At 42.5% G+C, this 144,179-nt stretch overlaps 2 protein-coding genes across 2 annotated transcripts; one reads left to right on the top strand and one right to left on the bottom strand.

Annotated features, from left to right (window-relative positions):
- Positions 1-76,264: 76,264 nt before the first annotated feature.
- Ccdc39 (coiled-coil domain containing 39) lies at positions 76,265-110,488 on the top strand. The gene is made up of 20 exons (XM_028872677.2): positions 76,265-76,478; positions 83,088-83,207; positions 83,678-83,824; positions 85,014-85,172; positions 86,429-86,521; positions 86,611-86,739; positions 89,824-90,015; positions 91,404-91,507; positions 93,115-93,247; positions 96,292-96,486; positions 97,315-97,479; positions 99,193-99,330; positions 100,783-100,991; positions 103,527-103,650; positions 106,088-106,247; positions 106,648-106,754; positions 107,576-107,716; positions 107,840-108,016; positions 108,104-108,177; positions 109,190-110,488. The coding sequence occupies exons 1-20, from the start codon at positions 76,389-76,391 to the stop codon at positions 109,341-109,343; spliced, it is 2,811 nt and encodes a 936-aa protein (XP_028728510.1). The 5' UTR covers positions 76,265-76,388; the 3' UTR covers positions 109,344-110,488.
- On the bottom strand, positions 109,104-122,409 carry Ttc14 (tetratricopeptide repeat domain 14). The gene is made up of 12 exons (XM_028872678.2): positions 122,165-122,409; positions 121,528-121,652; positions 121,220-121,419; positions 119,777-119,861; positions 119,524-119,653; positions 119,164-119,319; positions 118,540-118,611; positions 118,015-118,134; positions 117,794-117,916; positions 115,633-115,750; positions 114,600-114,709; positions 109,104-113,842 (listed from the first exon to the last, which is right to left on the bottom strand). The coding sequence occupies exons 1-12, from the start codon at positions 122,320-122,322 to the stop codon at positions 112,927-112,929; spliced, it is 2,313 nt and encodes a 770-aa protein (XP_028728511.1). The 5' UTR covers positions 122,323-122,409; the 3' UTR covers positions 109,104-112,926.
- Positions 122,410-144,179: the final 21,770 nt, after the last annotated feature.

Below are 144,179 nucleotides of genomic sequence, written 5' to 3'. Positions count from 1 at the left end.
GGAGACAGGAGGGGGCAGGGAGGAGGGAGGAGAAGAACTACACACACACACACACACACACACACACACACACACACACAGTGAGCCTCAGAAATATGAAGTAGGAATTCAGCTGACTATGACAAAGCTATTACCTGGAAGAATCAAGGAGTTTTTCCAGAAGAAGCCAAGGCTTAAGGAGTATTGGGGTTATTTGGCTTTTGAATATATCAGCTGTTTCCTGCAATTCTTTTTCCTAAGAACTTCTTGCAGTGTGTTTGATCATTCATTGGGCACAGTTTTTCCCATACAATTAAGGTATTTGGATACTTCCCCCAACTGTATTGACAACAGTCACACAGGCAAGACTTCCTTTTTCCAGGCCTTTGTCTTTCCTTTTTAGCATTAGACTCAGATATCTGCCTTCTGTAATTATGTTCATTAGCAAGTATCCAATGCCAGGGCTATCTCCCGACAAAAGCATTTTATCTGAGATATTTCTCAATTCCAAGGACAGACTGCAGTCAGATAAACATTCCAGACCACCTGCTAGTCTCCTGAAATAAAGTAAACATCCATACAGAGACAACTGCCAAGATCAGGCAGATATTAGGTACAAGGTTTTGTTTCTTGTGCAAATTAAGCTTAAACCCTCCTTTCTCCCATTAGCCCTAATGGTATCTCTAGACTTCCCCTTTAACAATTACTCAGAACAGAGAGGCTTTTACATCCCAGGTGCATCAAGCTGTGACACAGGCTGCCTAGCTACCTCTACTCTGCCAGAAAACTATGCAGCTGAGTTTTACAGGGACAGTCATGACTCCTAAAGAAAAATAGGCAGTTTTATTTTACTCATGATTTATATTAACATTGTAGACTCCTAACATTTTACCTAACCACTTCTAAAAATGTAGTTTGAGCATATAAATTCCCCTTTTCTGATATATTAACCGATTTTAGCTGTTAGTTGACCCCACCTACTTATCCACTCCCCTATTGGGTTGTAAAAGAAAGCCTGACAGTCACTGCCTGAGGTAAACTCTTACCTGCCTTTATGACCCTGTAAGAATTCAAGCCTGGGTGACCTTGCCTTGGCCAGAGAATTGCTGCTTTGTGTGGGTATATAACTGAAAGCCTCAGAGACTTGGGGGAGAACTAGTGGAATGAGATGGAGAATGGGGAAGAACTAGATGGAAAAGAACCAGATGGGAGAATTAAGATAGAATTTAGAAAGAACAGCAGAAAAGTGTAGAGCTATCAGGCAAGAAAGGAGCTAAGTATGAGAACAGAATTGAAGCTGTGTAGATAGATTTTGACTCAGAAGAATAAAGTGTATGGACTAGAGAGTATCGTGTACATAAATTCATTTGGTATCATTAAGACTAGATTCCTCAGCTGCTTGTAGATTCTTCCACGGATCCTGAGAAAAAGCTATTAAGGGGCTGGACCCCTATATTCTTTGAAAATATATTTATGTTTCAATCAAACAAGTACTTTGTATATTAACTTAGAAAACATAAAATCCCACCAAAGTAAATAAAATGAAAATAATTTTTAAAAGATTATCTTCAGAAAGGGCCCGAAAGAGAGCACAGCAGGTAAGGGTGCTTGCTGCCAGACCTGACAACCTGAGTTCAATCCTAAGAACCCTAGAATGGCAGGAGAGAACCACAGCATGCCAGTTGTACTCTGACTTCCACATGCAGAGTGGCATACATTTGGCCTCTGAAACAAACAAATAAACAAAGAATTGTAAAAACAAATGAGCAATCAAACCCATCTCTTCAGACATTGCTAGCTATCTGCTGGATTATTTGGGGCTGGGAACTACTTATCTCAAATTTTTAAATTGTGAGTAAACAGGCCCAAATGGAACATTTACATGATCTACACACTCCCTTCAAGGCCTAGGGAACAGAATAGGGGTAAACAGATTAGAAGAGCCAGAGGATGAAGAGGAGTGTTGTGAAGTCTTCTGAACATGCCTATTGCACCCCTGAAAATAGAGCAGCTGTGGCCACCTGCACAAGACCTACACACACACACACACACACACACACACACACACACACACACACACAACACAAGAGTGGTAGACTGTAGGAGTAAGGTAATCACTAATATCACCAGCTACAACAACTGTGAACTACAACAGTGACCTGCCTGCAGGATATGCTGGTGCAACAGGGGCACAAAGGTCGTGGGAGCAACCAGCCACTTAAAAACAGATTCAAGGCCCGCTCTATGGGATGGAGTCCATGCCTGCCACTGCTAAAGTGACAGGGAACCTGAGACTAGATTGGTCATGAGCTTGGGGGAAAACCTACTATTATTCTGCTAAGGAACATAGCAATGAAATGATTCCAAATGGCATAGGGCATACCCATAGATCAGTGTCTCACTCCACACACATCAGAGTACCTGCTTCTTGCAGTAGATGGGAATTAACACAGGGACCCACAACTGGACAATGTGCAGTGAGAGATTTTAGAGCACTCTGTCCTAAATGGAATGTCTTTATCAAACCCTTCCTCCTTCAAGGCTCAGGGATCTATGTGAAAGAGGATGCAGAAGATTGTAAGCACGAGAGATGGTGGAAGACTCCAAGGAAACAGCATTTTCTAGACACAACAATATGCACACATGAACTCAAAGCAACTGTGGCAGCATGCACAAGTCCTCAAAGGCTCAAACCAGACAAAATCCCAGCTCTGAAAAGGGGAAGTGCACACGAAGTCCTATCTCCAACCATGAAGCTAGTTGCAATTGATACCTACCTGCTGGGAAAGGGAAAACCAGTTTTCTCCAGTGGAGTGATGTTAGATAAGTCAACCGCACTCCAGGGCAGGGGCCATGCCCTGCACCAATTGGCCTACACAAAATGGATTCAATGTTTTTATGTGCTTTTTGGTTTGGTTCAGTATTTTTTGTCTTCTTGTTTTTTTGTTTGCTTTGATCCTGTTTTTCTTTTGAGAGAGAGAGAGAGAGAGAGAGAGAGAGAGAGAGAGAGAGAGAGAGAGAATGAAGTTGGATGGATAGGGAGGTAGGCTGGATGTGGGAGGAGTTGGGGGAGGAAAAGAATATAATAAGATAGGTTTTTAATTTTTTTTTTTTTTTTTTTTTTTGGTTTTTCGAGACAGGGTTTCTCTGTGTAGCTTTGCGCCTTTCCTGGAGCTCACTTGGTAGCCCAGGCTGGCCTCGAACTCACAGAGATCCACCTGGCTCTGCCTCCTGAGTGCTGGGATTAAAGGCGTGCGCCACCAACGCCCGGCCAGGTTTTTAAATTTTTAATAAAAATATTTAAATAAAGACAAAAAAGTAAGAGGGGATGAGTTGTGACGAGGAAGGAGTCACATGACAGGGAAGGAATGAGAGGGTAATGGAGGGTGAATATGTTCGCAATGTGTTATATACATATATAAACTTGTCAAAATGTAAAAAGTAGATGAAAAATTATGAATAATTATACAAAATTTCATTATCTTGAGGTAATAAATGATGACACCTGATAACCATGAGCCTGAAAGGCTAACACTGGCCTAACACTAAGAATGTTCTATGGTCCATTACATCTAGAAAACATTGTGTTAATAAGTTTATTCCCTCTCTTTCCTCAAGGACTACAGCTCACACTGCATTGTGAGCTTCAGTGGTGGGTGGGGGCTGCACTATTGTCAAAATTTATGTTACTGCAGGATTTTTGTTTCATGGAACTAATATTCTGTAGAATATTCTAGATATGAGAGTGTCTATGGCAGGTTTTCAATAAACTTAAAGCTGATCAATTAAAAAACAAAAGTAGAGCTGCTGTGGGATGGTCTGTATGTCAAATTGCTCTGATTGGTCAATAAATAAAACACTGATTGGCCAGTGGCCAGGCAGGAAGTAGGTGGGACAAGGAGAGAGGAGAATTCTGGGAAGTGGAAGGCTGAGGTGGAGAGACACTGCAGCCGCCGCCATGACCAGCAGCATGTGAAGACGCTGGTAAGCCACCAGCCACGTGGCAAGGTATAGATGTATGGAAATGGATTAATTTAAGCTATAAGAACAGTTAGCAAGAAGCCTGCCACGGCCATACAGTTTGTAAGCAATATAAGTCTCTGTGTTTACTTGGTTGGGTCTGAGCGGCTGTGGGACTGGCGGGTGACAAAGATTTGTCCTGACTGTGGGCAAGGCAGGAAAACTCTAGCTACATAGAGCCTGGGAGGTGATCAGACGGTAAAGTGTTAGCCACGAAAGTGTGGACATCTGAGTTACATCCTCAGAACCCATGTAAACGTTCCAGGCATGGAGGTGCACAGCTGGCTCACTGGACAGGCAGCCTGGCTGAATTTCTGAGTTCCAGGCCAGTGAGAGACAGTATGTGGTAGTTTGAATGAGAAACTATGTCCCCCATAGGCTTACATATTTGAACACATAGTCCCTGGTAGGCTGAGCTATTTAGGGAGGCTATGGGATCTTTAGGAGTTCCAGCCTTGATGGAGGAACTACATCACCTGAAGTGGGTTTTGAGAGTTTATAGTCCTGCCCCACTTCATGGTTGTTCTCTGTGGTTTCTGCATATGGTTGAAGGTGTAATCTCTCAGCTTCCTGCTCTGGCAGCCATGCCCTCAACTCTTACAGACTCTCCCTCTGGAACTGTAAGCCGGAATCAACTTCTACCCTGTCACTTTTTGATCATGGTGTATACCACAGCAACAGTGATTAATATGCCCATCTCAAAACAAAACAAAACAAAACAAAACAAAACAAAACAAAAGGTAGACAGTGCCTGAGGAACTGCCCAAAGTAGCCTTCCAGAACTCTCACCCCACGTATGCACTCAAGCATGCGTGTACCAACACACATGCACCCAAGCACATGAACATTCACATATTCTTAAAAACAGACAAGCAACAAGTCTCTTCCCTGAACCATTGTATACCCCATTTACCCCCTTCATCAGTCATCTCATTGAAAACCAGATGAAATTCCAGCATGGAACTACATTTGACAGTCTGGGGCCAATCACATACAGAATGTAAATGAGTCTCTCTAGTGATCCAGTCATTTTTGACACACTCCAGCAGCTGTCAGAGTACATAGTATAGTGACGTATTTCAGAAGAAACACACCTCTCACTGAGTCACCATGGTCCCACGGTTCTTCATGATCCCTGCTCAAGGATCAGCTTGATTCTGGCTCTGTCTGGTGGTCTTTCTTTGCACTAGGCAGATGAAGTTATTTTCTCCAGAATTACGCTGGCAAGTAGCATTTTGTTGTTCTTAAACTCTTTTGGGTTTTTAAATATTTAGTTGTATGTTATGATTGTACAACAAGAATTTTATTACAAGATAAATTCAAAAAATCTTTTATGTTTCCTTCTGCTCATGTGGTGAACATAGGGCGCTTTCTCTGCTGCCAAGATGCAGGCTGTACTCCAGAATGTTGCAAATAGGCACTACAGCTTCAAATGAACCTAGCCCAAAGTTAGTTGGCTAACACTCATCCCCCTACCCTTTTCTTTCTTCATGGATAAAATAAAAATATGAATGAAGATGAGAGCAAAAAGTACTCCCAGGCTAAAGGAAAAGGATATACATAGTTAAATCATGGTGTCCCATCATCCTGTCCAACATGGATATGTAGGTTGAGAATTCTGGTAGACACTAATGTGGGTTTGAAGACCATACATCTCTATTGACATATTTAGAGCAATTGGGGCAGGAAATTTGGCGGGTGCACGGGGCCTGTCCTGGACAGTATCAATGTCCATTTCTAACGAAGGGCAGCTTCAGAGAACAGTTTATCTTCCGTGTACTGTCACCAGGGGGCACTAGTAAGTGTTGATGAAAAGTCCACACAGAGCTGCTAGCACAAACACTCTTCCAGCCTCTTAGCTACTCTGTTCCTTTCCCTTTTCATCTAGAAACTAATACACCGCCATATCTAACTGGAGGACCTAGAGCCATCTCAGCTGGAGGACTGAGAGCTTTGGGGTTGATTCTGAGGAGCTCAGTTTTCTAGTTGAAACCTTGCTTTAAGATCACTTGGCTTTTTGATATACTGTTGTAACAACGTAACTGCTATGAAATCTTATTTTAAAAAAGACATAGTGTCTTTGGTTTTTTTTTTGAGACAGAGTCTCATGTAGTCTTGGCTAGCTTGAACTGGCTGTGTAGCTAACCTTGAACTTTTGATCCTCTGTCTCTACCTTCCAAGTGGCGGGATCAAAGAAGTACACTATCATGCCTGGTTTCTGCAGTGCTTGGAACTGGACCTGGGCTTTTGTACATGTTAGGCAATAACTCTACCAACTGAACTACATCCCCTGCCTGGCATCTCTTGTCTTTGGTTGCCTGGTGGCACCTGGATTAGTCCCACTGTGTCAGGTTTGAACTTTGTGTCTCAGTTGAGAGCCTGCACACACCCTGGACTTCTGCTGTGAATCTGCTGTTGTCTGTCTGGATATCTAAGGATTAAAAAGATGGGGTGGGGTGAAGTTGTGGGAGAGGAGGCTATTGGCACCATCCAGTACCAGCCACTACCAGCCAGGACGATCCTGTACTATCCAGCGCTTTTGGATAATTTGAAACTTCAAAAAATGACTTCCCTTCCAATCAGGAGAAAAGAGGGAGAAGAGGCTTAAAGAACTGAACTGTGGCCACACCCCCCAAAACATCGGGCAAAGACACTGGAGCGGCCACTGTTGTCTTCAAGACTGACTGCTTACTGTGATGTATAGAAACCACGGTTTGCTTAAATGTAATTACAAGTTTACTAATTAGTTACACATTATGCCTTTTAGTTTTTCTTTCCTATTTTCCAAATGATCCAAGGGAAAGCCTGAGGATTAAACATGTTATCGTTATTTTAGTAAAACAGAAGAAAGCAATTATGTGTTGAGTTTAAGGTCAAGTAGTCAGTTCCAGAAGGGGTGGAGGAAAGGACACGGTGGGAACCGAGAGGTGGCCAGCTTTACTTCCTTGACGAAACAAAGCTGAAGGTTTCTTTGGGCTCAGAGGCAGAGCACACATGCAGGTGTGTGAGGGAGGGGCCTTGGGTTTAATATTCAGACTGAAAAGTAAGTAGTGTGGACATAAAGGAAGATTAAAGTTATCCTTAGAATTATGCATGGCAAAAATGCCAGGCCAGTTTCTACAATGAATGGTTTGCGTACAACTCTTTTCGACAGAAAACTCTAAAATAAAAAAAACAGGTGTGGCCAGCTAGCCGTCCTAGCCAATCAATGAGTTCCAGGTTCAGTGAGAGACCCTGGCTCAAAAACAAGGCAGGAGTAATGAAGGAAGACACCCCATGCTGACCGCCTCATGCACATGCCTGCATGGGTGAGTGCACCTGACCACCCTCCTCCATGACACATACACACACACACACACACACACACACACACACACACACACCACCTCACACACATGTGTGGCTCATCAGTTGATAAGGCGAGGTAGGCCAGTCTTGCTAAGTCTCAGAAGGTATTTGCTTGTTGGATCAGAAAAATGGGTCTCACTAAAACTCAGACTTTCTCCAGAAAAAAACGTCCTCAGGAACTATTTCCTGTCCCAGGACTCTGCTTCCAGCCTCTGGTCAGCCGTGGACCTCCTCTGTCCCATTCCCACTTGGTCTGTTTTTCATGACAGCACCCTTCTTCGGAAGGCCCCTGGACTCCTCCAATACTTGACGCCACCCACCATGACTGCCAAGCAACTCCCGCTAGAGGGTCTTTCGGCATTTTTTCTGATGTAGTTTCATGGTGGCCACTCAGATGCACTGTTAATACACGCCCCTCCAAGGGATTAAAAAGCAGCGGTGAGAAGGTGTAGAAGCTATCACCCACTGGATATTTCCAACGACTTTTTTTTTTCTAGATAAAATAGTATAGATTTACTTACAATTTGATCTTGAGTATGAAAAATAAAAATCTCCACAAAATGGCCACTTAAAAAAAATTGTAGTTTGAAAACACACAAAATGGAAGCTTCCTTTAGTTTCTGCTAAGTTTTTGCTCCGGAAAAGAAATGCAGAGGCAGAGCCCACTTCCTCAGCTGACGGGTCTGTCTGCACGATGTCCCTCAGCTGACGGCACTGTCTGCACGATGTCCCTCGGACCCCAGGGCTGTCACAGACCATCCGCACAGACAAGCCGAACAGCCAGCCGAACACGAGGGAGTCTGCCACTGAGCCATTGTGCAGCCTGAGCAGGAACTGTCACCCACAGGCTCCTGGGGAGCTTCTGGAGCCTTTAAGAGGTGGAGCTTTGCTGGAGGACCTGGGTCACTTGGGGTGGGGCTTGAGGCTGGCAGCCTGGCTGGCGCTTCCTTTTGCTCTGCTTTGCTTCCTCGTTGTGGAGTGATGTGAGCGTCCGCCTCACGGTTATGCCATGGTGGACAGTGTCCCTCCTTCCACAGAAAACTCCTCGAAGGGGCTTCCCAGGTGGCTTGTCAAACCAATGAGAAAATAACAACGCTGTCGTCTTCTCGATGCCTAAGGGCTGGCCCCTCCCGGAAGAAAGGGTGTCTTCTATGCACACTACCCTGTTGGTTCTTAACAATTGTCTTAAGAGTTCCTATTGCTGTGATAAAACATTGTGACCAAAAGCAACTTGAGGAAAAAGGGGTTTCTTTCCACTTACATATCCTGACTCACAGTCCATCACCTAAGGAAGTCAGGGCCTTCCTTACCAGTGAAATTTAAAAAGCAAGTTGTCCATCCTTTTTCTTCTAAGAAAATCCATTTAAAACACTGATATTTTGAAATTCATGGGGCTGCAGAGATGGCTCAGTAGTTAAAGGGACTGACTATTCTTCCAAAAGACTCAGGTTTGATTCCCAGCACCCACATAGTGGCTTGTAACCCTCTGTGACTCCAGTCCCAAGAGTATCTTCTGCCCTCTTCTGGACTCACTGGGTACTGCACAGACATACATGTAGGCAAAACGCTCATATTCACATAGATGATAAATTGAAAAAATACTAAAATTTAGAACCTGTTCTTGTATTTGATGTGAGCTGTGGATCATCTTCCTGCAGGAAAGTCCATCCAGTTCATATTTATTGGATGGCTGGCATGTATGCTCTGAATTATGATACATAATTTGTAATGATGTATACTATATACTATTTTTAGTTTTCTTTATTAACAATGTATCCTTTGCTCTTCTATTTTTATTTTCAGTATTTGTAGGGGATGTCTATTTCTGTCTTAGTGCTTACCTTTTTAACTGTGTCTTTATTCTGCTCTGTTCTTGCGTTATTGCCGTTGTTAGTGTTAAGTCACGTCCTTTAGTCTGCCCCCCCCCCCCCCCCGTCATTACCTATAGAGCAGTGGGTTTAAGATGGGCTGGGTTTGCCCTCTGGGACAGCAGGAATGGTTTTGATAGTGAAGCTGAGGGCACTACTGTCATCTAGTGGGCAGAGGCCAGAGATGTTCTCAACGCCCTCCAGGCCCAGAGAGCTGCCACTCAGTTATCTCACCTGGACACTGGAGGTGCTGAAGTCAAAGACTATGGAGCTGGCCATGTAGCTCAGTGGTCTAACATTTGTCTGGTGTATGAAGTTCTGATAGGGAAAGTGGGGCATAGGGGAGGGAGGGGAGAAGAAGAGGAGGAGGAGAAGGGAGGGGAGAGAGGAAGAAAGGGAGGAAGGTTCTGCTTCCTTCCCCTTTCTCCCCTTATTTTTGCATTGTATTTATTTCATCCTAACATAATATTTACTCTGTTCCCTCTCTGTTTTTACTGCTGTTTTCTCTTGGATGGACAGAGCCTTTTTCTAGAACCCTGCTTTCTAACATGGCAGTGACCAGCTTGCTGTGGGATGGAGGCTTGAAGGTGGCCTGGACTGGGTTGAAATGTAGTGCATGTGTAAAATACACACTAGGTTTCTATACTATATTACAATATGCTTCCATAGAAGCTTCTTCAATAGAAACATCTGTTCCTAAGAAATTTCAATAGAAACATCAAATAAAGCCTGTAGTGGGTAGCCGTTCCAGCTTTGATCTGGAAATACTACCCCCATTGAGGCTTCCAGTAATTGTCACGCCTACAAGGCGGGCCCAAGAGAGGAGCCCTTAAGACCTGAGATCCAGATGTGCCGGCTCTCTTGGTCCCTGGATCCTGGACATTGGAGGTAGACCAAGCAGAGTTCTCCAGAGAACACCGCTGGACTGCGCTTCACCTTCCCCAGACCCTGTAACCTATCCTTTACTTGTAAGTTACCCCACAAAATAAACCTCCCTTTTAACTACATGGAGTTGTCTTAATACTTCCACCAATAAATGCCTTTAAAGACAGGTTCACTAATTGCTGGCAAGTTTTAGATGTTTCCAATATTTCCCCCATTTTAAGTTCGCAGTGAATTTCTTTATAAAAAAGGGGGGGGCTTTAATTTTCTTTTTAAATTTACATTTATTCAGTTATTCAGTGTAGAGTGGAGGGAGATAGGTGCACAGGCACTGTGTTGCATGTGTAGAGGTCAAAAGGCAACTTGCAGGAGTTGGTTCTCTACTTCCACTCTGTGAGGCCTGAGGATTGAACTCAGGCCATCAGTCTTGGCAGCAAGCATCTGGATACACTGAGCCATCTCACTAGCCCAGGAGGATGCCCCCTCCCCCATTTAAAATCTGTAGAAGTGAATCACTGAGTTAAAGATAGTTCATAGATGTGAGTCTCTTGATACACAATGTAGAATTGCTTTTGAAAAAAAAAAATGTTCTATCAGTGTGTGCTTCCAAGAAGAGGAGGCCTTAAACACTGAGATCTCAGCACCCAATGACAGGAGATTTTTCAGCAATCATGTCTCAGAGACTCCTTTGAATTATGCTCATCTGACTATGTGTCCTTCACAATCTGATGCCTAATGAAAGATATTTTAATATCTATAACATGTGTCTATTCTATTTGAGAGAATAGTACCTATAACTACTGGCAAGTGTCTCGGTGACTGTCCAAAGCTTCAGAGCATGTAAGGATCCGGGGACAGGGTGTCAGCATACAGGGCAGGCTTTCATAAGGTCGGCAAGTCTGGGTTAGGATGCTGGGAGCTCAACTTTTAGCAACGGATTGTGGCCCAGTAGTTTCCACTCTAAAGAGAGACTGTGCTCCAGGGGTCACATTGCTGGCTGCTGACCTCAGTTTCGTGAATGACAGCTCTTGACTCCAGCCTGGGAGTCATAGAGTGTGATGGTCATCTTCCTGTCAGCTCAGCCTGATTTCAAATCACCATGGAAACACTCCTTTGAGTTGTCTCAGAGGGTGTTTCCAGAAGAGTTTAACTGAGGAAGAAAGCCCCGTTCTTGAATGTTGACAGCGCTATGCTGTGCCTGAGCTGGGGTCCTGGACTGGGAACACGTGAGAAACAGAGCCGAGATGGCACTGGGAGCTCCCCGCTTCCTGACTGCAGATCCAATGCGACCAGCAGCCTCACGTTCCTGTGACTGTGTCTGCCCTGCCCGGACAGAAGGCTCTACACTGGAGCCCAAACAAACCCTCCTGAGCTGCTCCTCGTCAGCTATGTGTTCACAGCAACAAGAAAAAGGAGTGAATGCCCAGAATAAAAGCAAGTGAGCAAGCAGGCTCGCTCTATGTGCTTTTCAGGCCTCACAAGATACTAAGATGCTTGGAATCTTCCAAGAAGGAATTTTGTTTTGCTAGTGTATTTCAGATTCACACATTTCATTGCTTATTCTGTTGAGTTTGTTTCACTTTGAGGAAGGCCAACCATAGACATGAGCTTCCAACTCACAAGTCTCAGGTCAAGTGATTCATTATTTCTATGATAGTATTTCCCATGATTCCCTTAGCACCTTGAAAAGTTAAGAAACTTCTCCAGGCACTTGACTTTTACTGTGTAGTTCAGGTGAAATACAACCTGCATATTTTCTAAGTCTGATTTTCAGGCTTGAACTATGACTTCCTAACAAGCAGGCATTAACATTTTATATTAAAATGCCTTTCTAGTCATTCTCTTAATGAGAAATAGTCAAAGGAATCAGTTTTGAGACCCTTCATTTCGTATTATTACCTATTAACCAAAGTAAGATGTGATTTAGAAGAACTTCACAGAACAGAAATAAAGCCCACGTGACTGGAAACTGAAAAACTTAACACACAACAAGACCTGCTTTAGGAGAGGCAGGCTCTTTAGAGCTCAGAATTTCTGATGTTGGAGTTTATTGAAAGGGTTATAAGAAGGTCTTTTGAAACACTCCTGCAGCAAATAATTTTGGCTGAATTATAAGTCCTCCAAAGTGGGGCTTCATTGTGATGGAGACAGAGCTGGAGTGAACCCCAGCAGCAGTTGCGGTTGGCGCCCTGTAATGAGTGCTGAGTGCTTCAGTGTGTCAGGATGGGAAGCGCATCTTTTCATTACCTCCCCAAGCACTCCTCGCTTTTATATGCCGCCCTGTGACTGGTCAAGTACTCCGTGAGTCTTCCTGGTTCTTTTCAACTGATTGTTCAACACATCTTACACTTGAGAAGCACCAGCATCTCAGATGACCCCATCAGGTTTGGATTATTAGACCTGGACATTTTGCTAGAAATAGTCTACATATTTGTCTGTGGAAGCAAATAACAGCTTCAACTTTCCCATGTCAACAACTCCATAGAACATCAGCCAACTTGGATGAATCCTGCCTTGTTGATAGGGCTGTCTGGAATTTGGTTGGCTGATAAGATTAGGAGAAACAATGCAGGTTAACTCACTAACTCTTTTTGTAAAGAGAGGTAAGAAAGCATGGGGCGGGGGGTGGGCGTGGGGGGTGGCTGCAGAGTGTTGGGGACAGAATTCTTGACATCAGTGGGAATGTAGCTATTGTGTGCTTCTCTGCACCTAAGGAAGGATAGTGCTAACACAAGTATGACAAGGAAGGGACGTTGATACAATGTATTTTTTAAAGGGGAATTTAGAATCCTTAATGCTCTCATAGTATTAGCAGTGTTTGTCTTCCTAGACAAAAGCCCGAAAGACAAAGTTCCCTCAAGAGGCAGACATTCTGGGGACCATTGTTCTCTTCCTCTCACAGTGGTCATGAATTATTTTAGAAGTTAGTTTTCATTATTTATTTCAAAAACGAATGTACTGTCTTGCTCAGCTCTGCCCGCCATGTAACAGCATACAGACCGGGCGACTTCCATATCAGAAGTTGACTTTTTCAGTACTCTGGAGGTCTAAGGTCATGGCCCCGGCTGGACTGTCTTCCCATCTGTAGGTGGTGCTTTGTTTCTCGTATGTCTTTATGTTGTCTTTCCTCCGTCTACGCTCAGGGAGAGTGAGAGAGATGCCCTTCCTCAGAGGGGCAGTCATCCTGTCAGGTCAGCGCCCCACCTGGGGCCTTCATTCCGACTTCTTCCTCATTCTGGATGAACCGTGCTAGGGAAGGATTCCCACATGTGAACTGGGGTGGGCAGCAAATAACACACAGACTTGCAATAAATTGAACATAAGTGTATCTATAAATTCATAACAGTGGTGGTGAGTGCCTTTTCCTTTCCACCCATGCCCTGCTGACACCCACTGCTGCAGACTTATAATAAATTGAACATAAGCGTGTCTACAAATACAGACACAGAGGTGGTGAGTGCCTTTTCCTTTCCACCCATGCCCTGCTGACGGCCACTGCTGCAGCCTGTTCTTTGCTCAGGCAACTTCTGTGTGGAGGAAGACACATACACACATGTACAAGCTCACATGTCACATGTAGATTCTTGTTCTGCAATCACACCACTCTATGGTGTCGACGTTATTGTCTTTCTTACAGCAAATGTCCCAGGAACTTTCAAGCTCTGTACAGACCCATCTCATTCTTTTACATTTCTATATATTATTTTTAAGAATTTTATGCGTGCGAACTGTATTTATATGACTTCTATTCTATATGCTTCCCCTCCAGTTCCTCTCCTACCCGTCAGCCTTGAGCCACCACATCCTGCTAGACTTGGTTTTAGATCTAGTTCAGTATGACCTGAACAGTTCATCCTCCCAACTCCGTTTTCCCAGCTGCTAGGAGGTGAGGATGGGACTCGGTGAGCAAAGAGGTTTGCTGCAGGTCGGTCAGCTGTGTTGGTACAGCCACTTCCCACCGGGGATTCACTGGTTGCCTGTACTCTTAGGGCCTCCTGTGAATCTGGGTGCAGCAGGAAGGAAGTTTGCTGGCGCTCTCTGCTGGCAGTTCACACAGAGGCTGACCCACCTTCTAGTGTGTGCATCACTGCCGCCTTTGTCCTGCTGTGCACGCGTTTTAAAAAGCCGTTCATAAGGATGGAGTATTTTCGTATCCTGGCAGTGGTCAGGGCCAGCTCTGGAGGGTGGGGTTCCTTCCATGGCATCATTGGGCCGCTCCATGGGGTCCTTCTCAGCTCTGTTCTGCCCATCCAAAGCTGTCGTGTCCTGGTCCCCAGCTCTGGCCATGTCCCCAGACCATAGCTGTGCAGAGGGTGCATCTCTGCAGAGGTCTCTCACAGGGGATCTGCCTCCGGATGTCTCTCCCTGGAGCTTCAGGCATTGACCTGGCTTCTATCCTGGCTTGGACACAGATTCACCACGTCTTCAGAGATATTGCAGAGACATGTGCCTCCCTTCTGTCTATAAAGAAAAAAAGAAATGACTCTAGAGATTGTAAGTTATATAATGTAAATCCAAAGTGAAAAAAATAAACTCTTCCATATTTCCTCCCTCCCTCCCTACCAGTGTTGGGGGCAAGTGTGTCTCCCAAGCCTTATCTTAACACTATATATAAGTTTTGTACATGAGTGCATACCTCCACATATATGTCTAGTATGTATATACTCTATATTGCACACATTTTGCTGTGCACTCCATTTTTTGTTCAAAAATATTTATTTATTTATTAATGGGTATATGTGTGTGCCTGGGTGTATGTATGAGTTCATGAATACCAGCAGAAGATGTTAGATTCCCTGGAACTGGAGTTACAGTCAGTTGTGAGCTGTCATGTGGGTGCTGGGTACCAACCCAGGTCCTCTGCAAGAGCAAAAAGTGCTCTTAACTGAAGAGCCGTCTCCCTGGATTCTTTGTTTCTGCCTTTTGAGACAGGGTCTCACTGTGTGGCCCTGGCTGTCCTGAAACCTGTTGTGTAGCCAGCTGACCTTGCATTTCTGCATTCAGCCTCTCCAACGCTGGGACTGCAGGTGCATACCACTGTGCTCACGCTCTGCCCACACCCACCACCCTCTAGAAAAGGAGGATCAACGGCCTCTAACCCTTTTTACACGTTTGACATATTAGTAACTTACAAGAGTTACTTCCTCCTCCCCTTCGCCCTTCCCTCCTGTCCCCCTTCTTTCTTCTCCTCCCCAAACCCATCAACTATACATGTGAGTAGGATAACGGAGACTCAGACAGGTGGATGGAAACTGAGGCAGAATGTTTGGTTTCTATTGCTTGAAAACAGTTGTTCTACATATATGGACCTCCGCCACTCTTGCCCAGCTTGTCCAGAATAGGCTGGTCTCACTAAGATCTGCCCCTGACGTTTGCCAGCAGATTCAAGGATGACAAAGACTGTAGTTGGCACAGAAAAGCTCAAATTGTCTAGGTGTTATCTTTGTCATTACCTTGTTCACGTTGTCTACTTCCTGAGAATCTCATGAGTAGATGGAGAAGTTTGAGGCTAGCCTGGGCTATGTGACAAAGCCCTTATCTCAATACTCCCTGCCTCCCCCCAAAAGATTCCTGCATATGTTTTAAGGATTTTTATCCGAGTCTGTTGATTGTATGTCTAATCAAACAATCAGGGCGCAGTTCGGTGGGCATAGCTCTTATCACAGTGCTAATTGGTTTCTACACCCTACCTATAGACAGGCAGTGTAATAGCTGTATTAAATTATTTTTCTAAAATAAGTTCCTTCTGCTGCAATTTAAGGTTTAGTCTTCTTAGTTTCTGAGGCCACAAAGAACAGCTCTTTGTGTCCACCGTTTTTTCTGATTAAGCCAATAATTGGAAAATAATCACATCCAAATGGGCTTTGGGTTCTTGAGTGGTGCTTGTGCTTGGGAGCCGACAGATATCTCCCTTTGAGAGCAGGATGTCATTGGGAGAATGCATCATGGAAATCCCCAGGAAGGCTCTTTGCAGCTGCCCTGTGCCTTTCAGTCCAAGCCAGGAGAGGGTGGTAGGTGGAGGAGCATTTTTCATCCAATGGAAGAAAACTGGTTCAGGGTGTAATCTCTGCTACACGGTGTGGCCTCAGGGTAACAAGCCAAGCCTTGAATATAAGAACAATAACTAAACACACACACACACACACACACACACACACACACGCACGCATGCACGCACGCACGCACGCACGCACGCACGCACACACACGCTTCTCACTTCTTGTCTCCAGCTAGTGGCTGTCCCTCAGAAGGATGATCAGACCCATGCCTCCTCCTTTGGCCAGTGGCTGTCCCTCAGAAGGATGATCAGTCCCGTGCTTCCTAGAGTTCCTCTGGTGGAGAGGTTGAGGCCCAGGAGAGTGTGGGTGAGCATCAGCAATGAACAGAAAGTTAGGCTGAGTTTTGCATCCCAGTTGGACTTCTTCAAGGAGGGATGTCAGACACGTCTGCTTTACTTCTCACACCTCTGTATACTGTGCTTTTAAAAACCTCTTCATCTTTATTTAAAACATTTCTAAAGTAATTGCTGGTATGTGTTTCTAGGTTTTGTAGATTCCATGAGGATCAGAGTTGGCTGTCCTTCTAGTACTCAGAAAGGTGCCTGGCATACAGTAGACCTTCAATAAATATTTGTAAATTGGCAAAGGTTATTGTCTTTCTATGGCAAACCCAAGAAGGAGGTTTGTGGTAAGGCTTGCAATGGCTACGTTTTTCCCAGTGACCGCCAAGCACCTTTGGTTACTGCTGTTGCTCAGTGGTGGAACACTTGCTTGCTCAGTGGTTCAAGTTCATTCCCCACAAAATATCCTCAGTTCTAACTCCTGGATAGCATCTCCTCCCTCCTGCACCACCCCACGTCCATGCAGGAGCTCCACACAGCCTCTCGGGGAGGCAGCTGACATCAGATTTCTTTCTAGGGACCCTTCACGAGCGACCTCTCACACTCTGACACTGTACAGGCCTGGCTAGCGTGAGAACCGGGTAACACTGCGTTTGTACATGTGGAGCATGAACTCTGGTTTAGCTCTTTTCTTGAATTAGTAGCCAATGGCAACTCCCTTACTGCTCACCTGCCTGTGGTCAGGGCACCACACACAGGAGGAAGCGGGACCCCCACTGTGGCACTGTGTAGCCGCTCTGCTGTCTACCATGATGATCTTTCAGCTGCCTGTCTGGCCACTGTTGTATTTTTATGATAAGATGAGACAAGGGAACAGATACAAAACAGCGAGTGGAAGAGGAGTCCCTGTCGCAGTCACACTAACACTAAAGCGTGGGAAGTTAGACAACATGCCCACTCCAACTGGAATGAAGGAAAAGAGAGTTGACGTGAATCTAAGCCATAATATGAAATCTACATGTCTAGACACTGGCTTTCAGGAATATGGAGCCTATCCTTTTTATTTGGGGGGCAGTGTCTCACTGTGTAGGCCAAGCTGGCCTTAGACTTTCCATCTTCCTGTCTCAGCTTTTGGGGTGTTGGGGGCACATCCGCACTTGGCCACACGTTGGAAAGTGCATCCTTCTGTCTTTCTACCCCTCTACAGTTTTAGTGTAGGAGACAGCCATTGGTCTGCTAACTTCACTGAAAGAATATGAAAAAAGATTTGATTTGCAGCAGCCATTCCTGTGCGGTTCATCCATCCGTCTGTTCATCACCTCTTCGGAGAAGGCAATTGCCTCCTTGCCATCATGAGTGTTAGGCTCCATAAAGACCCCAGGAATGAAACTGTGGCCTTTGACCTCAAGGTCAAGGGGGGATTTGCAACAGAGAGCTAGAATGAGTGGCCTGAGATTCCAGGGGTGGAACTGTCCTCAGAAAGGCAAAGCGGAGCTGGCATCCCACTGAGGCTGCCGCTGTCAACGCTTTCTGGTAAGGTGAAGGCTGGAGCATCCATTCACAGCCAATGTCCATTTGCTTTTCTTTTTCTGCTAAGGACTGTATCTAATGATTCATCTAAACATGAGCTGGGATTGTTTATTCTTCAAAAAATTTCCATTTTCCATTGTAAAAAACTAAAATAGAGCCAGTTTGACCGGTCTCAGAGAAATACCAAGATCTGCTTAGAGACGTGTGCATCTTAAGTTTCTTAATGTGATTCTTATAATTCCTAAGGTTTGTTTTTAATGAAAATAAAAACTGGACTCAGATAGAAATCCATCAGAGCATCCTTTAATGGTAGGAAAAGCTGAGAACAGGGGAGGTATGAAAAGAATTGCGTCAAAGGGCAGGGAAGAAGCCCCCCGAGCACACACTGGATTTGAAGCCTTCCGATATTCGCTTCTCTAACACCTCCCTTCGTATTCCTTCTAACTGTTCAGTCTAGGAGGATTTGATTTGAACAAATTTCTACAGATATCTAATTCCAGTAACTTCACAATGTACATTCTTAGGTACATACAGACTCATTTGAAATGGCTTTCATTGTAAGTTAGGTCGCCAGAGGCTTGTGTCCTGGTAATAAAGTGCTGTGGAGAAGAGTCACTTGTGGCAGGTAGCAAGGAAATTTCAATAAAGTAAACTCTTAGTATTATCAAAATTATACATTTGGGGCTGTTAGCATGGCCTAGAAAAAGATGAGGACAGGCTCATCTCATTAAAAGAGAAGAAATAGTGGAATTAGCTTGAATCTAATTACAAGCCACACTATCTAATGTAAAAACACGACTGTTTTTTCACTCCCATTCATTTTGACTAGTAATTAGTTTTGGCCTCTAAAATGCCACCCTTTAATCATCCCAACACAGATGTGATTTGCCGTGCAATTTAATCTTGCTTTAATGAAGAACTAATGGACGCATCGCAAATTACTTTCCCTGTTGGAGAAAAATTCTATTTCCTGCTTTTCAAAAGATCAAGAGTGTCTTGTGATAATAGCCAGCGGCCCTGGCAGCCTCACCCACACAGCAAACAGGCTCTTTTACTCAACTCCCAATTCAATGGAGAAAAAGAGGCTACAATTAGCAACAACGCAGGAGACGCAGCATTACAGCCCCGAATCACTCACTGTAGCTCAGCCCCCAGCAAGCACTGGCTTGTTAGAGCCAGGTCTAAGTGTCAGGCGCGAACAATGCGCGGTGATAAATTACTCTCTCCAAACAGCTGCACCGCTAATTTTCAATTATACACACAAATGGCTCTCAGATTGGAAGAAAATGGAGCGCCTGGGGAGAACAGTAGTGGATTTCTGTGTTTGTTTGGTAGTGAGTGTGGAGGCGGGAGGATGGCAACTTGAAAGCAAACCCTAGCTAGGAGATGGCCTGGGTCTCCTGGGGACTCTGCTGCCGTGCTAGGCTCCCAAAGGTGTGAGATTACCAACTGCTTCCTTCGTGGGTTTCTGCCTTTTCCTTTTTTGGTTTGTTTGCTTACACTATCACCCTCTGGATCTGAGAACTCACCCCACCCTCACCGCCTGGTCTTGGACTTGGTAGACTGGGAACCATGATGTTCTGTCCCCCTGCTGTCCTGGCCACCACGCTCCCCTCTCTCTCAGCCCTCCCATGCCCATCTCACTTCCTCCTTCACCGTCAATTCAACTGTGCTCAAACTGGAACCTTCCATTCCTCACTTCTCTCAACAGCTCTGCCTAGACTCTAAATTCGTCATCTGTCAGAATACACAAAGCATCATTCTTACACAACAGATTTTGCTTTCTTTCTTTCTCTTTTCTTTTTTTAAGATGGGGTCTCACATAGCCCAGGCTGGCCTAGAACTCATTATAGAGAAGAGTATGACAATGAACTCCTGATTCTCCTGCCTCTACCTCTCAAGTACTGGGAAGGCAGGATTGGGCCACCACCCTGAATTCATGCTGTGCTTAGAGCTAGAGCCCAGGACCTCATGCATGGTAGTCAAACAGTTTACCAACTGAGCTCTGTCCCCCAGAAAATTTTGTTTTTCTAAACAAAGGCTTGCTTTAAAAATAGTAATGTTTGTCCAGACTTCTTCCCAACGACAGTGGTGAGGTAACTGTCATCGGTTTTTGATGCTAGGATGAGCAGTACCATGGGTACACACGGTACTCATGTTTTCTTTACCCCACATTCTTCCTGTTGTCAAAGATCCAGCCTTTTGTGGGATGAAACTTAAAATTACAGTTCAGAGAAGCAGAAGGTACTGGACCATGTCTGGTTCTTTACGGAAGGATTGCAGTGGACCTGAGAATACCTTCTCTAGTTCTGAGCCTGGGGAACGACCTGTGGACCATTAGCCATTGTCCCTACCAAAAATCACAAGGTAGAGGCTGACTGTGCTACAGAAAGATGCTTGCTGAAGAACCACGTGGTAGTATATGTTTCTTACTTACTTACTTACTTACTTACTTACTTACTTACTACTTTGAGACAAGGTTTTACTATGTAGCCTCAGTCTCCCAGCTGCTCGCTTTAAAGGTGTGTGCCTTTGTTTTATGAAAGAAAGCTTAAAGTTTTGTCTTACTGAGCCTGTTTCTTGTGATGAGCAGGACATTGCAGCCAAAAGTATGACAGGCTTTGCAGGCCAAAGTAGCTGCTCTCTCATTTGGCAAGAATGTGGATGTTCCTTCAGAATGATCCATGCCCATCTCTTGGCTGTCAGGGACTGCTCATCATCATCATCTTTGGGGTGCAGACTTCACAGACAGGCCCTCTCCAGCTTCTGCTTTCCCTTCCCTTCCCTGCCAATGCTGCTTTAAACCCTTGACTTCAAAAGAGAACAGAACCTGTGTGCTGGGGCCACATGTTAATGACACAGTCGATTGACTACGAGAGGCTAATGACCATGCTGATTTCCAAAACTGAACGTAATGTAAATTAACATTCAAAAAGGTAACTTCTCAAATGGAATTTGTTAGAAAAAGAGCAATCTCTTCAAAAGGAGAAGGTAGGTAGGGGAGGGGTCTTCCAGAACAGTCTTTAGCAAGGAAAAGCTGGGAGTGGGGTGTATTTGAATCAGGAATATTCCGGGTCAGGAACACCGCACCGGTTTGAAACGTTAGAAGTTACTTTTGCTGCTGTGGGAGGCTGCTGGGAGTGGGGGAGGGGCACAGTGTGGAGTGGAAGTGCCCTACCTTTTTTTTTTTTTCTTTCTGCTGAAGTAGGATTTTGCTCCTTCTACTTTATAATCGTTACAGAAATTTAAACCTCAAACCATTCCAGCTCAGGCTTATCCTAAGCTTGTTAGCGGTCTCGATGCCGTGGACGATAGGCGGCAGCATTACCATAAATCAGCAGAATTAACTATGATCTTCAGAAGCACGCTGGAAAGTGGGTGACAGAGCGCAATTGGGTACCCGGAGTATTATGATAACATTCTACATTAAATGTTCATAATCTCCTTACAGCCAGGCTTCAAGCACACTTTGTATTTGTGCTTTGCCCACTATAGAAAAAGTCAGCAACAATTATGATAGACACGTGAGGCCTCATTATCTGCAAATGTAAAGTGTAAAATATATGACCTTCCATGTACCAAATGCTCCTTTAATTAATTTTAAAAATTGCTCTTTCTTTTATTTAAATGCAGTTACTACTTTTTCCACTTCAGAGGGGCTTAGAATCACATTGTTTCTGTTTGATACATTGCCACTCATAAGGACAGTGATCTGTAAATTCTGATGAAAAGACACTAGATTCCAAACTTCTGAAGTATGTGCTGTTTCTCCTTTTCTTACAGCTGACACCAGTGTTTGTATAATCTTAAGACTCAGAAAGAGACCCACACTGGGCAAAAAGGAATGATTTGTACTTAAATATAGATTAATTACTGCCTACAAAGTGCTTTTTGAACAATCTCATTTATCCACAGCCTTTGACCTGGCCCAGGAACAAATCCAGGTTTGCTCTTCTCTGTTCTTATTATTTTCTGCTAAATTCCACACATACCAGTTCACTAGAGGCACACACACGCACAAATATCCAGGCAAATCATTCATGTCAAATGAACAGAAAGAAGCTTTCTTGGCAATGTTGAAAACATATAGCTATCCATTGCTTGAACGAAGTACCACCTTATCAGCTGGGCATCCCCTGAACAACTCGCTATGAATGTAGCACAGTCCGTGCTCTCACTTAGCAGTGAGCAAGTTAAACACACTGAGGAATTTTTTTTACTTGATCTTTTTGAGGCAGGGTCTCAGGTAGCTCAGGCTTGCCTCTGACTTTCTGTGTAGCCAAGGATGATCCTCCTGCCTCTACTTCCTGAGTGCTGAGATTACAAGTATACAGCATCACACCCAGCTACCATACTGAGGATTAAAAACAAAAACATTGTTTTTATTAATGTGTATACACATAGGAATGTGGGTGAGTTAGGGGGCCAGAGGAGAGCTTCAGATCCTCTGGAGCTGGAGTTACACACAGTTGTGATCTGCTTGAAGAGGCTGCTGGAAAGCAACTCAGGTCCTTTGCAAGAGCAGCGAACACACTTAGACACTGAACTACTTCTCCAGCCCCCACATAGAGGGTTTCTGATGCATGGTTTATTGGGCTAAAATGAAGCTCAAATAAATAATGAGACGGGTAGATCCAACTTACGTTCCCACGGCTTTTGTACAACTCTAAGAGTTTTGACAGCACTTCTCACTCAATGGTGATGACAAGACACTTCTCCACACCAGACCCTAAATGGGACCGAATATAATCTATATTAAGTGGGTCATCCTTACAACACCTCAGAAACTTCTCAAACTCACATGCTTTCAAAGAAGCTCTGCCTCTTGGGTCTTGCTGGGGTGGAAAGGAATCAGAGTCCTCAAGATTCTGTGTGCAGGACTGTGAACTTGCCCTGGATGCCCTGGGTGCCTTGGGTGCCCTGGATGCCCTGGGTGCCCTGGGTGCCTGGATGCCCTGGGTGCCCTGGGTGCTGGAGCCGGGGGGGTGCGGGCTGGGTGCCCTGGGTGCCCTGGATGCACGAACGCCTTGAATGCCCTGGATGCCCTGAATTCACTGGGTGTACTGGATGCCCTGGATGCCCTGGATGCACTGGGTGCCCTGGATGCCCTGGATGCCCTGGATGCACTGGGTGTACTGGATGCACTGGATGCCCTGGATGTACTGGATACACTGGATTCACTGGGTGCCCTGGATGTACTGGATGCCCTGGATGCCCTGGGTGTCCTGGGTGCCTTGGATGCCCTGGATGCACTGGGTGTGCTGCATGCACTGGATGCCCTGGATGCCCTGGATGCCCTGGATGCACTGGGTGTGCTGGATGCTCTGGATGCCCTGGATACACTGGATGCACTGGGTGTGCTGGATGCACTGGGTGCCCTGGATGCCCTGGATGCACTGGGTGCCCTGGATGCACTGGATACTCTGGGTGTACTGGATGCACTGGATGTACTGGATACATACACTGGATGCACTGGGTGCCCTGGGTGCCCTGGGTGCTCTGGATGCCCTGGGTGCGCTGGGTGCCCTGGATTCCCTCAGCAGTGTGAGCAGTTGCCCTTCTGCACCCTTGAGAAGATGCACAAGCACTTAGAGGAACCACTGTGTGCACAGAAGACACGCAGCACTGAAAGTCACAGCATACTGCGAGCAGTCCACCTCCTGGGCACCTACCGAGGGCTTTGGTGTATAAGTGCTTTATGCCCATAATTTCCCAATCCTTCCCAAAACAAAGTAGGCAATTTCTTGAAACATAGACAGATGAGGAGATTAGATCTTTGGAATTGTTAAGCAAATTAATATGCTACAGAATTTGGATCCAAGTTTTTGGCTCTAAGATTAAAATTTAAATTACTGAGCTACATTGACTTAAATTTTTATTCAATTTATTTATTTTGGGACAGGGTCTCACTATGTAGCCCTGGCTGTCTTGAAACTCACTATATAGACCAGGCTGACACGAAATCATAGAGATCTGCCTGCTTCTGCCTCCCAAGTTCTGGAATTAAAGTTCAGGGCATTCAGGGCATTTAAATCACTCCAAGATGACTTAGATGTTTAAATAATTCTATCATATATCATCAATATTTGAAGGTATGAGCTAAAAGGAAGCCTATAGATTATTTAGTCACCATGCTATATTATCACTTAGGGGAAAAAAAACCCCAAGATTGTGTGTGTTTGTGTGTGTGTGTGTGTGTGTGTGTGTGTGTGTGTGTGCATTTTTGTGCACATTGATGTGGAGGACAGAGGGAAACTTTGGAATGCTGTCCACCTTCTTTCTTGAGACAAGGTCTCTCTGGCCTGGAACTCCCAGGTAGCTGGGCAGGGAGCAGAGGGCAGCACCTTTTGTCTCCCTAGCACTGGCTGACAACAGCAAACCACCGTGCCCCACTTTCTGTGAGTTCCAGGGATCAAACTCAGGCGCTCAGACTTGCAAGGCAAACACTGCACTGCCTGAGCTGTTTCCCCAGACCCTAGACTCTCTCTCTTTAAAAAAAAAAAATCAGTTTCCTTCTCCAAGGGGAGAGGACCTAAGCGTGGTTATCTATTGATCATGTGACTTGGAGAGAGGGACATGAAAGAGGCCACGGCTTTCAGGATTGCTCAGCCAGGAGTGTACATGATGGTAACTTCAGACAGAACTGTGTCTGAAGGTTTTTTCTTTTTCCTTTGGGGCATGGTGGCTATTGATGATGGTTTCATTAAAGGCAGCATTGCTTCTTAAAACGAATTTGGAAAAGTTCCAAGGGCAAAAAGGTGTGCTGTCTACCTGAGTCCTTTGCCACTGTTACAGTCTTGAAGGCAATAAAGAGAGAGAAGGATGCCTGGAGACTTTCCTTTTTGCCAGGAGAGCAATTCATGGTCATCAATATATACTAACACTGCAAAGGGATTCAAGTACATAGACCAGGCAATCAGTGGGACAGAATGCCAAGCCTAGAATAGACCAGGGATGTAGGAGAGGCAGTCATGGTAAAAATTATTCCAAACAAGTGGAATTGGTGAATATTCAATCCACGTGTTGAAACAGTATGTTGCCCATTTCAGAGGGTTTAAAAAAAAAAAAAGAAAGAAAGTCAAAAGAAAAATAACTGGGCTCTATTTCATTCACAATGAAAATCCCAAAGAACTGTTATTTAATGTAACAAACAAATAAAACAATACCAATAATAAAATTCCTAGAAGAGGAGCCGAGGAGGCAGCTCAGTGATTAAGAGCACTGCTGCTCTTCCAGATGACCTGTGGCTTTGCTTCCTAGCACCCATATGGCAGCTGACAACTGTTTGTAACTCTGGTCCCTGGGGAGCTGATGCCCTCTACTGGCCTCCTCAGGCTTTGCACAGCGATGCACAGACACACGCAGGCAAAACATCCATGCACGTAAAAACAAAATTAATAAAAGTTATAAATTCCTAGAGGAGAAGGTTTTCAGAGTTTTAACCAGGAAAGTGGTTTCTGATCAAAACACAATGACTTCATCATTAATGAAGAATCCACAGGCTTATGTAACAGTTAGCTTCTTTTCTGAAGTAAAAGATTCACCAGGCAGGGATGGCACATGCCTTTAATCCTAGCACTCCAGTGGCAGAGTCAGGTGGATCTCTGTGAGTCTGAGGCCAGCCTGGTCTACTATAAAGCGAGATCCAGGACAGGCACCAAAACTACACTGAGAAACCCTGTCTGGAAAAAACAAAACAAACAAATGAAAAGATTCATTGTAAAGTTAAAGATAAGACTGAAAGCCACTATCTGTAACAAATCAGATATTTAAAGTGTACTAGCTACAATGTGTAAGTTCCCTAAATGAACCATTAAGCTTATTCCAGCTGTAGACCAGCAAAGGGTACAAAGATGCTTTTCATTCTTGGAGAATGAAATACAATATGCAGTAAATAGTGATGGGTCATCTTGCTGAGGATGTCTTTCTGTATGCTATGAATGTATTGCTCTGATTTGGTTGATAAATAAAACACTGATTGGCCAGTGGCCAGGCAGGAAGTATAGTATAGGTGGGATAAGCAGAGAGGAGAATTCTGGGAAGTGGAAGGCTAAGTCAGGAGTCTCCAGACAGAAACAGAGGAAGCAAGATGTGAAGGCAGAACTGAGTAAAGGTACCAAGCCACATGGCTAAACATAAATAAGAATTATGGGTTAATTTAAGTGTAAGAGCTAGTCAGTAATAAGTTTGAGCTAATGGCCGTACAGTTTGTAAGTAATATAAGCCTCTGTGTGTTTACTTGGGTCTGAGAAGCTGCGGAGGCTTGGTGGGATCTGGAGAGAAACTTTCCAGCTACATCATCTCATTAGTATTTGAAGAACTGCAATTGAGATGAGTTATCAGTGTGTAACCATTCAGCCAGCAGAAGGGTAGGAGCCTGTTTGTGTCCAGTATAGATGAAAACATGGGGAAGACATACTTGGACACAGTGGTGCCCTGTGAATGGGCACAACAGTTATTAGCATTAAACCCACCCACCAACCCAGCTTGCAACTTACCTCCAAAATACCATTGGGTACTTTACTTCTGCAGTTCAAGATATTTGCACAACAAGCCAATCTACCCGCCTACCTTCCTTTCTTTTCTTCAGACAGGGTCTCATATAGCTTCAGGCAGACCCAAAACTTTTTTTTTTTTAAGTTGAGTATTGACTTTGAACTCCTGATTCTCCAGTTCCAGTTACTAAGTGCTGGGATTATAAGAGTGTACCACTATGACTGGTTTATGTAGTACTGGGCACAGAACCCAAGGCTTCTTGCATGCTAGCCAAGCACTCTACCAACTGAGTCACATCAATAACCCTTAGCATTTCTCCTAATAAAATGATTGGAAACCTAGGAGTCTGCTGAGATGTTACAACCTCACACGGGATCCACGCAGCCCTTACCCTTCTTAAAAGGGCGAATCTCAGAATAAGATGTGCACTGTAACCCTGTATTTATAAAACCTCTTGATTTATCATCTGTACAGTGCATAGAAAACCCAGTTTTAATCCTCTGTCCCCGCTCCAACAGCTCTGAAAGGTACACTTCTATCCTTAAATTGTTAACACGGGGAGAAAGGGCAGAGCTGAGAGTATGTGTGTGAAGGTTTCTGAAGCTTTCCTAAAGTGTCATTAACAGAGCAGCGTTTCCATATGGTGTATAGTGTGGCATTTGTTGTAGGTGCCAGGGGATGAGGAAGTCAGGAAAATTGGTGTCTAGTTCTGTTTCTGTGGTAAAAACACTTAAGACCTTCTGTTCTGGTGATTTTTAAGGACCTGGTACACTCACCAACTCATCTCTGTGTTGGGGTTAATGCTGACAGACACAAGAGGGGGGGGGCAGAAGCAGAGTCCAAAGGAGAGAGCAGTGCATGTTTAGGAGCCAGCACAGGGCTCTAAAGTTGCTGGCACCTAGGCTAACTTCAGTCTGCATCCTCTAACAGGCAGAGTTTAATACTGACTTGCCTCAGCTTGTTTCTTGTTGGCTTATTTCGATTCTTGGTAGATTTGTTTTGAAACAGAGTATCTTTATGTCATCTTAATGATGCAGAAACATTCAGAGATGTCTTGGAGATGATGGAAACTGTCTTGAAGGGCTATAGTCCCAGAAAATCACCAGTCACCAGGGCTACCCCAAGCCAGCAGGTCTCAGGGCTTCTCTTGTGAATTTGAGGGTGGATTTTATTTTGATTGGGATCTTAAGAGGGAAGAGAATCTGGACTCCTGTACAGCAGGAGGGCCCCAGCAATTAAGGTACCATGGAGGGGTGACTCCAGGGCAGTGGTTCTCAACCTGAGGGTTGCAACCCAGTTGGGGGTGTCGATTCATCTAAGACCATCAGAAAAAACAGATATTTACATTACGATTCATAACAGTAACAAAATTACAGCTATGAAGTCGCAACAAAACAATTTTATGGTTGGGAGTCACCACAAGGTGAGGAACTGTGTTAAAGGGTCGCAGCATTAGGAAGGTTGAGAACTGCTGCTCTACAGGCTGGGGTGAGGCGTGGGAGGGGGATGAACATTCAGTCCAGTTGGCCTGACAACAGGGAGTCTAGGTGTCGGTCTTAGGCATCATTGCCTTTTGACAAGGTGCACATTCAGGAGATAACGCAGACACAGCAGCCAGGCTCTCCCCTGGCCTCCTGGCCTCCAATAAGCACATTTTCAGAACTGCTGCTTGGGCTCCCCGCCATACCAGAGAAGTTTCTCCTCCTGTTGGCACCACTGGCTGGCCTGAAACTTGCTTCCTAGACCAGGCTGCACTTGAACTTGTAGTGGTCCTCCTGCCTCTGCCTCCTGCACACATTTGAAGACCCACATCCTTCTAGTTGGCAGCAGGGTGAGTAACAACATTAGTGAGTGCAGGATACACATCACTTATTAAAATGGTTTGTTGAGTTGTTTCCTCACCCTAAATTTTTTATTAGGGGGATTTTTGTAGGTGGCATTTAATTTTGTTTTTGAGAAACTGTGACATCTATCCTTTTTTTGTTGTTGTTGTTTGTTTTGTTTTGTTTTTTTAGCCAGTGTTTCCCAACTCTTCCTTTGTTAAGGAATTATTTTCCATGAGAGGATTATTCACTGCATAGCTAGTTAATACTGGTGTAGATAGAGAAACGAGGGCATGCTGATTACCAGTGTGCAGAGTTATCACCAGCACTAAGGGCTCTTCATTCTTATTCTTGTAATGTAGACCTTACAAACCTATTTTCACTAAAGTCCTTTCTCTAAAGGCTGGGTTGGCTCAGCAGTGCGGAAATAAAAGACTTCAGGTCTTGTCCTTTGCCAGGGTCTAAAATTAGTTCTCTTGAAGGCTGGGGTATGGTAACATGTGTAGAACCCTGGGTTCCATGCCCAGCACCACGTAAAATAGCCACGATGGCTCAACATTCAAGTGGCAGAGTCAGGAGGATGAGGTTCAAGGTCATCCCAGGCAAGCCCAGGCTGCCAGATACCCTGTTTCTATAACACAAAACTCACCTTGAAAAGCCCAGAGTGCTAAGAGCTGAAAGACTTCTCTCCTGGAGGCCAGTTGCTCCCTGAACAGGAGTCCCCCCTGAAGCCCTTGGGTGCAGGAAGTTTGTTTAGGACTTTTGATTTGTCTCCTGCACTTTTCTGAGCAGAGGTGGGAGGGGCTACTTTTTGTGAGGAGATCCAGTGAATTTTTGTGCCAATTGAAGACGACGAATTAATGCTTCTCTGATATTCCTCAGATGAAAACCCCATGAACTAACCATTTTAGAGCATTAAGCTTTGCTTCATAATGCATTTTCCACAGATGAATCAAAGGCCCTAATGCATTTGCTATTTGGGAATAATAAAGCATGAAGTGGGGCGGAGGACTTTCACATTTACATAAGAAGAAAGAGCTAGGAAAGTTCAGGAGAATCCGGCACTGAGGAAGGTGCCCGTGAGAATGGTTCTGAAAACACAGGCCTGCCAATAGCTCCTCTTCAAACCATCGCAGCTCCTCCTTTGCTTCACCTCCCTGGAACTTTCTAGATCCCAGCATCTTGCTAGCCTTTGCTGGCGCTCCTGGGAGTGGCAAAAGGCCAGAAGAAACAAAGTAAAGAGTGGTGGTGTGGGGGAGTTTTCAGTGTTGATGAGCTAACACAACTTCTATTAGGAAAACGACAGCATGTCCGAAGAAAGAGTGCTGGCTGGTTTTATGTCAACTTGACACAGACTCAAGCAATTTGGGAAGAGGGCATGTGAACTGAGAAAATGCTTCCATAAGATTGGTCTATAGGCAAGCCTGGAGAGCATTTTCTTTATTAGTGATTGACGAGGGAGTGCCTAGCCCATTGTAGGTGGGGCCACCTCTGGGCAGTTGGTCCTGAATGGTACAAGAAAGTAGGCTGAGCAAGTCATGGGGAGCAAGTCAGTAAGCAGTATTTCTACCTGGTGTCTGCTTCAGTTCCTGTCTCTAGTTCTTGGCCTGCTAGAGTTCTGCTCTAACTTCTCTCAGAGATGGACTGTTAGGAAATGGAAGTGAAATACGCCCTTTCCTCCTCAGATTGCTTTTGGGTGTGGTGTTGTATCACAGTGGTAGAAACCCTAAGACAAACAGAAGTAGTCAACTAGAGGCTTCAGGGTTAGCAGCGATCTGGTCATGGAGTTAAGTTAAATGGGATTGGTGAACACTGCAGTCCGCAGAAACAGCAGTCTGAATCATAGAGAAACACAGGTCTCTTCTGAGGTTGCCTGTACCTCCTCAGGCTCTCAAGAAACAACTGAAGAGCAGCAGAACCAAACAACTCTAGCTGTATGCTCAATAGCTTGTTATGTAGAAATTTTCACTCTTCACAAAAAGCACTATTATATAGAATCAGTTTTATTTCATTGATTCATAATAAAATAAATCCAGGAAGTGTCTGCTGTATGTGGAGTTCAGGCAACAGAGACCTTGTTAGGACAGGTTTGGCTATGTGTGGTAGCAAGCCCCATCATCAAGCCATGAACGAGACTCAATGTAACTTTCTTTCTCTAGCAAGATGGGTTCAGGGTTGACGTGGTGGCTATCTGGTCACTAACTGTTCTGCTGCTCTGAGTTTGCCCCGGTTTTGAAAATGGCAATCTTTGCTGGGGCCATCATGTTTACATTCCAGCCAACAGAAAAGAAGAAGGGATGCAGAAGACAGAGCACAAAGGCGAGTACCAGAAGCTGCTGTTGTGCTCCATCATATGTATTTTATGTCATTGTTTAATTTAGGGCTTTGCCTAGCTGCAAGGGAGGCTGAAACTGTGTTCTTCATTCTGGGCAATCATGTGCCTTCCCAAACAAACCATCAGTCTGTTATATGCCAACTAGATGACTACTGGAATAGCTACTCATCACCACAGTTACTTCTTTCCATACTTTTATCTTTACTGATTCTCCCTGCTCATAGCAGCCGACTCTTCAGTTATGTTTTGTTTTTTGTTTTTTGTTTTTTGTTTTGTTTTTCGAGACAGGGTTTCTCTGCGTAGCTTTGCGCCTTTCCTGGAACTCACTTGGTAGCCCAGGCTGGCCTCGAACTCACAGAGATCCGCCTACCTCTGCCTCCCGAGTGCTGGGATTAAAGGCGTGCGCCGCCGCCGCCGCGCCGCCGCCGCCGCCGCCGCCGCCGCCGCCGCCACCACCACCACCACCCGGCTTCAGTTATGTTTTGTGATGTCAGTAGCACTGGCAATTAGGTAGGAATCCCAGAGCCAGCAGCAGAAATGGTTTGTAACTAAGGGGGAGATAAAGAAGCAGAAAGAGCCCTTTGCTCTCTGTTCATGAGCAGGCCCTTTTCCCTAGCTTTGGGCAAAGCATCTTACCACACAGTGCAAAGACAAGAAGAAAGTTAGCTGCCTTCCTGTTGTTGCTGGAAGAGCACTTCACAGAAAGGATCGCCGCTTTCTCCAGGGAATTAGTACAGAGGACCGCAACACAGCAAAAGCACCAGGTTTGGAAAAAACAAAATCTTAAAAAAAATCACTGACAGTCAACAAAAGCCTTGTGAGTCTCTTTGGCTACCTCTAACATTGCTCTTCATTGAACACCTTTTGCTCTCAAACTGTTGTCCACGGGGCAAAGTTATTTTACTGAGTTAACCACTAGAAGTGGTGGGTGCCATCCATAACTAACGAAAACCAGTGTATTTACCATAGAAAGACTTATCTTTGTGGTGTGGTGGGTTGCCTTACCTGGGGAAGCTGTCTGGTCGGTAACATATGAAAGGCAGACTAGGAAGGGGTCTTTGTACAAGGATTCAGAGCAGGAATTGAAAGCACAAGCATTACCACATATTGCTAGACTGAGTCACTAGATGTCTGGTGGTGCAGTAGAACAGACTTCTGGAGCTGTTAGCATCATTAAGGCTGGAAGTTACTGTGCGTAACAAACAAGTGAGAACTGTATTGAAAGCACCCATTGCTGTTCACCCCCAAACTCTGATTCAGTGTATTTTGGCACAGGTATAGGGATGTGAATTTTTCATGAGCATCTTAGGACCAGGCTTTGAGATTGGCCAACCTATTGATTCAGGCAGTGTGGCTACATGGAAGATCTAATGCTATAAGAATGAGTCACTGCCATCACTTACTAACTAACTGATTTTGGCAAACTATGAGACTTCTGAGTCTTCATTTTTAAAAGATTTATTTTTAATTTTTAACTGTGTGTGTGTGTGTGTGTGTGTGTGTGTGTGTGTGTGTGTGTGTGTACATGAGTGCAGGGCCCTTGAAAGGTGTCTAATCCACTGGAAATGAATTAATAGGCAGTTGTGAACTGCCTGGTATGCATGCTGAGAATTGAACTTGGGACCTCTGGAAGAGCAGTATGTGCTCTCTCTCCAGCCCCTGCATTCTTCATTTTCAAAACTGGTGAAGCCATAGCCTATTACATAAGGATTGTTTTTCAGATTGACCGGAGAACACATAAACATACGCAGCACATTCTTGGCATTTAACAAGCCCATGAAGGGCTTCTCCATCATGCTGTGACCCTGTGACCCAGGGCCCTATAAATGGCATCTCCCCTGATGAGCCATCACTGTCAGCTCCAGTGTTCCTGGCCTCAGAGGTAAAGGTTGTCTTTAGAAAACACCCATTGTCATCCAAATGCCCCGCTTTGGAGTTCTAACCCTTGTACCTTTGGACATGTGTCCTGAGGAAGTGGGTCCTGTGGGGCTTCATGCCTCTTCTTCTTCTTCTTCTTCTTCTTCTTCTTCTTCTTCTTCTTCTTCTTCTTCTTCTTCTTCTTCTTCTTCTTCTTCTTCTCTCTTCTCCTTCTCCTTCTCCTTCTCCTCCTCCTCCTCCTCCTCCTCCTCCTCCTCCTCCTCCTCCTCCTTTTAAGACTTACAGTTAAATAATTTTTAGAAATACTGGATTAAACAAAATCAAGCCCCCCATCTCAGGGTCTGACTATGTAACACACAGACTGGCCTTGAACCCGGGATGGCTCTGGCCACCTTCTGAGGGCTTTGCTGCAGCCATGTGCCACTGCACCTAACTAATGTTTCTTTTTGCTGTAAGATTTTCTGAGCCTTGATATGTTGATGGGTGCTGTTGGTCTTCTACAGATTCCACTAGGAGACACAGGACATGCTTCTAAACAGCCACGCTAGACTCTGTGGTAGAGAACAGCGAATCACAAGACATTAATAGCAGACTGGCAGATTGTGTGAGAGTGAACAGGCAAAGGTTTGGGGCAGGAGCTGCAGGGTGTAGAGAGGAAACCTGAGGGAGAAGCTCAGATGGAGGATGCCAGAATGGCACCTGGGCTCCAGAAGTTTGAGATTATAGACGCAGTGTAGGTGATTACAGCCTTTGGGGGATGCTCATTAGGTTATAGTGCTGCACCCACAGTGCATGGGGGCATCTCCCGAGTGACAGGAAGTTGCAGGAAGATTCCACACTGAAAATTCTTGTGGAGCGATGCTTGAGAGAAAAAGCTTGGAAGGCAAGGATTTAGAAGCAGAACAGAGAAGCATTCTGAAGGAAACAGCTGTGTTGGAAGCAGGAGCAGGCAGATGATATGAGGGTTGTGGCCCTTTCTGAAGTGAAGACCTGAGGATAAATTCCCCCAGCAGTGATACTGGAAACCCCAGGTTGAGCGGGCTTCCCAGGCATGCCACAGTAACATGGGAAAAGGCCAATGGCCAGTGTACCACGGACTGGGGAGGTCCTGAGCCTCACATCAGTCCCAGGCATCAGCTTAGGGGATTCCTCACCCTCATGGACCCTTTTAGGAAGTCATATTTGGAGCCCATCTAGCCACAGTGTCACTTCGGGCATCTCACTTCTGCTGTGTGTCAGGCTAGTTCTTGGGTACTGAGTTCTTGTGAAATCCAGCTTCTCCTCCAAGAAGGCATACAGGTCTCAGCTGATGAGGTCAGAGCACTCTGGTTCAGACACTAAGAATGAGTCAAGTTTTTTTTTTTTTTTTCTGTCTCTTTCCTCTGAGTCAGTAGAGACCACACTTTCAAATTTAACTATAGATCAGGAAACAGAAAAATGGGAATTTCTACATGGAGAAAACTATGAAATCTGAGGCCAAAGCACACGTGGAGCATCCTTCCTTTCTAGTAATATTCCTTGCTGGTTTGTTGGTTAGTTTCAGGTGGGCAGAGCATGTATGGTACTCAAACTACCAAGTCTTCTCAGTGTTTAAACCACATCCAGGACCCAGGACTCAGGAACATGTTCCTGAGAAATAGCTGCCCCATATCTGTGAGGGACTATCTAAATGTCTTTTAAAAGAGATTAGGAAAAAAACTATATTTCCTAAGACTTGGGAAATAAGTTTAAAAATTATAGCAATAAAACAGTAATCAGAATATATGTATCCATCCATTCTTTTAAGTTAGAATCATGGTGCTGCTGAGAGCCCATATGTCAACTGCCAAGAGGAAGCAGCTCCTGGTGCCCATCACTGGCTGCAGCTCTGGGAGAACACTACCTGTGGTCTGCAACCATAGCTTCTGATTTTTCTCTTTCAAAAGTTGTCCTCAATTCTGGGCAAATTCATTTTCCCTGAAAGGGAAAGGTTAATTTAATAATTCCTTGATGTCCACACTGTTGTCATTCATAAGTTTTGTTCTGTGTGCTGTAGGACAACTTCTTCATGGACTTGTCTCTTCAAAAGCTTTCTCGTAATAGTGAGCCACTTAAAAAATATCTCTAGTAAATACAGGGTTTTGTCAATATTATCAACCATTGTCTCATAATTTTCTTTCAGAATTCTGACTTGGAATTATGGAAACTATAGTCATAAAAGTAGGTCATATCCTACACTTGTAGCTTGAAAGAGCTGTATAATAACTGCAAAGCTTATTTTCGTTAAAAAATAGCAAAGTATCACTATAGGTTGACATTCCGAAGAATTTAGTTTTGAAGCCTTTTTCTTTTCAAAGTCTGTATTTTAAAGTTTAGGTCCACATATGAAGAGGTAAGAGTTCAATGAGACATTGCTTTCAGAGGCTGTATGTGTGAGGGGCATTTAGTATTTTAATGACCAAGAAATAGATTCAGAGTCTAATGTTTACAGCTGTGCCTCTAAGGGAGCTGTACACAGGTTGTCCATGTGACATGTGACTTTGGTTTTCTCATGTATAAACTGCCATTATGTAAAAGGCTTTAATAGAAATAAATGATAAAGTTCATATAAAGTACATACCACAGTATTTTAAACCCATCAAGATAGCTGTTTACTCTTCTTATCCTTCCTGTGTTAATGGGCACTGTATGTCATTAAAACCAGGAGACCAGATGGTCCTGGGAAGGAGAACTGGGAGAATCACTTTCACATGAGGCTCAAAAGGACCTTTATCAAGTGCCAACAGTTCTTTCTTCTGGGCCAGCCAGAAGGAGCACCACTAGCAGAAGAGATATGGGGTTAAGTATTATTTTATATCTTCTAAGAGGCTGCCCAGACATTCAATTCAAGAGGCAGCCTACACTTCCAATTCTGGATTACAAAGCTGACCAAGGAGATTGAAAATAAATGTACAGGCCAGAAACCCAGGTAAGTTAAAAACACTGTCTCCCACAGACTAAATATATACTACTACTGAGAGGCAAAAATGAAACTTCTAGTTAATTCAGGGTTGCACATAAATCCCGAGGGTTCACAGGACACTTGATGCTTATGTCCCCTACTTCCCACCTAGCTGGATCCACAGCCCTAAAGAGGGGGGCTTATTTGAGAGTAGTCAAGGTTAAATGATGTCTTTGGTGGAACTCTGGCATGGTAAGATTAGTGTCTTTTAAGGAGGGTGCCAGCTGCAACTCTTGGGAGAGCAGGCCCTGCACCTCACCTGGGCAGCACAATAGAGCTGACCTTGTTGTTGGAGGTGTAGGTGAGTCAGTCTTGAAGTTGTGAGCATGGTAGAGCTTTCCCCATTACTCATCTGTCATGTGGCAGCATGGGTGGGGGAGAGATGCCCCCCCCTCCACTGCCCATCAGCACCTGAGGCATGTAGGAGAGCTGGCCCTGAGGTCATAAGAGTGGGAGAGCTGTCCCTGTCCCTCATCAGTTGCAGCACTTGGGAGAGTGGTCCCTATACCATACCTGGGCAACACAGTAGAACTGGTCCTGAAGGTGTAGATATGGAAGAACCGATCCTGGGGATGTGAAAGCGGGAGAACTGGCCCCACCCCTTCCTCGGTGCTCCAGGGGTGAACTAGCTGGGGCAATGCTGGAGAGCTCCCCCTGGTGGTGAGGAGAGGGAAGAGCTGGTGGCTGACCAACACTGTAGCTGTCCAGACCCAGAACCAGAGTTATGTGTTGGCCCAACCCAACATCCACCCCATCTGGGATCTGCTCAACCATGGCAGAGAGTGAGGTTGGGGAGGTTGGTCAGTCCTGTGGACCCAGGGCTGCGGGATCTCCATGACACAGGGAAGGAATGGGATGTCCAGGAAGAGTCCCAGTGAGGGCCCAGCATCAGCATCGATGGTGTAACAGAGACCAGGGGCCTTGAACTAGACCAGTGATTCTTTGCAATGAATGCCTGCATGTAAAAATGTATGGCCCACACCTTTAATTCCAGCACTTGGGAGGCAGAGGCAGGCGGATCTCTGTGGGTTTGAGGCCAGCCTGGTCTACACAGTGAGTTCCAGGTCAGCTAGCACTGTTATATAGAGAAACCGTGTCTTGAAAAATCAAAAATAAATAAATAAATAAATAAATAAATAAATAAATAAATAAATAAATAAATAAAATGTGTGGATAAAGAGATTTACTGTGTGACTCACTGCAGCTTCCATGATGAGATTTCCCTTTTCTCCCTTTTTCTTTTCCTTTTTTCTCCTAATTTTTATTTTGTTTTATTCTGGGGGAGAGGGAGATAGGTGGGATCAGGAGGCATGATATGAAAGACACAAAGAATAAATCAAAAGGAAGTCAAAAAGAGGAGGGCGCCACAGTGATGGCTCCTTCCCTGTCTGTCTCTCCTACACGAGGACCCATTTGTAAAGCCGGCCAGTCAGAAGTGGGACACCACTGTGGTGCCAGGCCTCCAGACCTGAAGCAGACCGCTTTGTGCTGGTTTGTGGTGGTTGATCATGGTGACCTCAGCAGACACTCATCGTGTGTCTGTGAAGAAGCCTGACTCTGCAGAGGCAGAGGCAGGGGCATGCTCCGTTCTTCTCAAATCCTTACAGACAGGCTTTCTTCCCTGCCCCATTCCTTTCATAGTCTAAATGATATCTCTTCAGCATTTGGCAGAACGTAGTATGTCTGTTCCCCTCATCTCTTTGAACATCTTGCTTTGTATAGATAACATTGATATCCCTATTCCTCCAGAGAGTAGAATTTAAAACACGTTACCTTCAACATTTCCAGGGGATCAAAGGAACATGATTGATTAGGTAGTTGGTGGTATCAAGGAGTTATTGTCTACTGTTTACATCTGTGTCTTAGTTGGGGTTTCTGTTGCTGTGATAAAACACCAGGACCAAAAGCAACATGGGAGGAAAGGGTGTGTTTCACTTACATGTCCTGAGTCACAGTCCTTTAAGGGAGGTCAAGGCAAGAGCTGAAGGCAGGAACCTAGAGGTGTGAACTAAAGCAGAGACCATGAAGGAATGCTGCTTACTGACTTGCTCCTAATGGCTTGCTCAGCCTGCATTCTTATAGCACCCAGGACCACCTAGCCAGTGATTGGGCCCTTCAACATCAATCACTAAATAAGAATAGGCTTATCGGGCCAATCTGGCACCGGCATTTTCTCAGTTGGTATTCCTTCTTCCAAGATGGCTCTAGTTTGTGCCAACTTGACATAAAAACCAGCCACACAATCTGATAATGTTATACTTATATTTTAAAAAAATGGATCTAGCCCAACTAACACATGGCACAAAGGCACAGATGGATGGAGGAGAGAAAAAACAGGCTTTATTTACTTGTTTGCTTAATTTTTTATTATTGAAGATACAAACAATATTTGTGAGTAAAATTATACAATATCTGGCATTTGCTTTCAAAACTTCAGGACAGAAGAGCAGCATTGGATGTGTATAAGTCAGAGTAGGCTTTGAGTTGAAGGTTTAAACCGGGTGTGGCATATGTCAAGGTCCATTTTGTTTGTACTGTGTGTGTGCACAGCACGTGTGTGTGTGTGTGTGTGTGTGTGTGTGTGTGTGTGTGTGTGTGTGTGTGTTAGGATCAGGGGTAGGAGTGCTATAAAACTTTATTCATATAATTAGAGACACACAGATGCAGTCCTTTCAGGGACCCGGGGGAGGAGGCAGAAATGCTGTTAACTGTTAGAATGAGCACATCACCGGCTCCGATAACACTGGAATTCAGCGTGAGTTAGGTGTGGGGGTGCAGGTGGTTTTCTCCTTGATCCATTTACTCTCCCACCCATTTCTTATTTTCTTTACTCTTACATACCTGCTAGAGTCCCTGGGAGAATTATTTTAATTTCTAAAAGGCTCTACTGTGGGAGAGAGAGAAAGAAAAAAATAACGTCACAATGGAAAGAAGTGTTGGAGCAGGCCGAGTGCCCTCTCTGAAGGACACTGGAGTCGCTAATAGCTCCCTTGAGAGATTAGCGGTGAAGTGGGCGCGCATGAAAGGAGGGGGCAGGAAGATCATCGCTTCAGTTATTATTAATGGATTGCTACTCCACAGAGATCATCTGGGGACAGCTTTGGCTGCTTGGCTGGTGCCATCAAAGGTAGCTTGTTTAGCTGTGTGATTAACGACACTGTTTTCAAGGTCTGCTCACGGCACTTCAATTAGATGGAGGCTGTGTCAGCTAGAGCTTTCTCGAACTCTTCGCTGAGTTTCAGGGAAGGAAAAACTTTTCCATTAACTGTGAAGTTAAAAGAAACAAAATCCTATAATGTATTTCTTAACCAGATTAGAAACCAGAACCCTGGTAGGCTTTTGTTTAGCTATTTTGCTGAGGGTGTTCTGCTGAGGCCATGCAAAGAATGAGTAATTCACAGTGAAAACCTTAGCATTTTACTTAAAAGCCTTATTTTCATTTTTGGAAAATGTGACAGCGAGAATTAGTGCTGGCACTTCCGTTTCAATAATGGTGGTGTTTAAATGACAACAAATACATAATTGGACGTACATGCACATTTATGGACACAAAAATGTCATTACCTATTTTGGTGGAACATTTTATACTTACGCTATAGACAACAGAAATCAGCTTAAGCTGTTTGTATCTGCAGGCAATGAATCAATGAGAAGCCCTCGCCACAGTCCCACTTGGGGAGAAATGCCACCTTTTTTCACTGCCTGCTTTTGAAAGAATAAAGTTGTTTGTTTTGAATGAGGCCATGGTGAATCCAAAAATACACGGTAACCCATTTTCACAATATTCCTAGGCAACTTTTAAAGGTCAATAATTAGACTTTTCCCCAAATTAGGGATAGAGACAAACCATGGCATAATATTTCTATGCTTCCTTCAGCTTGATTGAGATCAAATTGCTTGAGTATTACAGGGTGTGAGATCTTTGAATTTTATGGTGAGAGCATGGTAAGGTGATTAAGGAATTTAATGTGGCATGGATGGGGAACACATCGATTCCATCTTGGGTATCAATCATTTTAATCAAAGAGCAGAAAGTGTAGATACATTAATGAAAATAATGAAACTCCCTGAACAACTGCACAGATCAGCACTTAAAAAGAAAGGATAAAGCTAAATTTTAACTTATAATTCATTAAGTTATCACTCAAGACTTGCTGTGAATCTGGCCTCTGAATCCCAGAAGCGGGGCTCCTCTGGAGTTTCTGAGATAGGAAAATGTTACAGATACTTTCGATCACCTTTTGTCCATCCGTGTCTGGCAGGGCAGGGTATATCTAATCGGTATTGCCAAGTTTATAGGGCATTTCACAGTGGCCATTAAATACCAATGGTTTCTCCTAGAGACAGTTATTCATCGAGACACACGGGAAAACTCTGTAAACTGTGTGTTTAAAACAACTGGCGGCAGTTAGGGTAAGACGGATCGTTCTGCACCTGCTTGTCATCGCTCACCATCAGGCATCTTCCGCAAAGCCTGTTCGGTCCAGGCCCTCTTCCACTCGGTGTGGCCGTCATCTGTCACAGGGCTTGTGGATCTCCCGTGGTTCTTGCTCAAACACCGCTCGCACTTCTGAAGCAGCTGGCTTGGTTCATCTGTACCTTCTTCAGTTCTGAGCAGGGAAACAAAAGTGCGGCAGAGGAGAATGCATCATCTTTCTTATCTCTGGTATTTGACTTTCAGCTTCCCTCCAATCTTATGCCCGCTCGCCCTCCATTTACTATCAAATATAACGGAAGTCTGTATCCCTCAGCCACACCCACACGTCTACATGCTCTATCTGATGCATGTTTAGATGACACTGTTCCTAGGAATTGCTGGGTAAGTACAAGTATTGGAAAAGTTTTTGGGGAGTGACGGTGCAGGGGGCCAAGGGGTCCTGCCTGCACCCTGGAACACACTCCTGGTCTCTTTGCCGCTTCCTTAGGAGATTAGTTCTGGTGGGGAGCACTCCCCTTCTCCAGGCCACCTCGCTCCCATCTTCACAGAGGAGATCAGGGGACCTTCCGTAAGCAGCTTTGCTTGATTAGCCGCTCCATGCTTCAGGCTGTTTAAATTCTGGCCCACTGTTATCAGGCCGAGTAAGACCTCGGAAGGCTCAGGACTCCCACGTTTACAGACCCTACATCATATTGCATGAAGATGCACCGAGAGCCCACCTTCCTCTCTCCCCCTCCCGTATATATACACACACACACATATATATTTCTGTAAAAATGATTTGACAGAATTGCAAAACTTAAACAATTCTTGTCTGACTGTGTATAACAGATCATTAAGGTTAAGACAATGACTGCTTGGAGGCTGTGCTCTCAGAAGTTTTTATAGTGATAAAACATACAATATGCTTTTTACTGTAATGGATTTTTTCACTTAAAATACATTAATTAATTCTTTAAAGATTTTTTACAATGTATTTTGATAATATTCATCTCCAACTCCTACTCCCACATACACACCCACCTCCCTCTTCACCCCTTTACTCAACTTCACATTCTCCCTCTGTATTTCTCTCTCTCTCTCTCTCTCTCTCTCTCTCTCTCTCAACACATGAACCACATGGCCTAACAACTCTTGGGTGTGAGACCTGCCCTGGAGTGTGGTTGAACTATTAAAGAAACCTGACTCCCCTTCTAAAGCAGTGGATTTTTAATGACTATAATTTCACAGGTAATGAAATAGACATTAGCAGACACTGGAAATTTTATCAGACACTTATTAATTTACTTCAAAGTTTTTCTCTTTTGTGCTGTGATTTCTTTTAAAGATATTAAACACATTTTCTAAGTCCATGGAAATGCACACACATTACACATTTTGGTGATTTCTACTCACTGGACGCTTTCCTGGCTGATGGTTACAAAGTCTGGGGACCAAGGAGTAGAAGGTTTGATCACACTGCAGACTGAAGACACTAGCCTGGGGCACCTCAAGCTCCCTTTCTGGAGCTTTCCATGAGAACCGAGAGCATCTAGGGAATCGATCTGCAACAGTTTCTAACCAGCTAGCCTCCTTGTTCCCACTGCGGGGCTGGAGTAGCCACAGTGGGATGGCCCAGGTGCATGGAGTCTGCATAAAAGGCTCTGAGGTCAGAACTGCACTATTCCATTTTATAGATATGGAAATAAAACTCCAAAAGAAGGTTACCTAAAGCCAGAGGTACAGTTAAGTTACAAAGTAACACCACCCCAACATGTTCTGCATCACAAGTAACTATGTGTATATATGCACAGGTAACTATGTGTATATATGCACAGGTAACTATGTGTGTATATGCACAGGTAACTATGTGTATATGCACAGGTAACTATGTGTGTATATGCACAGGTAACTATGTGTGTATATGCACAGGTAACTATGTGTGTATATGCACAGGTAACTATGTGTGTATATGCACAGGTAACTATGTGTGTATATGCACAGGTAACTATGTGTGTATATGCACAGGTAACTATGTGTGTATATGCACAGGTAACTATGTGTATATATGCACAGGTAACTATGTATGTATATGCACAGGTAACTATGTGTACACATTCTCTCATTAATTTCCTTCTGTGGTGGTGAAATGTGAAAAGATCTTTAAAGATAAATAAAAGGAAAGAGTAAAACCACCTGACCCAGTACCCAGGAATAAGTGAAGTCTTGTAACCCCAAATAATAACCCAGATAAGCCCCCCCCCCAAAAAAGAGCATGAACCCATTTGTTCACACTCGCAGCTCTCTTTAGCATCTGCACACTGGGACAAGAGTTTCACCTCTGCTTGAATTTTTGTCTCCCTTAGCAGAAATATTTTGCTTGATATATAATTCTGGCAAGGGGGAACTCATCAGAACAAGAAGAACTGTAGTATTTCACATACTTATGTGAGCATCAGAATAGCAGTTACACAGAACAATGGAGGTCTTCATAGTATCCTTGGCATTTTTAAATGGGTTGATCTTGAGATTTTGTTAGAAGCTCAGAGTAGAACCCACACAAACATCGAGTTAGAGACAGATACTAATAGGAGAAATTCCCGAGAGCCATGAAGATTAGCCTGTGCTGTGAGTTAGAAGAATTCCAGCTTGGGTATTGTGTAAGCTGTTTTCTTAATACAGCTCCCCCTCCACCTAGGTGATATCCCGGAGTAAGGCATAGATAATGCACTTAGAAACCAGGCTGAATGAGAAAATGTCATTTGCATGCAATTTGGGGGAAAGTATAAAATAAAACTTGTTTTAAATGCCAGAAGAAATACTCATAAAAATAAAGTATGCTAATCAGAGAACAAATTTCAAAAGCTTATGTCATAAAGGAAAACAATTTCCTTGTGTTGGCACCCTAGCTGAGTGCCCTCAGCATCCTGGGCTGTTACATTCTCTAATGACATTACAGTGTGTGGCACATCTCATCTAATCTGTTAGTAAAATCCTAAAGTCACTTATGTCAGTCTCTAATGCAAGCCAAATGAATCTTTCCAGTAATAAGAAGCTTCGCAGAATTAGTTTTCGTTTTGCAGAAAATTGCCATTGGGGCTGGCACTTTTATCTAAAAATTTCACTCGTGCATAAGCAAAAAACTCATATATTATTTGGTTACATTCCATCAGTATGAGAAATAACATTGTGAGAATTCTATGCATGCTAATGATATATAGAAATCCACCTGCTTTCAGATAAAATGAGTTTAATTTTCTGTTGCCCACTGCCTGGTTGGCCTTTCATAAATTACTTATGCACAGCTATTATTAAAATAGAGGGAAAGCAAATTAGAAAGCCCTCCTATCTCTCCACTGGATTTAGCCAAGGCAGGGCCGCGACAGCTGGAGTCAGCGTTTTTGAAAAAATTCTGCTCTCTTGAAAAATTTTGCATCTCTATACAATTCTATACCACTGTTGTAAACGTTCTGACCTACCTTCTCACCAAATTAACCTAAATCCTTTCTATTTTTCAACATTAATGGAATCCTCTAGAGTCCTGCTGATATATATTAAAATATATTTATTGGTTAATTTGAATTCCAGCATTTTGTACCTCATTTCCAGTACCCCTGTTATATCTGAACAGCCTTGGGTTTGAGCATTAAAAACCTACAAATTAAGATACATAGAGTACATCTTACAGCTATCAGATCAGAACAACTTAAGTTTTATCGGCATATAGGGTGGTGTATTTAACTCTCTGCTAAGACAGAAAATGAGGGTTGCTTGTCAGAAAGAGTTAACAACCTCCCAACTGCTGGGGGTTAAGGATCTTCATTGGTCAACTGCAGTCCAAAAGTTCTTCTTTCCAGGGGGTTTGAAGTCTATGGTTCCCAGTCACTGAAGATGAGTTCCTGTGAATTATTGCTTCCTACATTGGCTCATACATTTGCCAGGATGTTCCAGGCATGCCTCCAAGGGCCAGACAAACACCCTCAATGATGGTTCTCTACCCTCTCAATGTCGCAGTGAGGAAAGAGCTGTCCAAATACCATGTTGAAAAGCAACTTCCCCTCAGGTTCATCCAGAAAAAGATTGAGAGCTTTCACGCCATTCTATACATTTTCAGTGTAAATAGATGATTTTTAAAGACAAATTTGTACTGTATGAGAAAGACAGTAGGTACTCAAGCAGTCTTAACCTAACTCTGAAAAAGTAAAACTTTGACTGCTGTAAGTGTTGCCCACAGCCAGGAAGAGTAGGTAAGAGAGTATCCCAACAGGTCAGTGTACAGGGCAGTAACGTAAGTGAGCGTTTGTGATGTATGTGTGGAGTGCGGGGCTCTTGAGGAAGTGCAGAGCGATGAAGAAGGGTGCCGTCTTTTGTCCTCTGTGTCCTGGAGAGTTTTCACTTTCTTCCGTTTGAGGAGACATCTTTGAAGCCACAGCTATGAATTCAGGCATAATATAGTGTTTAGTATCATAGGTTCACACGAGGTGACCCTGTTTTAGTAGGAAGTGGGTCTGTAAATTTTGGTTTTGCTCTCCTTGATTGTCGTCTTTCACTATTTTGTGCCCGCTGGAGTAAGTGTGAATGACTCCTCAGGGTTGCAGGGAAGGAGTTGTTTCTCAAAACCATCTTGTTGCCTCCCTAGGTTAGACAAGTGTTAAAAAGATGTATAAACATCCTTCAGTGCTGGGGACTGTACCCAGAACCTTGCACATGGAAGGTGAACACAACCCCAGCTGGAATATAAATATCTTGAGGCACTGGGACATGAAACCCAACTTTGAAAGAGTTGTATAACTTTATACTCCTGGAAGCAAAGTGAAATGTCCTTATTAAGTCTGTGCTCATGAGTTTTTTTTTTTTTAAGCTTTTTTTCCCCAATTTAATAATGGAAAATTTTAATTTCTACCAAAAGCATATGGAGTACCAATTTCCCATGAATGGTCATCAGAACTGGATATTATAAAAATAAAAAAAAAAAACCAAGGCATTTTATTTGCTCTGACTACGTTTTAAAATGGAAAGATGTATCTGTTTTTATTAGAACCGTGCTTTTGATGGAATGTCAGCATTTGCACTCTGTTGGCTCTGTACTCTTCAGCGAGCCATCTTTTCTGCTCCTTCCTTCTCGACCAATGAGGTAGTGACCTCAACTGCTTTGTTCTTATTGTTGGTCTGTTAATATTGTGATGCTTTTCGAACTTACCCAGTGTCATGTTGCTGTGACAAAACACTCTACTGGAAGAGTTTGCACTTACAGTTAAGGAGGCTCCATCCAGCGTGGGGGCGGGCGGTGGGTGGGGCAGGAGTAGGAGGTGGCTGGGCACATCGTTTCTGTAGTCAGGAAGCACAGGGTGGAGAGAGGGCAGAAACCTCCAGCCTCCCCACAGAGTCCCACTTCCTCCAGTGAGGCTCCGCCTCCTGGGCGTTGCTTAACCTCCCCAAACAGTGCGCAGTTAGGGAGCCAGCCTTCAGTCACACTGTGACTGGGAGGAAGCCTCCCACTCAAACTGTAGCCTGTAGTTTTAGTCTCTCTCTTTTTTAAAATTTATTTATTATGTATAGTGTTCTAGCTACATGTATGCCTGCAGGCCAGAAGAGGGCACCAGGTCTCATTATAGATGGCTGTGAGCCAACATGTGGTTACTGGGAATTGAACTCCAGGACCTCAGGACCTGGAAGAGCACTGGTTGGAGCCGTCTCTCAGGCCAGTTTTAGTTCTTACACTGAGAACTAAGTGCCCTTCCGTTGTGTTTAGTGCTGTACATCTCAAGGCTTCTGAAATATTGTCTGCAAATATTTCATCAGAAAAGAGTAGAAGCATTATTACTTAAAGTACATTGTAATTTTTTGTATTTTCCATTAAAAAAATGTACACAAACCTTCCGAAGTCCGTTTTTGAGTTTAGTATTGGCAGGAGGCTGACTACCTTTCCACGGTGTTCTTTTTCCAGCCCTTAACTTAAGACACTTCCTGACCGACTTCTTGACGACCTGGCTGCGTCTGCACACCTGCGGGCGGCATGGACCACGCTGTACGTGATGGCGACTTTCCTCACCGTGTCATTACTGTGGCAGGCGCGATCAATGCAGCCATGCAGCCCCGCTGAAGCATTTCACTTCATCTCAGTGACTCATTTGCTGTGTGTTGAGTAACTCACTCTATTAAAGGAAATTTGAAGCAATTTGTAAACTGGGGAGAGTATTATCAGACGAACACTGTGGCTCATGCCGGTATTATTCCGTCCCAACTCCTTAGTGGTCGATCACAACACTCTCTCTCACCCAACAGAAGGTGAGGTGCTTTCTGATCCATCTGGGGCCAACCTGAGGAAAGTCCTTATCAAGCCTCTGAGAAAGAAACATCCTGTGAGTGATGGAATTCTTCCTGTTTCTCCTTTGCTTGGAAACAGGCACACACAGAGTCATAGACACATACACAGGTTCACATATACACACAGAGGCACACACAGAGTCATAGACACATACATAGGCACATACATAATCACACACACAGAGGCACACATGTAGTCATAGACACACACAGGCGCACACACACATAGACATATTCAAGCACACACACATACATACACTGGTGCACACATAGACAGGAATGCAGACAGGACCACGAAGTCACAGATACACACAGAGAGACATATATACACATAGAGATATGAGCAGGCACACACATACATACAGAAACAGACATACAGATACAGATACACATCAAGAGGTGTACATGTACACAGACACATGCACATAAGCACACACACACAGACATACACCAAGGTGTGCTTATGCACACATAAATACATGCATGCACACAGATACACTTACATGGGCACATGTACAAACACAAATGCAGACAGCACACATATACACACCAGTGTGCAGGCACACACAGACACACACACAGGCACATACATGTGCACACACACAGAGAAGCACACATAGCCACAGGTGCCTGTGTGTGCATGCACACATCCATACAAATCCTTTCCTTTAAACATGGTTAAGGAAGTGTGGTGCTCTGGCTACCAGCGGCAGCCCAGCCTGGACCATGCAGTGGCGACCGCGCCAGCACGTGTCCTGGCTGATGCATGTCAGGTCCAACTGCTCAGTGTCAGTATTAGTTACACATCACCCAGACCAGACACCTGGGCAGAGCAACTCACAGGCCCAGGTGTCTCAGGTCCAGTGTGAGGAATGCCATTGTCAAGTTTGTTGACTTGTATATAATTATAATAAACATTATATGTGTGACAGAAAAATACATTAAAACATTCATAAAATAGGAACTAGAGAGAGAAAGTACCATTATCATTTTTAACAACTGAAAAGACTTATTTTCTCACCTATTTGTTGTAGAAAACCCTGTTTCCCAACCAATGTTCATCATGATATTTGTTTATTTCATAAAAAATATCTGCTAGGTAAAACCACCAACGCCAAAATATTTATCTCGGAAAAGGTCACCAAGTGGAAGTCACTTGAGGGTTTTTCCCCTTTCTTTTTTCTTTCCTGCTCTTCCTTCTACCCCTTTTCCTTTTGTGTTTTGAGGTAGTCTCACTAAGTGATCAATGGCTCTGAGCACTGAGTGTGGTCCTGTCACCTCACCAGTCTGTGGCCTTTAAAAAGTTACGACTCATTCAACTTCATTCTTTCCCGCACTTTCTGAAGTGCCAGGGAGCATGGCCGACCTGTGCCGATTTCACTTCCAGGCTCACTCGGACACTATGGGATGCTGCCCTCCAGCAGCACTGTGCACTTGCATTTAGCACCCGGGGACTACGATGCTGACAGCCTGCTGGTGACTCGGGCTTGTCTGTCAGTCCTCTGCATTGCTGAGATCACATTTCCCTCAGCCATACTGAGAGCCGCTCTGTGATGGGGGTGGGATGGGGGTGGGGGGGTGGAGTGGGGGGGCAGTTTGAGCGTCATTGTACACTAGGTATCGAGCCCATTTCGTTCCTATCTATTTTCGTTCAGTTGACAACTGTGTGTGGTGAATGTACTTGTTAGTGTGTGTGCATGTGGTGGCCAGAAGTTCACCTCGGGTGCCTTTCCTAGATCATGTCCCACCTTGTGTTTTGAGACAGAGTCACTGAACTGGAACTCACTGATTTAGCTAGGCCGTTGAGTTTCCTGTCCCTGCACCCCCACCTTCCAGAGCTGGGGTTACAAGTATGAGCAGCCACAGCGAGCTTTTTTTATTATATGGGTACCAGGGACCTAAATCCGGGTCCTCGTGATTGCATGGCAGGCATCTTACCAACTAAACCATCTTCCCCGATACACTGTTTGTTCATTTTAATATAGAAATAAAAATGTGTGTGAATTGTTTTTATATTCTCAAGGGTTGGGAGCACCCACCTTGGAATGTATTGGCTGGAAAATCCTAAACATATGGAACTTTTTCTCTCAAAATAGCCATCAAGGGTAAAGTGTCAAATTCCAGCTGGTATGGCGGTCCTGGATTCCAGACAGAGTAGGGATCTCTTCATGGACCATCACAGCACACGATAAAGGTGGTCCTGCTGAGGAAACCCAGGAGGCCAATCAAACCCACGACCATCCTGCTTGTTCCGAGGTAGAATCGACAGCCTACCAGCAAGTGGCAAATACTCACCCAGGTCCCTCACCCAGGTCCGCAGAGTAGAAAAACTGGCTTGGAATTGAGGCCAAGTTCGTCTGGGGACCTCCATTCCTACGCAAGAAAGTTATGCTACGCGGTAGAACTAACTTTGAATTTCTTTGAAGTTCAGTCTTTCTTTGTATTTCCATGGAGTTAAAAAGAATTTGTTAGCATTCAAAGTAATGTGCTATGGCATTACCGTTAACGTGTGTCCTCACACTTTGTATTTTAATGATTTTCATCTGAACTTCCTTGTGTGCAAACGTTCCCAGGAACCTCCAGTAGAGGGCGCCCCTGCAGTATGAGCGACCCACAAGGCCTGCCCAAGCGGCCCCACACCGGCCCTTTCCAGTGCTTGCACGCTCTCTGTAGCCGGTCTTTTTTGGTCTGCACTGTATTTGTTTTTAATGCACTGAGGTCTACTTGTGGAAAACGCCCGGAAGTCCTCCCCTCTCTGCACAGTTCGCTGCTTCAGGTTAGCACCGGCCCTGAAATAAATTGGGAACGTCCTCCAAGGGCTCGGTTGGTTTTGATCGCTGACATGAGACCTGCCCGAAGAGCAGGCTGTGTGTTTTATTGCCTGGGTGTTACTTAGCTTTCTCATCCTGGCTCTGGGGGTGGTTAGGGGGCCAGAGACCCGGCTTCTCACCCGTGAAGGTGAATGTTCAACGTGCTTTGTGTTGATTTCACGAGATTCCTTCAGAGTCCTCAGGCCTCGGGTTCACTGTTAAGTCCGAACTCTATCAGGATAGTTATATTTCCTGCCTCCCCACCCCCAGTTCTTCAATTATTTTTCTCAGAATACAGGAGTTGGAAAAGGAGGAGAGAGTTCTGGTACACAAGGAAGGAGTCTCGTGGGACGGGGGTGACTTATCACAAGATTTCCTAGTTTCTTCTTCTAAAACCAAATAACACTGAATTGCTCCTTTTTGCCTCTTAGCAACCAGAGTGACTCCTTACATTTTTGGCTGAAATAAAGTAAGAAGTAAATTAATAAAATATTAAATGAATAAAATGTTTATCTTATGTATCACAATAATTTTGAAATTATTTGAATCTTTACCAAAATTGAAGCTGAGAGTGTTCACTTGACATTGGGAGTATGTTTTATAATAGTTTTTGTTTACAATTTTGAAGTTATTTTAGGACCTTTCCTGAGAAGTTACAGAAATGTATTAATGGCATAGAATAAAATCCAACAATCAGCTTTGTCTGTGCAGTATTTTAAATATCCCAAGGCATTCTCTCCAGACCTGAATTTATTAAGCTTTCAGAACAGGAATTACAGTCAGTTCTCAGAGGAGAAGACTGCCCATGGCTGGCCCCAGGGACAAGGGGCAGGACAGAGCCGGAAGAGACAGTCAGTGTTTAGTGCCCCGGGTTCAGCACAGCTCACAAGACTGACATGAACATGAGTGGTTATGAAGAACCTGTGTGAGCAACCCTAGTGAAACTCATGGGGTAGCACATTCCCTCAAAAAGACAGAAAAGTAGAAACGAGGGACTAGTTGGGCAGAGGAGGGAATCAGTGGTAGAGATGAGACAAGAAACGGTAATGGAGGTGAAGATGATCGAAATACCTTTTGTGCATAATATGTTATGAGACCCGTTATGAATAATTAACAAGAGGCTAATAAAAACATTTAACAAACCTATTGACGGATAGGATTGCTGACTAGTTGGTTATTAAGGAAGGTTATTAACCCAGCAGTCAGGAGGCAGAGGCAGGAGGATCTCTGAGTTTGAGGGCAGCCTGGTCTACATAGTGAGGACAGCCAGGACTACATTGAGGTCCTGTCTCAAAAATTAAAACAACAAAAACATTTCAGCTGGGCTGTGGTGGTGCTCATCTTTAATCCCAGCACTCGGGGATTGAAGTGCCAAAGCAAGAAGCCCCCTGAGAAACTCCAAATACCTCTGGGGAGCAGCTGGTGGTGGGGAGCAGCTGGCGGTGGGGAGCAGCTGGCAGTGGGGCGCAGCTGGCGGTGGGGAGCAGCCGGTGGTGGGGAGCAGCTGGTGGTGGGGAGCAGCTGGTGGTGGGGAGCAGCTGGCGGGGCTTCCTTATAGGTCCTTCTTGTATTATCCAGGAGGTACACTCAGGAACTAGCTCTGCTGGTGGCCACGGCAGCAGCTGCTGGGCTGAGGTTGAGGAGGGACCTCAGGAGACATAGCAGGAGACTTCTCCCCCTTGAGCAGGGGTGGCGCTGCTGAGGGGGTGGCGCTGCTGAGGGGGTGGCGCTGCTGAGGGGGTGGCGCTGCTGAGGGGGCTGGACCTTAGCTTTCCATGCAAGGAAGGGGAGCAAGGGGGGGTAGCGGAGAATTCTGCCTTGCCTCTGAATTTTGGGAGCGGGCTTCTGTGATATGGCACCTATCAGTACTCCAGCACCCCAGGATAACCCGGCCTTTGTCTCCAAAGCTAATTTCTCTTTGTACTTCGCACAGGGCAGACCCTAGACACTTAGAAAAAGACATGCTACACTATTAAGAACTCAGTAATTAATGTTGGCCAGATTTGAATTTAAATCCTTTACTCTTCGGGGTCTAATTAAAGCCAGACATTATTATGAGTAGAATTAGACATTTTCCTGACCAGCCTTATATTAATAGTTTCATATATAAGGGATTTCATGTTAACAGTTAAAACATATTTGGAATAATGCATTTCTCTTTGAAGTCAGGAAGAGTGAAAAGTTAGGTTGCCCTTAACATAAAAGGAAATCACCTTTGATAAAAAGTAGCCTTATTAGGACAGATATTATTTTTATCTCGTTACATTTCTCAGCCAGCCATTCTAAAATAGATTGCAGGATTGTAAATATAATTATCGACACTGTGCCAAGATGATGGGTGCACTTTAGTGGCTTTTGGTTCTAAATAATTAATTCATTTTAGATTACATTTTTAGTCACTGAACTGTTTGGACAGCGATGTTAATATCTGTAAAGAGCTCACAACTGCGGCGTGAGGTGACTGTGTACCAGAGTTCCTGAACCGGGAAAGCCAGGTTCAGACCCGGTCAGGAAAATAAGCTACAAAGAAACAACCATTAGCAGACATTCCCGGGGTGTGCAGGAAGGGGACTGTCCGTTCTAGGGCGCTCTTTTCTCCCCAGAATCATCAGCTGTGTCAGCCATGGAAGCCCTTGATGTCTGTAACGACTTCACCCCTGGACTCAAGAGCATTTATGTCCATTTCTCCTGACACATCACCCACAAATCGACACCAATTACAAAAAGTGTAAAACTTAAACCTCAGAGAGCCAGAAGAAGCAACCTCTAACAGTCTTGTTCTTTCAGATTATTTAAAATCCAACAAAGGATTGACTTATTGGCCATAAATAAAACTGTAAGAATGTTCTATGACACCTCTCCTCTTTTGTGTAGGAGAAAACTGTTCTCGGTCGTTGGCGCTTGTAATCTTTGTCTGCTCTGCTCTGGCCAGATCTGAGGAAGAAAGGGTCAAACTCTCTTTCATTTCTCTGTTTTGCCAAGTTAGAAATTTTGTATCTAAAAACAGGGAGGGAGAAAGTCAGGCTCAGGGCCCAGCTGAGTACTCTGCTCCGAATAGACTGAAGACGGTCTCGGAGGTTCTTGTCCTCTGGGCTCCGCCACCAGAATCTTGTGGAGCGTATATATAATTCTCCTTCATTTCTCTACTTTTCCTGAAACTGAAGAGATCACCTAGCAACCAGTGCTGTCAGCTTTAGGTGAGGGGAACCTGTGAGCATCTGAAGACAGAGCTTGGAGGGACACTGTCCCTTTCAGGTCCCCACTAGCAAGTCCTGAAGCAGAATCCCTTGAGAGTGATTGTTTTCAGAAGTCTAGGGGTTAAGTTTCCTTGCAACTTGGCCTGGATTAAGGCGGAGCTCCCACATACAAGTCAAATATTTAAGAAAGCGTGAGGCAGAAGTAAATTTTTCCGTTGAACTTATCAGGACTTAGACCATAATAAGGAAGTCTAAAGAAGGCCGCCAAGCGGCCTGACTGCCACCCGCCCTCCCTGCTCCAAGAGGAGAGAGAGGCCAGTAGATTTACAGGCTGACCGCAGTGCACGGGATACAAAGCCAACTGCAGCGTGTGGAGCACATACGTGGTTTTTTTCTTGCCCACCTGTTTGTCTTATTTGCATGAGCACAAACCGCTTTCAACTCAATGCCAGGGAAAAAGGCAACATTGCCTGTGAGGAGTTGCTGAAAAGCCTGTATTTGTTTGATAATGGATGTTAGTCCGTTGTCCCACACTTCACCCCCCATCAGCGGGAGCACTTCAGGGGAAAGAAACAGGCTTTTACCACACTGGAACAAAAGCTACCCAAGGAAAAAGCCTGAGCAGATGGGGCAGTATTTGCATTTGTAGAAACAGTGCTTTTTAGCACGATTCATAAGGCTCCATTGTGAGCTCAAGTAAGCCAGATGTGTCTACAGCATGCCTCAGACGCAGAAGCAGCTTTTTGTTAGCCAGCCGCAGAGGTCCTAATACCGTGGTAGCTTCGTACTTGTATATCCATTAGTTTTTTTTTTTTTTTTTAATCTCAGTTACTTATGGGGAAGGAAAAGAAGAAATGGCACTAGGTATTGAAGAAGACCATTGAGTAGAGGGCCAATTAACTAGATTTATTTTCATGGGTGAGGATCAAATAGGGTCCAGGTGTCTAAATGTCCATCTAGATGGTATGAAATTAAAATGTGTTTTTCCCCCCATTCACAGTTAGGTAATCTTTGACATAGCTGAAGTATCTCTGATACAAAAATGATTAGCATAGAACTTGTCATGATTAAAACACAAAGTTAAGTGTCTGACATTAGCCCAGCTTTCTCGTTCTAAGATTCGGGAAAGCGGGACGATTGAAATGGAGCAGCCAGAGGAAGAACTGAACTTCATCTCCTGACCTTGAACCTACTGTCTACATTCACACGCCAGCACTTCCTAACATGTCTCACGTCAGCTCCGGTCAGCTCCAAGCTCGAATGGATTTGGCTGTTCAGTTTTCACAAACATTGAACTAATGATGTTTTTGCACAGCTGAGTTGGTGCTCCCTCCCTCCGAGGCAGCCCTCCAAATTCTGTTGGCATCATTTGGTCCTGGGCACCTTCATTCCACGATGCACACCAGCAGGCCCTTGTTCTGAAGAACGTCCTTGTGGGGACTGGCAACCCCGAGGAAAGACAACTAACAGCCTTAAGGAAAGCCCTGGGAAAAAATCCAGGAGATTTCAAATTCTGCTAAATCAGTGCACTTACTAGCAGTGAGTGGTGCTTTCCAAAGGCTCCTAGAAACTGTTTTCTTAATGTTGGTGTATTTCATGTCTGGATTACGCCTTGATCTCCAGGTTAGCCAGCACTTTATACAGTAGATGTGCCCCCTGCCACACTGGCAGCGAGATGGTGCCTGTCTCCCATCAGTGCTGCTGGGGCAAGGGTGGCCGATCTCCACTTGTACTAGCCCAGGGACTGCTGGGTAAACCAGTCTCTCCCCTCCCCCATTATTGCACTGGAGAGGGAACTCCCTTGAGCCTGGCCATGCTCTACCACTGAGCTCCATTCCCAAACCCCTTTGTATTAATACTTGAACTATTCTTGTTCATGAACCACCTCATCATTCTGTCATAAGGTAGAGCCCAGGCTTCCTATGAGGTGCCGCGCTAAGCATGGGATTTATAGAAATCTGTAAGATACAACATTCAAACCAACCAACCCCAAACACTGAGTAAATAAACATAGTGAGGAAAAGAGATTAGATTATACTGTGTTGTATTGCATAGTTCTGTATCATCCTTGGAGCGTACCTTCTGGTACCAGATTGTACCACAAGTCGTGGTGATGAGTTCTGGAGACACTACCGGAACCAGAGGGACGGGAGTCCCAGGTGAAAGTGCTCCTGGTGTAAGTGACAGCACAGAGTGTCCCAGGAGTTTCTGGAGCAGCTGCTTCCCCTGGCCAGGGCGTCCTGTGAACACTGAGGAGGGGCTTGAGACTGAAGCAGTGATCAGGTGGAAAGATGCCTGCCGGCCTGGTCAGCCCTTTCAGATGATGGGAACCAGAGGGCTGAGGGCACACAGGCCAGATTCAGGCTTGGAGGTCACCCAGGGGACAGGGGTAGGGAACTGAGCTAGTCAGCTCTGGGTAATGGTCAGAAATGTGCAGATTCAAGGATTCCAGGGGAGGAACCATGCCTGGTTCTCAGGGGTGCTTGACAATGTGCACCAAGGACAGACAGACTCCAAGTGATGTACAGAGCTGGGGAATTGGGAAGTTATTTACCTATTTCCTGTTTGTGGCTTAGGGTCTTTCTCCTGCTACCCCATAGTAAGGAGGAAAGGTGGGCCCCAAAATGTGTTAATTACAGGGATACAGGTGAATACGGGGATTTTAAAAAGTCTCACGGGAAAAGTCTTCTGATCTCTTATTGAAGTATGTGTCTCTCACTAAAATTTTAATTATAAATAAAACATTGTAATTTAACAAATGTGCATACTTTGCTAAAGAAGAAAAAATCTCTCATCTTGTATGGAATGAGATAATCTTCCTACTTTAATATGCAGGCATTTTTAACTGCCTCAATTCTTATTACTTGAATTAAGGACATGAATGGGGTTGAGTAGATGGAATTTTTGTGTTCTCTTCCAATCTTTTTATGTACTTATTCATTTCACAGCATTACCTACAATTTGTGTGTGTAAATGGACTGACTTTCCACAGAACACTAGATTGCAGTGTTTTTGTTTACAGTTCTTTTGTTTGAGGGTAGTTTTCTCTCTGAAATTAGTTTTGATGTGGACCTCGGAGGATGTTTAGAGCAGTTTTGTCTAACCAGAACATCACCTTTGGGGAGAAAGGAATGCTCTCAGACTCAGGAGCTACACAAAAGGTCCAAGTTTTTGCAGGCAGAACTTGGGAGGCTCTTGAAGTCTCCCAGTTTCACAGAAGGGGTGAATAACTAGGAGGAGACTGCCCAACAGAGATGGGAGGAGAGGGGGGTCGTTCTCGGGCTGCGGAGGTGCCTGCCAGGTGTGCAGAGAGCTCCAGCTTTCTGAGCCATCTGTGTTGGGGTGAACTTTGGGGGATGGGGCTGCTTCGGGGTCGGTCATTCTAGTCCTGCTAAGTAACTCCTTACCTGTCTCCTGTTAGTGACCCCAATTACACACCTGTTGGTTCACCAAGGTGGACTTTGGTGGAATCATTACTTTGTTCTGCCATGGGTCTCTTTCTGGGGTGAGTAGACATGTGTGTTATGTCTCCCCAGGAAAAGTCTCTCGTATTACAGAAAGCAGTTTGTGGGGACAGTTGTCCACTGCCCTAGAGTCTGTTGAACCATAGACGTACTTTTTCATCATAATAAATATGCAGAACTGTATCTGCTCTTATGTTCTATTAGACTCTGGTTTTCTTCCTTAGGCTAAATCATTAGTAGACTCACTCAATGAAAAGTTATTCATTTCTTTAAGTCTCTTAATAAAGAAATACTAAATTGACCCTATGGCTTATATCCATATTTTAATATTCCACATCTTCCTAAAAAGTATTTTCATTCTAAAAATGACCTTAATTCAGGAGTGTGTGTGTGTGTGTGTGTGTGTGTGTGTGTGTGTGTGTGTGTATGTGTGTGTGTGTACCACATATTTGGGGCAGTAGAAGAATTGGGGGTGATATATGGGTGTTGGTGTTTCCATGTGTCCTGGACTTACAGCCCATCCTAGCCCAGCAGTATGAGGTTGAAGGAGACCAACAAAGAGTCTATCATCTTGAGATGTGTTCCATGGAGAAAAATGAGACAGAAATCTTGTGTCTGGCTTCCTATGACTCCTTCATACAATTCCTAAGAGACAGCCAGACCCTGTGCTCTTTGCTGGAGGCCAGAGGCACAACTATGAACGCGCAGGCTTCCAGTCAGGTCTGGCTGAAACAGGCTTCCAGGCCTCTAGTGACTGTCATAGGCTGGCATTCCAAAGTTTTGTGATCATTTTGTTTATTCTTAAAATGCACAGTGAGGGAGATATTTGCCCAGCCCCAATTTTATTACACAGAAGAAAAAAACCATACCTCATAGATAACCTGCCCAGGCCCAAGATTAGTGGATTATAGTGAGGAAATTTGGGCCAGGTCTCTATGAAGTATGACATTTGCACTCTGGGTTCCAGTGCTGTGGAATAAAAATATTTTTAAGAAGGATGATGAATAAAGAGTCAGAGGTCAGGTAGCAGAGACCAAAGTGCCCCATTCTACCAGAGGATGAAAACAGAGTACTGTGCTTTGTGCATTAATTTAAAACAATCAATACTTAAGACAGAAAATGAATAAAAAAGAAAAGAGTGAAAGACACAGAGATCCTGTGCTTGAGTGGTGTCATTTCAATGGATGTGCAGGCATAAGGTAGACAAAAAGGGACAGTACCCCAAGATGAGGGATTCACAGGAGGAAAGGCCCGTTCTTTCTTTTTAATATTGGTTTATTTGCTTTATGTTTACATGCGTGTATGCCTTGAATATATGTATGTGCACCATGTGTATGCAGATGCCCACAGAGGCCAGAAGAGAGTGTTGGGTCCCCTGGAACTGGAGTTAAAGTGATGGTGTGCTACCATGTGGGTGCTGGGGGCCGAACAGAAAGTTCTGTGAACAGCCAGCCCTCTTAACTACCGGAGCCACCTCTCCAGGCCCAGGATTACTCATTTGATGCTAACATTTCAGGACAGAGATGATCATCTTTACTGTCTTGCTGCTTGTGGTATCTGCTGCCTGTAAACAATCTTCTCTGCTAAGAGGCTGTAAACATTGATAACATACATAGCTCTCAAGCCTGTGTGTTCGCTGTGACCTTCTACAGACCCAAAGGCTGGTGGCATTCTTGACAACCCACTGGAGAGGAAGCTCCACTTCCAGCTTCAATGGGCACTTAAGAAGAAACATGATCTGTTCCTTCCCAGCCAGCATTTATTTACTAAAGTTAATCTGACTGCAGAATCTTCTTAGATTTCTTGGTTTGTCTCAACATGTTAGACAACGTGGGGTAAAATGACGTGTCTGGAACCATTGCTTCTCCTTAAATATTCCTTGAATTGCCTTTCTTGCCTCACTGCTCTTGCCTTAGTTCAAACCGTTTTCCTGTTTTCAACCAGAGTGTGCTTTCTAACTGTAGGGGCAGCAAGGCACAAGGAGGAGGCAGTGGAGAGACACAGGTCTGGAGCTGAGCAAAACTTGTAGAGCATCATCTCCAAATCTTAACAGTTAACTTTCCCATTATTCATGTCCTCTCCCTTTATAAAATATGCAGTCCTCTTTCCTTCCTTCCCTAGGCTGCTACATAGATTTAAAAACATGGTAATACGTATGAAGGACACATGTATCAAGTGCTCAGTGAATGACAGGTGTCTCTTCTATTTGCCGGGATATTTTCAGTTGAGTGAAAATATACAGTTCACATGAACGTAAACAAAAGAAACATGAATTGGCCGGGCGTGGTGGCGCACGCCTTTAATCCCAGCACTTGGGAGGCAGAGGCAGGCAGATCTTTGTGAGTTCGAGGCCAGCCTGGGATACCAAGTGAGCTCCAGGAAAGGCGCAAAGCTACACAGAGAAACCCTGTCTTGAAAAAAACCAAAAAAAAAAAAAAAAAAAAAAAAAAGGAAACATGAATTGATGCATGAGACTTGGAATTTCCCAACACCGTCAATCCTGGGCTGAAGATGTGTCTGCAGATCTTTCCCTCCACACTTCAAGCCTCATTTGCTCCTGTCTTTGGTGTTACAGCACCTCTTTTTATTGAAAATTCCCAGTCTACATTCTTGCATGAGTATGATTCCTCTGGCTCTTACAGTCTTTTTGCCTCTTCCAAGATGTTCTCTAAGCCTCATGTATAGAAGCTGCGTTGTATATACGTTGTATATGTACCCACCAGGGCTGGGTACCCCATGATCAGTTGATCTCTGCATTTTGACCAGATGTGGCTTTTTGTAATAGTTTCTGTCTGCCGCAAAAAGAAATTTCTTTGTTGAGGGGTGAGAGCTGTATTACCTGCGGACATAAGTGTAAGTGTTTAGAATACAGTTAGGAAAGTGGCGATAGCAGGTTCCCTTCCAGGTTACAAGGCCTCACCAGTCACGAGCAGTTGGCGCAATTTAGAGGGCATAGATCCCCTTCTATTGATTGGACCTTAAGTCTAGTTGGGTGGCGCTGGTTACCCTGGGGTATGTGTCACTAGTTTATCTTTCTGACTACCTTTCTGCAATGGTCATTGCTGTGGTGTGTAGGCATTACAGCTGGGTGGATAGTACTATGAATCGCTTTTCTCCTTTGGCAGCTTACATAGCTCCTTCCAGTACCGTAAGCCCTAATCCTTCGGGAGGAGGCTTCCAGGTCAGATCCAGGCTGATTCTTCCAAGTCTTGTGTCTGAAGTGGTGTCTTCAGTAATAGGGTCTTCCCTTCTTTTCTGGAAGGCATCAAAAGAAACAGCAATAACTTTTATTGTTTGGGGGGTTTCTGACTCAGAGGTTTCCCATGACTGGCATGGCGGGGTTTACTAGATAATCTATGGTTTAGGGGAACATATTTCACCCCAAATGGTGTAAATTCATTTAAACTATGTGTGTGTGTGTATAAACAAATATGTGTAATTTTAAGTAAGCATAAAATAATGTAGCTCCCTGCCTTTTTTAGACATCTTGGGTGTTATTTATCCTGCCTCCTTCCATCTTTCTCTATGTTGCCCCTCTCTTCCCCCTCCGTAAGTCTCCCCCACCCATTCTCCCCATTTCCCCCTTCATAGCAACTGTGTCCTACTACCCCCCACCCCGTTTCTTGATTTTTGCTGGAATTCTTTCTCTTGAATGAAACAGCCATCTTTGCCACATTCTTGTGGAGGTGGCTGACTCATCTTTACAGGCTGTGATGGAACTTATGTTTCCTTCTGCTTGGAGCCCTTCTTCCTTTGAGAACTCTGGGACCGTATTGCTCATCACAGTAGTGCCCCACCTTAGCCACATGGCCCAGACTTCACATGCCTTCATGCACATGGTCGCAGTGAACTGTCTAAGGACGAGATAGAACCTGGGATGAGCCAACTGGAGCCCCTCCTTGATGGAGTAGACAAGAGGCTCTTTCTCCTTTTGTGTTACTAAATTGGAAAAGATGTCAGCTGAAAGCTGTTTATGGCCATGTTCTCCAACATACATGGGAATCCCACATAGGTTACTGTAGACAGCAAGGCTACATGTGATCAGAGCAAGCGGAGAAAACGAGGCAGAGAACTAGAGGGCTTGAGCATCCCAGACCCTATTCTAATAATGCAGCAGACCATCTGATTTTGTTTTACTTCCATTAAATTACTCAGAATTGAGCCTGTCACTTCAAAGCAGCTACCAGCTTAAATATTTCTTCCTGTAAGACGCCTTTTTGGACTGTGCCCTTGCAGACCTTTGATTATGTGGTTGCTGTCTGCATTTTAGAAGGTACACACAAGTGTTTACCCACTCACAAGGTCCTTTGATTCAGTAATAGCAGCCAAGTGCGACCATGCATCTAGCTGTGCTGGATGTGGAACTTGACTCCTGCTCCTCTTTGCACAGGGTCTTGTAAAAGTAAGAGTTTGAAAATGGTTATTGAATCCATTTGCCAAAGGTCACTAAAAAAAAGATATTTCCTATCATTGTGTTCCTCTCTCTATCCTAGACTCTGTACTGATAATTGATTCATAAACAATGATCTAAAATACTTCACTGGAAATGTAATTTCTGAAAGAAAAAAAAAACAAGCCTGGAGAACATTAGCTATATTTGAAGTGGAAAAGGCTTGCATTTTAAAATAATGAACTCAAGACATGTCTATCTTACCTCTAAATAGCAGGTACAAATTGGTTTATTTGCATTTTCTTGGTTAATTACACATTTTGGAATGATCTTTCCATGTGGAAGTCATTGATAACAGGATCTAATTCCAGAGACCAAAGTGCTATTGAATTGAAGTATTTTCAGGGGTTAGAGGCTTTCCTGGGAATTAGAAATCATGGGTCTTAATTACATCGTGGTCACAGATTAGATGTTGTTGTTATTGTTTTGTGTGTGTGTGTGTGTGTTGTTTTGGAAGCATACAACCTCAAAAATTCAAGTGCCTGTAAATGGAAAATGAGACTATTTGCATCCTTTAATATCAGACCTGTATAGTTTCACAAAATATTACCCATAAATCCTTCTAAGACCCTTAGGTGGCATTCATTAATTTCCTTAGACCTTAAATTGAGGGACAATTTTAGCATTATGGACCAAGAAGTGAGTGGGCAATGCCTTTATGAATCTCTTTTATTGTAGCAGTTGCCGTTTGCTTTGAGGCTTCTGTTCCAGTGATGTGCAAAGTCCATTTGTCTATGAAGAAGGCACAGAGGTGGGGGAAAGGAAGTAGACTTGAGCTGATCATTGGGCTAAGGTTATCATTCGCTTTTTACTTTATTTGGTGTGCATGTGTAGCACACGTGGTGTGTGTGTGTGTGTGTGTGTGTGTGTGTGTGTGTGCTTTCCAGTGTGTGTCCATGTTATTGCAGAAGCTAGAGGCTAGCCTCTGCTATTGTTTCTCAGGACCATCCACCTTGTCTCATCGACAGAGTCTATCACTAGGACTTGGGCTTGTTGGTGAGGCTAGGCCAGCTGTCCAGAGAGCCCTCAGGTTCCAGCTGTCTTCATTCACTAGCACTGAGATTGTAAGCGTGTGCCACCATGCTCGGCATTTTACATGGGTTCTGGGGATCAAACTCAAGTTTTCGTGCTTGCAAGGCAAGCACTTTCTTGACTGAACTAACTCCCTGGCTAGACTTGCTTACTTTTAATTCTTAAAAAAAGTTGTATGAACTTGAGAAAACATTCAGCACATAGAGACAATGATGTTTGGATACTGTAGGTAATTTTTCTGGGTCACACAATCAGAAACTGGATGTATAGAACCCTGTGTGGTCTGTGTACTGGTCTGTACAACCAATTATGATGTCATTTACTTATGACTGACTTTAATAGAAGCAAGGGACCTACTGTGGGTGTCCTACCAAAGAACATTTGGTAGGACATTTGATGGCTGATGAGAACTTCAGATTTTAGTGTGGGTCTCACCTTTTCAGAGTGACTCATAAGCTGAAATATCTTTCCCTTGAGTTTGCCCTTTGATGGAACTCTAGGAATGTCATCTCAAATGGCAGGTTAGGCATTAGATTCACCCGTGAAGCTTGTGGAGAAAATCTGCCTTTAGGCTCACTTCATGTAGCCTCTTTGTGTGGTTACCACCTTCCTGCTTGGGATATGAGACAACCAAGACTTACAGATCCCCTGGAGAGAAGACAAAACCAGTCCTGTAGATGTGGGGAATCCTTTGATACTCGGGTTTCTAAACTGGCTTCAAAATTGATCTGCTCTTCATAAAATGCATCAGGCAGAGTGTTTGCCATCTGGAGTAGGTTAGAGCTGAAACACTTAATGGAGGCAGGGGGACATCATCTAGCACATATGTGAGCCCACTGAAGGGGGAAACCTTTGGCAACAAGCCAAGAGCCTCACCTTGAAGGGGGCTGTACCCCATGTGACACCAGATGACTAGATAGGCAGCTGTGTCTCACTTGGGCAGTTCCTAATGCACCCCTGAAGGGACACAGGGCCTTGGAGCTCACAGATAATTGTGTCTCACAATTGTCTGATGCTCCCTGAATGCTCTTGACCCCCCTCCCCGACACACACACACACACACACACACACACACACACACACACACACACACACACTGTGTTGGAAGTGGTTTACTTGTTGGAGTACTGAGGCTCAGCCAACATGGAGCGTGGCTGTGGGAGGATTACAGTGAAGGGCAGTGCTGCTAAACTAATGTGGAGAGTGTGGAGAGTGTGGAGAGTGTGGAGAGTGTGGAGAGTGTGGAGAGTGTGGAGAGGGGATGCTGGAGACCGATAGCAAGTCAGTTCTGTCTGGCATAAATGCTGGTTCAGATTTGGATGTAACAACTCTATTGGCAAGAGACGGCAATGGTTTCCTAAGGCAGGTATTCTTTGGAGCTCAAAGAAGTAGACTTTGAAGGAGGTGAGTACCATTCTCTTAATGTCACTTATTAAAAAGGGGTATGTGCAGATGTGTGTGCATTTGTGCATTATATTTTTTTTTTTTTTTTTTTTTTTTTTTTTTTTTTTTTTTTTGTTTGTGCAGTGTGTCAGATTTTGTGCATTATCAGTCACAAATTTGATGGCGTGGCTTTTGGAAACAGCTGTAGAGTATTGAGGGATAAAGCCCAGATCACATTTCATCTATATTGGAGCAAATCAAGTAGCCTACTATGTACTCTATGTGTCAGCAAAAGATGGGCCAGGAAGGCTATATTTCTTAAGATTGGAGCAGAGAATGATCTGCCCTTACAGACTTCTGTAGCATGAGCACCATCTGTTAGAAAGAAGGAAGATCCAGACAGACCCAAGTACTCAAGTAAGCCTTTGTATAGTGTTGGGGATAGGACCCAGGGCCTCACTCCGGGTAGGCAAGCACTGCATCTTGGAGCTACATCCACAGCCAACTGCTTCTTAACCAAGAACTGCTGTTCAGAAATATGCTTTCATTATTTAACATGGAAAACTAGGGCTAGAGAGGTGGCTTAGCAGTTAAGGGCACTGGCTGCTCTTGCAGAGGACCTGGGGTGGGTTCTCAGCACTCACATGGAGGCTCACAATCTATAACTCTAGCAGGGGGTCTGACATCCTCTTCTGACCTCCACAGGACCAGGCATGCAGGTGGTGCACCAACATTCATGCAGGCAAACATTTGTAGACATAAATTTTTAAAAAAGAATCCAAAGGGGCCTGGAGAGATGGCTCAGAGGTTAAGAGCACTGACTGTCTTTGCAGAGGTCCGAGTTCAATTCCCAGCAACCACAGGATGGCTCACAACCATCTGTAATGAGATCTGGCATCATCTTCTGGCCTGCAGGCATACATGCAGACAGAACACTGTATACATAATAAATAAATAAATCTTAAAAAAAAGAATCTAAAAAAATAAAAAGAAAAATTTCAAATATATCTAAAAGACTCACTATCTCCTCCCCAGAGAACAATGTTTCCTTTTTGTCCCTAGGTTCTTCTAGTTCGTTTCTATCCTTATTCATATTGATAACTCCTCCTCAAGGAGGTATTGCTCACTTATGGAGAACCTTGTGGATTTTCTAGCCCACCACCCTATTGGTCATGTTTTCCCTATTTTGACTTAATGAATAGAGATACAAACTTCTTGTGCATGTCCATAAATGTTCCCAAGAATTAATCCCTAAAATGCAGGCTACTGGACAGTAAGGACCAGATTCGGCAACCACAAATGAGCTTATACCTTATACACTGTGAAATGTGGGAGCTACTTGGCCCCAAGTGCCTTAACTTGTCTTTCTATAAAACAGAAATGTACCTGCCTCAGAGCTGGGCCACAGGCTTTGTTTTGGACTATTTTAGAGGAACTTAGAGCAGTATCTGATACACAGCAAATACGATGCAGGTGTTTGCAAGTGAAAAAATAAATCTGGGAGCAAAAGTAGTTAACTTTTGCATTTTTAAAATTTTGAGATTGACTTATTTAATTATATGTGTGTGGGTGTTTTGCCTACATGTATTTCTATGTACCACATGTGTGTAGTGCCTTCAGTGGCCAGAAGAGGGCATTAGATCCCCTGGAACTGATGTTACAAATGGTGCTGGGAGTCAAACTCAAGTCCTCTGGAAGAACAGTCGGTGCTCTCAGCCTCTGAGCCATCTCACCAGCCCTGATAGTCACCTTTTAAAAACTCTAATGCCTATTTTCTTGCCTCAGTGGCACAGTGGTTACAGTATGGATGACGAAATCACCTCGCCCCAAGCCTGGCTATGTGTTTTTTGGTGTGGGGGTTTCAATGAGATGGCTCCCATATTCTCAGGCATCTGAATACTTGGTCTGCAGTTGGTAACACTGTTTGGGGAGGATTAGGAGATGTGGCATTTCTGGAGGAAGTGTGTCACTGAGGGTGGGCTTCAAAAGCCATGCTCAGTTCCCAGTGCCCGCTCTGCTTCTGTTTGTGTTGGAGAAGTGAGCTCTGGGCTGCTGCCACACTTTCCCTTGGGGATTGTGATGGACGATTGTCTCTCTAGAACTATAGTCCCAAAATAAACACTTCCCGCCTTGGTTGTGGTGTTTTATCACAGCAAAGTGATAAAGTAATTAAGATACCTGGGAACATGCTTTAAAATGCCAATCTCTTGTTTTGTCTTGTGTAGAGCAGGGTGATGATAAACAGCTACCCTACAAAACTGCAGATGGGACATTGACAGACACAGAGCAGGTGACTTGGTACTCAGCAGAGGATGAGGGACCAATACTGGTGGTTGGTCTTTACTCGAGTCCTTTCATTTTAAGGAAAGGAGACTCAGAAGGCAAGGCCTGCATCCTTAAAGCACTAAGATCAAAAGACACAGTGAGTGAAAGGATATACCCAGTTCTAGGCCATTTGTTTGTTGGGTCGGGTCAGTCAGTACGGGGATTTTAGGTAGAATTTATCCAGCTGTGTTAACACCCAGTGATGTGCACAGGGGGGGGGGGGGGTCAGCTGTGCCGCCTGGGAAACTTGTTATCAGGATCCGAGAAGGTGTGGGGGCTGATTATCTCTCTGAAGAAAGAGGTAAGAAAACAAAATAATACAAGAGGAAAGTGAGGCGGTGGGTGCTTGAGGGGAACGTCTGTTGGTTGGTACCACATGCAGAAGGGATGGATGCGCCAATCAGGTAACAAGCTGTGTTTGCCGCCCTGTGGAATGAAAGAAACAAGGGACCCTGACCAGGAAGATGGTTTCATGGGTAAACATCCCCCAGATGCTTGAGGACCTGAGAGCTGAGTGGGGCAGCGCTTCCCACGCCACTGGCCTCTTTGAAGAGTCAGGACCGAGTCCCTCCTCGGAGATGGCCCTGAGTTGTACAGAACTCGCCGTGAAGAAGATACAGTGCCAGTGGCGGCAAGAGTAAGAGGGTCTGGCTTTACTCACCGGGAGAAACTTAAGGCGGAGGAAAGAGCAGCCATTGCTCTCTACTTAGAATGCAACGGTAGGAAGTGAACTCCCAGCTGCTGCGTGAGACATTGAAGAATCTCCGAGAAACATTATCCATAGTGTGCATTTTAAGAGACCACAAATGATTACAGAGGAAGTCATGCAAGCTCTTGAGGTGTGTTTAAAACAGGACCTTTTCTTTAGGGGGGTTAGGGGTGGGAGGTGGGGTGCTTGTTTCAGATTATCTTAGTGGGTCTTCAGTAGAGATGGGAACAGGCTGGGCAACTCTCAGGGTTCTGTTCTTTCTAGGATTTGATGATTTAAAAAAAATGATCTTATGGAGATCTTTCTGGCTTCTTTTCTATTGCAGCCACCCAAGGAATAGCTGTTGCCTTGACAACAAGGGACAGTCCTAGGTTCCTCATATGCTAATAGGAAAACGGCCAATTTTCTTGTTCATAAAAGAAAACTGTTGGTTAATAGCTCCCTCCCTCCCTCCCTCTCTCCCTCCCTTCCTCCCTCCCTCTCCTTTTCTACTATTCTTCCCAGTCACTCTACAATGAACCTCACTGAAAGGATAGACTGGTTTATATCTTCAGAATTCTCACTGAAACTTGAGAAACTCATTCACAAAGGCATTGGGAGTGAGCCAATGGCGTGAGCATTGGGGGAAATCAACAGTCAATGTTGGAGAAGCATAAGATGCTTTGCTCGTGGTAGGGTACAGCAGACGGAACAGATCCCGAGAGGCACAGGAGACTAGGAGACTAGCAGCTTCCTTCACGTGTAAGTCTCCCATGTTAGAAGCCACGATTATTTGCTCAAGGGCAGAAATCATGCGATAACCTCTGATGTGCCCCTTGCTACCTTAAATATAGCCAGGTACGGGCTGAAGCAGACTGGCAACTGATAGTAAGCGCCTGAGCAAATTGACCCATGTGTTAGCAGAGAGCTGAAGTTCACAGAGGAAGCGCCAGCCCTCTGCAGAGTGTCTTAATGCCCTAGCTGTAAAAGAAGACAAGCGTCCCAGACCAGTGGTGGGTTTTGGAGGCTGGTTAGGGTTACCGGGTCCAGTACTGTCATGATCTCCTTCCACAGCTCTAGTACCTGGGTGAAAATGTCCATGGGTTGTGGAGGCAGATTCTAGTCTGTTTTGCTCATAAATGTGTGTCCCTGTCACTGACACAGACAATGTACCTGATGTATTGCTGGCGATCAGCAACCATTAAAAAAGAATGAGTGAATGTCTACAGAATTCTTAGTGTTGGGAGGCCAGAACCAGGAAAGTTAGCACCTCTTGATCTAGTGGCTAACCATGGAGTAGAGGACCCAGAGAATAGAGGTTTAGTAAGAACAGAAATGCTTGTGAAGTGTCCTCATGACAGACAGCTGACGGGAGCTGAGCTGGGGGAACACCCAGGCAGAGGGAACATGTGCACTAAGGCTGCCATGAGAGAGCGTGAAGACAAGAAAACAAGTTGAGCTGGACCAGAATTCCCAGTACAAGAGATGAAAGATGGAGCAAGGAGCAAGTGGGAACCAGTTCATGAAGGTAAACCAAGCTTAGAGGCCATGGGGAGCAGGTGTGTCCAGATGTGAGGATTAAAGAAATCGTCGTGGCTGAGATACTGAGATGGCACTAGATGTCCACTATGGAAGGCTGGAGACTGGTCAGGGGCAGCTTCCATGGTCAGCTCCTTGAGGAGTAGTGTGCTGGCTAGTTTTATGTCAACTTGACACAAGCTAGAGTCGCTGGAGAAGAGGGAACCTCACTAGAGAAAATGCCCCAATAAGATCAGGCTGTAGGCACACCTGTAGGGTATTTTCTCCATTAGTGATTGATATGGGAGGACCCAGATCATTGTGTGTGGGGCCACCTTGGGCTGGTGGTCCTAGGTTCTCTGAGAAAGCAGGCTGAGCAAGCCATGGAGAGCAAGCCAGTAAGCAGTACCCCTCCATGGCCTCTGCATCAGCTCCTGCCTCCAGGTTCCTGCCCTGCTTGAGTTCCTGTCCTGACTTCCTTCTGTGATGAACAGTGATGTGGAAGTCTAAGCCAAATGAACACTTGCCTCCCCAAGTTGCTTTGGTCATTGTGTTTCATAGCAATAGAAATTCTAACGAAGACCAGAAGGGAGATTGTGTTAATGTTGAAGAACCTCAAGAGCAAGGATAGTTAGGTCTGCTGGTGTATGTCTAGTGTCTCTATTTAGCAAGTTCCAGGCCAGGGCTACATAGTGAGACCCTCTCAGAAACAAACAAACAAACAAACGAAGGGCTGATTTTAACACAGGCCAGGGAATATTCTCTCATATTCCCTCTCTTTGTCTCTCTGTCTCTCTCTGTCTCTCACTCCACCCCTCACCTGTGCAGGCCTGTCTGAGCTTGTTCACAAGCTGGTAAGAAACTTAAATGAAGAGATGGGTAAAGAGAGGAACAGATGACAGAGTGGTCACCTGAAATGTTGCTCCTAAGTCAGTGTGTCTGTTTTAAAACACAGTCCATACAAAAGTCTAGTCTGCTGAATGAATTCATTTCATTAAGCCTTCAGTGAGCAGACTGTGAACATCTGCCAAGTGGCTGGTGCTCATTACTAGTCATGGCTTGCATTTCAAGAGTAAAAGAATTTCCAAAGAACTCACTTCATGAAGTCATATCAGACAGAAGCAAATCAAATAGAACACCGTAGGCTAATACAGCAGATAACTCTAACTTTTTATGAGCAGCCAATGCCACGATGACACTCCCAAGACCTCTTAGCTGATTTATAACACACTACAAATCCTCCAGATAACAGAAGCTGACATGGATAACTTCTGGTTTAAATTATGTTTCCTGGTACTGCTTAGGGTCGGTAAGTAACATAATCAATCAGTCATTGTTTTGCTGGGTGATAGAGGGGGTATCTGTGAATTCTACACACCATCCTTACTTTTCTAAAGCCTTTTGTCTTTGAGAATTCACAATGAATATTTTTATATACAGTTAGATTAATCACTAATTCATATTTATAATTTTTTACATAGTACCAATGTTAAAATGTATGTGATCTCTCTAAAAGATTGATTTACAAGTCGCAACCTTCAGCTTACATTGTGTTGTTAATTATCACCATGACTATGACTGTTTCATGCAATGTCAGCTGTGGCATTTGGAAAAGTAAGAGGGGCTACACTTCCCACACTTGGCGTTTGTAATACGGAATCAGAGTAGATGGTAGTGACTGCTAGTTTGCTATTTGGTCCATGGTTACTTGGGGGAGGGACTTCTCAAGTTCATCTCCAATGCTGCATCCAGATGTTTGGCTCAGATGTTGGGAATAATGGTCTTCATTGTACTAGTGAAGCTCTGGCGTGAACCAAAAAAAAAGGATAAAAGAAGAAAAAAGGCATTGATGGTGCTTTACATATACAGACGTGTAGCGCCATCTGCTGGATTCCAGCACACATGAGACAGAAGAGCACATGCTTCCACCAGCAGTGAAGGCCTAAGCAGCACAGCTCTGAAGGGGCGTGGCCCACTCAGGGCTTCAGACCCCAGTCTACTAACACTGGGAATACTTTGATATAAACAACCTTTCCATCCCTGGCTTTAGGAAAGAGCCAGAGAAAATTGTTAGCTGTTGTTTATAGTCACACACCTACACAACTGAGTATACAAACACACAGTCACACATACATACAAGCACATACATACACACATATACACACATGCACATATACACACATGGATATATACACAGATCCATGCACACACACACTTATACACATGTTTTCATACAGACACACACATGTACACATACATGTGTACATACACACATATCCAATACACACATGCTTATACATATCCATGCATACATACATACATACATACACATGCACATATACACACACCACTGTGATACACACACAGTGCACGCTGGCTTCATCTCATCACAGCACGTGAACATACGTGGACTGCACTCAATTAGTTACACAGCACTTCTGCATGTAGTGGCTGACATTGGAAAAATAAATCTTCTGACTATTTCAGAAAGTGATTAGGAAGTCTTTTAGGGTTGGGGTGCAGTCAGGTGGCAGAGTACTTATCCCGTGGGTGAGGCCCTGTGTTTGATCTGCTGTATTGGGAAAAAAAGATCAATAATTAGAGAAGCCTTTTGTATTGTTTTTTTCTGCATCAAAAATGTTTTCTTTAAATATAACTATGGAAAATTTTCACATAAAAATACATATGTTGAACAACCCATTCATTAACTTGCAAGTATCAGGATGTTAACAGGTACCAGAGACAATGACCTGAACACTGGGGCAGTTCCAACAATGCCATCAGAGACACTGCAGTGTCTCTGCATGTCATGCTCCATGGTGAGAGCTTGGAACCCACATTAATGTGCCCAAAAATCCTGATAAAGCCCATGAAGGACACGTTTCCACTAAGGACTAATCACTGGACAAGAGCCACCGAACACGTGGAGCACAGCAGCCCTTGGCCTCGCGACATTCTCCCTCCGGTGTCTATTACATCCTCCATCCTGCGGTACTGCCTCTGGGGCCTGGGCACACACCAGCTAACATGCAACTCCCTGTACACCTTATCCTCAGGCATGATCTAGTTCTGCTGGGGATAAATTCCCTGTTTGTTCAGGTGTAACTAGGGAGGCAAGAGGCAGGTGAATCTCTGTGAGTTTGAGGCCCACCTGGGCTACCGAGTGAGTTCCAGGAAAGGCTCAAAGCTATATGGAGAAACCCTGTCTCGAAAACAAAACAAAAAAACAAACAAAAAAGCCGGCTGGTGGTGGCGCACGCCTTTAATCCCAGCACTCAGGAGGCAGAGCCAGGCGGATCTCTGTGAGTTTGAGGCCAGCCTGGTCTACCGAGCAAGATCCTGGACAGGCACCAAAACCACACAGAGAAACTCTGTCTCAAAAAACCAAAAGAAAAAAAAAATTCTATAAAAGAAGATCTGAATAAATGGAGAAATGTACATTTCTGTGTGGGGAGACAACATAATAACATTGTCAGCTCTTAGATTATCTCCCACATCCAATGTATTTCCAGTGAAAGTCCTTGAGACTTCCTCATTTGAAGACAACGTCTCAGTCACTGTTCTATTGCCGTGCAGAGAACCCCATGACCAAAGCAGTTCTTAGAAAATAAAGTATTTATAGGGCCAGAGGTTCAGTCCATTATCACCGTGGAAGGGAGGGACCATGGTGGCGCACATGGCGCTGGAGCCGCAGCTCAGGGCTACGTCCTGACCCACAGGCTGAGATGGAGGAAAAGTGAACCACTGGGCTGGGTGTGGGTTTTTGAAAACGTCAAAACCCACCCCCAATGACACACTTCCTCCAGAAGGCCACACTTAGTCCTTCTAATCTTATGAAAGAGTTCCACTCCCTGGTGACCAAGTATTCAAATATATGTCCCTATGGAGGCCATTTTTACTCAAACCCCCACAGACAAGTCAGGGGCTGGCCAAGATGTCTCAGTGGTTAAGGGTGCCTGCTGCTGCTGACCTGAGTTCCATCTCTAGGACTCACCTTGTGGGTGGGAGGAAAGAGCCAACTTCCGAAAGTTGCCTTTGGCCTCTGTAGGTGACATACATCTTAAATACAAGGGCGTGGTGGCGCACGCCTTTAATCCCAGCACTTAGGAGGCAGAGGCAGGTGGATCTCTGTGAGTTTGAGACCAGCTTGGTCTACAGAGTGAGTTCCAGGACAGCTGAAGCTACATAATAGATTGAACTTGTGTTCAAAACAAAACAACAACAAAAACCCAAAGAATAAAAACATACTCTTGTTTTGTTTTAGTCGTTTCCATTCTGGCGAGACGGCACAGAGTAAAGGCACTTGCTGTGCGAACTTCACAATCTGGGTGTGATTGCTGGATCCCACAGTGCAAGGAGAGGCTGGCTGGCTGGCTTCTGTAGGTGGTTCTCTGGTCTCTGCATGTATGCCACGGCGTACATGCAGTGGTACTCACAGACATGCACATCACACACACAACACACACACACACACACACACCTTAAAGTTAGGCATGTGACAAGAACAGCACATAGTTTGTTTTTAGGGTATTAATGAAAGGGTCAGGTCTTGTCACACAGCTCCTCCTCAGGACACAAAACAACACGTAAAGGTAAACACATCCGCCACGAACTGCCACGGCACAGTCAGATGGACTGACGACAGCTCTGTGACAGTCAGATGGACTGACAGCTCTGTGACAGCGCTGGCTAGTTGGGTCAACTGTCACCCCAGACACGATAGGAAAGAACGTGCTGTCTTACCAAACATGTTATCAGGGGATGATAAAGTGGGTGAGCTGTGTCCGGGCTCTTGGCCTCTAGTCAAAGGGTTGATGCAAAGGCACAGAGTTTCAGCAAGGTGACTTCATTCAAAGCAAGATGACAGCTCAGGTCAGATGCACAGTTGAGACTGACTTCGGGCCACGTGAGTGAGGACACCCAGGGCCCGATTATTGTTTTTGGCCAAGTTTAATGGGGTTAGGAGAAGGAGCTCAGTGACTAGGGGCATAGTTTGGGTGTTTTGACTGGCGAGTTTGGATGACATAATCCCTTGCTCAGTGTTCACGTTCCTTCCTATGATGCATGATTTCAATCTTATGCACGCCCAATTATGCATAGGCATGAGATGGTAAATAAGGGATTCTCCCTAAAAATCTCACTTAGACGACACTGTTTAACTCACTGTACGTGTACGCCAAACCAGTTTATGCCAGACCAGACCCCCTATCCTCACACCTACATGTATTAGGAATATGTCTGAATGAAAACCACCTAACTTTGATGGCCATTAAGGAGAGGAGAATGTCTTCTGTTGTCCAGAGCAGAGTGTAGACACAGCTCAATGCAGATGGACATCGTGGGTTCTAACAGGTGGCTAGGCCAGGTTCAGGGAGAGTGTGTGCACATGGCATATACAGATGAGGGGCCTAGGTTTCCTAGTGCCTTGTTAGAACAGGAGTGCACAGTGCCTAAGCCTAATGGAGTCAGGTTGTTAAGCTCTCCCCATGCTTGCCTGCCTCACTGCGTCCTGGCCATCCTCTTCTTCTTCCTTTCATGTCCTGGCTGCCATGAGGGGAAGAGCTGTTTCCACCAGGAAATCACATCAATGTTGCACTGCTTTCCACAGGCCCCAAAGCAGCAGAACTAATCAAATGTGGGCGAAATCTCTTTCTAGGAGCCCAAAATAAACCGTCCTTCTTAATTTGGTTATCTCAGGTGCTTGTTACCACGATGGAAAACTGGCTAACAGAGACCAAGGGCAACATGGTGCTTACATAAAGGGAGGGACTTGAAATAAGTTAATGGTAACATACGGCACTTTCGGATTCTAGAACAGCTGCGAAAGAATAGTGGCTGACCGAAGGTGATAGATGCATTTTGAAGATAAAACTGGCAAATTTAGTAATGGGTTTGAATCTATGAGAAAAAACATGATTTTTAAGGCAATTATTCTCAGTCATAAATGAAACTCATTCACCCTGCAGCCAATTAACTAGGCCCCTCCAATTGTGAAGCCATGTAACCAGCTCCTTCTTTATGAGCACACTGTGGCTGCAGGCAGCAGCATCCTGGGTGGTGCACAGAGCCTGTTGAGTCGTGAGCTTCCCTGAAAGACCTTAGAGCTTTCCAGGGGATGGTCATGTTTCTGATTGCATGCTGCCCTCAGTGTGCACTCTAGACATGTATACAGGGTGCTGTTGTGAAGCCCCAGGTATAATTAGGGTTCCACTGGCCAGGTTACCATGTCCACCCTTAACAGGATGCAGACTAAGGAAGGTGTGACTGAGTCCCTGCATAGTGCCAGGTTCAATTCCCGGGTGCCACGTCTCAGATTTACATCTCAAAGAAGTGCGGATTTAAAGAGGTGAATGAAGATGAACTTGAAGACATGGTGGTGGGGGAACAGCTCTCCCAGCTGGCTGTGAGGTCCGACAGATCCTCAGTGCTGGTCCCTGCACTCTGGAGGCTTCCAGAGTGCTGCCTGTTTAATGATGCTGCCCACCAACAAAACATACACACTATCCAGAATAAGTAAGTATGGTTCACAAAAGGTAACTAAGGGTTGAAAGTCACAGCACTGGCCAGGCATGGCTTGCCCACCTGTAATCCCAGCACATGGAGGTTGAGACAGGATCACTGTGAGCTCAGCCATAGAGTTTCTATCTTAAATAATGACAATAAGAAATGGAGGCGTTGGGGGGGAATAGGATCAAAATACATTGTATGAAATTATAAAATATTAATAAAAGGAAGAAAATATAAAGCTAAATTTATCAAAGTAATAGCATTAGCTAAGCTAGAATTTACTGTGGTGCTACCTACCATCAAAGGCAATTTTCTGGTGGAGATGTAGGTTGGTGACAGAGGACTTCCCTGGGTATGTCCCCTGCTCTGGAAACTTCAAAAGCCAGTATTCTTTTCCTTGTACCATGAATCTGTAGTAAATATAAAATCTCTCTCTCTCTCTCTCTCTCTCTCTCTCTCTCTCTCTCTCTCTCACACACACACACACACACACACACACACACACACACATTTATGACATGGGTATAGATGAGCATAAACATTAAATATTTTTAAATAGTTTGATGTCTGGTAAGCTGCTGTTTGTTTTCCTGGTCTCTCCTTGTAGAGCTGGTAAGACAAACAAAATGTTTTGTTAACTTTGGTCTCGAGACCTCAGGACAGGACTGGCTGGAAGTAACTGACAGCTAGAGGAGCCGCAAATGGCCAAGACCTTGTACAGTAAAGACGAGAGCGGCTTAAGCTCTGACGCAAGGCTTCCCATTGCTCCTGAGATTCAAAGAAATGCTTGCAGGCCCTGAAATATATAATGAGTATTTGTGTAAACACTGCCTACACAATATAGACCCATGTAGGGTTTAGAAAAGAACCAAGTGATCACCCAGTGTTTCAGATATAAAGTACCAGGCTGGGTTGAATTTAAAGGCCTCTTTCATCTCTGTTACGCTGTGAAACCTGTTACTTCAAGAGTCTACAAAGAAAACCCCTGAAATGTGTCCTCATTCACAACTGGAGAAAAGAAAATTAAGCTAACATGACCAGGGAGCCAGTGGTTTGGGGCCTCAGAAGCAAGTCCCTGAGGTGCCTGGAGGAGGTGCTTGCCTTCAAGGGGCCTTCAGCCCAGGAGGTGGCAAACCGAGATTCAGCGGAGGACTGTGGCCTGACACTCATCCCTCCAGCTAAGGCATGCTACGCTATGAGGCTCCTTTTAGGGATAATTGATGGAGAAACAGAGACGAGCCTCTGTGCTCCCCTCTGTCTCAGTTATAGACCGACAAAGACGTCTTAGCTCTGCAGACGGGCTGGTTATTGTGTCTGAATCTGTGGTAGGAGGGAGTGTGGGGAGCTGGGAGGAGCGGAAGAAGTCCTGGTGTATATTCTATCACCTAGGACCACTGATCCTTAAGCTGCCACCTTTGTGGAACTAGAGAGATTGTAGGGTTAATTGTGTGAGCTGCCTCTCAAGCTGCCCCCATTTGGGGGGTGGGGTGGGGTGTACATTCTAACAGCTGGCTCCAAGAGCTGCCCATTAATGTCCTACATTTCCCCTCCTATGTTTCCCCTTCCTGTCCCTGACTTTAGCTGTGGATAATGAAGGTGCTACAGTCACAGCCATTAGCACCTGCCACCGGAAGCCCCTTAGGGGATGGGTCTAGAGAGGCCACAGGGGACCGGAAGAGTGAGCCGCTAGAGCTGAATGCTAGGACCTTGGGTTGGGTGCATGACCTGCTGCAAGTGGGTTTGATAAAACTGGTGAAGACCACAACAACCGGAAAGAATTTAAGAAGTGAATTGACTTTTCAAATACCACATCCTCCTTGACTTACTCTCACAGCAGTGTGTGGCACACACACAACCCCCAAAAGGCGTTTGGAAAGCAGTGTATTAGCGTTGACAGCTTGCCTTCTGGGTAGGCAGGACTGTTGGGCTGTGCACTTCCATCTAGGCCTCCTGACTTGATCAGAACTTCGATGGTGTGAGAGCTGGAATGTTGCAGACCCCAAATTATCTTGGTCTGTCTTCAGTTTCCCTAACACAGTGGGAACCCATTGCCCATTTTACCAGGTAATACTTTCTGAAGTGTGTTAACTTAGCAGACTGTTAGCTTCCACCAACCCAGAAGCTAAGAATGTCACCAGATTATATCTAAAGCCTGTAGCACAGACTTCCCAACTGTGCTATACTGTCCTTGGTGGCATTTTCATCAATGCATGGGAAAATGCCTTGATTTATAGTTTCCTTTTCTTCTGCAACTACAAACACGTCATCAAACAGTTTCCAGGCTAGAACACGCTATTTGGGGCAGCCTGGATCTGTGTTCTCGGACCATGGTCCCTCACATATGGCTCAAGAATAAATTCGAAGTTCCTTTTGGGTACTATAGTCTCTCGCAACCTTGTGGTCTTCCATCCTCGCACCCTATAGTCCACTATCCTGGCATCCCAGGAACCCTGTGTCTTCCATTCCCTGAACTCTGTGATCCTCTGGGGCACCCGAGGTCGCAGATTTACTCGTTCTGGAAGTCCTGGAAGTATGCCTATCCTTGCAAGGAAAGCTGTGCCTCACAGAACCGGGCAAGCAACTCCTCCCACCCCACCCCACCTTCAGAAAGAACGAGGGAATTCTCAAAGGAAGTTCCGCCTTCCAGCCTTAGTGCTTCCTGTTTGGTAACTAAGGGCTCCTGGCTGTTGCTAGGACCGCAGAGTACAATCAAGCAGGCTCTGTAGACTCAGGCTGCGCGCTCCAGGGAAGGGTTTTGGGGTCTGTCTGCGCTCGCTTCAAGCCGAGCATCATGAGCAGCGAGTTTCTGTCAGAGCTGCCCTGGGAAGATGGGTTCGCTATCCCAGTGGCAAACCAGGAGAACAAGATGCTGGAGGATCAGGTGAGGAAGATCTGGTAGGAGTTAGGGGACAGACAGGAGAGGACCCGCTGAAGAACCGGGAGGCGGGTGTGGGGTTGGAGGGGTGAGGGTGGGGACTGGTTGAGCACCGCCACGACAGCCAGATGAGGACCAGTGGTAGGATGGAGGACTAGGTGAGGACCGACTAGGATGCAAGGCCAGGTGGGTATCCACTGGGAATCAGGGGTCAAGACCCTCGAGGTCTGTGTGCCACGCTGCCCAACTCATCTGCGCCTACCATGCCCTGGCCTCATCCCTTAGGGCTGATGCTCATCCTCCTCACTGTCCCTGCTGCTCCTATCATTTATAACCCATTTGAAAGTTTTATCGAAGTAACAATTTCTATTCAGCATCATGAAACCCGGAGTCTCGCTCCTCCAGCTGTTTTAGGTGCCAGCTAGCAGGCTTCCCTCATCCAACTAAGGATTGCAGATGGATTATTGGTGTTTGCTTAGTAACCGCTGTTTACGCACATGCGCACACAAGACAGCGATCTCGTGGGCATTAGCGTGTCTGTGATGCTTAAAGTGGCTTGAGTTGCTTTCAAGAGGGAACATTTCAGTGAAGTATGCAGTGTAAGAGTTTCAAAGTGAGGATCAAGGTGTCACAGGAGGGTGAAATATTTCGCACTGTAGGACGAACTTGCATCAACTAGAATACATACCGTTTAATCCTCATGTTAAAAGCAAAATTAAAAACTGCAACTGGCTCCACAAAGTTTACACATCTTTAGCGGCCAGCCTGAAGCCCCACAAGTTGGTGTTAGGGTGTAGGGAAGATGGCCCAAGAACGGACAATGTGTACAAACTGACAGTGTAGGAGGGAACATTCCCTGCCCTATGAATAATGAAAATGGAAATCCTTTGAGTGGACCTGCTGAGAAGAGCGGGAAGTTCAGAAGTCTCTGCCCTGATGGCACGTCTGTTTGGGGCTGGGCATTTTCCCTTAAAGACCGTCAACCTTGGGATCCCTGACAGTGTGGGAGTCATAGCTGCCAGCTGTTGGCTTAGAACCTGCTTGCCACCCTGGTGTGAGAGGCTAGTGGAAACATCACCTTTCAGTGCTATCACAAGGCACCAAAGACGTAGGGTACCTTAAGTGGTGCTGTTTGGTGTGGCTGCATATTTGTCTCATAGGGCTTTATATTGCGTGTATTAACTGCTTTAAAAAATTATACAGCAGTGGAAAGAAATTCAGAGGCCAAAAACTGAATTAATGAGGACATTATCCTGGGCATGGTGCCACATGCCTTTAATCCAAGTACTGAGAAGGCAGAGGCAAATGGACTACTGTGAGTTCAAGGCCAACCAGGGCTACATAGTGAGACCTGCCTCAAACCAAACCAAAACCCAACCAAATCCCCAAATCACCACCAAACAAAGAACAAACCCTGACATTATCAACTTTGTAAGTTTAAGATACTCAAATAGAATAAAATGTGTTTTTATTGGTCTTATCACCAGGGTTTATTATATTTTCGTGTAGTCCAGTGTTGTTTTGCTGTATATTTACATTGATTTAATGGTCCTCTCTGTGGGTGATGTTGCTTAGTTTAATCTTTCCTGAATTTTTCTCGCTGGTTGGGGTTTATTCTGGTCATTGCAGGAAGGTCCTGGGGTGCTATACTTTCAGCCATCTGCGTCCTTGCTCAGAAACCCAAGCAGAGGCTTAAGACTCTGTCACTCCTCCCTTCGTTGACTGCCGCTGTGGTCCTGCAGGTCCCAGGAGGACTAATTTCCCACAGGCCCTGTTCTGCACTGCTGACTTGGGAATTCCCGATTCCCTGCTAAATTGAGGTTCCAGTTCCAACACCACCTCCCTTGGATTATTTCCTTGTTTTGTTGAGATACTTGTCCTGTGTCTCCTGATTGTGGTTTGAATATGAGTTATCCCCTCAAAAGGCTGATGTGTTGAGGGCTTGACCCCCACCTGAGATGTGATTGGCTTGTGAGCTGTAACTTGGTCAATAGATGAACCCATTTACGACCTACTGTTTTATGGGCACCGAGGAGGTGGGGAATACTTGGAGGAAGCAGGTTCCTGGTGCATGGCCTTTGTAGGTTTACTGGCTCCCGGATCTTTCCCCTCTGATTCCCAGTTGCTATGAGGCGAGGGTCTTCACTCCATGTTCCCCACTGGGACAGTGCCAAGCAACCGGGACTGACCTCCCCAGCTCTGCTTAAACAAGTGCTTTCTTCTTTAAGTTGTTTTGCTTTATTTGAGAGACCATGAGTCACCTTCCCAAACGATGTGATGAAACACTCTGAGGCCTCCAGTCACAGAGAATGGCTGTGTTTACCTTCACATTTGGTAATAGTTTGGAAATATATTTTCCCTAGGATTGGGAATGTGTTGCTGTGTTGCTGATGAGTGATCTAATACTGCGCTGATTTCCATTCCATTATAAATTCCTATTAGACAGAATCTCAGGAGACATTTGTGGGTCTAACTTCGGATGTTTGATTTGTTCTGGTAACCACAATGATCAACTACGTTTTCAGGTTCTCTGCTTGTCGCTTTCTGGGGGCACTATGGTCTTGCAGAGGTCTGTTGTATTTCCAACCTCTCTCTCTGTGTATGTCCCTGTGTGTATTTAGTTCTTTGTTTTGAGTTCTGAATTATGTTTCCCCTGAGGTCTTGTTTGTTTGTTTTGGTATATCATGTGTATGTCCTCAACAAGTATCACTGTATATACTTCTATATTCAAAAAAGAAGCAATAAAGTCTGGGAGCCCTGGGGAGGGCTTGTCAAGTTATAATCATAATGCTTTCATTGGAGAAACAGAAGGTTCATTCTGGAGGCAACATTGGCAAAATACTGCTGTAGTGAGCGACTTCACTAATGCCCTCCTCAGAATTAGACAAGTGTAATAGACAAAGACACAGAGATTATGAACAATACAAAACAGTAGAAAATGTAGAGAGAATATATCACTTGATACGCATCTTAGAAGGGTGCCCATAAAAAGCGTTGAGACTGAGTCATGTAGTAGACCCAAACACTGACCTTCCTGCTAAGAGTGAATGATGGGTCAAGAAGGCATCATGCTCTTGAAATGAATGACACCCAGCAGGACAGATGTCATGTAGCCATCCTTTTATGAGTGACAGAATAGTCAGATGAACAGGAAGCAGAATGGTGGTTTCCTGGGACCAGAGAGGGGTAGTGTGGGGAGTTTGTATTTAAAGAGCACACCAGTTCAAAATGGGAACTTGAAAAGGTGGTAGTGGTGGTGATGGTGGTGATAGTGGGTGGTGGTGGTGGTGGTGGTGATGGTGGTGGTGGTAGGTGGTGAGTGGTGGTGGTGATGGGTGGTGGTGGGGTGGTGGTGGTGGTGGGTGGTACGTGGTGGTGGGTGGTGAGTAATGGTGGTAATGGGTGGTGGTGGTAGTGGTAGTGGGTGGTGGTGGTGGTGGTGATAGTGGTGGTGGTAGGTGGTGAGTGGTGGTAGTGGGTGGTGGTGGTGGTGGTACAACAGGTGAGTGTATTTAATTCTGTGCAACGTAATCTCAAAATGGTTAAAATTGCAATGTTTTTATTGTGTCATTTACTGTTATAGTCCCTAAAATAACATAAAAATAGAAATCTTAAAGCTCATATTCCCTGATACAACAGAATTCATAGTAGATAAAACAGAAATCTTGCAAGCCATAGGCCCTGACATTAAATCAACAGAATTTACAGAGAAAATTTCAAACAATCTTTTTTTTTAAAGTCTGAGACATCTTTCTCTAAACACATTCTTGGTTAGTCTTGTATCAACAAGAAATTGAACTGGAAAAATCCTTCAGAAAATAATTCAAGGGGACTTCTTTGTATCCAGGTCCATGGGAAACAGAAAAAAATATTAGAGAAAATATGTAGCCTTACACACCTCCGTAGTTAAACAGTAAGTAAAAAAGTGAAGAAGCTGAGAACTCAGTGGATTTAAAAACAGCATCAAGGGACTAGAGAGATGGCTCAGCTCTTTCAGAGGACCCAGGTTTGATTCCCAGATGGCTCACACCATCTGTAACTCCAGTTCTGGGTGGTCAGATGCTCTCTGTTCACCTCTGCAGGCAGGAGGCATGCACACGGTGTGCAGGCAAATATGCAGACAAAAATACCAATACACAGAAGACAGAAAAGTAAACAAATCTTAGCAACAGTGTCAAAGTCAACAAAAGAGAGTTAAAACCGAGAACAAAAGCTAATGCAACAGTCAGCATGAGCAGAAGTCTATCAGACTCTGACATATTCACAGCAGTACTAAGATCTAATAATGCTAGTCTGCAGGTTTAGTAAAATCCAAGAAACAACTGAGTAAATCAGTGTTTTTGTCTTCACTAGGTAAAAGTCCTATGACTTGCTTCTGTGTTTCAGTGGAAGGGTGGTACCCTCGGTGAAGGCATGTAGTTCAAGACCATGAGGACACACTACTTCCTGAGCTCTCAGATGACCCAGGCTTGGTGCATTGTGTTCGGGCTTCCTGGAAACTCCTCAGAAGTTTATTTTGTTTGTTTATCATCTATACAGTGTCTTATTTCTATTAGCAAAATTTGTTAACATACTGGTTCTAAGTATGCAAGAGTATTCTGTTAGGCTTTACCTAAATTCATTAAATCTATCAGTGTATAAGAGTCATCCTAGAAGAACGATCCGATCCTGCTGACTATGTATTCATTATTTGAACCTATGGTTCTTGTTTTGTAGGTTTTATGGCCCCAGCCTTTGCTTTATTCTTTCTTTCTTTTTTTTTGGCATATATGTTTGGAATGTGTGGTGGTGGATGTATGTGTGCACATGTGTGCACACGTGTGCAGAGGCCAGAGGTCAACCTTAGCTGTCATTCCTCAGGCTTCCCCCACCTTACTTTTTGAGGCAGGGTCTCTTATTGGGATGTGGGGCTCCCAGAATAGGCTAAGATGGCAGACCAGTGAGTCTGAGAAATCTTCTCATCTCTGTTTCCTCAGCACTGGAGTGACAAGAGCATGTCATCATGCCTGGCTTTTTATGTGGAGGCTTGCAGAGCAAACATTTACTGGTCCCTTTATTTTCCTGATCATGTTTACCAAGTGTGCTGGCTAGCTGGGTTTTCTGTCATCTTAACATGAGCTTGAATGATCTGAGAGAAGGAACTCACAACTGAGAAAATATCTCCATCAGACTCGCCTGTAGGCAAGGTTGTGCGGCATTTTCCTGATTACTGATTGATGCAGGAGGACCATGCCCACAGTGGGAAGTGTCATCCATGGGGAGGTGGTCCTGAGCTGTATAGGAAAGCAAGCTAAGCAACCAGTGTGGAGCAAGCCAGTAAGCAGCATCCTCCATGGCCTCTGCTTCAGTTCCTGCCTCCAGGTTACCTTCCCTGCTTAAGCCCCTGCCTAATTTTGTCAGTGATAGACTGTTATCTGGAAGTGTAAGATGAAATAACCCATTTCCTCTTCAGTTGCTTTGGTCATGGTGTGTATCACAATGGTAGAAACCTAAGAAGACAGCCCATGGACTAGCCCTGGGATAGAGTTTCACATTTGCCTACAGGGAAATAACCCTGCTATGTGAGAAGTGCGTTCCAGCAATGACCCTGCTGGTACTGCAAAGTGAAGGGTGATTCCATCATGTAAACTAAAGTACTAATTGTCCTAATATTATCTCTAAGTTTTCTTTTTAAATATATCTAAAAGGTTAGTATGCTCAGTGGTGGTGGTGCACGCCTTTAATCCCAGCACTAGGGAGGCAGAGGCAGGTAGATCTTTGAGAGTTCAAGGCTAGCATGGTCTACAGAGCAAGTTCCAGGACAGACTCCAAAAGCTACACAGAGAAACCCTGTCTCAAAAAACCAAAAGAAAAAAAAAAAGAAAGAAAAGAAAAAAATCAGTAGATTTTTAAAGAAGTTCTTGTGGACATTTAAAGAAGCCAAATAATGACATGCACTGGATGTAACCTTTTTTTTTTTTTTTTTTGTATCCTTCCAAAACTTTTCATTTGATGACTGAATTCCCAGTGTGATGGTGTTTGGGAGCAAGGGTCTCTGCAGGGATGTTTATGTAAGTTACTTTTCTGTTGCTGTGATAAGACACCATGATCAAGGCAACTTATTAAAGAAAGTGTTTAATTAGGGTTTAATTTAGAAACAGCTGAGAGCTCATATCTCAAAACTGTAAGCAGGAAGCAGAGAGCATGTTAGAAATGGCAAGAGTCTTTTAAACCCTCAAGCCCGCCCCCAGTGACACACCCCCTCCAAGCCCGTACCTCCTAATCCTTCCCAAACAGTTCCACCAACAAGGGACCAAGTATATGAGCCTATGGAGGGCCATTCTCATTCCAACCATTACAAAGGCGGAGCTCTCATAAATTATATCAGTGTTCTTGTAAGAAGTGAAGAGAACTAACTTCTCTGTCATGTCTAGACACAGCAAGAAGACATTTGCTTGCAAGGTAAGAAGGGCTTCACTAGGAATCTTGTAGTTCTTAGCCTTCAGAGTTGTGGCAGATACATTTCTGTTGTTTAAGGCATCTGTGGTAATTTTGTTACAGCATCTCAAACTGACTATGCTACAAAATAAGTGAAGTTTTAGTTTGCTTGTTATTCATGACATTTATTACTTACAGTTATCAAAACTGCAGAAGGAAAAATCAAACTTGCAAGATCAGCTTCGTGACTATGAAGATCGAATTAATTCTATGACTTCTCACCTTAAAAATGTGAATCAAGAGTTTTTATTTACACAGGTAATGAAATATTGACACATGTTGATAGTGTTGTGTGAGATGTTCACCCTTAGTATGTAAATAATTATCTCAAATGTAAATACTATCTCAGATTATCTGTTAAGTATTACATGTGATTGATTCAATGTAAGCACCCTTTCCTCAAGTATTTATACCAAACATTTCTTACTTTTTGGTAAGGGATGAGTTTTAGCTTCTGACTGTCCTCTTACAGATTACTTTTCTTTAGTTTATACCATATAACATCTGAATTCCTGACAGTAGTCCTCCGAGAAGTATACGGTTAACCTCCTCATGGGTGGTGAGCAACAGCTGCTGGGTAACCACAGGCTAAAGTGGGAGAGATTCTACCCTGATGGAGTTAGCAGACGTCCATCTGAGCATTGGGTTGGGGCTGTTTCATGCAGAAGCTTATTATATTTTATAATATAGAAATGTAAAGTGCTTCTATTTTGTGCATTATTCTTCAGTCTCTTTGCAAAGCAAGGGAGTATGAAATCGAAAGTGAAGAACATTTTAAGGCCATTGCCGAAAGAGAGCTGGGACGAGTCAAGGATGAGATCCAAAAACTGCAGAAGGAGATGGAGACCATCCGGGAACGCAAGAGCGATAAGGAAGTGGGTGTGACTTGCTGTAGTCCTGCCTCTGCGCCTGCGCTCTCCAGGGAGCACCAAGCTCTTCTGTGATTTACTTATATGTCTTTTTTTTTTTTAACAATGAAAAGACACAGAGCTGTGGTTTGAATGAAATAATGATCAAATATTATGTTTCTGCTATTATTCTTCTGCTGGTTACTTTCATTTCCTCCAGGGACTGTGCTCTGCAGCCTGCCGGGTACAGGCGGCGCTGTTAACAAACCTATCACTTTTGGTTTTAAATTTCACCTAAAACTTTCACCGTCCATACTCATTTGTCAACTTTGGGACCTGTCTTGGCTAGCATTTCTGTTGCTGTAATAAACACTGACCACAAGCAACTTGGGAAGAAGGTTTATTTGGTTTACATGTACTGATCTCTCTTGAGCGCTAAGAGAAGTCAGGGCAAGAATCCAAGCCAGAGCAGAGGCGGGAGCCATGGAGGAACACTCACTCCATACTGGCTTGCTTTTAGACTCACATTCGGCTACTTTTCTTATACCTCCCAGGAACACTACCCACAGTGTGCTGGGCCTTTCTTCATCAGTCATTAATAAATAAAATGCATATACACTCACATGCATATTTTAATGTTGTAATATAACATTTATATATGCAGTGTAAATAGCGTTTACTGATTTTACTTATACATTCCCTACTTTCTTTTTGTGATTATAGATTCCTTAAGTGATATTTACAGAAGAAAATTTATCCCCTACACTATATTTAATTTAATTAAAAATGCTCCCAAATCTCTTTATAAGAGGCCTCTTTAGGGTAGCAGATACGACTGGAAATGGATGGAGGGTACTTGTCAGGGGGTTTATCTATCATACCAAGCAAGCTATTTTAACTGATGCACACACTCCCACACATTTGGGGTGACTTTGGTGTGTGGGGGGATCTAATGAGTTCTGTATAGAGAATCACCCTCAGGCTTTTTCACAAGATCTTTGGCTTAACCACTGTTCTTGGCCATGTATGATCATCTCCATTTCAGAACTGGAGAATTAAAATACAAGCATGGTAGTGATAGAAGTGACTGAACTGTGTTATATGGAAGGCAAGACTGGGTTTCTCCCTGTGTTTGGTAGTATAATGCTATGTTTTGTTTTAGTATGCAAAATAATGTTTTGTCCCCACCTTTTCTCCCTCATTCTTTGGAAATTAGACTGGAATATTTAAAGCTACTCAAAAGCTGGATGGCTTGAAATGTCAGATGAACTGGGACCAGCAAGCGCTGGAGGCCTGGCTAGAGGAGTCGGCTCATAAAGACAACGACTCTCTCACCCTTCAGAAGTACTCCAAGCAAGACGATAACAAAATCAGGGTGAGACGTTAGAAATTGCTAGAACGACTCCTCTCTGAGGCAACTTTTAAAACATGAAGCTGTAGTTACTGATGTTAAAGGCAACTGTCCTTGAAGGTTTGTGCCAGGGACTCCTCTGAGAAGCTATTAGAATCCAGTGTCATTTCTCTAGAAAATTGACTGCAGTCAAATCCTACAGCACATTTTGAATTCTGTTGCTAATCCTTTGAAGCCCTCCGACCCACTGGAGAACTGGGTTAGGACTTTGAAGGACTTGTTAAAGCATTTTAGAAAAGAAAATTCTAGTCGTACTAAAACAATTAATTTTGTATACTTTGATATTTAACTTGAATATTACATGTAAATTCTACTGATTTAATATTTTTTATTTGAAAATAGGATTTATTATTCAAATTGTCCTGTTTTCCCCATCCTTGGATGAAAATATGTTTACAATCTGAAAAAGGAGACAATATTCTACTGATGTAATGTTTTAACTAATCTTATTTGAGCATCAGTGAGATGGCTCAGTAGGAAATGTCTGTGGTGTGCAAGGCTGGTAACCTCATCGTGAACACCATATGAAGATGGAAAAAAGGAGACCCACAAAGTTACACACACACACACACACACACACACACACACACACACACCAAAAATGTTTTTTTAAAGACTAAATCTCATTACCATTTCATTATCTGGCATCTCTGGATAACTTTCTTTGAAGGCAGTACTTCAAGATTAAGTGCCAAATAGATAACTAATAGGGATATTAAGAAGCATGGAACACCAAATAGTATGTAGATATCCATACAACATCAAGCTATGTTCTGAGATATACAGTTGATTGCTGATTATTCTACTTCAATGTATTGATTTGAGATTATATTGCAATTGTTAAGTCATTGTAATATTATGTAAAATCTACTTGGAATCTCTCCTGGTGACAACGAGGTCAGTGTCACAAACATGCAATTTCTAGTAGATTAAATACCAAATGCATTATTTTAAATATTTTCAAATGGCAGGTTATAGTTGCCTTTTTTTTTCTAATTTGTGTTAAAAAGCATCTTAGAAACAAGTGCATTTTCATGAGGGTATAATCAAACAGTAGATTACTCCTTAGGGCTAGACAATGAGGAAAATACATATTATTTTATATTGTTTATATAGTGTTTACATAAGATGTGATGAGAAAGAATACTAGATATGCTATATGCCAGCTTTAAAACTCAAATAACTGGTAGTTATGTATTTTCTATGTACCCACACCACAGGCACTGACCTTGCAGTTAGAAAGGCTGACTTTGGAGTGTAATGAGAAAAGGAAGCTTCTAGACAATGAACTAACAGAGACGCTAAGTGCACAGGTTGGTTTACAAAGTCTCCTTACTTTTCAAGGTGATATTTGCAGAAGCATTTTAGTAATGGAAGTGTAACCTTCTATCTGTCTTGACAGTTAGAATTAGATAAAGCTGCACAAGACTTCCGGAAGATTCACCTTGAACGACAAGAGCTCATCCGGCAGTGGGAGAGCACCATCCACCAGATGCAGAGGCGCGACCAGGAGATCGACAACTGTGCCCTGGTGAGCTAGCTCAGACCCTGCAGTGCTGAGCTCTACTGTCTCCTGTTTAGCACATCATTTTAAAGTGTACATCATAGTCAGGCGTGCTGGTGCATGCTTTTAATCCCGGCACTCGGGAGGCAGAGGCAGGCAGATCTCTGTGAGTTCGAGGCCAGCCTGGTCTACAGAGAGAGTTCCAGGACATCCAGGGCTTCATAGAGAGATCCCCATCTCAAAACAAAATAAACAACCACCACCACCATCACCAAAATAAAATATATATTATACTGCTACTTGAAAGTCACTTTTCAGTGAGATTCAGTGGTTCTGGCAAATGGAACTCTATGGAGGTTTTTTTTTTTTTTTTTTTTCCTTATAGTATTATAATCCTTGATGATTGAGACTTTCTTCCAGTAATTCTGACCCATGGTTGCCTGTAGTAACTTAGGTTTCACATGGTGCTGTTTGGCCTCTGCTCTATCCTGTCTAAAGCTGACCTCTTAAGACTGGCATTTGATTTCCTTCTCAGTCTGCTCCTAAAAGCCCTACTTTGCTAGCCTAGCTTTCCTGCCCTTTCTTTTGTTCATGTTTCCCCCCTTCCTGCCTTGTTCCCTTCCCATATCAGCCTTCCCCTTCTATGTTTCAGCCACAAGAAACACTTCAACACAGTAAACATTCCAGCCCACATTTTAAAACATTATTTATTACTTTTGAGATTTTAATATAATTACATCATTTCTATGTTCCCTTTCCTCTTTCCAAAGCTTCCCATATATCCCTCCTTGCTCTCTATCCAATTCATGGCCTATTTTTCATTAGTTGTTATGTATATGTACACACACACACACACACACACACACACACACACACACACATACACATTCACACACATATATCCCTAAATATAGCCTGTTCAATTTTTATAACGTTGTTTGCAGGTAAGTTTTCAGGACTGACAGTTTGGTATAGGATAACCAACTGGTGTATTCTTTCTTAGGGAAGACTGTGTCTCCCACTCTCAGCATTCCTTAGTTGCCTGTAGTTCTTTGTCTAGGGTTGAGGCATCACGGATTTTTCCCATCTACTTCAGCATGTCTACTGTCATTCTTGTTCAGTTCACATTTGGGCAGTCATGTTGGTGAAACTTTCCAATTGTAGCTTTTGATGTTGCTAGGAGACACAGTCTCATAGAAAACGTCCAGATGCTCTGGCTTTACAATTTTTCCACCCTCTCCTTTCTCAATGTTCCCTTAACCTTAGGTGTGAGAGTGGACCAGGCTCTATAACTCTGCATTTTGATTGGTTATGATTTTCTGTTATGGTCTCTGTCTGTCACAAAGTAGAGTTTCCTTGATGAAGAGTGAAGACTACACTTATCTATGAGTATAAGGAAAAGTATTTAGGATGTAGTTAGAGATTATATTGTTTTAGTAAAGTGGTCATAGGTTCTCCTCCAGCATCCATGACCTCACTAATCCTGGGTAGTTGGGTAGGTTTCTAATACCAGGAATGATTTTACTCTTAAGTGGGCCTTAAGTCCAATTAGTCCAATTAAGTTACTGCCAAGGTTTGACTGCCACTACTTCATCCATTGTGCCATGCTGGTTATTGATGTAGTTCATAGGCATCATAGATGGACTGTTGGTTGCTTCCCTCATTAGGAAGCTTGCATGGTGCCTTTTGATACTATGAAAGCTGGTTCTCAGGGTGAAGGCAAGGCTACCTGTGGATAATATAGCCAGCAGCTTCTGTTGGGTAGGGGTTATGATCTTCTTTTTCTTGGAGTATTTTACCTGTACATAAGGATTCTGAGGATTATTTTTATTATTATAACTTTAAGATAATCAGAAAGCCTGTAAGGACATTCTCACTGAAACCTGTAGTAATTTGAATGTAATTGGCCCCCATAATTTCATAGGGAGTGTCATGATTAGGAGATGTGGTCTTGTTGGAGTAGATGTGGTCTTGTTGGAGGAAGTATGTCACTGTAGATGCAGGCTTTGAGGTCTCACATATGCTCAAGATACTACCCAGTGTCCCAGTTCACTTCCTGTTGCCTTCTGACCAAGATGTAGCCAGCACCATGTCTGCCTGCATGCTGCCATGCTCCCCATCATCATGGTAATGGCCTAAACCTCTGAACTGTAAGAGCCATCTCAGCTAAATGTTTTCTTTTTTAAGAGTTGCCATGGTCATGGTGTCTCTTCACAGCCATAGAAGTTATAACTAAGACAAAATCAATAACAAAAATGTATTTTTGTTGTATGTTGTTTTGTTGATACAGAGTCTCTTTGTGTACCCAGGCTGGCCTTGAACCATGAGCTCAGGGCTGCCTCAAACTTCAGCTACTCTCCACTCAACCTCCTGAGTGCTGGCACTGTAAATATGTGCTACCACATCTGGCTAAGTTATTTTTAAAAAATTAAAAATGGGTCTATACAGTATTTACAAATTTTCACTGAGGCCTAAGATTGTGTGCAAAAAAATATTCAGTACTATTTCATTTTTGGGGGTGGGTGGGTATTCCCTTCCTGTATAAAGGGCTAACTGTTTCCTTGCTCTTCTGCAAGGTTCCAAAGAGATATAAAAACACATTGGCATTCAGTAATGTGAATTCACAGATATTCAGGTGTAGCATATTGATACCCACCTTATTTTTAGCCAAGTGTGGTGGCACACACTTTTTTTTTCTTTTTTCTTTTTCGAGACAGGTTTTCTCTGTGTAGTTTTGATGCCTGTCCTGGAACTCGCTTTGTAGACCAGGCTGGCCTCGAACTCAGAGATCCACTTGCCTCTGCCTCCTGAGTGCTGGGATTAAAGGCAAGTGCCACCACCCGGCCAGTGGCACACACCTTTAACCCCAGCTCTCTGAGAGGCAGAGGCAGGTGGATCCTTATGAGGTTAAGATGAGCCTGGTCTTCACAGAGTGTTTCAGACCACCCAGGGCCACAACAACAACAAAACACTCCCTGCAACAGTAAAAATATTTTTAAAGACTTTTTTTCCTTGTAAAAAATAAGTACTGAATATAAAAATGAAAACGAAATTCCTTTGTATTTTAGTTGGTACTCAATATTTAAATGCACACATTTGTTTCAATCCTAGACATTAGCAAGGATCAAGCAGGAAATAAGAGAAAAAGAAGGTGTGGTGAAAGAAAAGATCAAGTTTCTGGAGAGTGAGGTTGGGAACAACGTAGAATACGAGAGAAGAATTTCTGTCGCCGAGCGGAAAGTTTTAAAGTACAGGGTGGATTACCAGCAGCATGAAGCCAGCAGGAGTCAGCTGAAGGACGAGGTGTGTCACCAAACACTGCTCTGTGTTCCTAACAGATTGCTCAGTCGATGCCAAAGGCCTGTTTGATTAGGGAGTGGCTTGCCGGCTCTTTTCCTTAAATCTGTGTATGTGTATGTGTGTGTGTTGTGTGCTCTCATGTATTTTTTTCTTTCTATTTTGGCAAGATTTCACTATGGCCTGCCTGGCCTGAAATTTGCTATATAGACCAAGCTGGCCAGGAAATCAGAGGTCTACCTTCCTGTTTCTGCCTCCCACACAATGGGAATAAAGGCATGTGCCACCATAGTGCACTCATATCCCCATAATGGGACTTTAGGGTACTTTCAATGGGACTTTAAGGTACTTTGTTTGAGCCCTTGGATGGCGAGGCCACAGGGAGTATCTTAAACCTCAGGTCCTGTACAGGGATCTATGCTGGGCACTGCCAGAGCTCTTTCCAGGTCTAGCATCTGTGAGGATGTGAGGCCAGATTCTCCTAATGCTTCACATAGGGATCACAATGGACTTGACACATATGAGGAGTGTTGCTGTAATGTTCTGAGAGATAGCTGGGAATGTCTTTCCAGTGTTGAGTATGTGTGACATTGGCTGACAGCTTCTGCCAGTGACCTGCTGAAGTTGTTTTTCACTTCGTTAAGGGACAATGTTTCAGTCTGGCCATAAGAGTAGGTGATGAATGACCTTGACACAGAGGGAGCAAAGCTCCTGTCCTCAACTTCTTTTGCAGCTTCCATAACAGCTAGACTGTTACATAGTGCAAGTTAATGATCCTGTCCTCAGCAATGAAAGGACCTCCATGTTTCTGTTCTGAGTCCCTGCTAGCTAAAGCTACTACTACTTAGGCCAAAAGCAGAATGCTAGAAACCATTTTATTATACAGTACGTTGTACTTTCCTCTCTGATTATTTTTTCTGTCAAAGAGATAATTGCATAAGTTTCTAAAGAAAGTAATTTCTGCTTATGTTAGACGTCACTGCTGAGAGCTTTAACCATTGCAGGGAAGTGGACAGGGGTGTAATTCCCAAAGACCCAGCCGTCCTTCACATAATACAAATGAGTGGCTTCCAGGACATTCGTGTAGTTGTGGGAATAGTCTGAATAGTCTCTGCTAGCTAACTAGAATGTTTTTGTTACCCCCTAAAGATGTTTCTACACGTACTTTCAACTTATATATGGAAATATTCACCATTTTCATGCTATGAAACAAGTCATTTAAAATTTGATGTAGGAATCAGAAAGATCCACAGATATGTGTTAATTACAAAAAGTTGCTATTTTAATGGGTTCTATTAGCTTAGAATTAGAAGTAGGGAGAATAGAGTTTCTCAGAAATGAAATTAATTTGTCCAATGTGAATATGTAATTTTTGTCTGTCTACTGACAAACAGCTGGATACTTTAAAAGCTACTCTCAATAGAACTTCCAGTGATTTAGAAGCTCTGAGGAAAAACATTTCCAAAGTAAAGAAGGACATCCATGGTGAAGCATCAAAGTAAGAAAAACCCATATAAATATAATATGTGTAAATATTAAATATATTTATGATCTGTATTTAGAAAATTACTAATGGTTACAATTATATAAATACTTGCAAGATTGTAACTGCTACATTCTTTTTGCTGGTGCTAGGGATGAAACCTATGGCCTTGAATATGGTAGCTAAAGTGTTTATTTTACCATTCAGTGACATCTGAGCCCCCTGAGCTCCACCCCATCTCTCTGAGCTCCTCCCCATCTCCCTGAGCTCCTCCCCATCTCCCTGAGCTCCTCCCCATCTCCCTGAGCTCCTCCCCATCTCACTGAGCTCCTCCCCATCTCTCTGAGCTCCTCCCTATCTCACTGAGCTCCACCCATCTCACTGAGCTCCACCCCATCTCCCTGAGCTCCACCCATCTCCCTGAGCTCCACCCCATCTCAGTGAGCTCCACCCCATCTCCCTGAGCTCCTCCCCATCTCCCTGAGCTCCTCCCCATCTCACTGAGCTCCTCCCCATCTCACTGAGCTCCTCCCCATCTCCCTGAGCTCCACCCTATCTCACTGAGCTCCTCCCCATCTCACTGAGCTCCTCCCCATCTCCCTGAGCTCCTCCCCATCTCACTGAGCTCCACCCCATCTCACTGAGCTCCTCCCCATCTCACTGAGCTCCTCCCCATCTCCCTGAGCTCCTCCCTATCTCACTGAGCTCCTCCCCATCTCCCTGAGCTCCACCCCATCTCCCTGAGCTCCTCCCTGAGCTCCTCCCCATCTCACTGAGCTCCTCCCCATCTCACTGAGCTCCTCCCCATCTCACTGAGCTCCTCCCCATCTCACTGAGCTCCTCCCCATCTCACTGAGCTCCCCCATCTCACTGAGCTCCTCCCCATCTCACTGAGCTCCTCCCCATCTCACTGAGCTCCCCCCCCCCCCCCCCCCCCCCCCCCTCTGAGCTTCTCCCCATCTCCCTGAGCTCCACCCCATCTCCCTGAGCTCCTCCCCATCTCCCTGAACTCCTCCCCATCTCACTGAGCTCCTCCCCATCTCACTGAGCTCCTCCCTATCTCACTGAGCTCCACCTCATCTCACTGAGCTCCTCCCCATCTCATTGAGCTCCACTCCAGCCCTCTGAGCTCCTCCCTATCTCACTGAGCTCCACCCCATCTCATTGAGCTCCACCCCAGCCCTCTGAGCTCCACCCATCTCACTGAGCTCCATTCTACCTCCCTGAGCTCCACCCAGCTCCCTGAGCTCCACCCAGCTTCCTGAGCTCCACCCCATCTCGCTGAGCTCCACCCCATCTCAGTGAGCTCCACCCCAGCCCATTGAGCTCCACCTTAGCCCACTGGGCTCCACCCCATCTCACTGAGCTCCATTCCAGCCTACTGAGTTCCACCCTAGACTACTGAGCTCTACCCCAGTGCAGTCGCTCCATTATTAAGTTCCAGATTTTCTTGTTTTTGTTTTGTTTTGTTTTCCATCAGAGAGGCTCAGAGCAATACTTTTATAGCCTATTAGATTCGTGATGGCAATGAAAATGTCTGCAGCAAAAGAAGCAACTATGTTTTTGTGTGTCAAATATTCTTTTAAGCATGCTTTCTATATTTCCTTATAAACCCTATTTAGATTACAAAAACTTAAACGTCACAATGAAGTTGTAAAACAGAAATTAAAAATGATAACTGAGAAAACCATATCTATTGAAGAGAAAGCTACAAACATGGAAGACATGCTGAAGGAGGAGGAGAAAGGTGTGAAGGTAAGGTTTGCTTTGAATTTTCCCAGAATCACAGCAGCTTTCAAAAGAGTAAAGAGGTTACTCTTGGGATCCGAGAACTGTGAAGTCTTAACGTACAGGGCTCTGTTTCTAAGGGCGGCCCCACACTATGCCCCCTAGCCCATTCCTTCAGTGCCCATTGTGCACATGCTCCCCACATCTGTATCTGTCAGTGTGCTGCAGTACACATCTTAGCCAGTGTCCTTGTTCTATAACTTCTTCTGCTGCCTTATCATCTCGTGTGTATTTGTGATCAAATTCTCCCCTCCCTGTATTTTGGCCAATTGCTTGTACTTCATCACTGTTTTGTTTTGAGACAGGGTTTCTCTGTGTAGCTTTGCACCTTTCCTGGATCTCGCCCTGTAGACCAGGCTGGCCTCAAACTCACAGAGATCTGCCTGCCTCTGCCTCCCGAGTTCTGGGATTAAAGGCATGCGCCGCCGCCGCCGCCGCCGCCACCACCACCACCACCACCCAGCTCATCACTGTTTTAACCTCTTATAATCTGACAGTATTTTTGGCAAGCAGCTTATGAAATGGACTATTTCATTAATTATATTGGCCTCTTCATCCACCAGTCTCTGGTGTGCTAAAACCAACTTTAAAGAAACTGGAGAAGGTTGCCTTGCCATCCTGTCTTTGGAATCTTGAAGATGACATCAACATTTTTGACATGGTAGCCCTGTTTCCTGATTTTTCTGTATTTTGCAGACAGAGGAGGAGGAGGGATAATGAAGACATTACAGTTTTTGAGCACTTGATGAGGCTCATATAAAATACAACTCTGCTTATAGTTGATGACACCTGGTTCCTCAATGTGTTCTGAATTCCCGAGTAACAAAGCCATTTGGCCTGAGTGGTATTTAAGTATAAATCATGCCTTTTTGTTTCACTTTGCCTTAAGAACAGGATTTTCTATGGTACAAATATGGACAGCTATTAGAACTTCTGAAAAAAAATCCTTGAAAGACTGAAAGTATATGAAATAGATCTTTTGATCACAAAGCATAATGAAAGTTGTGACATTTAAAAACTAATCAGGTGAATTGAAGTCACTGTAGCTGCAATTATCTGTATAAGACTTGCACAAGACTTGGCCCATCAGCATTTCACCACAGATTAGGGGAGGACCCTTGAGACTCGCCACTTCCGGAAAGACATTGACAATTAATCCTTATTGCAGGAGCTGCCCATAAGCTACCCTGCAACACTGTATAACTTTTCACCCATGCTCAGTCAAGTAACTAATTAAACTCAGTGGACCACATAGAAAGAAATCATGGAAGGCCAGGTGTAGTGGCACACGCCTTTAATCCCAGCACTTGGGGGGCAGAGGCAGGTGGATCTCTGTGAGTTTGAGGTCAGCCTGGTCTACATAGTCACAGGACTGCCAGAACTTCATAGTGAGTCCCTGTCTCAAAACAAACCAATAACTGAGAAGTCATGAAAATAGGAGGTAGACTCGATGAGAAGAAAGGTGCTGGAGGGAGAGGGAGGGGGATAAGAGAAAAGAAGTCGGTGTAGCGACTACAATTCATTATATAAATGTATGAAACTGGCAATGAAAACTGGAATAAAGAAATAAACACCATTTGAAGACACATGGTAGGTATCTGACTATATTGCTAGCTAAGCAATGCTAAATGAAGTCCCTAAATTGAATGAAAATGATAATAGGAAGACACCCAGGCTTTCTTAAAAGGATGAAGAGGATTGAACATGTCACACATGGCGAACAGCTACAAAAGACTTTTTAAAACTCGTATTTAACAAAGAAAACTAGATGTACTTGACCATAAGAATACTGGTGCAGCTGTAGCAGTGATAACGTTAGAGGGCGGTGCTTGTCACTGTTTTCGTTTGTTTTGGGAAAGCTCAATGGACTTGGCCACCACTTAGTCTAGACTTTCAAATTGTGCTGAGCAATCCTTGGGAAAGTCTTGAGTTCAGTGAGAAGTGACAATTGCATGAAAAATACCACATCGATTATTGGTTATTTCTTGATTTGTGAAGGTTTGGTCATGTGCTTGTTTTGTTTCACATAGAGGCTCATTAGCTACAAAGGGGAAATGTGGTTAGGAGTGAAAATTATTTCAGTATTTGAAAGTGGTAACTTGCAGTTGGTCTGGGTTTGGTAGGTCAACAGGAAACTTGGAATGTTTGTCATGAAGCCTTGACAAGGTAGGTGCTCTTAGAGAAGCAACAGGATCGGACTTGCTCCTCTTTCCCAGAGGCCAGCACAAAGGGAGACTAAGGAGTGCCAGCCTCAGTGAAAGGCTGGGCATGAGGTTTGCTGGGGGCTGGTTCCTACCAGTTCTCAAGAGCTGGCAGTTAAATTTTCAGGAATGTTGTTAAGTTCACTGCTAAATACAGTAACCAATGAAACCCAAATTCTAAGTAGACATAACTAAACACATTATGTACAAATCAGAAGTAACAAATAACATTCATTATTTTTGAATTATACTCTATGATTAGCTGTGTACTCAAGGTTAAAATGACATCTCTTACATATGCCATTTGTATGTTGGTTTGCTTCTGTATGACATCTCATGATAGTGTAACTAGACAAGTAGCTTGAAATTGCTCACTGTGGGTGTGCTTACACCATAGAAGGAGTATTTGCCTTTACTCTGCATCCACTGGAGAGCTGACGGCTAAGTTTTCACCCTGATAGTGGCCCTAAGAAGTTCCCAATTGGACAGTATGATCTCTTCCTTTAAATCCTCAAGACTATCCAGTGAGCTCTGAAATCACAGGGTGTCTAGTTCTGAGGCTAGGAATGGAGTTAGGATGATAGGTCAAATGATGCAGGACTAGAAAATTACAACCTCATTTCCAGTACAGGAGAAAGGAGATTTGGAGGAGTGGTGGAAACTTGGGAAAACTTTCTATTTTCAGGGGCTAAATGTTGGCTGGGAGGGTCTTGTTTGTTTCTGAGCTCCTAAATTTTAACGTTGATGTAAATACCAAGTTTAAGCTGTTATAATTTAACTAACTGCCATATTCTCACAATTTCTTATCAGGAAGTGGAGGTTCAACTGAACATAGTGAAGGACGTGCTATTTAAGAAAGTTCAAGAGTTACAGAATGAGACAATGAAAGAGAAAGCCCTGGTATCAGAGATTGAAGGAACCAAGTCCTCCCTGAAACATCTTAACCAGCGGTTACACAAACTGGACTTTGAAACCTTGAAGCAGCAGGAAATAATGTACAGTCAGGTAGGTGCTTTTCTCTGTGAGTATCTTCTGTGAGGACTTGTAATGCCTGTGGTGGTCCAGTTACCCCAGTGCCTCAAGAAAATGAGGTGTTCTAGATATCATAGATGGAGAGCAGATGAGAACAGCTGGCTACCATGCTAGGAACGCAGAGCCTTAAGTTATTGTTTTCAATCTAAAAGGAACAGGCCAGGGGTCAGCCACTCCAGTGAGGGAGAAAGGGCTGTGCTTTAAAGGAACCTGGAGCGGTGGGAGCCAGAGTAAAACACAAGAGGTCTGCAGACACGAGCATCTCCCCCCACCTTATCTCCACAATACAGAGGAAGGCTTTTCCCCTCAGTCTTGCCTACATACCCTTTCAGGTTTGTGATCTATTTCTAAATGCCTCCCCCACACACCTTAATTTCTTAATCTGAAAATATTACTAGTTTTGCAATATCATAGATGCTAAAATAAAATTTAAAAAATTCACTATACATTGAGCTTTCCATGGTTACTGTGACAATTTTTTTTTTTTTTAATCCTTTGAAAACTGTCCCTTGGGAATCCTCATGGATACAGATCCCGTGATTTCCTAAGCTCCCCGAGGCAGGCACTGCGGTTGTTTCCTGATGATGCCTGTGTTGCTGTCCTGCACCCTGACTGTTGAGCAGTGTTGTTGCTCCCTTTAGTCTAGAAAGGATTTTATCCTAATTTTCTGAAGGACCAAGTTGACTTTAATAACTAATGGTGCCCAGACCAAAGTTAAGAGTGCATGTACTGCTTCTACATTTACACAGAGACACTCATTTTATACACTCACTAACTTCTTTTTTTAAAAATGATTAACAGGATTTTTACATTCAGCAAGTAGAACGCAGAATGTCACGGTTAAAGGGAGAAATTAATTCAGAGGAGAAACAAGCCCTTGAAGCAAAAATCGTTGAACTTAAGAAGACACTGGATGAGAAAAAATCCACACTTTCTCTTTTGGAATCGCAGATCAAGAAGCTCCATGTAACTCTTTTTTTTTTTTTTTTTTTTTTTACATGTTCCATATCCTGCTGAGTGTTCAACACATTCCTGTTGTGGTCAGTGATTGCCTAGCTACCCACACACATAGCAAATGCTTATATTTCTATGCTTTCAGAATGTCGTGCCCCTCACTTGAGCTTTTACTTTATATAATGTTGCATTACGTGTCTCTACCACATTGTTTTGCTTAACTCTTATAAATGCCTGGTAAAGAGGATGGTTACCATTTTAGGCAAAGACACTTGTTCAGGGTTACACAGTGAGTGCATGGAGAGGAAGGATTTAAACTCGGATCCATTTGACTTCAAAGCATCCTTACAGAGTACACTATTTAGGATATTGGCAAACTCCATTTTTTGCCACAGTAAAAAGTGCTACCAGGAAGCTTTTCTTTTTTTTTCATAACTAATTTGTTTTCATGCAACTATGCACCTATAATGTTTGGAACAACTACAGTTAGAAGGGAGACCATTTCATCTTTAGGGATTTGATTATGCCTGTTGTAAACCTCTGTTGAAGTTTAAATGGTGGGAAAGGGTAAGGGAGGGGGATGCAACCTTAGCTGGTGAGCACTAAGTTGGAAAGAGTGGTGATGAGTGGCCTCCAGTGGTCAAAAGTAGAATTGTTAGTTGAAGGCAAGACATTTATTTTACAATGAAGCTTTTTCATTGGAGTTCATAGTTTGTAGCTTGATGACATAGTTTTCAAGTGGTACTTTGGTTTGCTGGAAAATATCACCGGCTTTGGGGTCAGGCACAAGTTTTAATGTGAAGGTTACCTGGCTACTGCTATTTTAACGTTCTTGAGCATAGTTTTCTAATTCACTAACAAGGGAAAAACAGAAGCAATTTGTGCCAAGTACACTCCACATGTGGTGCTGTTTTGACCATTTACAGTAGAACATGAGGACCTGAGTGTAGAGACGGGAGTGGGCTTTTTTAGCTGCGCTGTGTGGGGAGCCCCCAATGGTCTTTGGGTTCTTAACCAGCCCAGCTGCTCTTGTCACTGTGAAGCTGGCTGGTGCACATGCCCATTCTGTTTCACACAAAAACTCACAGAAATGTAAGGAAATCACAAGTTAATGCTGGCTAAACCACAGAGGATATGCTCTTCTCTGCAGTGGTCAAGCTGAGAGATTCTGTGAGAAAAGTCCCACTCCACTTGAGCTCTTACCTTCGAGAAGGGGAAACAAACCTCAGGTTGAAACGATGTTAATGATTTTGTCTATTTTATTGTATTGTTTTATTTATGATGTATGTGTGCAGGCATGCATGCCACTGTGTGTATGGTCCACCTGAGCCCAGAGCCATGCTGTTAACCAAGGGTCCTTTGCTCTCTAGACCTGCAATGTTTTTGTTTTTGTTTTGTTTTTGTTTTTTAACCACCCAGCACTTGGTGCCCTGTAATGAGCTATTAGCAGGGTCCTTTCTCCTTGTGGGTGGTGAGCACCTTGAAAACCAGGCTGAATTGGAACTGTACATAATACTTCTTGGAGTTATTGCTCTCAGGCTAATGCTGAAACATCCCAAATGATAAAAATAACGTTTCTGTGTGAATACATGTGGATATAAATAACACGAGGAGAGGTTGAAATTTTTAGCTGTCGTGTTGAAACATGACTTAATGCAAGGTATATCTATTATTGTCTGCAACTCATTCCATTGTTTTAAACATATATTCCTTCCCCTTTTACAGAATGATCTCTATTTCATTAAGAAGTCAAACGGCAAAAATAATGACGAGAAACAGTCTCTCACGAATAAAATAAGTGAACTGCACCTTTTCGTTGACAGATCGGAGAAGGAACTGAACAAGGCTAGAGCTGCAAAACAGGTGAGCTGAATCTGCATATGTAGTAGGTAAGTCCCACGCTTCCACAGGGATCACAGGAAAGGTAAAACAAGGAAGAAATTGAGGATAAGTCCCACGCTTCCACAGGGATCATAGGAAAAGTAAAACAAGGAAGGAATTAAGGGTAAGTCACATGCTTCCACAGGGATCACAGGAAAGGTAAAACAAGGAATTGAGAAAATTATCCATAATAAACACTATATCCAAAATTAAGTGTTAATGTGTATTATTTCCTATTTTTAGAAAATTGCCTCTATTATGTTTTACTCACAAATGTTTGATATATTACACGTTTCCTACAACATCAACTCTTCTTTAAGATGTAATTCTCCAGCATTTCCTACGGGACAGTTTATGAGCTTAGCATAATCTATCTTGTGATCTGGGGCTGTTTATAATATATGTTAAGTGCTGTGGTCCAGTGTGTTGTAGAGTTGCTACTGTGTAATTAAGCTAACAATGAGCATGTTAGAAACTTGAAGCTGTTTTAAAGCCAAATTGTCCTCTAGATGGTTCCATTAATAATCTTTCACCAGCCATGTGTAACATTCTATTTATTTTACCAGCACTGTGGCTGGATCATGTTTCCTACATGATGGACAAATATGGAATCTCAGTATTTTAGTTTGTACTTTTTATTTGGTAACATTTTAATGCCATTTATTTAACGTTTAAAACATATCTAAAATTATATCATGTTCCATAATTTTTTAATAGTCAGTTTTGATGGTTCATTTTCTTCCATTAAGGGATTTATATTTTGTTGTAAATTGTTATGTACAGTAATGCCAATACTTCCTCCACTTGCCTTTAAATTTTGAGTGTTTCTGACATGAATCATTTAACATTGTTTCAAGGGTTTTTACTCTATGTTTAGAAGCTTCTGCTAAGTCAGTCAAATGTTTGCTCTTTCTACTGGGTTGCACTGATTTCTCATTCATCAGGAGTATCTTTCTGGGCATGTGAGATGTAGTGATTTCATTCTTGCAAACTAAAAGCTGTCCTTGAGAAGCAGCCCGCTTTACACTCCAGGCTGTTTGCTCTGTGGTTTCATTGGAAAGTCAATCAATTTTATTTCAATTAATACTCTACACATGACAGAATGATTTTAAACTATAGATGTATTTCTACACTATTTTGTGATAGCTATTTTGGAGCATAAAGTGTTTGTTTGTAGGACTTATATATTTCCTGGGCATTACATTTCGATTGTAAGAATAACAGTGTATTCTAGTAAAGCTTGAACTTAAATTTGAATAAAAATGATTTGGAGCAGCCATAGCTCTCCACCCTGCCTTCTTTCCTGGCTAATGTCTTAGTGGTCTACCTGGGAAACATTTTCAAGTTTGACTTTTACCACAATAAAAAATAAAAATACCTTGGTTTTGGTATAGAAATAATTACTCCAATAAATGAAAACTTTGTTGTTGGTAGGATTTGATGATCGAGGACAATCTTTTAAAGCTTGAGGTTAAACGCACCCGAGAAATGCTTTACAGCAAAGCAGAGGAAGTACTTTCCCTGGAGAAAAGGAAACAGCAGCTGAGCGCAGCAATGGAAGAAAGAGCTGAAGAAATTAAGGTGCACAAAGCGATGCTTGCCTCACAGATCAGATATGTTGACCAGCAGCGGCAAACTGTGAGGTAAGTATCAGTTTTTGTTTTTTCTGCTAAAGAACTTTGTAAAACAATGTCAGGGTGGTGTCAGGAGAGCCCCCTGCCCCGACAACACCCTTACGTCCACCTTTCTCTGGCTCATCTGAAAGGCTTTTGACTTCAATAGAAGACAGGATACACTGAGCCAGAGGTCTAGGTTGCTTCCTTTAGGCTAATCCTGTACCCTTGAGACATATCCCTAAGATGAGTAATCTATTTGGACTTATATTTTTAATGCATGTGTATTCATGTATATGTATACGCAGGTGCATATGTATGTTCCTACATGTGGAGGCCACAGGACACTCAGGTGTCATCTCCAGGAATATCCTATCAGAAAGGGTCTTTCACTGGCCCAGAGCTCACCAATTAGGCTGGTCTGACTGTCCAGTGAGCTTCAGTCACCATCTTCAGATTCTGGGGTCACTGGTTCCTGCTACTGTACTTGACACTTTTACATGGGTTCTGGAGTCAAGCTTGGGTCTTTATGCTTGCAAGACAAGCACTTTGCCAATTAAACTATCCCAGCCCTTGGAATTGAGTTTTGTATGATTTCTAAAAATGGTCTAGTAAAACGTTCCCCATATCTAACTCTATTAAGCTTACTGAAGCAATTTTCATGTAGAACATTTTACAATCACTTATGTGATTATTGCTATTTTTTATTGTTACTTCCTTTTAAAGCATGCCATTTTTGATTGGTTACTGGCATATACGAATATTATATAATTTCTATGTATTAAGTATTCAATATTCTTACTAAAGTTGTAATTTTAACAACGCAAATTTTCTGGGCATTCCATTCATATCACTTTTGAGTAATTGCTTCTTTCCAGCCTTTAAAGCTTTTTTCTTTACTGTACTTGCTAGCTCAATACTAAATAATGGTAATTACAGGTACCTTTGTCTTTTGCCAGATCTCAAAGGGTGGGTTTCCTTATAATTCAAGGGCTTCTGTAATCTAATAAATCTATTTATTTTTTATGGTGCTGGGAATTGAAACAAGCTAACCTACACTCCCCAGTCCTGTTTTACCCTTCATCATGTTTAAAGAGCTAATCTAGTTTTACTTTTTGCTCAAATCTTGCTTCAATTTTATTTAACTGGAAATACACATTAACGTTTATATACTTTTCTGCATTTATTGACATCATATATTTCCTTTGACCTGTTAATTACAATGATCAGTTTATTGAAGTTAAGCCAACCTTATATTCCTGGAAGTAAATTTACCTTTTGTACACATTGGATTTTGATAGATGCATTTTAAACCTGTATGCAAATGACCCTTGGTTCTCTTTGCTCCTGTTACCAGGTTTTTACAGTGTGTGTTTCTTTATAAAATGATTTGTGTGTTCCTTACCTTTCTCTATTCTGGTTATTAAGTACGCAAATGAAGTTTTTCTCTTTATAGAATTTTCAAGACCTCACTGGTGAAGCCATTGGGGGCCTGAATATTTTAATGGGGAATGTTCAAACATTGATTCAATTTACTTATTGTTTCAAAAATGTACTTGCTATTTCTATATGATTTAGTTTTTATAAATTTTATTTTCTTTGCAGAAGCAGCTCTTGCTGGGGCCGTAATACTCCAGGAGTATATTTATTTTTGTTGCTCCATCTTGCCTTCCATTTTTTCATGAACTCATGAAAAGATTTTTTTCCCAAATGATTTTTTTGTCTTTGGTGTTTGTCTTTCTTTTAAAAAAATTATATTTTATTATTTGTTTATTTTTGAGATTGGATATTAATACATAAGCTCAGGCTGGTCTTGTCCTCACAGTCCTGCATTAGCACTGAAGGCATTTGTCACCATACCCAGCTCCTTTTCTTGTTTAGAAAGCTGGAAAGGTGAACTTCTGCTCAGTCTGCCATCTTTAGCTGATGAGAAAGTAAGTTATGATCACACAAGAATGAATACCTTAGGTCGTTGCAGGGAGTGAGTCAATCTATACCCTGCCATACAGATGTTAGCATTATTAGTGTAACTCCTGAACACAGCTCATAAGGTAAGTTTCTGAAACAAAAGGAAAAAGTAACTAACATTTACAAATCTGATACCAAATGTTGGGAAATAGTCCATGAATTATTTTATTTTAATGCCTTGTAAAGAGAGGTACCTAACCCATGTTCTACTGTTTGAATAGCAAATTAAGAGGTCATATTTCCCTCCAGAGCAAAAATTAGGTGTGTTTATTTCCCACTTGAAAATATGTGGGATTCCTGAACTGTAACACAAACCTGTAGTATCTACCTGGGCCCTTCTTGCCTTCATGAGATGTGGGAGCAAGCCATGGAGACAGGAAGCTCCTATATCTCCTATGTCATGAACGATAACACCCTTCATCTCTGTTACACGTCTCATGTCTTCTGCTAGAATCCATGGGGCTATGACAAGTCAACTTCACACAGAATTATTAAAACAGGGGAGCACTTAACCTGCTTGAGTACAGCACAGTAACAATACAAGTGCAAAGCTCTTCAATAAAAACACTAATTTTAATTTCTTTGTTTTCACATTAGTGCTGAGTTTCATGAACGGCTAAGTAAAATTGATAAGCTTAAGAACAGATATGAAATTCTTACTGTTGTTATGCTGCCTCCTGAAGGAGAAGAGGAGAAAACACAGGCCTATTATGTAATAAAGGTAACATTTCCCTGATGTACATTTATGATTGCATGAAATACACATATATACATATACTCACACTTCACATCTCAGATATACAATATATTTTCTCTGTAACTAAAATTAGTCTAGCTTTTATCAGAAATTATTCATGGTCAGAAATAGAGAAAAGCAATGTCATGTTTGTGAGGTTGTCAGTTCTGTTGGGTTGAGGCCCACCATAGTGACCTCATCTTGCCATCTGCAAAGGCCTGACTTCTCCTGAATGAGGTCACACTAAGTTACTAGGTGTTGGGACCTCAGCACATTGGCCACAGTAGCTCCTGGTATTGGTCCTGCAGTAGCCTTTGGCTGATGTATAGGGCATACCAGGTTGTTTTCCATATTTCATCTTTAATGTCTGTTTCTGTTTAAAAGCAAACCTGGAAAACATACCAAAGAGCTATCACTCTTCATATTTCATTCCCAAGATGCTCAGTCTTGATGCTAAGTCTGACCAAATTGGAGTGATACTGTCCAATAAAGCTATTTTAAAAAGCTGTGATATTAAAGTTATATTTCAAAATACAAATTTTCCAACCCCAAATAAATGTACATTTTATATATACGTACAAAATATGATTTACCAACAGAGGAAACAACTATTTTAGGATTTAAAGGCATACCTAGAATTAAGTCAGGAATTTTTTTGTTTGTTTGTTTTTTTGTTTTTCGAGACAGGGTTTCTCTATGTAGCTTTGTGCCTTTCCTGGAACTCACTTGGTAGCCCAGGCTGGCCTCGAACTCACAGAAATCCGCCTGCCTCTGCCTCCCAAGTGCTGGGATTAAAGGCGTGCGCCACCACCGTCCGGCCCTAAGTCAGGAATTTTTAAAGGATGAACAAATCAAACTAATTTGATAGATTTTGGGGAAATAATTGGGTCCTGAGGATACTAACCTCATCAGTGGATTAATCCATTGATATTTAATTTAGTGGAATTATTGGGAGGTAGTAGGGCTAGCTAGAGGAAGTAGGGCACTGGAGGCATTCCTAGTTTAGGTTTATCTTGCTCCTTTGCTTCCTGGCTAGCATGAAGTGAGCAGCTAGGGCTTAACCACAGACATCCTGTCCTGCTTTACTGCAGTCCAGAAACAGGACCAAGTGAAGGGACAAAGCCTTGGGACTGACCAAAAATGCACGTTTACTTCTTTATGCCAAGTATTTTGCCACAGTGACAGCTGACAAGTAATATTTGTTAAAAAAGTATGTGTAACTCATATTTTGAAACATAATAAAAATGCCAGTCCAAATGTAAAGAATGGGGCTGGAGAAACGACTCAGTGGTGAAGACCATGTATTTTTGCAGAGGACCAGAGTTTAATTCCCTCATCAGGCAGCTTACAACTGCTTGTAACTCCAGCTCCAGGGACATTCCTAATGTCAGGCACACGCACATATGCAGACACACACACATACACATAAATAATTAATATATTAAACAGCTTTCCCATCAACGTGGTTTAAAATATCTACTGACTGAATACGATTCTGATTAAAAAAGGGGGCTTTACAGCAAGCAGCCTTTAATATATACTGATGCTATTTTGTCAACCTCAGAGTTCTTTGGAATTGTAGAGAATTTTGAAGGAGCCCATCATAAAAGTTACCTTTGTAAAAGTGCATCATGTAGGAAATTTGGATTTTTAAAGCAATTTACAGGACTTCATGTTTCCTAGCTACATTTATTACAAGCATTACCATCATTTGTACAGTTATCTTCAACATTAAAAAAAAAAGTTTTTCTTTATGTGTAGGTATATGTGTGTCTATATGTGAATACAGGTCCCCGAGGCCAGAGATGTCAGATCTATTTGAACTGGAGTTACAGGTGGCTTTGAACTGCCTGATATAGGTACTGGGAACCAGACTTGGATTCTCTGGAAGAGCAGCAAGTACTCTTAACTGCTGAGCCACCTCTCAGGCTCCAAAGTTATCTTTTAAATTATAATAACATATATTAAAAAATATACCCACATTGTGTTTCTGGGTATACTCTGGTCACCTTTTACCCTTATCTGAATCAAGAAAGAATCCAGTTCCCAAACCTTTCTCAGACCAAAATATCCTTCTGATTCATAGTTTCAAGACCTTCTTTGAGTCACCCCATTTATCTCTTGCTTAGCTACCCCTCTCATCCCCCACCGTTCCTCCTGCACTGGCTACATTTCCACCATGGTTTTGTACCATACACACACACACACACACACACACACACACACACACACACACACACACACACACTGTATTTTGCTGACTAAGGATTAGGTCTTGTGTTTGAAACTGAGTGCAAGAAGTAAATGCCTAGTAAGTATATGCAGGCCCTAAGGTAAGTAGAGATGGCTGTGAGTTAACTGTTCTCTGCTTCAATGCCAGATCCTGTGATAAATAACATCAGTATTATTCTGTACTTTATAGGCTGCTCAAGAAAAGGAAGAACTTCAAAGGGAAGGTGACAGCTTGGATGCTAAAATCAACAAAGCTGAAAAAGAAATCTATGCTCTGCAGAACACCTTGCAAGTACTGAACAGCTGCAACAACAATTATAAGCAATCTTTCAAAAAAGTGACTCCATCAAGTAGGTAGCAGTCATTACAACACGTGATGAGACTACAGTTAAATGAATGTAGAGGAGGAATATTATAATTCATGGAGAATAAAATGTGCCATGATTGAGCCTAAAAAACAAACAAAAAACCCAATTGTTCATCTCCCTGAATGTTTTAATCAGTATGAGGTGATTTATATCATTAGTTTTATTGGTAAATGGCATATCTCTTCTTTAGGAATTCATTTTGAATCTGAAAAATAGATATTGCTGTTGTATGCTTATTAAATAAGAAATGTCTACTACATATCTATGCTGTTTTTCATATGGATCTAAGACATTTAACCTTTCGTAACAAAAAAGGTAGTGGTTTGTTACTATATATATATGCTTTCTATATATTACACTGGAAATTAAAATTCTCTTGTAGGTGATGAGTATGGATTAAAAATTCAATTAGAAGAACAAAAAAGGGCCGCGGAAGAGAAATACAGATACAAACAAAGGCAAATCAGAGAAATTCAAGAAGATATCCAGGTGAATTTTATAGGTTTTTTAGTAATTAGCCCTAAATAAAGGTCAACTACCATTATTACTACTTAACTCTTCTACAAAGAGCCCCTTTATGGAAACAAACCACAAAAGACATAAGCCTCATATAAAGGAAAACAAGTGAAGGAAACATGGAGTCAGTCAGTTAAAATCCTATTGCTGGGTACCAATAACTTTATTAGTTATCAACCACAGCTGGACAGTTATGAGTTCTCCACCAACCATTACTCAGTGACCTCACTGAATTCCTTAAGGAGCACATTAAGATTGTAAACACAAGATTTAAAACTGAAGATCTAGGGTAAGTAGACACTAGGGCAAACCCCGGAAAGACAAGAATATGCTTTGTTATGTAGGCTCTAACACATGACACACACTGTGAATCTTTAAAAACTGGATAATTTCAAGTAACTTTCTAGTTTTTCCAATGCTATAAAAAGTTCCCAGTTAGCTGGGCGGTGGTGGCGCACGCCTTTAATCCCAGCACTTGGGAGGCAGAGGCAGGCAGATCTCTGTGAGTTCGAGGCCAGCCTGGTCTACAAAGTGAGTTCCAGAAAAGGCACAAAACTACACAGAGAAACCCTGACTCAAAAAACAAACAACAACAACAAAAAAAAAAAGGCAAAAAAATTTCCCAGTGGAATTACATTCAAAACTCACAGCATCATTCTTATACACTACTAATACAGTAAACATAGTACATATATAAGCAAACAAAATAATTAAAATTGAGGGAACAGCTGGCAATTGGCAAGTAAGTCTTTTTTATTCTGACCATGAATATGGTACTATTTTATTTTCTACAGAGCATGGAAAATACTTTTGAAGTTATAGAACACTTAACAAGTAATGTGAAAGAGAAATTATCAGAGAAACAAACTTACTCACTTCAACTCCGCAAAGAGACTGAGGAGCAACAGCCGAAAATGGAGCGCGTGACTAAGCAGGTACTGACAATTTCTTAGAGCCGGCCCTAGCATTCACTGTCATGGACCAAATGCACTCAAACCCCATTTCCTGAACTTGGTGGAAAGGAGGTTTATGTAATATCTGACTGTTGTTATTAACAGTGTTCCAGACTCAGGAGAGAAATCCGTATTTTGAAAGAAACAAATGAAGAAACACTGGAAGAACAAGACATTCAACTCCGTGAGATTAAACAGTTTCACAGGGACATTGACCAAATGTTAGTGAATGTCATGGAAAATGCTGAAATGCACATCATTCTTCAAACATATTTTGAGCAGGTAACAGAGTATAATATAGTATGTCTGTGTATCTGATTAGTTTTCTTCTAAAATGTGGCAGGACTAATGATTCAAATATTCTTCCAGAATGGGTTAGAACTACCTACAGCGAAAGGCCCGAGCTCCAGGTCTTCTTCACAGTCTTCACAGTTATCACTCAGGTAAGGGCAAGGTTAGAAGGCAGAACCTCAACTCTCACAGCTGCTGCTCGCCAGCACGCTACCCACTCTCCTCACCTTCAGCAGCCTCACCATGCAAACACAGTATAGCAAGACCCCTGCAGCCCCATGCATTCTAACTAGTACACTATTTTAGGGGTACGAGTTGGGTGAAAACTGAGGTGATACAGCTAACATTTTGGGTGAACTCCAACTCTGGGAAAATTTAAATCTTTTTTAACTGTAAAAGGGCAAGTCAGATGTACAGAGGTTTGTAATTACAACTGTTTCTTTGAAATTCTATGTAACCAGCTTCGATTTACAGTGTTTTACATAGCTTAATGCAACCCAGAAACCTATCAGTAGGGATAAGTCATGGCCACAAAGTCTTTGTTGACAGATTTATTAATGATGATGCTGGTTTTACAATTTCTACAGCTGACAGCTATTTATTAGTTTTTATTAGTCTGTGAAACTCTCAGAAAATATTAATAAAAAAGGGATCCCCCAAGACAGTGTTTTAAGTTTAAAAAGCCTGCTTCTATATAAATATTTTAAGCCACTCAATATACTTACTATTAACATATTAAATTTCTTGTACTTTTTATAAAATTATTTTAGAACTGAATGGCTACTTTCCAAACACTCTCACCATTTTTCCCGGCAACACACCTACTTTCCTCTTCAGCTCAAATGACTTAAGACTAACATTTGATGACTTTTCAAGCACTTGCTCCTCTTTTTTTGTCATTTTACAAAATATTGCTTCCAATTCTAAGAAACTGATTACAGATGAAAATAATTTGCTCACAGAAACAATTATTGAACTACTTAAACTATGTTCATTTCTTCTTTTGAAAGAATTGGTCATACTTTAAATTTTTATTAACACTAATGGTTTTCCTTGTTCTTTACTTATGGAATTATGATTTTTTTTTTTTTTTTTTTTTTGCCAATAAGGTCTATTTTAAGTACATTTTGCATTATGTTTATAGTAAATCCTTTCTTGTTCTAGGTCGCCTGAGAGCCCAGGTTCGCCCGCTTCTCCCGTTTCAGCTAAAGTATTACAGATCAGCTTCCCTGGATCTCCGACAGAAAGCAATGGTTCTAGGTCACCTAGTAATGGCAGTAATTCGAGTACTCCTAAGGGAAAAAAGCCCAGCAAATAAGCATTCTTTAAAATCTCTTGTGCAAATTTTGAACACAAATGAAAATCGCATTAATGGTTAAGTCTCCCTTTTTCCGGGGTTCCATTTATTAATGACACATACAATCCTACTAAAATAGTATTGGAAGTACCACAGAGCAAAGTTCTGCATAGTGGCTAAAACATCTGTTGAGAAAAGAACAAAGGCAGTTGGTTTTGTTTTCCCCTAGTGTTTTATTCATAGAGAAAGAAATGCAGAACCATAGCCAGGTCATTTGTGATAAAGTGTGGAGGGGGTGGGGGGGAGAGAACACTGATGTCTGTAGTGTTAGATGTCTTATGCAGTCACTTAGATTAGAAAAGAAGGTTCTCTTAGGAATACACTTCTAAAGGTTCACTGCATGTCTTAATAAGGAAATTTTCATTTACTCCAAAACACAAAACGACTTTTTAAAATTAAAAACAAAAAGCAAATAACCATATTCCTCCAATTTTTTTCTGAGGGTGACACACACCTGTTAAAGGCCTTTTTTTGGTTATAATTTATAACAAAAAGATAGTATCATTACCCCTCCCTTGGTAAGAAAAACACTATATGTGTACACACATATATATTTATCTCTATATATGCGTAAAGTACAACTTAAGTTGCTAAGACTGTCTGTACTCTGACCTTGAAAAAATTGAGCATATTAAATTTACAATGGAGGTAGATATTGCATACTATATTTAAAATTAGTTTTTTTCAGGTAATACTTTATATCCAGCACTTTGAACTTCTTGGACTAGAGTGTGAAATACTACTATAAAGCTAGATTTTTAAATATATTAGCATTCAGGTATACAAAGGAACTTCTCCTTTAAACCTTACAACAGTGATTGTCTTAGAACCACTACTCAGCTACTTCTGAAAGCAGTAGTGGTAGTAGATCTGTTTCTACTCATAATCTTTTTAATTCAGAAATAGAAAGGCATAGTTAAATGTAATAACTAAAATGGCAAAGAAAACTGTGGGCACTTTTTAGTTGGAATGCTGCCAAAATGCATGATGTTTAGGATCTAAAACTGATTAATCCAATCATTTTGTTTACTAATGTTGTGATTCTCAGTCACTTATTAGTTTGTAAGTTACTTGGAACTTAAACATTAAACTTTGTGTTCTACGAAGGTGAGGTTTTTGTTTCTTATTAGGAGGCTTACTTTCCTATGCTTTTTCTTCTTGTAACACAGGGATGATTAACTGTATTACAGGCTTATTGAAGTAACATATAAGCAAAACATACTGGTCTTGAAGCATAGTAATAGTATTATAAGTAGTTAACTTCTACCTATGGAGTCACTACTAGACCTTAGTCTGGAATGGCCAGCATCCAAGTTTACATTTAATCACTACACTAACTGTATGTAATAACGCTAAATGGCAAGACAAAGGACCAACCCCTCTGTTTGCAGATCTGCAGTTACCTTAACATCCAGAAGTCACAGTTCTACTCGTGGAAACCAAGACAAAGCTAGCCAGGGTACATACAAACTATGGACATATTAATGTGAAAGAAACAACTGAAGACATCACTGAGGATCAATTAAAACCTCCTATATTTTTTCCTGTGACAACTCCTTAAATATCCCAAGGAGCTAGATGCTTAGATTAGTGTAGACTGCTTAAATTATCATGTCCTTTCCTACTAGGAAAGATGTAATCCTATTAAGAAGGCTGTAATTTCCAAATTCTGGTAGCCTACCCCACAGGCACTTTCCTAAGGGTAAAGTAAGATGATATGGTTAAGATTATAAGGTATATAATTGGGGTTCTCAATGATCAAGCAGTGTGCAGAGAGGTGGTTTCTACTCTTTAACAAACCTCCACTACGTAGAACTAAGACTGGAACTATTAATACATAGAGCACTCTTAAGAGTTCCTTGGTGCTGGCCTGGCAAAATGGCTCAGTGGACAGAGGTACTTGCTGTCAAGCCCAATGACCCAAGTTTGATTCCTGGGATCCGTAAGGTAGGAGAGAATTGATTCCCTCAAGTTGTCCTCCAATCTCCATATATGTGGCACAGATGCTCACTGTTCTCCCCACCCCCAGTCCCAATAATAATAATAATAATAATGATAAAAATAAAAATAATATATTGAGTTCCTTGGTACAAAAACTAATACTGAAGTGATTATCCAATTTCTGCTGCCGTTATTTACTGTTCTTAATTAAGGTTTCTTTTCCTACTGTACTGTTTTTACAGTAGTTTTCTATCACTATAATTTGGAACAAATAGTATGTATCATTACTAAAACTTTAGCGTTTTACTGTTATAAACAAACATGCAATGAGTCTTTTTCTGCCACTCCCTATTTCTCTCATGTATGTCTGCAGGTGGATTCTGTTTAATGACCAACAAGAGATTAAAAGCTCACTGCCATTTACACTTTCTAGAATCCTAAATGAAGAGCATCGTAAGTGCAACAGCTATGATACCTACTAATGTCTCCAAGAGTCTACTATTCAATTTTTAGTAATTTAGACACGTTCTTTGGAAGTCCAAGATGATTCCTTCATTAGCTGTTTGTGTAGCTATGGTGTTTGTATGTGGCTGTCAGAGGACAAGCTTTGAGAGTCAGTTCTGTCCCTATGCCTTGGGGTCTTGGGATTGAACTCAGGCCATCAGCTGGGATGGTACTTCTACATACTGAGCTATCCCAGAGGCCTGGAATTTATTCTATCATTCACTAGGATTCAGAGAAGGCTTCAATAAAGAGAAAATAATAGAGAAGAGTAAACCGCAAGCCAGTCCTTCCCCTATTTAGAAACATGCCTACTGACTTCCCAAGCATTTGCAATATTAAGACAGAAAAATCCAGATTTACAGGGTGCTTCTCTGCTGCTATTTTTACTAAAAATTATTTTCTATTCTCATTTAGTCTTGTCTAGAATTCCCTAAGGGTTTTGTCAATATTTAAAGTTAAAAATTTTCTTATGACCATAACCATTAAGTAAAAATAATAATGGAGAAATAAGTAAAACAGGCTCTGATTAACCAACTTTCATGGTCTTATTATTCTTAAGGTATTTTGTTAAGCTGGGAAGAAAACAATGTTCACAAACCATTTACATCAGGCATTAAGAGGTAAACCAAGTCATAATTTATCACTTAAAAATGAAACGGTGCAAAAAATTTAATGCCTAAAACAAATGACTTAAAATAGTACCTAAGATACATTCAACCATATAATATCCCCCCCCACAAAAAAAAAAAACTAATGGCTTTTTAACAAAAGAGAATAAGTATTTTTTGATAAAACATCCAACTGTTTAGCGCAAACGTATTTCTCTCCAACAGTGAAATATGATAGGCCTAGGGTTCTCACAAACCACAATACAATGAAGAAACAAAGTGCTCAGGAAATATCTTGAGGTGAAAAGTTTAAGTTGCCAGAGTAAGAGCTCTATCTGCACATACCTGAAGCACTATGATGAAGGGGATAACTGAAACAAAACCTAGAAACATCTTGTCATCTGCTGCAAATGATGTTAGACCCAGAACCGTTTCTTAGGATTAAAGCATCCCCAGACTTCTGAAAATGTATTGAAAATTTCCTAAGCAGATCACTTTCTTGGCTTATTTCCTTTTTCTTTCTCAAATTCAGCTATCTGATTAAATATATTGAGGAGATTTTGAGGTAAGTTTTTCTTAATTCTGCTTTCTGGTTGCTCTTTGCTATTTAGTGTGTCTTCTGGAGCCTCGGTTTTGTTACCCCCCCCACAGCTGTCCTCCTTTACATATGCACGCTCTCCCTGATTTGTAGTGAACTGGTATCTCTGCTCAGGTCTACTGTCACGTGATCCAGAAGTGTATTTTTTGTGTTTTTCAAGTGACTTCCAAGAGTAGTCCGAACTTGCTGGTGAAGTAGAGTACTTCACAGACCCTGGCTCCCACCTCCTAGAGTGATCTTTTCTTCCCTCTGTGTCCTTTTCAAATCTCCTAGAACTAGAAGCTTTCATCTTGTCCTCTGAATTTCTACAGAAGGAATCTGAGGAATTTCTCCTACTGGAGAAATATCTTTCTGACTTATATGGCTTTTCGGTTTTGCTACTACCTGCCTGGGTTTTATAGTTATTGTAAGAATCTCTTGTGTCTTCAGACCTACCTCCCAAATCATCTGGCACTTCACCTGAAGATGTGAGAAGGCATCTCTCTTTCTCTTTTACCTGTGTGTTTGGATATTGTAACCTATCCTGCTTTTCCAGTAGTTTCTCCACTTCTTGTTTTTGATTAAGGAAAGATGCTGAAGTATTAGTTGGAACTGGGTAGCAATCATCTTTCCTATTCTGATCTATGTGACTTGAAGATGTCTTAGACCAGTGCCTCTTTGAACTGCGAGAAGACTCTGAACGATTCCTCTTACTTTTCTTATGCCGTTTGTGACTAGAAGAGGAAGAAGATGAGGAAGAAGAAACGGATTCATCAGCAGAAGAAACACTTGAAGAGGAAGATGATGATTTTCTTCTCTTCTTCTTCAGCCTTAAAAAAAAGTAGTTAGCTCATCAGACATGTTAAGTACAAGAAAATCAGTCCAATATCCCTCAAGATTTGACCTTATTTTGTATCACTTGCAGATATTCTATAATCTGTCACTCAGACATAATTACAATCTCAATTAATGCATCAAGTTTTACCATGAAGCATGACTTTGGAGAACGCCTATGGAGACAGGTGTCACTATAGGCAAATCCACTACTTCTGAAAGATGCAGTGACTTCTCTATCATTGCTTTATGCCTACCTGGACAAGAAAGAAGAACCTGAGTTTTCTATCTAGCTACCTCTAGTTTTATCATGTTCCCCCTCAGCAAACAGCTCCTTTTTTTTTTTTTAAGGGCCAAAGAGCTCTTTCCTGAATGCAGGAGCAGACTGTCCTGTGCACTGCAGGTGTTTAACTGTTCTCTAAACACTAGATGCTAGTATTTTTCCACAACTTACAATGACTACAGACAAACCACCAGTATCTAAGAACCACAGTTCTTCTAAAAGCCTATCTCCCAGAAACAGTTAAATAACTTCTTCTATATTTTAACCCTAATTTTTAAAAAGAATTCTAAGCTTAGACACTACTTCGCTTAATTTCTTTGACAGATAAACATGTGGAACATATGCTTGCTAAGAATTATCACTTGGGATACTTTTTTTTCTTTTTTTACTTACTTTATCTCCACATGGCACTTTGGTTTCAACTCAGTAGTTGCTTTTAAATTTAAAAAATACTGAATATTATAGTTTACCTTTTCTCCTCTTTTAAGAGCTTACGCAACTTTTCTGCACTTGTTTCTATTTTCTTTGTTTTCTGCTTTTCTTCCTTTTCAGCTTGTTTTTCTCTTAATTCCAAAGATTTCTTTTAGAACCCAGATATCGGAAAAAACCACACGTTAAAAATAAAAATAGCAGAATAAGCAATAAACAGTATTTAAAAGACCACCCCCCAACCAGAAGCCCAATTTAGTATAATCAAATCACCATACAGCCAGTATTAAACAAGTTATTTTTTTCCAAATAAAAAAATGAATGACACACGTTTGGCATTAATCATTTGAATGGCCAGAACAGTATTGAGGACCATATTGCAGTTGGTATCCCAAGAAAAACAGGGAAGCCATTGCAGTAGTACCAATGACCCAGAATGCAGGTAAGATAAAAAAAGATGAAAAATTATTTTTAAAAGTTGAAAAATGTAAGCAGGACATAAATTTTACAATCAATATTCAAATAAGGACATTCCACAAAGGTGAATTGAGGGGAAAATCACCATGTTCAAATACAAACCATTTTAAAAATAGCACAGCCCAGTTGGATGCATGATTACATAAGAAATCATTTTCCAGTTTGTGGATGGGGATGAGCAGCACCAGATGTCAGACACAGCAGCAATGGTCCAATTCAGAAGAAAATGCATGAGAAAACATCATCATCAGTATTACAGGAAAGGACAGGTAAAAAATGTCTACAAAGGTTTGTATAATTAGCCCAATTACATCAGCAGTACTCATAATCTTATAACCACCAGGTAAGCTCCCTACAAAGGGGAACACTCAAAATCACACACTGAGTTTAGGTATAGGTATTCTCTAACAGGGCTATTTTTCTTTGGAATATAAACAAAAAAGCAGTAATATTACAATGCAATGTCAAACCTAATTAGGAAAAGCTACTCATTTTCATAATAGTTCATCTATGTAATCTAGTTTTTCCTAAAAGAAAATGACATTTTGGCATTAATTTTAAATACCATTAAATTTCAAAGAGGAAATAAAGAATCACCTGCATATATTTATGAAGTTTCTGCAAAGCATCCTCTGCGTCTTTAAAAGTCTCATCCAAAGCCAGAGCTTTCTTATAGTAACTTTCAGCATTTAAAAACTTTTCTTCTTCTTCTAACCTATTAGGAAGATTCAACATTTTGTAAAAACAAATTTAGCCAAGTACACACAGAAGTCATCAGAAGCTTATGACAGAACTCAGAGGAAAGTTATGTTTAGTAAATTATTTTCTAATTACCTACTCATGTGCTTACTTAGTAAAAAGACAACTTACATAAGGTGGCTTCTTAAAAGTAGTTATGAAGTTTCCTTTCTATGGAAAAATTTGCACTGGAAACCATTAAAATTCTTTGGAAATAATAACATACACACAGAGTTGTAGATATCATTATAACCTACAATCATTATCATATAATTTCTAAGTCTATGCTGTGGAAAATCAAAATTAGAAAGTTTGGCTGGGTGTGGTGACAATTTGTTATCCCAGCACTTGGAAGGCAAAGCAGCAGAGAGTTACTATGAGTTTGAGGCTAATCAGGTCTAAATAGCAAGTTCCCGGCTACATAGAAAAAGAAGTTTGTATATAAGTCAGTGAAAGGACTTTACAAAGTACTTCTAGTGAACTGAAGGAAAAATTATTACTGAAAAACAAATGGGGTTAGTTTTGTGTCAGTAGACTGGATGTAAGGAGCTGAGGGACAAGAAAATCATGACTAATACTTGTGGTTTGGATAAATGGTTAATGTAGCCACTCACTCAGCTAAAAGATGCCAAGACTCCAGGAGTAAGACAACCTCATTTCAGTGATACTAGTTATTTTCTTGGTAACAGTGAAAAAGCTTCTCCGGTCACTAATTGAAATCTCATTAATTTGGAATTTGTGGCCATTCTCATCCTAGAAATACTTGGATGGAATGCTCATCCAAGCAAGAATGGCTAGGCAGAAGACATATGATAGAGAAGATATCAATCTTTCTTCAATAATAGCAAAGATGGCTAGGGATGTAGTTCACTGGCAGAGTGCTTGTCAGGCATGTTTGAAATACCCTGGGTTCCATTCCCAGTATTGCAAAAAAAAAAGCAGCACAATGATGTTATCATAACATTTTACAGCTTTTAGTTATTAAAGCTGACTATTGCCTGCTGGAACATGGTCCATGAATGAAGCTGTGTGAGATTTCTGAGAGCTTGTGTAAACTCCAGGTAAACAATACAAGAGTCTTGTAATCTGTTACTCCATACAAGGATTTGTTATTGGCATATGCTTCCATGCCCCTCCCACAAGTAGTATGTAGGAGTGAGTTTACTTTGGATTTTACATTGCTTCTTACTTTCATTACTGAAAAGTGTTTCCACACATGGGTTGCCCTTGTGACTGTACACAGCATAAACTCGTCTGACCCTGCTTCACCCTCTGAATAACTTCATAGTATAAATTGTCTGATGCTCTGAATAAAGCTGGCTATTGCATGAGACTTTAGCCTGCCTCATTTTTAGGCTCTATTCTCCCAGGTTCAGGCCACCAACTAGAGTTTAGTTGCAACACTTCCAAATACTTCTAACTCCACCATTTAATCTGAATTTGTGGAGCTTACTAGACAGAGCAGAGCTACAAGCTGAATATAACAGCAGAATCTTAATCACAATTCAATAAAAATCTCTCAATTCATATCTGCAACATTACATACTATTACAATAAAATGATTTAAAAACTAAATCCTTCATTAGAGCAAAACCTGGTATATACTCTGGAATAGAACACTTACTTATTCTCTTGTACTTTTCTATGTAACAAAAATATGCATTTAGAGCAATTAACCCTGAGGCACTACAGTATCTAAGCGTGCCCCCCCCCCCCCCCCCCCCCCAAAACTGAAACAAAGAGTACTTTGAATTGCACATGTTAAGAAGCTACTTCCTGAGCCGGGCGGTGGTGGTGCACACCTTTAACCCTAGCACTCGGGAGGCAGAGCCAGGCGGATCTCCCTGAGTTCGAGTCCAGCCTGGGCTACACAGTGAGTTCCAGGAAAGGCTCAAAGCTGTACAGAGAAACCCTGTCTTGAAAAAACAACAAAGCTACTACTTCCTTACATAAATCTCAGGGTATTCCGGGAGCTGGTTGCAAATTGGACTTTTACTATGAAATGAAATCCCATACTTACTGCCCTCCCCTTTCGACAAGTGTCTGGCAGAGGTATTTTCTTGCATTCCTGTGAGTTGGGCAGTTTTCTAATGCTAGCTCAAAATCTTCTATTGCTTTGTTCAGACTTCCTTTGGTTGCATATCTAGAGACATTAAACAAAATTAGAGAAATTTAATCTTGTGACCTACTTAAACATTCTTCATTCTTAAAAATACTCCTTAAAATCCAAAATTCACTTACAGTGCTCCACGAGCTACCAGAGCTTCCACATTTTGTTTGTCTATTTCCAGAGCTTTATTGTATTCATTCATAGCATCCACATGTCGCCCAACCTTAAAATAATCGACCCCAATCTTCACACTGAAAACACATTTATAAAACATCACAAATACTTCACAAAGTATCTAATAAAGAAAAGGTTATTATGAATGATTATTAAAGAAAATGCCTTTAAATTGGACAAAAATGTAGTTTTCAAATTACTCTCAGTATACATGCAAAGCATCCTGCTTTTATAGATTTTCATAGCAAACATTTACAAAACTCAGATATCAAGACACTAATTCTGGAAAACAATTCTGAATAAAACTAAAGTCTGTTAAGATTCCAATATTAAGACCAACGTACTACCTATAAAAGGAATGTCAAAAAGGTGTTCGTTCATCTGTAAACACATTCTAGTCTCTATGAGGATGAAGGAATGCACCAACTGCCAGAACTTTCATACTGAGTAACTGCCACTGTTCGACAAAACAACCCCCATACCATTTCAAAGCCCACGACGCTGACTGCTTCTTTCTTAAAGCCACAGCAAAATCATCTTCAGAGAAATTTTTGCTATGAAAGAAAATAAGAGTCAAAAAATGTAAATACTTTATAAAAGTATAGTTCATTCTATCTCTGGTAGATACTCAACAGTAAAATGATGAATATCAAGCAGGAAATTTGTATTACATTTATACAGCAAAATCCTTTAACTATCAGATGTGAGTATTACTGTTAAATAGCTATTTTTCTTTTCTTTCTTTTTTTGGTTTTTCAAGACAGGGTTTCTCTGTGTAGCTTTGTGCCTTTCCTGGAACTCGCTTTGGAGACCAGGTTGGCCTCGAACTCACAGATATCCGCCTGGCTCTGCCTCCCGAGTGCTGGGATTAAAGGTATACGCCACCACCGCCCGGCTGCTATTTTTCTTAAGCACATACACAAAGTTTCTGTACCTGTCTCTATTTGGTCACATGGCACATCCCTATCATTGTTTAGAGTCCATACCAGGAGCAGTTATGGCCTTCAACATATTCCTGTTGCTATGGTCAAATACATTCTTCAGCTATTCAGCTTCTGAGCTAATTCATTCCCCTCACCACTTAGAGAATGCAGATCTACTTTTACCTTTGTAGGCCTCTCATTAAAGATGGTGGATGAGACTCATCTATTCCTAGTTTCTCTAGAAGGAATTCAACTACTCCTGGATTAACAAATCCCAGAGAACTTTGCATGATGTTTTCGTAGGACTCCAAGGAATTACTATTTAGTTCAACACTCCTCCTTAAGGGGCAAAATCAGAAACACAAACACATGAGTACAATGCACACCAGCTTCTACTAAAGATATTACTATATGAGGTTTAAAAACTAACACCATTTTTGTATACCAAGCCTAAAGTAATTTAAAGGTTATGAAAATGAAAACCCACTTTACAATAAAGAAATTATAGTTCTACTTTGTTATGAGTATATAAATGATAAGTACCTGTAGTACAAAGGTAGCTCTTCAGAAGTAATCACACCTAGTTTAATGCCAGATAGGTGTGGTGGAAGAGATGAGCTATACAGAGATACCGCAAGCTTTTCATGATATCTGTCAATATCCTTGATTCCAGCTTGAAAAAAAAGAGGACCAAGTAATAAAAAAGTAAAAACAAAAATAAGCTTTTCAAACATTACCTTCATTATACTTTCAACATTAATTTGAAAATTTTAATTACTAAGTTGAAACTGATCACCTCGAATTATGTCACCAGTTTGGTAATATGATAACGGATCTCCATGGTTACTGTGAGAAGGCACATCTCTTAAGGGACAGAGAGCCTGCAATGACAAGTATTTGAAAACACCACACATTTCACTCTTTGACAAGAACACTATCTCCTTTTATCTGAGCTATTCATTATGACGGGGCAATACTTGACATGAACATTAACAACACTAAAGTCTAACACTACTTTCTTTTTAATCAATGCATAATTATACATATTAATAGGGTACAATTATACAATACTTATAGGGTGGCCATTCAATATAGATTGTATAATTATCCTATTATCCTAGTAATAGAAATACAACATTTCTTTGTATTTAGAGTCTTCAGACTTTCTAGTTATAAACTTCAGTCACACTAGTGTGCTACAGAACACTTTCCTCTAACCCAACTCTATTTGGACAACAGTTGTCTACCTCCTGTCTATCCTCATCCCCTTTCTGTTTCCTCTTACCACTATTCTATTTTCTTTGTATCAACTTTTGGGCTTTTATACATAACATGAATATGTGGCATTTGTCTTTCTCTGTTTGGCTTATTTCACTAAAGATTGGGTCTTTCAGTCTCATCCATTTTGCCAGAGATGGCATAGTTTCATTCTTTTTGATGGCTTTATGCATCTGTTAACAGACATGTCAGTTACTTAAATTTAAGATTTGTAGTTACAAAAAATTTGTGTCCAAATACAATAAAGCTTGTTTTTTTTTCCGAGACAGGGTTTCTCTGTGTAGTTTTGGTGTCTGTCCTAGATCTCACTCTGTAGACCAGTCTGGCCTTGAATTCAGAGATCTGCCTGGTTCGGCCTCCTGAGTGCTGGGATTAAAGGTGTGCATTTCCATTTGCTAGTTTTATAGTTCTTCCTTTTCAGATGGTGAGACAGCAAAATCAACTGCTTTAAAGGGAAACATTCCAAATTGAGGCAAATTATTTTATATATTTATTCTGAATATATGACAGGAAGTTTTTGCTAAATTACTCACATGCAAACATCTAATGCCCAATTATTAAGCTTATGTTTAACCAGAAGATGTATGTCCAGAATACCAATGGACATCACCATACCAATTAGTAGATCTTTATAATTTTAAAAAAAGAAACTGACCTGCAACCAGAGTCCCCCAAACCCTAAAAAAACAAAAATGGAGGAAATGTAATACTCTAGTACTTGTTTTCTTGATAACAGCATTTCACTACAGAGATCAGGCTGGCCTTGAACTCAATAGAGACCTGCCCATCTCTGCCTCCATGCACTACCAATGCCCAACTCTCTAATACTTTCAGTAAGAAGAGCCACTGTATTTTTCTTCAGCTTATATTTAATCCCCCAAAGTATCCTAACAGGTAAATTTAAGAGGAACTGAATAAGCACATAATTTTTGCATGGGATTATTACTACCAAGTAACTTACTGTGATTTCTAAGTGAGATATGTCTCTCATGATGCCACTTCCTAAACAGATCAACACCATGAAAAAACCAAATTCCCGAATAGAGCTGATTCTTCCAATCACTATATCACCACGTTCAATATCTCGGAAAAACAGCTCTCGCCGGTCCATGCTTGGGATCTCCATGAATTGCTCTAAAGGTGGCATGACCGCATAATGATCTGAAAAAAAGTTTTTAAAACAACCACAATAATTTCGACTTTCCACGATAATTTGCGATCCCGCTGCAAACCAAACCATCGCTCTCTAGCTTTCCAGACTCAACTTACTGTCACTGTCGTCGTGCACTTCGGAGGGTGCAGGTGCATCTGACTTCCAAGACAGGGCAAAGAGCAGGTCTGCCTTTTTGGAGATGAATTTTTGTATTTCAATGTTGTCAACTCTCTTCTCTTTCCTTAAAAGATGAGTGATTAAACTTGTGTTACGAGCAAAGTTCTCCGTGCATCCAAACTCGTGCCAGTGGTGTTCATCACCCAATCCTCCCCAGGTTCCATCCAGGCTGTGTCTCTGGAGGGATTTTTATTTCATTTACTTGTATTATTTTGCCTTTCCATATGTTTATTTAGTGCAGATGTGCGGCATCTACGTACCACTGTGTGCAACTGGGGGTGTGTTTGTGACAGGACAACCCGGGGAAATCATCTCCTACCACGTGAGTCCTGGGAATCGAACTCAGGTCGTGAAGCTTGACTTCAAGTGACTTTACCCACTGAGCGCTAGAGGAAGTTTCAAGCCCCATCTCCCACGGTCGCCACTTGGAAATGGGGGCGGGGAAGCTCTGAGAGCTTTGCCAGCGGTTCAGAAGGAGCAGGCCGGTCCTTCTGCCGGGAGCCAGTGGCCGGCCACGCTCCCCGGACTCCCGCTCTCCCGCCGGCCCTGCGCACCGCCCGGCCCCGGTCCCCGTACCTGCCCGCTCCCTGAGGCGGCGCCGCGCCGCGGGCTGGCTCGGCCGCCGTGCCCAGCAGGTTCCGGAAGTGCGGGTTGTCCTGCTGCTCGCTCCGCAGCAGCGACAGCAGCGCCGGGCCGTGGCAGCCCAGCGACTGCCGCAGCAAGTCGCGGTCCATGACGAGCCCGCCAGGGTCCGGCTCCCGCAGGGCGAAGCCGCCACGGTAACCTCCCGGAAGCGCTCTCGGCGGCCCTCGGCCTCGGTCTCGCGAGACCCAGCGCGGCTACGGGAAGCCGCAGGAAGCGCGAAGCGTGTCCGCGGCTGAAGGCGGGGAGGCCTGGAGGCGTGACTTAGCACGCTTGCGTTCGGCTCGTACGTCGTGACGCGGCTCCGGCTCGCGTTTGGGATGCAGAGCGCAGTCAGGGTGCCTGAGCAGCCCCGGGAGGCTGCTCCCTCAGCCCCGTCTGCTGGGGGCCGGTGCCCTCCTCGGTCCCAGGAAAGGGGCCGGTGGACCGAAGCAGCCGGAGGTGTGTGCACCGTGTACCCCACCGTCCGCCACCAGCCGGACCGCTCTAAAGTGCCGCACGCACGCTCCCCTTCTGGTTGTGGCTTTGTAGTTGTTATGGAAGTCGCTTGCTTCAGAGGCGATGTCTGTCGCACGCCTGTGGTGCACAGTATGACGAAGAAGAACTTTAGGTAGGCGAACCTAAAACCCTGGCGGCGGCTTGCTGCCTCTGCTTGCGCTGGCCTCGCACTCCGTGACACCAGGCACCCAAGACCCGCACCCACCGTAGAGGGCCAGACCTTTTAGAGTTACAGGAGTTTTGAATTCATTTCTTCTCTGACAAATGCCTGATTTTTGAAAGGGACAGAACACTGGATATTAGACCGGTCCACAAAGGGGAAAGAGGGCGTGAGAGGATCAGTGTCAGGGTTTTCAGCATGGCAGCCAAGGGCTCTATCACTGAGCTACAATCCAGCCTACAATGTTTTAAAACTTGAAAAAAAACTCCAAGAAACTTTTAAGAAATATAAATAAGTCAGTGAACTATAGGATTGGGGGCCGGTGCGCGGGGGTGGGGTGGAGGGTGGGGGGCAGAGATGGTGAAGGAAATCGTGAATGCTAAGTATCCCCAAACACATTTTCAATGTCTGGTTTCTAGGATCACTTCTTTCGTGATTTCAGATTTCCTTTTTCAGTGAACACATCCGTGTATCCTTTAACAAACACCCTAGACTCTAAAGACGAAAATACTTCTGGCTCAGAGTGTCTCAGTCTACAGGTGGACTAGACAGAAGAATACAGACGTAAAACTAAAGCTAAGTGAATGGAGGTGCTAAGGTGTCTACTCGGGTCCCTCTTCTCTAGGCAGAGGGTAGTCAGAAAAGGAGGTGAGCAAGTGCAATCCAAACCCGGGGCACTATAATTAAGTACAAGTGTGAAAAGTCAAGATGCATCCTGGAGACCACATCATCTTATTAAATAGATAGGGGGCATTTCCAGTAACAGGCATTCTCACTATATAAACGTCATTTCAGATTAGTGGGAAGAGGACCCTTACCCTCTGTGCAGAGAAAGAAAGAGAAAGAGCGGAAAAAGAGGAAAAGATTAAGTTCACGTTTTTTTTTTTTTTTTTTTTTTTTTTTAGCAAAAACCACAGAAATTTAGGTGAATCGAGGTAGCCACATCGAGCAGTAACAAGTGTATTTTAATAGAGTTTTTTCGATTTCTCAAGTTTCCCCAAATAACGTGTACAGCTTATGTGTTATCATTTATGAGGGATGTACAAGTAAGTTTTTACTTCGTAAGAAACAGATGTATATAGACAGGTTCTGGTTTTGATCCCACTGCAAACTGTCAACAGGACCTCGTTCCCATTTAGGGTCAAGAAAGGTGTATATCAGGAAAGGCAGGCACCAGGGATTTTTCTAGCTATCTCTTGGCCTATCTCCATTTTTCATTTTCAGCTTCTTTTAATGATTGCCTTCCCCTTCTTTAAAAAAGTAGACATGACTTGTTTATATATTTCTTTTGTTTCCTTGAGACAGAGTCTCATGTAGCTCAGGATATCCCAGAACTGAGTAGTTGAGGTGACTCTCTGAACTCCGATCTTCCTGCTTCCACCTCCTGGGTGTTGGAATTACAGGCATAGGCCACCATGCACAGTTTTATTCAGTACTGGGTATCAAACCTATAGTTTTGTGCAAACTAGCACTCTGCTAGCTGAGTTCACACTCTCAGTCTCAGAGAATTAATATGGAATCTTAACAAAAATCTTAATGTGTTTTAGTATACCAGATAGGCTTGTGTATGTGCTGTCATTCTTTTTTATGTTTGTGTTTTCACTGTTTTCGTTTATCACAACTCTGTAAGTCTGTGGTGGTGGGCCTTACTTCATAGGGAATTTGTAATCAGTTGAATTCTGATCATAGAGGTGATGAGTGTGAGACGCTGGAAGATCACCAAGAGGAAAAGCTCTCAGGAACATGTGGTCACAGGGAACACTACTTAGGAAGCTGGTGACACATGCACTAACAGTGGTGACACATTTCCTAACAGCACTCCACTGTGTCCAGGTATGTAGTAGGTGTCACTCTAGATATTAGAGAAGGGAAAACAAAGAAAACCAGGATCTGGGAGGTGAAAGCCATAGCAGAGAGTGGACACTAGCTGTGGGAAAGGAGAGACAAACCACAGCCCTGGCAGCCAAGGCAGTAGGTGGCCAGTGCTGCCAGATTCCATACAGATGAAGATACAGGGAGCATCAGAAACAAACAGAACCTGAAGAGGAAGAAATCAGGCATTTAACTGTTTTGAGATGAGTTAAGAAATGTTTTTTTTTTTCTAAGCATAAAATACCAACATAGTTTACAAAATGTTTTGTATTAAAGAAAACAATTTCAAATAAAAAAGCATTCATTTTAGAGTAAATTTAGCTCCACAGCAAATGTGAGTAGAAGATACAGACATTTCCCTAGTATTACACATGCATAGCCTTCCTCATTATCAAAATTCCCCACTAGAATGGGACATTAGTTGCAGCTAATGAGCCTACACTAACATACAATATCACAGATACTCCATATTTTACCAAATAATTCATATTTCATGATACAGACAAATATATATGATACATGTTCCACAACATGGTAGCCTACAGAGCAGTTTCACTGCCCTAAAAAAATGCTCCATGGTCTGTTTATTCTTCCCTCCTTCCCCAGAAGCCCTGACTACCAAAGAACTTTTTACTGTCTCCATGATGTTTCCTTTTCAAGATTATCATTAGTTGGAATTATTCAGTGTGTAGCCTTCTCAAATTTGCTTCTTTTACCCACTAATATGTATTTTAGATTCCTTGGTTTCTTTTCATGGGTTGGTGACTAATTTCTCCTTAATGCTGAATAATAAATCCTATTCTTATGATAGTGACAGCAATCTACAGTGAGAAGTTAGTCTCCTTTACTGAGTCCATTTAAATAGCACTTTCATCTGAAAATCTCCTCATAGACACGCTCAGAACGAATACTGAGTCAATGATTTGGGCATCCTTTAATACAGTCAAACTTGCGTATTCATATGTTTTTAAATGTATATCCTGAAAGAACATGGCTTCAGCTAACCCTCTGAATGGCATGGAATGGTAAAATGCTGACAACTGCATACATACTTAGACAATACAAATTTGAAAGTTAGTATTTTGACTCAAACACTTATTAACCTCTCCATAGCTCTTTCTTCTTTTTTCAAATGGCAGAAGAGAAGACAGAGACTACTAGCTGGTTCCATTCAACTCTTCGTTTCAAGCCAGGCATGGTGATTTGCACACACCTACATTCCCAGAATGTGAAGCTAAGGCAGGGGGCATGCTGACTGATGACTAACCTGGACCACACAGAGAGACCTTATCTCAAAACAAATGAAACAAAAAGGATTATTTAGTTACCAACCATTCATTCACTTATTTTGGATAAAGTAATAAAAAGGATTTTTTCAAGAATAAAATGAGGACAGTCAGAGAACTTCAGATTCTCTATAAAAGTGTAATCATCAAGACAGTGTTCTATAGGTACAAGAATAGACAGTTCAGTGCACTGACTAATGAGCCCAGAAATACAATTATATAAATAACATCAACTGATCTTTGACAATGGTGAAGATAATCCATGGATAAAGATGATCTTTTCAACAAACTGTACTGCAATAACAGAACATTCACATGCAATTTTAAAATAAGAATTCCACATATAGACTTACCTTTTACAATAAATTGAAATGGATCATGGATCATAACCTTGTGGAAGTCCAAGAAGATAACACAGGAGAAAACACAGACCATATTTGCTTTAGACACCACACCAAAGGCATGATCCATGGAGAAAATAGTGACAAGCTGGTCCTTACTGAAATTAATTTATCTGAGGCTGGAGAGATGTCTTAGCAGCTAAGAGCTCTTACTGCTCTCTTGAGAACCCCAGATTCTTTTCTCTGTTCTCACACGGTGGCTCACAATCACCTACAATTCTAGTTCTGGGGGAACCCAATGGCCTTTCCTGACTTCCAAGGTCAACAGGCACACACTCAGTGCAAGTATATAAACACAAACATTAATATACATAAAAATCTAAAAAGTTAAATTTTTTCTAACTTACAAAAGATTCCATTCAAACAATAAAAAGATAAACCTGCAGAAAATATTAACAAAAGGCACATACAAAAAATTCTTAATAAGAAAACCAATAAAATGATTTATTTTTTAATTTTTTTAATTTTTTTTTTTTTTTTTTTTTTTTGGTTTTTTCAAGACGGAGTTTCTCTGTGTAGCTTTGCGCCTTTCCTGGAACTCACTTGGTAGCCCAGGCTGGCCTTGAACTCACAGAGATCCGCCTGCCTCTGCCTCCCGAGTGCTGGGATTAAAGGCGGGCGCCACCACCGCCTGGCTTAAAATGATTTTTAAAATGAGCCAAACATTAACAGCGTGTCTGCCACCAAGAAGATATACAGATGACAAATGCACATATGAAAACATATACTACATCATATCATTTCAGGGAATTAAAACTACAGCAAGGTACCACTACAAGCTTATTAGACCAGGTTCCAGAACATTGGCAATACCAATGTGATAATATAAAACAACAGAATTCTTCACTTGTTGGTTTGAATCCTAAATGGTACAGCCATTTGAGTAAAGTTCTAGTGCTTTCACACACAAAAAAATTGCCATAAAAACCCAGTGATACGTTGAACTTACTGTGGTAGCTGAAAACTTACATACATAAAATGGTACACATGGATATATATCAGTTTAAATCATAGTTATCAAAAATTAGAAACTAAGCTGTCTCTCCATGCGTGGATGGATAAGCTATGGTATTATAAGACAATGGGATATTTATTATTCAGCATTAAGGAGAAATTAGTCACCAACATATGAAAAGAAATTGAGGAAACTTAAATACATATTAATGAATGAAAGAAGCAAATTTGAGAAGGCTACATACTGAATTATTCCAACAAATGATAATCTCAAAAAGGAAAAATCATGGAGGCAGTAAAAAGTTCTTTGGTTGTCAGGACTTCTGGGGAAGGAGAGAAGAATAGACAGACTATGGCACTTTTTTTTTTTTAGGGCAGTGAAACTGCTCTGTAGGCTGCTATGATGGTGTCATCCAGTCCTCCTGAGAGCTTGAAAAGGAAACAAGGAAGAGGAGAAAGGAATCTGTGTCTTCCTTGCTCCAGTGCCTGAACGGGACATCTGATTTCATCTCCTCCAGATTAGAATTTGTATCACTGACTGCTCATTCTCAGGCCTGTGGACACAGACTAACTTTTCTGGGTCTGAAGCTTGCTTGTGCCATATTATAGGTTTCTCAGTCCCTTTCTTTAATCTGCTGCCATAGTTGTGTGTCATGTGAGGCAGTCTTCATTTTATAGAGTATATATGAATATACACTTGTTCCCATTACTAGCAAGTAGTTCCAACTACAAGCCGTCTGATAAAGGTTGGTACATCTTCATTCATCCTAATACTCCTTGCTTGAAAGGATTCTAAACTCTTTTTCCTATGCCAGAAGAACAACACTTATCTTCAAGAAAGAACATTTTGTCAGTTTAATCCACTTGAGGGTGCTATATGATCACTATTGCATCAGATTGTGTGTTCATGGCCAAAAAAGCATAGCAACTAAATATGTATTCTGGGATGGAGATCTATGACTTACTTTAGGACAACTGTTTTTAACATTGCCTCCATCTTTTAGGGGCTGGTGAAAGTTTTGAGGATACTATTTTAATATAAATAAATTAATACTCTATTGTTCATCATTGCTTGTCTTAGTATTTTTGAAGTTTTATTTGTTGATTTTTCTCTCCTAGAGTAACATTCACTGGTTTTTGTTTTAACCTAGGTGAGCAATTCTGAACAGATCCAGAATATGCATAGCTCCAAGGCAAGGGAGAAGAGTATTAGCATATTTATATTATGACTTACAGTTGGTGTATGTATCACTCCTGGGGAGGCATAGTATGCACTCCAGAGATATGCAGTGCTTGGCCATATGATGTGACTGTCTGTAGCTCTTTATAACATAGTCCTTGTATAATATATAAGGTATCTTGACGATGTACAGTGCTTGACTGTATGGAAGGCCACCTGAAGTCCTATTCTCTGCCAATATTTCTTCCATGTTTGTATTTATTTACACAAAGGACTAAAAAATAAAATGAAAGTACATCGGAATAACTCCATCATAATTGTTCAAAAAAGTTGAAAGATATGTTCACTACTGATATGGGTTAGGTTAGGTTGGTGTGCGTTCTTTTTTTAATAAACTTGTTTGTGACTGTTCATAAACATACACACACAAATACACACATAATAGATTCTTAAGTTCATATTTTGTTTTAGAATACTATACCAAGAACATGTGATGCTTTTAACTAGAAAAATGGAAAGTAAAATGATAAATAGAATTTGTTGTAAGACATTCTAGATTGCTTTGGTGATCATTTTAAATTCAAATTACACACTGCTCTAAAATCAGAATAATTAAAATTATCTTTTAGTTATCAAATACTAATTTTTGTATTTTATTGATGACAGCACCAAAAGAAAATGCCAGTAATTAGAAATACATTAATTGTTTAGCATATTGCCCTCGTCAGCGAAACTTACTGGAAGATCCTTTATATCAGGGAGAGGATTCCACACTCATTTAGATCTGACCTTTAATTGTCCATAGACACAGAGTTTCAACTGTGAACTACATGAGTCTATTCATTCAACAAGTGTTTGTTTGGGATTGGGTGCTATTTTAAATGTAAAGGACACAATAATGAAAACGAAACACCAGCATTCCTGCCCTCTTGAAGCTCCTATTCTAGAGGGAGACAGAGTAACCAATAAGTGTTAGTAAGTTGGGCAGTATATTGGTTACTATAGAAAATTAACTAAATCAAGGGCGGCAGTGTAGGAGAGGGACTGGTGCCATTTTCAATAGGGGAGTTATGGAAGCTCACTGAGAAGATGTTTAATCCAGGACTTCTAGAGATGAGGCATTAGTTATTTAACTTATCTGAGAGAAAAAGCAGAAGAAATAGCCAGAGCAGAGGTTCTAAAGAAGGTTGACACATGTGAGGCATGGAAGGAAAAAAGTGTGGTAGGAACAGTATGACCGACCATTCAGTGGTAGGTCACTACATGAACTTGGCTTTCACTGTTAGTGGTTGGAACAGATGGGCATGACTTGTTATAGAAAGATACTGTATGGGCTGGAATTGCCTACTTGTCATAGGCAATTCATAGGAGGCTAAACATATCTTCTTATTTATTAGGAAATAAAACCTTAAAGTTTATATTTCATTATATAAAATGAGAATATGAAGTTTAAGTGTTTCTAAAAAGATTAAGAGTTTGAAAAACTTACTATGAAATAGGTACTTATCACAATGGAAATAACTTTAGCCTAGGAGTCCTAGCTATAATCACCCATGCCTCTCTTGTCACTCAAAACCCAAGGTGTTGTATATGATAAATTTTGATATCTAAACCTTAATATTCTATACTTTATTAAGAAATGACCTGTGTAAGTCTTACATAAGACTCGACTTTAAGCTGCTGCACTTTTTTTTTCTATGAAATTGTATGAAGCTATTTTTCTATTATAGTGCTGGTAAGTGGGTTCCCACTGTTACTGGTTTCTTTAAGTGAGTGAGATTTTTCTGGTTCCTTTAGGTGTAGTTCAGGAAAGGCACCAGCCACAGAATTACAGGAAGAGATTGGCTAGTTACTGTTAGGAAATTTCAGTGTGGCAGTTCTATAAGGCACATTCTGGGCACAGATCCTTAGTTTTAAATTTATGTAATTTCATACAGACTCAGCATAAAATTGAAGTAAGTTTTGGCCAACAATTCATACATACTTGGCATAGACTAACTAAACTGACTGGACACCAATCTAGATAGCACATAATAATGTATTCTTGGTAAGATATCATTGCTATGTGGATCAGAGATTCATTTTTAGTTTCAATATATTCTCTCATGGAAAGATAACTTTAGTCAGAAGTTTGTTAGTGAGCCTGGAATAAAAGCAAAGATAAACAAATGCAAAAGGAAAAAGAGAAAAAGCAAATGCTATTTGCTTAGTATAGTAATGAAAAACACCACCAGTCAGTGCATTTATTTCCTCTATGTGGATATTACTGCTAAGGTTATCAGATACTCTGCTTCCTCTGTCTCCATGTACAACACACATAATGTATATAACATATATATATATAACTGCTGATGTGCATATTTAAAAACTTCTTTCCAAGGCAGTTTTCAATATTCAGTTTCAATATTGAATTTCTCAAGAATGGAAGCCCAGAATTCAACAGATGTAAACATAACTGAGTTGTTGATGGGAATATAATTAAGAATTCAACCCAGTAATGCCCCTCCTTTATTATATTCTTTTTCTGGCCTCTGTACATGAGTGATGGTTGGAGAGGTTTATAAGCTTTAAGGGGCCCCTTAGTCTTGTTAACAGATGACTTCTTCAGGCAGGCTTCTGTGTTATTGATGATGTTTCAGTGTAAGTTATGATCATATGTTGATCATTCTCTTTGTCTGCCCTTAGTGACTCTGGAATTGTATATTTCTCAGACATTCTAGCCACACATAGACAAATGTTTATTTACCCTCACAAATAGTGATTCTTACTTATTCTTCTTTGATCTTTCTTAGCTTCACTTCTTTAGAAGGTAATTTTCTTTCCAAGTTCAAGAGGCTCTATTGTTTCCCTAAATAAACTCATCATAGAGCCCTCCATGTCCTGGCCTCTGTCTGTATGCCTTAACTCTTGGTCCTTTCTATCAATCATCATCAAGATGCAGTCTCATGGGTTTTCTGTTGATTTTAAGTGCTCCTATGTTTTTCATTCCTCATAGCTTTTGTTGGTAAATTTTCAGAAATGCTCTTCCTTCATTTAACCTTATTTTCTTTTTGTCTCTGTATCTTAGCATAAAGGATATACTTTCTTTTAACACTCCATTTATTTTCATCATAATACCAATGATAATTACTTTTCTCTTTCTTTCTTTCTTTCTTTCTTTCTTTCTTTCTTTCTTTCTTTCTTTCTTTCTTTCTTTCTTTCTTTCTTTCTTTCTTTCTTTCTCTTTCTTTCTCTCTCTCTCTTTCCTTTCCTTCCTCCCTCCCTCCCTTCCCCTCCCTCCCTCCCTCCCTCCCCGCCCTCCTCACCCCTCCCTCCCTCCTTCCTTTCTTTTCTTCTTCTTCTTCTTTTTTTTCCAAGACAGGGTTTCTCTGTGTAGTTTTGGAGCCTGTCCTGGATCTTGCTCTGTAGACCAGGCTGGCCTTGAACTCACAGATATCGCCTGGCTCTGCTTCCTGAGTGCTGGGCTTAAAGGCATGCACCACCAATGCCCGGCTGATAATTATTTTCTTGATTATCTGTCCTCCCTACTAAAATTTAAGAACTATGAATGCCATTCTTTTGTTCTGTTCATGATTTCGTGCTCAATAATTATCTTAGTGCATATATATTACATATCACATGTGAAATAAATGTTTGAATGAATTGATGGCTATATACAATATCCACATGTATGTATACAATTATTTAGAATAAAGTAGGGGACATCTACCATTTTTTATATGGTTGAGCAAGGCTCAATTAACACAGAGACCTAAAAATAAACTATCCGGGCAGTGATATTATCTCTTGATTTGAGAAGTAGTTGTGGCAAGCAAAGGGCCCCATTTGAAAATTCAACAGACAAAGGCATTGATTTAGAAAACTGGTCCATATTGTAGGTGGACTAAAAGTGCTCTTTGATCAGGTGCAGGGAGTGTAGTGGGTGGGAACTTCAGAAGCATTCAGCTTGATTTGTTTTTTGTTTATATATATATATATATATATTATATATATTATATATATATATATTTTTATTTTACAATACCATTCAGTTCTACATATCAGTCATGGGTTCCCCTATTCTCCCCCCTCTCACCCCCTACCCTTACCCCCAGCCTACTCTCCATTCCCACCTCCTCCAGGACAAGTCCTCCCCCGAGTACTGCGATCAACCTGGTAGACTCAGTCCAGGGAGGTCCAGTCCCTTCCTCCCAGACTGAGCCAAATGTCCCTGCATAAGCTCCAGGTTTCAAACAGCCAACTCATGCAATGAGCATAGGACTTGGTCCCACTGCCTAGTTGCCTCCCAAACTGATCAAGCCAATCAACTGTCTCACCTATTCAGAGGCCCTGATCCAGCTGGGGGCCCTTCAGCCTTTGGTTCATAGTTCATGTGTTTCCATTCATTTGGCTATTTTTTTTTCAATAATTGAGTAAAACTGAAATTTATTATAAGCCACAGTCGTCCTAGGGACCTCCATGCTATATATATAGCCTCTATGGTTCTATGGGTTGTGGTCTGATTGTTCTTTATTTTATATCTAGAATCCACCTATGAGTGAGTACATACCATAACTGTCTTTCTGGGTTTGGGTTACCTCACTCAGGATGATTTTTTCTAGTTCCATCCATTTGCCCACAAATTTCATGCTTTCATTGTTTTTCTCTGCTGAGTAGTACTCCATTGTGCATATGTACCACATTTTTTTTCATCCATTCTTCCTTTCTTTAAAAAATTTTATTCTGTTTAACTAAGCTCAGTTGTTCTGTACAAAAAAGCAACTTTAAGTCAAGGGAAATCTCATTTACTTCCATATCCTATTCAAGGTTTCTGGTTTTACATTTGTTTTTTGTCTTATATCTTGTCTTAACAACTGTTGATGTCACTATATTTGTGACTCTATGTAACTTCTTTGTGGCACTATGAGCTTATAGGACAAATATTTGTTGTGTTAAGGTCTGTCAGAGGAGCAGAACCAGGAGAATGTATACATGCACATTTAAAAGGTTATCTGAAGGAAATTAGCCAGTGTGATGATAAAGACTTCAAAGACAAAATAGTTAAGATGGGTGGCAGGCTAAGGACCAATGAAGATGTGTGCTGTACTCAAGAGAAGTGTTTCCTTCGTGTTTGGGAAGTCGATCTTGTGTTCTGTTCAGGCCTCCAACTGACTAGATGAGGCCCACACACATTGTGGAGGGCAATCTGCTTTTCTCAAAACTCACTGTTTAATCCTAATCTTATCTACAAACATCCTCCAGAAGTATCCAGAGTAGTGTATGATCACCCGTGTGGACCCTGTGGCCGCCATCCCATGTGTGTTCTGCTTCAGAGCTTGCTTGGAGCAGTGTACCCCATGATGTTGAAATGGCTGAAGACTTTGCTATATGAGGAATGTTTGAGGAGACAGGAAGTGACTAGAAATTCTGCTATTTGGTTTACTGTGGGCCACCCTTGTCCATACTCAATATCATGTTGAGTTGAATCCTCACTTCTTACTTATAACAGAATTGTACTATTGTGTAGATTTTTGTCTTTTGTTCTAAAATTGCATTAAATGCATTTGAAGGTCTTATTGGCAAAATTTCTAAGTTTGTACTGCTTTCATTTTGCTACTTGCAAGATATAGAATTTAAGAATATTTCTTAGTTTTCATGATGGTTTCTGAAAAATAATACCCATGTTGAGCAATTCCCATTATATACAGCATGTTGACTCCAAACTTCATTTGGTGAACTTGCCAACATCATTTCTATTCAGAGAAGACCAGAGTTTTTACTGTTACCTGTTTCTTTCCCATCTGTGACCACACTTCAACTGCCTTCTCAAACAGAAATAAAAGAGAAATCCATCATGTGAGGAAAGCTTTTTAATTATGATTTCCTGTTATATTTTTCTGTGATATTTTTATTATTAGATGATCCAGACTTTATTCACATTCACTATGATCTGGTAACTATCATGAATACAAGAATTGTAATTAATTCATTTTGATACTTATCACAACCAACTTATTACAGATACTTCTAGACTCAGAATTCAGTGGTGAACAAATCATAGAAACATTCCTGTTGAAAAGCATAGTATAAATTGCCATTCCTAATATTCTTCTTCTATCCTGAAGAATTTTTCTCAAATTTAAACTCATAAATATGGGTTTATAAGTTAATAGACTTTAAAAATTCTGTCTGCTTCATAGAATAAAAGAGGTAGAACCTTGTTGGAAAAACTGTGTCACTGGTGGGTGAGGGCCTTGAGTATTTATTGCCTTCCCCCATTTCCTGTTCTCTCTCTCTCTGATTCCTGTGTGTGGATGAGAATGTGATTGACTGCTCTTCTGCTCCCACTGTCAGCTTCCCTTGTCTGTTGCCTTCCCTGTCACCATAGATGCTAGCCCTCTAGAACCATAAACCAAAAACTAGTTTTCTTTAATTTATTTAAAAATTTTTATTCATTTTACATACCGACTACAGATCCCCCCATCCCTCCTCCCACTCCCTACCCTCACCTCACCCCACCATCCACCCCTCCTTCCCTCCTCCAAAAGGGTAAGTTCAAAAGCTAGTTTTCTTCTCTAAGATGTTCTAGTGCTATTGTAGCACAACAAGAGAAAAGTAACTAATAGTATATTAGTATAATAAAGTATGCATCTTCCAACTCTCTTCATTTGCCCCGTCTTGTTAAAGCTGTCTTCTGGCCTTGTCTATCCACATCACATATCTGCACTGTAGTCTTGCAGTGATAATTCCATTTGACCATACAACCTAGTTTATATAGCTATGGAAATGCAGCATAAAGTATGGCCATTTGACTTATGAGTTAGTAATAGATTTTTTTCCTATCTAAATGATTCAGTTGTAATCCTTTCCTGAGCCAAAAACTTAACATAGAAGTATAATCATTATTTTAGATATTTGACAGAAATACTGTAAATGAAAAAGTTAAAAGCTATGACTTTCATTTTCACCTGGACTGAGTATCTGGTACCAGGCTGTGGTGGATTGGAAGAGAATGGCCCCCATAGTTTCATGTATTTGAATACTTACTCCCCAGTTGGTGGAACTCTTTGGGAAGGGTGAGGAGGTGTGGCCTTGTTGGAGGTTTTGAAACCTTTGAGGTTTCAAAAGCTCATGCCATTCCCAATTAGCACTCTCTCCTCCCTCCCTTCCCCTCTTTCTTTTTCTCTCCCTCTCCCTCCCCCCACGCCTCATTCAGGTGAATCCATGTGAGTCTCAGCTACTGCTCCAGTGCCTGCCTGCTGCTGTGGTCCCTGCCATGATGGTCATGGACTCTAACCCTCTGGAACCATGAGCCCCAAATTAAATGCTTTCTTTTATAAGTTGTCTTAGTCATGCTGTTTGTCACAGAAATAGAAAAGTAACAAGGACAGAAGTTGGTACTGGGAGTGGGGCTACAGCTGTGACAGGTCTTACCATGCTGTTTGGGGGAGGAATTCGAAAGACTTTGGGACTTTGGACAAGAGGAAAGCAGTTGAATACTGCAAGTGGGGCTTAATGGGCCATTCTAGTAGGAGCATGGATGATCATAGTTCTGAGATCTAGGAGGACTGTGGAGGCCTGGATCAAGAGGTTTCAAATGGGAAAAATATTAGCAACTGAGCTAGATACCATTCCATTCTTGTGATATTTTGGTAAAGAATGTTACTGCCTTTGTCCTTGTCCTAAGAATCTGCCTGAGGATAAATTGAAAAGTTTTGGGCTAATTTCCTTAGCAGAGGAAATTTCAAGAGCCTAATATTGAATCTGTCACTTGGTTTTTAGTAATCACTTTCATTCAGTTCTCTAATGAAAAGGAGCAAGTGGTGCAAAAAGAATTACAAAATGTACAGTTTAAGGAGAAAAGGAGCATCAGGATATTGATGTTGGAGTCAAGGCTTGTGCTAAGAGAGATCAGGAAAGGCTTGATTCAGAATGGAATAAAGAGAGCAGTGCCCTCAGGGCAAGACCCTACTCAGCTAAGCTTCCAACTGTACAAAGAAAATGCCTAAGGGATTAAAGGAACATTTATAGAACAAAGGAAAGCAAGCAATCAATGCTATGCAAATGTAATTCAAGGAGAGGTTCAGGTTCTACCCAAGGAAGCAGACATCAGCCACATGGTTCTGGCTTTAAAGTCAAGAAGTGTTGTGCCCAGATCGTGACCCCCAGAGAGACTACCAAAGACGAGCATGCCGGAATGCAAAAGCAAGGTTTAATTCTGGATATCCAAAAGCAATACAAGCCTAGGCAGGGACTTCGTCCAATACATCCAACACAGTGGAGGCTGGAGGAAGTGCCCACCTGTCTGCAAGCTCAGTTTTTAAGGGGAAAAGTCACAAGGTTACATCATTTAGGGGTGCTAGTACAGGTACAATTCTGACTGGCTTGCCCCCAGGGACCCCCAGAAACCACCTCCAAGGGAGTGGTCGCCCACCACCACCCCCCATTGGCTGCCCTCAGGTGGGGGCATTTCTGTGGTCGGTTGCCCTGAAGGCCAGGGAGGGGACATTCCATGGTCTGGCAGGCATTGCCTCGTGGCTGTCTTGTGACTCTGTACTTTTGCACTTCCTGGTTTCTGGGATCTGAACTGACTGGTCTCAGTAACTTCTGGCCTGTTCTCAAAAGGAGAAATCTTAGGCCTTAATTTTAGGGTGAAAGCATTTTGGTCTTATTTCTAAGATGCCTAATTTTGGTCTCACATTTCCCCCTTCTCATGTGCCTAATGGAACCCAATCATGGGTTTTGGACAGTTAGTTCCTAAGTATCCCTCTCTAATAAGGGCCATGTATAGTTAGCCATCTTGTCTCTATGCCAGGGAGTTTTCTTTTGACCCAGCATTTCAGCCTTTTCTGAACAGGGAACATGGGTGACGTTCTCTTCTGGAACTGCTTCGAGCTGGCATTGGGGCGCCGATGTCAGGGGACCCCAAAAGGCTGAAAAGCTAGTCAAAGACTGGGCAAGGGGGCATTGGTCAGAAGCATGTAGCTGCCTGACCCCATAGGGACAGGGAAGAACCATGTTAGCTGGGCTGGTCCACGTCAGCTTTTAGCAAGTCTGGAGCTCACAGTCGTCTGGAGCAGTGGAGTCAGCAACTGAAACCTGGAGGTGACTCCCAGCCAAATGGAAATCTGTTGAGACAAATTTAAACTAGGAACAGAAGTTAAAATTTATGAACTTATTTGGAACCCTTAGGTCTATACCCTTAGTAATGGGAAAAGCAGTAGTCCCAAGACCAGGAGAGAGGAAAAATACCATCTTTAGGAATACTTATCTGGGATCCTTTTGACCTCTGTGTAGTGGGTCTAGGTTTTTATGGCTCTTTTGATCCTTTGAGGCCTACTTACAAAATGACATAAAAGTTTTAGATACATTAGTAAACAAAGCAGGTAATGGGTATCTTGTAAAACAGCAGAAGTGAACTCATACCTTTGATTCCCAACAAGTTACATTTAAATATGACATCTAAAACAAATCCAAAATATTGAGCTTGTGACTGAACAGTAAATAGTCATTGCTCTACCAGCTCATCAGGACTCCTAAATGTTAAGCTCTGAACCATAGAACAGGGGAGTAATCTGAAACTTATCTCATTTTGGATTCATATCTGAACCGTTATGACTTACTTAAACTTTTATATCTTAGAACATTTTCCTAAGAGTGAGCTAACAAGCTAGCTATAGCCTTGCATGAGGATCTGGTTGATGCTGCCATGCTGACAAAGTTAGAGCTAGCCTGGCCATCAGTACTGTCAGAGATCTGAGAAGGATAAACTATATCTGAGTACAGACCAAGAAGCTTCCAATCCTATAAATTACAGGGACCAAACCCTACCCAGGTCTCCACAGCGTTGGAGGCACCAGTCAGAACAGCATCAATCTTCTTCCGCCATCAGGTCCATAAGGCAGAGTATTTTTCCTGTGGAATAGGGACATGGAAGACTGACCTTGGTCATGCAAAAGGGTGCAATCAATTCCAGTGTCCTACTGCTTGTCCACAGTCTGGGCTGGGTCCTGGCGGCAGGCGTTGCACTGGAGCATCTTGCCCTGTGGTCAGCGTTGTCATATTTCAGGCAGAGACGTTGTGGTGCCTCGTACGTAATCTTCTTTGGAGACCTTGGGTCACTGCTAGGATCTGGAAGCCTGTCTGATATAGTAAGCTTTTAGATCAACATTTAAATGCCATATTCTGCAGATCTCTGAAGTATGAGGGCTGTCCAGGTATATCTGAATAGACAAACTTTGTTTCTAATTACTTGTTTCAAGCTCAACCCTAAAAACATATGCAAGAGACTGAGTAAATGAGTAAACTTACATCAGTACTTACTTACCCTGACTACAATTAAAAAACTTGATTACTTATGACTGACTATTTATGTTCTCTAACAGTCTACAAAAGTAGCCTAAAAACAATGCTTTTAAGTTGAAGCTCTTCTAGCATCAAATACAGGTTCAGTAAAGAAACCAAAACAAAATATCAATATAAGGAGAAACATTTTTTTAAGCCATTGGTTTTTAACTATAAAAACTGTTCTTAAAAGACTGAGATCTCTCAAATGTCTTCCACCACTGCAACTAGACTCTTTTTGGAACTCTAGTCCTGCCATACATTTGCAAACCTCAGCTGTTTCCTATGATTCCTTTATGTTGCAAAGTTTGGCTGCCAGAGCAAGGTATATTCCTGTGAATAAAAGCATTGATGTGCAGCTTTAATATTAATCAAATACCTTATTTATTAAACATATGTTGCCATCTATTTAAATTCTCTAGAAACTTGCTGTTGAACACTTGGTAAAGACATAAGTATTAGGTGTTAACCCGAGTAGATCTTTATATCCTTAGTAAAAGATGGCTGCCAGCCACATGGCTGCCCATGAGGTCACCAGCCAAGATGGAGGGAGCCACGTGGTTGCTGTTTAAAGCTCGTTTTTCTAAACAATAATTACTTGCACACATACACACAGTTGGATCCAAGTTACACACATACATACACACAGTTAAAGCTTGCTTACATTTTCAAGTCACATGCCTGTATACATACACACATAAGCAGTTTGCAGAATCATTAGCCATTCTTAAGATGAAAACAAATAAGAATTAACTTTCAAGTTCAGTATCTGCAGGTATAAGAAACCATAACAAACAGTTTACATCACATCCCCTCTGACCTTCTACAACCTTCCATGTACCCTCAGTCCGTTCCTTTGATCCCTCAGACATTTACTCTAGACAAATTCTGCTTTTTTCTTTTTCTTTAAAACAGAAACTCTTACCAAAGTCTTTCTTGTGATTTCCCTCAGTACTCTAGAATATATTGTAAAGTTACAATATTTTAAACAAGAACAGAAATAAATGCATATACCATAACAAGAATAACTCTCAATTTGCATCAGCACTGTGTACCGCAGACAAGAAACTGTTGGTGACATTCCATTCTTGGAGCCAGACCTTGATCAGGTTTTAGCCCCAGGGCAGGTCTTGGGAGCCCCACCCAACAGCATGGAAGAGAACGGGGAAAGTGCATGCACCATGGAGACAAAAGATTGCTGTTAACCTCAGACCCTCAAGAACACGAGAATGACAGACTGAAAGTGACTCCATGCCCTGGCTGGGCCCACAGACCTGTAGGCCACTCCTCAGCTGTGACCCTGGAGGGGCAGTTTCTCCACCAGCCCCCACACTGAACTCCTTGAGGCTCCTGCTGGCTCCTGCCAGCTCTGCCCCATGTCCACACAGGAGCCCAGCCAGAACCTGCTGGCCATATCTGGGCCCCACAGTGCTCACAGCCTGCTCTAGCACAAAGCCATGCCTAGTTCCCATGCAGCCAAGCCTCTATTCCACAGCTTTTTGAGCGAGCTGGGGCCCAAACCCGCTGCATCTAGGCCCTGTGATGCTCACGGGCCGCCTAGCCTTCTCAGCGGTGCCCTGGGTCCCCAAAGTAGCAGCTGTGCAGCCGCAAGCTTTCTGCTGCCTGCTGCCTGTGTTCTGGTCAGAGAGAGCAAGAAGCAATGTTAGGTTAGTCTGTGCCAGTTCAACCACCGAAAGGGTCTCCATCCCTTCGGCTGGCAATCCGGCCCACAAGTCCCAATGCACACACAAGCTCAGGCATAAAACATTCACACATGTGGCCACAGTTCTCATACATTTATACATTTATGAAGGTATAACAAATAACACTGACGAACAAGATAGGCAGACAAAAAGGAAAAACAAGGGCCCTACAGATGGTCCAGGCAGACAGACGAGAGTCCGGAGAGGGAGCCTCAATAATGCCAAAGACCTACGGATGGGACAGGGACAATTCTCCCGATCCCCAGATGGATCCAAACAGACGGACCCCTCACGGGCATCTCCCGATCCCCAGACGGATCCAAACAGACGGACCCCTCACGGGCATCCTAACAGACGGACCCCTCTCGGGCGTCCTATGACGGGGGGACCTGTGAGGACCCCCGCGTCCTGATGAGGGGTTGGAACGTCTTCCAACTCCTCCAGGTCACCTTACAGGCGCGTCCGCCAAGGTGAGCCTGTCAGATTCAACCGCCGGCTTCGGATAAGAAAATGAAAGTAAAAGGAAAGCAAAGACAAGAAAATTGAGCGCTCTTACCGATCGGTGCAGATGAACCTCCGGAGCTCTTAGGTGTCCCGGCGGGGGGTCTCTGGGGATCCCGGACGAGCCCCCAAATGTTGTGCCCAGATCGTGACCCCCAGAGAGACCACCAAAGACGAGCATGCCGGAATGCAAAAGCAAGGTTTAATTCTGGATATCCAAAAGCAATACAAGCCTAGGCAGGGACTTCGTCCAATACATCCAACACAGTGGAGGCTGGAGGAAGCGCCCACCTGTCTGCAAGCTCAGTTTTTAAAGGGAAAAGTCACAAGGTTACATCATTTAGGGGTGCTAGTACAGGTACAATTCTGACTGGCTCGCCCCCAGGGACCCCCAGAAACCACCTCCAAGGGAGTGGTCGCCCGCCACCACCCCCCATTGGCTGCCCCCAGATGGGGGCATCTGGTGATTACACAGTCACTATGGAAACCAGGGTTGGGACATTCTATGGTCAAGCAGTTGCCTAGGGGGCCAGGGAGAGGACATTCTATAGTCCGGTAGCCATTACCTCCTGACTACCTTGTGACTCTGTACTTTTACACTTCCTGGTTTCTGGAATCTGAACTGACTGGTCTCAGTAACTTCTGGCCTGTTCTCAAAAGGAGAAATCTTAGGCCTTAATTTTAGGGTGAAAGCATTTTGGTCTTATTTCTAAGATGCCTAATTTTGGTCTCACAGAAGGATATAAGAGTAAAGGGGTTGTGGAATATTCTGCTGAAGTTAAGGAAAGCCACCGAGGCCAGTCATGGAACAGGGGAATCATTGCATAGAGGCCTGGAGAGGCCATTGCTTGAAGCTGTGAAAGAGAGCCTGGATTGTGTTGGAGGCCCCACAATGTTGGAGATGCCAGAGCTGTGGGATATCTGTTAAGGAGAGCTGCAGACAGGGAGTGGAACTAGTCCAAGAGAGAACAGTGTTACAGTCAGCAAAACTGGAAAGGCAGAGTCATCTAAGTCCTTTGATATCAGACATAGAACTATAGAATTTGGAGTTCATGCTACTGGGTTTCAGTCTTGCTTTGGTCCAATATTTCCTCACTGTGCCCCATTCCTCCCTTTTGGGATTGTAGTGTATATTCTGTGCCAGTGAATGTTGGAAGTATGTAATTTGCTTTTTGTTTTTACAGGGGTTTATAGTTAAGAGTCTTTGAGTCTCAGAAGAGACTTGGTACTTTGAAATACTATGGGGACTTTTGAAGTTGTAATAAGCACGTTTTACATTATGATATGGCCATAAACCTATGGGGACCAGGGAGTAAAATGTGGTAGTTTGAGTGAGATGGTCCTTGTATGCACATGTCTTTGAATGCTTGGTTCCCATTTTGGTGGAACTGTTTGGGAAGGATTAGGAGGTGTGGCCTAGTTGGATGAGGTGTGCCACTGGGAGAAGGCTTTGAGGTTTCAAAAGCCCATGCCATTCCTAGTTATCTCTCTTTGTCTCAATCTTGTGGTTCAGATGCAAATTCTCAGCTGCTTCTCCAGTGCAATTCCTACCTGCCTGCTGCCATGCTCCTTGCCATGATGATCATGGACTCTACTCTTCTGGAACTGTGAGTCCTAGATTAAATGCTTTCTTTTTAAAATTGGCCTAGTCATGATGTTTTATCACAGCAATAGAAAAGTAACAAAGATCAGTCCATGCCTTCCCTCCCACCCAAACATATCATTTGCCCCAAAGCAAAATAAATAATTCCATACAATAAAATGGCAAAGAGAAAAGGACAAGACAAAACTGTTGGTTATGCCGCGGCGACCATGCCAGCAGAGCAGCGTGCTGATTAAAAGAATCATAGCTATGGTTACCTTTTTAGAGCTTTATTGGGTGGGGGAGGGAGAGAGACAGAGACAGAGAGACACAAAAGGGGGGAGGGAGAGAGGGGAGCCGACAGGAGGAAGGAGCAGAGAGGAGAGGGAACAGAGAGCCCACAGAGGGCCCACCTGCTTTTTAGGCTGGGAAGCTGGTGAAGGCTGATGATGTAATTAAGGATCAAATCCTTACATCCCAGACTTTCCCTTATAAAAAAACAGGTAGATGGGACTAGGGACATCGTTCCTCTCAAAAACTGCTTTCAGCTGACTTGGATGTTGGTTGGCTCTGGGGGGAATGGAGAAGGGGAGTTTTCCGAGGTAGACAGGCATTGTGGGATGCTGTCTGTCATCCGTTTGCTCTGGAGACATGTATCCCTCTTGGCTGTGGCTGGGAACTCTCTGTTTGATAAGATGCTGGTGACATAGAAAAAAATTTAGAGAGATAAAAGAATCATTATTACTTTATGTTGACATTTATCTGAGGTAGATCCGGCCTGTCCCTATGGATTTTGAAACATGTTAAGCTTTATCAGAGACAGATTATTTTAAAGCACCTGTTTCCTTTACTAGTTCAGCATCTAGGAGACAGGTGATCAATTGTTAAAAGCATCTCATAGTAATAGATGTTTATATTAAAGTCTTTTTGTAGCGCCCAGACGCTTTTGGGTCTGGGGGTGTAAATACCTTTAGCTGTTACAGTTTCTTACTTGATGATCTCTGGACTCTGGTTCTGTGGTGGTCCTGTACCATTAGCTGAACAGTGAGTTAGAACAGGGAACTGGGAACAGGGAACTGGGAAGAGAAAAGCTTGTGGTGCATAAGAATTTTTTTTTTTTTTTTTGGAATTAGGGACAAGGCAAAGATCAGGGCCCTGTCTGTATGCACATGAGAAACACAGGCAGTGGATCTGGAGTGAAGCAATGAGCTCTTATTTTAGGTGGAAGTCCTTTTTCATTAAGTAACTCTGAAAGTGCAATTAAATCAGGTGAGGTGATAAGGCTGTCCTCTGTACCTGACAATAAATAAGAGGTGGCATCCCAAAACTCCCAGGACTGAGTCAATGGCTCTGGTGTCCAGAAGGAAAGAAAAGGAATGCTTCCCTGCTGTGTTCTGGGTTCCCTGCCATGTCTGTAGCCAAGCCTAGGTCTGCTGGAGGTCTTAGTTTGATGTACCCATGCATCTTGGTGCCTGGGGGCAGTCAGCTG

The sequence above is a fragment of the Peromyscus leucopus genome, chromosome 6 (assembly GCF_004664715.2).
Source record: "Peromyscus leucopus breed LL Stock chromosome 6, UCI_PerLeu_2.1, whole genome shotgun sequence".
In the NCBI taxonomy this organism is placed as follows: domain Eukaryota; kingdom Metazoa; phylum Chordata; class Mammalia; order Rodentia; family Cricetidae; genus Peromyscus; species Peromyscus leucopus.
The sequence above is the reverse complement of the archived record's forward strand: the minus strand, read 5'-3'. Positions and strand labels throughout refer to the sequence as shown.

Excerpts from the sequence above, each read along its gene's own strand:
- Ccdc39 (XM_028872677.2), top strand. The coding sequence starts at position 76,389 with ATGAGCAGCGAGTTTCTGTCAGAGCTGCCCTGGGAAGATGGGTTCGCT. Across the intron at positions 108,017-108,103 it reads TTCAAACATATTTTGAGCAG|AATGGGTTAGAACTACCTAC; the intron begins GTAACAGAGTAT and ends ATATTCTTCCAG. Across the intron at positions 108,178-109,189 it reads TCTTCACAGTTATCACTCAG|GTCGCCTGAGAGCCCAGGTT; the intron begins GTAAGGGCAAGG and ends TTCTTGTTCTAG.
- Ttc14 (XM_028872678.2), bottom strand. The coding sequence starts at position 122,322 with ATGGACCGCGACTTGCTGCGGCAGTCGCTGGGCTGCCACGGCCCGGCG. Across the intron at positions 118,135-118,539 it reads GCGTCGTGGGCTTTGAAATG|TGTGAAGATTGGGGTCGATT; the intron begins GTATGGGGGTTG and ends ATGTGTTTTCAG. Across the intron at positions 114,710-115,632 it reads AACTTCATAAATATATGCAG|AAATCTTTGGAATTAAGAGA; the intron begins GTGATTCTTTAT and ends GGGTTCTAAAAG.